This window comes from Hevea brasiliensis, chromosome 5, assembly GCF_030052815.1.
Source record: "Hevea brasiliensis isolate MT/VB/25A 57/8 chromosome 5, ASM3005281v1, whole genome shotgun sequence".
Taxonomy (NCBI): Eukaryota; Viridiplantae; Streptophyta; class Magnoliopsida; order Malpighiales; family Euphorbiaceae; genus Hevea; species Hevea brasiliensis.
Genome location: NC_079497.1, coordinates 16,012,199 through 16,156,377, shown reverse-complemented (window position 1 = coordinate 16,156,377; position 144,179 = coordinate 16,012,199). Strand labels below are relative to the sequence as shown.

Here is a 144,179-nt window from a genome sequence, read left to right as displayed (position 1 = left end):
CACTAACCTAAAAGGTGTAGTGCTTATCCGAGTCTTGTAAGAGGTTCTATATGCCCATAGAGTATCATCTAATTTGTTAAACCAATCTTTCCTAGAATTGTTTACTGTTTTATCTAAGATGTGCTTGAGCTCCCTACTAGAAAACTTAACTTGCCTAGAAGTTTGGGGATGATATGGAGTAGCTACCTTGTGTACTACACCATACTTTCTCATCAAGGTCTCAAATTGCCTATTTCAAAAATGAGAACCCCCAACTTATAACAACCCTTGGAGCTCTAAATCTGCAGAAAATAATTTTTCTCAAAAATTTCTTTGTAACCTTAGCATCATTAGTAAGAGTGGCAATAGCATCTACCTATTTTGACACATAGTCAACTCCCACTAAAATATATCTATTACCATATCAAGGTGGAAATGGGCCCATAAAATCTATTCCACATACATCAAATAACTCCACCTTAAGAATACCATTTTGGGGCATTTCATCTCTCTTTAACAGATTTCCACTTTTTTGGCATTTATCACACCTCAACACAAATGTTCTCACATCCTTGAATAAATTTGGCCAAAAGAAATCAGCTTGTAAAATTTTACTAGCAGTTTTAGAAATTTCAAATTGTCCTCCATAATCAGATGCATGGTAATGGTGCATGACACTCTCAATCTCCTCATCAGGAATACATCTTTTTATCAATCCATCACTACATCTTCTAAATAGTAAAGGCTCATCCCATGTATAAAATTACCTCATGTAAGAACCTTTTCTTTTGCTGCCATTTCATTCTTGGAGGCAGTACTCCACAAGATAGATAATTCACCAAGTCAACATACCATGGCAATTAGTAATAAGAGAGAAAAGTTATTCATCTAAGAAAAACTCATAAATAGGGACTGCATCTAGCTCCTCATTATCCACTCTTAACCCACTTAGGTTATCCGCAACCACATTCTCAGCTCCTTTCTTATCTTTAATTTCTAAATCAAACTCTTGCAGCAGTAGAATCCACCTAATTAGCATAGGTTTAGCCTCCTTTCTATGGAGCAAATACCTAATTGCTGCATAATCTGAAAATACAACCACTTTTGAATTTATGATGTATGGTCTGAACTTTTCCAATGTAAAAATAACTGCTAGGAATTCCTTTTTAGTAGTTGCATAATTAATTTAAGCCTCATCCAATGTTCTACTAGCATAATAAATAGCATAAGCCTTTTTGTCTTTCCTTTGACCAAGAACTGCTCTAATTGCGTAATCACTTGCATCACATATAATTTCAAAAGGAAGATTCCAATCAGGTGATTGCATGATTGGTATAGTAGTTAGAGCTTCCTTCAATCTGTAGAAGGCATCAAGACACTCTTTGTAACACTCATCACCCGTCTACAGTGTAACCGAGCGAGGTGTGCTACATTCGGTGCTGGAGCACCCTATCTTATCTTACTTTATTATTTTAGTAATTTTGAATTCGTTTAATTTAATATCAATTATTTTTCTATGAAGAAACCAGCGGAGTTTCCCCTATTTTATTAAATATTGACGTGATTCACTATTCACCTGTTTGAAAATTCAACAATAATTTCACAATAAAAATATCATTCATGTTATCATATTCATCTCACATTCAATTCTTGTAATTCACATACTCATTTGTATATCTCAATTTCATATTCATTTCCATGCATTTCCATTCATGCACAATTTATATATATAAATTCTCAAGTTTCATTAATTTACATGATTTATAGACTGATTACATAAATTCATAATTTACATGATCTACAAATTAATTACAGTTCCATAATCTATATTTTGACATACAATTCATAGTTTACATTACAGATAATAACTAATTATAATGTAAAAAATACATAATATAATCTATATGGGCCCTATCTACATGCATTGCTGACGAGGTGACAACCTTTGACACTCTATAGATCCGGACTCCAAAATTTCTGTTTAGTATTCGCTAGGCTTTAACTTCAGTACCTGCGCGAGGAAACAAATCCATCGCGCTAAGCATTACTGCTTAGTGGTGCAATAATATAGCAAGAAAATAATATACAAATAAAGGTAGAAATAAACCATAGTTCGAAAAATTTAGATTTATAATTATTTTAGTTTCTAATATTAACTGTCATCTATCCAGCCATGTTCTTCTTTGGAGGTGCTCAGTTCAGAAGTTTGCATTAATAATGTACCAAATACGAATAATCTAAAATTTAAACTTATGTTTATATTCTTATATAAGTCACCTTTGTAATGTTATTTAAGTTATAATTCTTCTACTAGTCTTTTTTATCACTTCCTTGATACTTCTAAATTGTTACAATCATTCCGAAATATTTAAAATTGTTAGAACTAATTTAATTTACTTCAGACCCTTCTAAGAAATAAATTTTTGGAGCTAATCTAATTTATTTCAGAACTTCTTACTCATTTATTTGCTTTCTAGCATTTTTAATTGCTAATATTCGTAACTTATTTTAATAAATTAGACTGCCCAAGTAACCTACGACAGGCTGACTAAACTGGATAACGGGTCGTTGGCACTGGACACTGCAGTGCCTCGGGCCGTCATACCATGGGATATGGAACGTCAACCACATATGCAGTCAGTATGGCTAAAAAGCTATGATAACACATAATCGGGCATAAAAGCCATGAGTACGGGCATAAAGCCATGAATGCGGGCATAAAGCTATGAATACAGGCATAAAGCCTTTCGTAGTACTGCTAAAACAATACCCTATTGGCATGCCAAACTATCCAATCTGACACACGTCTAGGCAATACAAGGGCACATAATATCATTAAATATTAATATATTATGTTTTATGACTTTATTATTTCATGATAAATTTCAATTATAATTTATACATTCATTTAATCATTTATATTATCACAATTTACATCAATTATCCTTTTATACCATTGTACTCAAAGTACTTTTCCTTTCTACAATAATGAGAACTAATGTCTCATTCATACATTAATATGGTTCATTTATTCATTCATTATGTTATTCATATTTATCACAATTCAAAACAATGGTTCACATGTAACATTGTATTTCAAAACATTTTTCCTTTCTCATTTATACATTTTATGAATTCTATTTGTGATGGGCTTATAAGCCCTAACTATCTATTCACATCAATTAGGTGACTTGTTTTTCATGTTTCAAGTAATCCATGAACATTTCATGGATTTCAAATTTATGGCCTTAATTTCCCTTTAACAATTTTAACTAGAATGCATAGTCCACATTTCTCATACAATTCTAAGCATTTAAGCTTAGAATTGGTTCTAGGTCTTCATCTTAGTTTGCAAATCATTTTGATTGCTATTCACCTTACTAGTCAACCAAAATGTTAACTTTTTCATACTTAATGGATATGTTAATTCTAATTACACCAAGATCCCACATTTTGAGTTTTACATTTGCTAGTATTAATTGCCAATTGCAATTTAAAGTCCCCTAGATGCATTTCTAAATTTTCAGTTTTGATTACCTAAGTTTACTGTTCCATTGGACAATTTTACAGTGGAAACTGGGCTAACTTTTCTTCATCAAAGTTGTTCCTTATTGTGTCTTCTTTAATTCCCTTTTTGAATCACTCCATTTGGAGTTTTGTAGCTCAAGTTATGGTCATTTTACCATAACTGGCCGGAGTGACCTGTACCCAGAATTTCTGGGCAATTTGGTTCTGCCAGATTTGGTGTCCTAAATTGGACTAGCAATTTGAATTGGTTAAGTCCAGAATTTGAGTTTGAGTTCTTCATGAAAGTTGTAGGTCTATGTCTCAACTTTCTACTGGTGAAATTCCAGATCAATTAAACTTTTCTACACTGAGTTATGACCACTTGAACAAACACTGTTCATTTAGTCATTTTCCAGGGACAGCATGTTGGCCACCCATATTAGGATAATTTTTAGGTCAACTTGGTTTGGTTTTCTGGGTAGGATTTCTTCACCAAAGTTGTGCCATTATGTGTCTAGTTTCATGTCCAATTGGCCTTGCACCAATTGAACCTACACAACTCAAGTTACAGCTACCCAAACATGCTGGACTCACATCCTAACCTGCAGTGCATGCTGGATAGCATACATAACCTCAATTCCAAAGCCATAATTCACTTCATTTCCTCATCATACATAGCCAAATGGTCACTAATTGACCATTAGAACTTCCATTCACCAACACATAAGCAAACCCTAGGTTTGCTCTAAACCCTAACTCCAAAATTCCAATTTACTAAAAAATCATGCTATCAAATGTTCTAATCATCAATTTCATGTTCAATTGCATCAATTCACAACTATAATTCAGTTGAATCATTGAAACTCTAAAGTACCCTAGGCTGCCAAAATTGAAGGTTTTTCATGCTTACATAATTTATTTTCTTTCTTCCAAAACTAACACTCAATTCATAATATACACAAGGTAAACTCATGGATTTATGGAAGAAGTAGCACTAACCTTGACTTAGCCAATTCCCAAGGCTTGAAAACTCCAATTTTTCTCTTCCTTTTTGCTGTCCAAGTCTTGCTCTAGGTGTGAGGAGAAGTTTTTGTGAAGGGAAGCTAGGATTTTGAGGTGATTTTGGGGGTAGAACACAAGCTTGAAGTGTGCTCCAATAGAGGTTTCTCTCTTCTCTCTTTCTCTTTTTTCTTTGGCGCAGGAATAAGAAGAAGAAGGCTGCTATAATTGTTTCATTTTTATCTCATTTTTATATCATTTTTATCCCTTTTAATTTGCTTGTCAAATAGTGATTGGGTGGAGAGTGTTTAATGACATCATATGATGTCATAATTCTTAATTTCTTTCATTTTCTTTTCTTTTTTTTTTCTACTCATTTTCAATTCAATTTTTAGCAATATTTATTCATATTTTAGATCATAATAATTATTTACTTAACTGGACAAGTCGGCCAAAAATCATCTCTGAAGACGAAATGACCAAAATGCCCTCCGTTTGGCTTAATAGACTAAAATTGTCTGTACCGATTGAAAAATTTTTCTAAACCTTTTCTTGGCATTCTAATGCCATAGAACCCTCAATGACTCTTCTCTAGAGTCTCAAAAATTATTTTATGAATTTTCTCCCGGGTTTAGGGCCTTTAGCTGCGAAGACCGCAACTTCCCACTGGGTTACCCATCGCTAGAGTACCGGCTCATTTAACTCGACTCTGTTTTATTTCTAAATTTTTTTCTAAATTTTTTTTATTAATATTTGAGTTTATTATAGTTCCTCACTTTAGTTTAAATATTTTTCCAAACGTTTTAGCTGTCCGGACCGACACCGGTCACCGAAACAATAGAATGTATGGAGTTGCTATAGTGAGGGTGTTACACTCTTGGTCAAATATAAATGGCACATCACGACTTAATAAATTAAACAAAGGTTTAGCTATTTTACAAAAATCCTTAATGAAATGCCTGTAGAACCTAGCATATCCCAAAAAATGCGAACTCCTTTAACATTGGTGGGAGGGGAAATTTTTTCTATCACCTCAACCTTGGCTTTATCAAACTCTATTCCTCTATTAGACACCAAATGTTCAAGCACTATCTCTTCCTGAACCATGAAATTACACTTTTCCTGGTTTAAAACCAAGTCAGTGTCTGCACAACGCTATAAAACTTTAGAAAGATTAGCTAAGCAAATGTCAAATCAAGATCCATAAATAGAAAAGTCATTCATAAAAACCTCTATTATATCTTCAATAAAATCTGAGAATATTGCCATCATGTACCTTTGAAAAGTGGTTGGTGCATTGCATAAACTAAATGGCATTCTTCTATGAGCAAAGGTTCCATATGGGCAAGTAAAAGTGATTTTCTCTTGATCATTTGGATGGACAGGGATTTGGAAAACCCTGAATATCTGTCCAAATATCAAAAATGCAAATGCCTAACAAGTCTTTTTAACATTTGATCAATGAAAGGAAGTGGAAAAAAATCTTTTCTAATGGCATTATTCAATTTTCTATAATCTATGCACATTCGCTAACTAGATACTATTCTAGTGGGAATTAATTCATTATTTTCATTTTTGACCATTATTATTCCACACTTTTTAGGGACCGCATGCACTGGACTAACCCATGTACTTTCTGAGATGGGATATATAATACCCACATTAAGCAAATTTAAAAATCTCTTTTTTAACCACTTCTTTCATATTTGGGTTCAAGCTCCTCTAATATTCAATAGATGGTTTACAATTTTCCTCTAAAATGATTCTATGCATGCAAAAGTTTGGGCTTATTCCCTTATTGTCATCTATTGTGTATCCTAAAACCTTCCTAAATTGCTTTAAAACTCTCAATAACTTATCAACCTCTAAAGTACTCAAATTTGCATTGACAATCACTGGATAAGTTTCAATGGGGCTAAGAAATGCATACCTTAGCTAAGAAGGAAGTTGTTTGAGTTTTACCTTGGGTGCATCTTCTTCCTTAAATGATGGTTGCTTAATCTCACCTCTTTTCACTTGTGTAAGTTGTAAAATTGATGCTGAGATAAATGGTGGACTACTCTTCATGTGTTGAGCAAATGCAGCCACATGAGGGTTGTCATTGTCTATGCTGCCTCCATGAACCAAGCAATTTTCAAGTGGATCTTTAAGATATCTCTTCCTAAAATGCTCCTCTACAAGCTCATCAATAATATCAGTTCTCAAACAAGAATCAGCTTCATAATGATGTTTCTTCATGGCATTGTCAATGTTGAAAACTAACTGATCTTCTCAAACTCTAAGAGTTAACTTTTCACCCTTAACATCAATTAATGTTAGAATCCTCCTCCATGTCCAAAATGACAAATTCAACCGATATGTAAAACTTTCCAACCTTCAAAGGCACATTCTCTAAAATCCCTTTTGGATATTTAATTGATCTATCTGCTAGCTGAAGAAAAATATGGGTTGGTTTAAGGTCTCCTATGTTGAGCTTTTCATATATGGAGAGGGGCATAAGGCTAACACTATCCCCTAAATCACATAATGCTTTTATAGAATATGATTTCCCAATATGACATGGAATTAAAAAACTTCTCAGATCTTTGAGCTTAGGAGGAAGCTTCTTTTGGAGTATGGCACTACACTCTTCTGTCAAAGCTACAGTCTCATGATCTTCAAGTCTCCTTTTATTTAAGAGAATTTCTTTCAAAAATTTTGCATAAGAGGGCATTTGTGAAAGGGCATCAATAAAAGGTACATTGATGTAAAGCTTCTTCAAAACTTCTAGGAACTTCCCAAATTACTTATCAAATTTGGCCTTTTAAAACCTTTATGGAAAAGGAAGTTGAGGTTTGTCCTCAACTTCTAGGAACTTCCCAAATTACTTATTAAGTTTGGCCTTTTGAAACCTTTGTAGAAAAGGAAGTTGAGGCTTGTAAGGCTCTAGAGGTATATACTTCTCTTCTTTCTCTTCAACCTCTTCTTTACTTTTTCTTGTATTCTCTTCTTTTTTCACTCTCTTATTTTTCATCTCCCTCAATAAATTCCTCATTTTTTCTTTTCTCAACTTTTCCACTCTTCTCATTATTTACTACCTTCCCACTCCTTAATGTGATAGCTTGACAGTGTTCCCTTGGATTTTCCAGTTGACTTGGAAGCTTTCCCATAGACTTTATACCTGAAGAACTTACTTGATGTGCAATCTAGTTTTCTACCATTCTATTTTGTGCTTACATATGTTCTAGCCTTGCTTTCACCTCTCTCATTTCTTTATCATACTTAGTTTGGTTAGCAAGAATTTGTCGTAACAAAGCTTCAGTTGTATAACCTTATTCTTATTATTTAGGCGGAGGTGCAAGATTTACATTCCTTTATTGAAAATTAGGCAATGGTTGCCTATTCTACTGATACGGATTCCCTTACTATTGTGGTTGAAAATTTTGAGTTGGAACTTGGTTTTGCTAACTGTCATATGAAAAATTCCGATGATACCTCCAAGCTAGATTATATGTCTGAAAGTGAGGATTGCCCATTTACTTATTTCCATAATTTCCTACATAAGCAGCCTGCTCACCATAATCTGCTCCACAGTTAGTAGTTCCTTCTACATAAGCAATCTATTAAGGGTTTCTAGAGGATGATGAAGTGACCAACATACTTAGATCTTCCATCATCTTTGCTAAGACATTTGTAAGTGCATCGAATTTGGCATTGATCATATTGAATGGATCAAGATCATACATTCTAGCAGCTTGTTTCTTTTGAGTTAGAGCTGGCTCTCTTGGACTACTCCAAAGATGAGTATTCTTTGCAATTTTCTCTAAAAGCTCATAAGCTTCATCCTCATGCTTAATAATGAATTCATCTCCAGTTTGAGCATTAATGATCCCTCTAATTGTAGGAGTAATATTTGTATAAAAATTCTAGTTAATCATCCATTTAGGAATGGTATGATGTGGACATTGTCTCTCTAACTCCTTCCATCTCATCCATGACTTATAAAGAGTCTCATCTTTTCTAGGCCTAAAAGCAGTCATTTGATTCCTCAATTCTTAAGTTTTTCTAGGTGGGAAATATTGTGCAAGAAATGCATCAGTGAGCTACTCCCAATTTGTAATTAAGTTATAAGGTAGAGAATCAAGCCAATCCAATGCTTTATCCTTCAAAGAGAATGGAAACAATTTCAGCCTTGCTGCATCATCAAATACTCCAGGTTGCTTTTATATATCATAGATCATAGCAAATTTCTTAAGATGGGTGCGAGGATTTTCTAAAGGATGACCCCTAAATTTAGAATTCTGAATCATCTGAAGTACCCCAAAATCTATCTTATAGCTATTTGCATCAAATCTTGGTCTTGCTGTACTCTCTCTCAAATCGTCAAAATGAGGGAATGCATGATCCATCATACTTCCCCTAGGCACATTAGTATTGACAACTTCTTCTGCACAAGCTTCATTCTCATTGTTTTGATTATTTACACCATTACCGCCACCACCAATTTTAACTCTTTCCTCAGCCATTTCTATTTCAGCTTCAGCTGCTCTCAAAGCTTCTTTTCTTCTTCTGGTTTCTTTCTTATTGGCTCTATAAAACTTTTCAATTTTTGAATTATATAAAAGAGATGTGTCACTTGTGTTCTTGGTTCTTCTTATAAAAGATTAAAATTACCTAAAAAGCATAATCAAATGCAAGTGAAAAATAATATAAAAATAAAATCTATAAACAACTAAAATAAACAAGAATTCAATTTTAAACAAACAACTCCCTAGCAATGGCACCAAAAACTTGATGTGGCCCAACCGCAAGTGCACGGGTCACTCAAGTAGTATAGATAAAGATATCGTTCTCTCGAGGAATTGAATTAATAATTGAAATTTTTTTATATAAAAAAAATACTAATCTAAACTAAATTTAGACTAACAAGTATTTAAATGAAGAGATTGGGAATTGAAGGACATATTTGTAAATTTAATAAAGAAAATGCTTTAATAGAAAATTTCACTAGAATTATGAGAAATAAATTGAGCTAAATACAATATGGCAAGAATTAAAGTAACAAGCAATCAAAATAAATTGACAATTAATAATAATAAAAAAAGGTGATTTCGGAGTTTAGGAGTTCATATTTAAGCTATTTTGGGATTTAAAATTAGTTATCCAAACATATAGAAATTATGAGTTTCAAGGAGATTAATTCTCAGATCCTTTGAAAACTCTTTTAAGTAAGACAAAAAGTGTCTTTCTTAACTTAATCCTACTTTTATGGAGTTAAAATTAACTAAGACATATTAGGTTCTTTAATCAATCTATTAATTCTCTTAATCCTTAGTCTATTTCTAAATCTAAGTTAATTAAGTTCAATTCTTGATTATCTATCACTGAGTTTTCCCCTTTTGGTGCTTCAACCAAGGATTATGAACAATACTTAATGGAATCCTACACTAAGCATGTCATTAGGCTCACAAGAAATGGATAAAACCTCTTAATAACCATGAAATCTGGATTAACTAGCTCAAATCCATAAAATATCTTAAATATTACATACCCAACTCTAGAATCTTAGAAGAACTACTCACTACTCATGTTTTATACAAATATTCTAGCAAAAGAAGAAATAAAAGATAAAAAGAAAATTAAAATTGAAGAAACCTGATGAAAGAAGAGTAGAAAATTGCGAAGATGAAGAAGAATTGAAGCTTCAGATAGAAATAACGAGATTAGCGGCTCCTTTTTTCTTCTCCCTTGTAAATCTTTTCTTCTTTTAGCAAAAATGAGGTAATAATGCTTTTATATCCTCTAACATAAACCCTAAAAAAGACTAAAAATGGTGTGTGGTTGTCACACCCTACTCCTTAGTAAGATGTAACATGATCCCGTAGTACATCTAATGAATTATCGTACTTCGCCTACCATTAACCCATTAAATATACTACAAGGGATTTTAAAACACTTTTCTTACTTTTTGAAAGTGGTGAGCTTTTATAGCAGGTATTAAAAACATTTTATTGAAGTTTAAAAACTAGTTAAAATTTTTGTCTATTTTTATTTTTACGCAAATTTTGGAAAATTTTCTGCAGAGTGTCATTTATATTTGGGAAAAACAGTTTTTCAAACACATAAAAAAAACACTTTCAATATTTTCAAAACAACCATAACTCCAATACACTTATTTTCATATCCTCATTCATCATAATCAATTCAATTCACTTATCAAGCCAAACTCATCATAAAAGAAACTGTCCATAATTTTCAATTTCCAGAAGAAAGTAAATAATACATTCCTTAAGGTACTAAAATTATTATTACAATTAAATTTGCATTTCCATTACACACCCAAAATAACATTTCAAAAGTTTTATACATCTGCTCAAATAATTTACACACATATATTTATATGCATATTTAAAATCTAATATACAAGGGTATACCTATAATATACCCGAGCCTAGTCACAAGCAGTCTTCAAGGTGCAGCTGCAGGAATCTCACTCAACTACTCTATCTTTACTCTCACCTGCAACAACATACAAAGCTATCGCTGAGTGGTGAACTCAATGGTGCACAACTATAATTTAAAATGTAATACAATATACATTGACATAATTATACCAAAATTTTGAAATTTCGAAATTTAACCAACTTCCAAATGTCAAAATTTTCATTGCCAATAATAATAATCACTTGTTAAAATAACCTTAATCAAAATTTCAATTTGTCAAATCACAACTCAACAATAAAAAATAATTCCTGCAATTATGGAAATAATCAAATTATTTTAACAAAATTATTTGTGCACAATCTCATTTAAAATCACAATTTCTTATCTATCAAAACCCATTCTTTATCTCACTAACTATGCAAGACTAATTCGAAAGGGCCATTTTCGGGGTGATTCTAACTCCCTATGGTCGGGGAGGTCGAATCTGGATTCTAACTCCCTATGGTTGGAGAGGTCAAATCATCGTGGATAGTACACAACACAATAATGAAAATTCTGATGGGTCCATAATAATTACTTAGATCTAACCTCTAATAAGAGGAGAATCTAAGCTTGTGCACATATCATGGTATTCTAAACAAAACAAAGCTAACTCCATTGTCTCCTCAACAAATGAAAGAGACGGGTAATAACCTAGTCAAGCATCTATAGTGAGATATAAAACAATATCATGCATTTATTTGTCTTTTTTGTGAGCATAAATCACAACACAATGTTAATTCAAAATCAATTCCAATATTCCATAACTTCTTATGCTCATCGCAATCCAAAATAGAATTTTGTATTTTTATTCATACAAACTGCCTATCACAATTCAAAACATAATTTATCCAGTCTAAAATAATATTCAATAATTATTGAAATAATATTTCACAAAATTAAACTCATGCTTGCTATACCAATTTCAATAATCATTGAAATAAATCCCATAATTGATAAACATAGTGCATAAGGAAGAATAAAATCATTTAATTACGTAAAATATTCAAAACAAATTCAATCCAAAACTAGTTGTGCACAAATCTCTTTTGTCAACTCAATTTACTCAAACTTTCGTTTCTCCTTCAAAGATCCCTTTCCAACTGAAACACATAAATTTAAAGTGCTTTAGTATCTATTTCTAATACTTAAATTCCAATAATTAATTCATATATACTTAATTCTAGCCCGAATATACTTAAACTAACGTTTTTAGATATTTTCATTTCGGGATTACTATTCACGATACTATTCAAGTCAATTTGTAGACTTTCTTATGCTTAATAGGTTTATTAGTTCTAAATGCACCCATATACCACATTTTGGGTATCAATTTTGTTGACATTGATTGCCAATTCAATTTCTAAGTCTCCTAAGAGAAATTACAATTTTTCAGCTTTAGTCCCCTGTTTTCTACTGTTCCATTGGTCAAGTTACTGTGGTAATTTGGCTAAGTTTTCTTCATAGAAGTTGTTCCTTATTGTCTTAACTTTATTTCCCTTTTTGAATCACTCCATTTGGAGTTTTGTAGCCCAAGTTATGCCTATTTTTTTAAGGCTGGCCGGATTTGGTCCAAACCCAGAATTCTGGGCATTTTCTGGATATTGGCAGTTTTTGTATACTGACTTCAGGTGAGTTTTTGGATAGGTTATAGTCAAAATTTGGGTTTATTTTCTTCATGAAAGTTGTAGGGCTATGTCTCAGATTTCCATCGGTATAAAATTCAGGTCATTTGGACCTTCCTAGACCAAGTTATGATCATTTACGTAACTACTGTTCATTTGGTCATTTTTATACAGGTCAGTGTGCCCTAATCCGGAGTTGGCCTAATTGTTCACTAAGTTATGGTCACTTTCTAGGCATGATTCCTAAATGAAAAATGTGCCATTTTGTGTCTAGTTTCATTCCCAATTGGCCTCACACCAATTGGGTTGGTAAATTTTCAATTTTCATCCCTGAAAGGGACCTAGGTTAAGCTGCCTGTAGAATGATCCTAACCAATCTGAATTGAAACTTGGTTCCAACAATTCATACACACCACAAATGGTCACAATTGACCATTTCTCAACTCAAGTAAGGTCAACTACATCCATTGACCATTTTCTATAATTTTTTCTCCCAAACCCTAAGTCAAGAACCCTAATTTTCTAAATTCCTCAATTCATGCAATTTAAACATACAAATCACCTATACAACATTAATTCACCAAGCTAAACACCATCAAAACCCTAGGGTACCATGGCTGCTGAAGTTTCTTTATTCCCATACAAGCATGAATTCTTCACTTTTCTAAGTAATTTTCACTTGTTCAATGTTAATTCTATAAGCATAAATCAATTTAAGTTAGGAGAGAGATTTACCTCATATGGAGCTTTTCAATTCTCTAATTTTTCTCTTCCTTCTTGCTCCCAAAGAGTTTATCTAGCTCTAAGGGTAAGGTTTAGTGTTGGGATTTGGGGGATTTATGGAAGGGAACTAAAGAAATTCAAGCTTTTTATTCTTCAACAATGGTGGAAGATGAAGGAAGAGAGAAAGAAGAGCCCCTCAGGTAAAATAAGAACAGCCCCCACATTCAAAGCCCCCTTTTTACCATTAGCAAGAACTTGTTTCAGTTGCATATTATAAGGAATTCGAACAACTGCTTCAAATCTGATTCTGGAAGTACCTTGTGGAACCTCAATATCCACGGGTTTATTAGCTAAATGACAATTGGCACATACAATACGACGGTTGCTTCCGTGGATTTTCATAACCTCTTTGTGCAAAAATGGGATATGCATTTGAAATGGATGCCCAAGTTATTATATATATCATGAGCGATACGGAAATGGAACGAGTAATCTCTTCCTTTATCCAAGAAAAGGTCTTTCTGGTTTGCATGGTCCAATCATTGATCCTGAAAATTTCTACAATAAAATTAGGTAGGTCGCTAGTATAGTTCCCTATCCACGATACTGCTATTTACTGAAATATTTTTACTAAAATAGAAAATATAGGAAGAGAATCCCTTGGATGTATAGAAAAAAGAAATATGTATATATAAAGAAAGATTTTGAATGTTTTACTTATGTACAAAATAACAAAGATTCTAATTGGATTCATGGATCATTTTTCAGTCATTCATTGAATGATAAACCACTACAAGTGACGGAGATACACGATTTAAATAACGGAAAATCCAATATTTAAAAATGGTATCGAGAATGACTGGAAAAGTGGAAACAAGGCCAGATATAATTTGATCGTTATGAGCAAATCCAAAATCTTTGTAGACGGATTCACGGCAACAATGAAGAAGAGAAGACCAATTTTCATTTCTTTATAATTTTTTTATTTTTACCTCTTATTTGACTTGGTCAAATTAAGTAATGAAATTAAAATTAAATATGAAGTCATGCTTATGTCACTTGATGATGTCATTAATTTATTTTCTTTTCTTTTTCTTCTCTTATTTTTCCCATACTTCTTTAATTTAATTCTATATTCTGAAATTTTCATTTCTCATATTTTATTGAACAGTTAGATCAGGAGTCAGCTCTAGGGGTGAATTGACCAAATCGCCCCTCGCCGGTTCAATCCGGTTTGCAAGTTATTCGCTATTTCTTTCAGATCTTTGACCTAATTATTTGACCTACTTAAAAATTCTTTTTCGTGATTTTCTCTTTTCCACTGTGTTTGTAATAGTCCTTAGGACCGTGGCGTCACATTTTCTGATTCGAAATTTGAGTTTAGATTGACCTCGCAGTCATTTCCCGAGAAGGTCACCCATCGCTGTGACTCCCGGCTCATTTAACTTTTTATGCTTTGTTTTTCTTCTTTATACTTAACTATTTGGCAATTACTAATTATTTGCGTTCAAGGCTTATCTAGGTATCTTAGACGTGGTTCTAATCCCTTTAATTGTCCGGACCGATAACGGTCACTGAAACAATAAAATATACCATGCTATGCAAATAGGGGTGTTACAGTGGTGAGGTCATACACGTGTGACAAAATCTTGCATCTTCAGCCAATTAATGAGGAATTGCATAGCCAGAGTTGTGCCCATGTAGCATCTTATGCAGAGTCGGAACTGGAAAGAATGAGTGAAGAGAAGTTTGCATAGCCATGCAAGTCCCTATGCATGTTTTAGTGAGCTTCAAAGAGTTTACATGAAAGTGCATAGGCTACGCTGAAGGTTATGCACATTTCAGCAAGCTTGAGAGATTTTTCGGTTAATTGCATAAGCTATTACATAACCTATGCATGAGGCTATGCAGGTTTTGGCAAGGTTGAGTTCATCCTCCGTGAAGGTGCATAAGCTATGTAGGAAGCTATGCACATTTCGGCAGACTTGCAATACTTCTCCAGTCTCTTGCATAAGATAGTGCATAGCCTATGTACTAGGCTATGCAACTTTTGGCAACTTAAGAATTTCTTTGATTTTCTAGGCACAAGCTGTATAGGCTATGCAACTCCTTATGTAACTTTGCGCGGCCATAAAAAAAATCTTCAATTTTAGGCTTCATTTTTACACTTTTAGACCTAGAATTCACTTCTCACTTGCACAATTACCTTTTAGTCCCTCAAAATACCATTTTATCTACAAAACAAAAGCATAATTATGAATTAATCCAAATTTTAATAATTATGAAAAATTAATTAAATAACTAATAAAATTAACCAAAAATGCCTAACAAATGGATAAAATAACTATGAAACTTAACCTAAATGACTATATAAAATGCATATATCAATTAAAAGTGAAAATTTAATTGGCAATTATATAAACTTTAGAATTTAATTAAAAAAATTACTAAACTTTAAACTTTTTTTAACAATTAACTCAATTCTTAATTTAAACAAGCCCTTATGCACACATAATGTGCTTGTTTGCTCGTAAATTTGATTGAAATATTGAACTTTTTAATGGAAATGACGAATTTTGATTTCTAACGTTTAAAAGAAAAAAAATTCAGTCAAGCACGTACGCATATAGAGAATTAATTAGCTAAAAAAAAGAAATGTTAATGTAAGGAAAAAAAAAAAACATGTTGGATCCAACAAGCGGTGGAGAAAAATGGCAATCATCAGTGTTTCACATTAATGCTTTGAGATATGAAGCGATAAAAAATCCAAATTGGGGACCAGTGCCAGCCTAACCTTATCACAGCATCTCAAAGGACCTCACAAGTTGATGCTATTTGAAATGTCGGACATCGACAATGAAACTATAGGGGCAAAGTTTTACACCATTTTCCAAGTCGATTTTAATTTATTTGATTCAAAATAATTTATAATTATTTTAATTTATATAAAAATACAAAATTATTATTCAAATTTAAACAACTCAAAATTTACAAATTAACGATTAATTTGATAATTTGTGTGAACCGATTTGAAATTTATTTGTTTAAATTAATTTAATTAATTCACATTTTGATAAAAAATTAAATTAATAAAAATTAATTTATCTAAATCAATTAACATTTTGGTTCAAAATTACCTATAATATTCAAATTGATTCGAGTATGATTTAAATTTTTTTTTTTTATAATGATTCGATTAGTAATCCAAATTAAACCATAACACGAAATAACTGACATGAAAGTTAATTTTATATTAGTTAATTTTATCATATTTTAACATTACCTTATGGCTTCAATTTATCACAAGGCAAAAAATTACTAAATTTCAATTTCTATTCATTGATATTGGCAAATTTCAAAAGGCAATTAGTCTAATAAAATAAAATAAAATAAAATCACTATATAAATTTGATATAGTGATTCATAGAAATATAAATTAAATTCGAATTATTTTATTTTTCAAAATGAAATTAAATAAATGCATTGAATATGGCTACATTTTAAACACCATATGATCATAAGTAAAATTAAGCCTCATAAATCAGTGATGAATATTAAAGGTGGAAATTTTCCAGCACTCAACTTCATTCGAAGCAACCATTGAGCGTGATTACCTAATGGTTAACTTAGTGAGTTGATTTTATCCCACCCTGATTTGACTCCCCGCACAAGCATGATGAATAAATATTGCCTCTGTTTAGGAGTGCAATAGGAGGAGGTTACGGGTTGTCCAATGGTTCGTCACATTGAGTGCTCTTTCGGGTTCAGTGGTATATCCCTTCTAATGTTATTGGGTTAAATCAAAGATATTAACTGGTAACCCCCGACTAGGGCCTAAGGGACCTACAACTGTCATACTCGGAGAGTACTATTTTTTTTAGATAAAAGAAGAAGAAAATTCGTTCGAAACCATTCATAATGCATTTAAATTCCCCTTAAAGTTAAAATTGTCTATATTTAAATAATTCATAAAATTAATGATCCACTAAATAACTCAAGTCGTAACTAATTTATTTAAACTTAATCCAATTATTTTAAATTTAATTTAAATAATTTAATTTTTAAATTAATTTTTCTTAAGAAACCAATATTTTGATTAAAAAATCAATAATTTATAGAATGACCCAAGCCCTTTTTTCCTTGCATAGCAGTCTAATTGATAACTTAAATCAATTTATAACCCAAAATATTTCAATAATCCTAATCCTAAATAATATAAATTCAAATTATCCAAAACTTGTGGGACTTTACTCGCTGCGTCATTGATGAACTTTGTTTCCTATTCTTAAAAATGATGAAGCCTAACTCGCCCCAAAAAAATTAGATTAAAGGAGAAGTGCTCAAGATTTTATAAGAAGTACATTACCTATGTTCAAAAGCTAGCTAAAAGGAAAGAGTGTCCAAAGTTTATAAGGGGCACATTACTTGTATAACAAACTAATGTGGGATATTAATACATACCTCTTGTGCTTATGATCGAAGACCTAGAGTGTGAAATATTTATAGAAGGCCTAATATTGATTAGAAAAATTTTGATGCCATCTTAAAAAAATGGATCAGGCCTAACTTTCCTTAAAAAGTTTACTCAAGAGGGAGAGTGCACGAGACTTTATAAAAGGCATATTATGCTTATCCCACACCGATGTGAGATATTGACACCTGTTGTTTTTACGTGGATGCAAAATTTACTCTCTATGAATCCAGTTCAAATGTAGTTAATTTTCCAGGATGATGATATTCACAAATGGCAAGTGAAAGAAGGTCCCATTAAAGTCATGAATAATTGAAGGGCCAATTACTTTAAATTGAACGCAAATAATGGCAAAAAGAATCGACACGACAATGGATTGTCAAATGAACACTATCGTTTAAAATGGTACTTTTCGACATTATTGCTTTCAATTTAAGTTGTTCATTGGACACCTCTAAAATTGAGAGGATATTATTGCATTTAAGAAGGTATTTGACGTCAAATTTGTTAGATGCGGTTACCTTCCAATTTTTGGTAATGGATAGCTTTTGTCATTGTCTTTGTCATTTTCATTTTGATGATTACCTTAATGAACCGGAAGTTTTTGGGCAAAAGTCTTATTTTGTTAAATACTTAAAATATCATTGACTATTTCATTTGTGGTTTTTATTGAATCCCAAATTGCATAGGCTTCATTTTCGTACGTGTTTATTGTTTGGTAAATGTCCTTATCTTTTGAATTTGGTGATAGTTTTTGTGAGAACATAATTGGCTCATATTTACAGCTTGATAGTTGCAGCGAGAAAATTATTAGCATGCAAATTGCCCTTGGTTTAATAATTCTTAGTCGAATAATTTTTTTTAAAACAAATAATTAGGATTTAATTGATTAAATTCAAAACAATATAAATAACAAAAGGAGCATGAGACCTCTTGATATAACACAAACTGTCACAACCAACAAAGTATAATATAATTTTAAAGTGGTAGAGCTCTTTGAATTTTTCAGTCTAGCCTAATTATCCAAGAACGTGTTGTATATGATGAACACCAAAAAATTGAACCACTAATTTTACTAAAGGAATAGGTCACACTATCATACCCCAATAGAAGAGATCAATATCTACCAAATAATTATACACCTATCTAAAAATAAAAACAAAATAAAACAAGCACTCCATATAAGATGGAGACAAACATTAACCTTAACAAATAATAAAATGTCTCTCAACCAAGGATCATTGGCTCGTTTGATTAACTTCAAAGCATATATTCAGTCTCCTAAAATTAGATCATTGCAGATGCAGATATAGAACAGATATTCATAGAATACATGAAAAAGATAAAAGTGAAGCAAAGAATACGGAGTTTCTCCAGCCATGAAGTCAGCTACTCCCCTATGAAGCCAAATCTGAGTATAATATTTTTGCAGTGTTGGGATAGAAAAATCGATTACCTGTACCAGACGGTACTATTGTTGATAAATTTTAATCAGAATAATTTTAAAAAATAAAAATAAAAGTAATCCCAATTGTCAATAAAGTTAAAATTGTTCTATTTATCATTAGATAATAACAAACTATTATAAATAGCTTATATGTTAGATAGTATAGAGAGAAAGAATTCCTATATTGTTAAAATATAAGAAAGTGAAGGAATGACAAGACTGAAATGTATATAGAATTATATATATAAATAAATATATATTATATTATTATGGCACTTGGCACATATATGTGTAAAATAAAATAATTATTTTATTTTAATTTTCATAAATAAATTACGAACATATGTGTTTATTAACAAGTAGATATGTTTATTAATAAATATACATGTCAATTCTATACAAACAGTCACAAATGTTTATATAGGTGTCTGTTAATAAACAGACATGTCTATTGTATACAAATAGTCACAACTTTTGTATAGGTGTCTGTAAAAAAACAGAAATGTCTTTTACACAAACAGTTGTATCTATTGAAAATAGATAAATGTGTCTATCTAGAAAATATGCTATAACTTTTCCATTCTCTATAAATATGAATGAGTTTTTTAATCCAGATATATACTACTTCTACTTTTTCTTCTTTTCTTCTAGTCTCTCTAAATTCAGTTCGTATAAAAAGTTCTTAAGGAAAATCTTCAAAAGTTATTGTCTGCAGATTTCAAGCTTTATTGTATCCTGAGGGTATATTACTATAATCTTGCAGCAATCTAGTAGGGGCAATTAATACCTTAAAGATAGTGATTCACCACGCCTCAAAGCCTATTCTACATCCACTGTCTTAATAATTTTAAGGTATTAATCGCAATGGAGTCTAAGGCTATTTCCGTGATGAATCAAGAGTTCATGAAACTTGATCGTTTTAAAGAACAAATTATGTTCACTGAGAAGGTGAAAGGAGATCCAAAAAAGAAGATGAATTGCCATGCAAAGGTGATATTCTCAACAACTCATCAGATAGGCTATAAGATTTGTTTACCTCTGTTAAATCTCCAAAGGAAATATGGAATTCATTAGAATTTGAATACAATAAAGAAAAAGTATAGATAAATTTCTCATTATGAAATATTTTGAATTCTAAGTACTTGATAATATGCCTATTATGCATAAGTCCATTAGTTGCATATCTTTGTTTGAAAGTTTAAGGATTTGAAAGTGGTAGTTCCTAAATCACAATAATTAGGAGGAATAATAGCACATCATATTTCTAGTTTGAATGATTATAGGAAGAAATTACTGTATGCCACATATGACTTTTCTCTTAAACAGATTCAGAAATACTTACACATTAAAAGTTTTTTATGTGATAATTTATCTTTATGTTAATGGCATGCTTATAATTAGAAGAAATATAAGGTTATATTATAATGCTAAAGCTCATGGTAAATGTGTTAAAGAAGGTAATAAGATTTATATGCATAAGTCGAAAACACTTTTTATATGCATAAATCATAATTCATATTGATTGTGTTTATCACTAACTAGGTGGGGATATTGTTAAAAATATTAGTGATAGGAAAATTTGTCTCATTTTGAAAGAGTTATGTCTGTTCATTAAAAGGCATCAAAATGAACTATTTATTACTGATAGTTATATCTGTTTTAAAAAGTGTAAATGAATAAATATAATTATTGTAAGAGATATAAAGTGAATAGTTGTATCTATTCTAAAAGGTATAAGTAAACAAATATAATTATTCTAATAAATATAAAGTGAACTGTTGTATATATTTTAAGAGACGTAAATGCTTTATAAATAGCAGTTTGGAACGAAAAAAAATTCTATTAACTTTTCTCTTTTGTCTCTTCTCTTCATTTCTACCTACAATCAACATTATTATTCTTTAATTTATTCTTGGGAGAATTTTAAAATTACTGTCTAGAATTATATTTTAGTTATTATCCTGAAGGGATCTGCTTAAACTACCCAGTTATAACATAGTGGGGGTTTTGCTCTTTGCTAATCTCATTATATTGAGAAAATATTAAATAAATTTAATTATTTAAAAGTCAAAGAAGCAAAAAATTTCATATGATGTTTCTTCCAAATTAACTGAAAAATTCTGGTAGGGCAATTGCTTAAATTGAGTATACTAATATATTGATAGCTTAATGTATGTTATGTATTGCACTAGACTTGATATTGATTTTGCAGTATGTAAATTATCAAGTTATACTAGTAATATTAGTATGAAATATTGGTCAGAAATTTTAAGGGCTTTTGGATATTTAAAAGAAATTATAAACTATGGATTGTTCTGTGATAAATTTTCAATTTTGTTAAAACCATATAAAGAGTTGTATCCATGCAAAGAGTTGTGTCCCTTAGTCAAAAGATGTAACTAAATGAAAAGATGATATTCTTCTTAATAGTTACATGCATGAAGAGATGAATTTATTGGCCAAAAGGTTAGTACATTTTGAGTAGTAAATATAAGAGCCTTACAAGTCATTTGTAAGAAGTGATAAAAGGACAAATGAGTATGCATTTGTGTGTGTGTGCAAGTTTAGTTTGGTTCTTTATTTTTGAATGCTCTCATTTTAAACAAGTTATGGAGCAATTTATTTCTGCAAATAAGGTACATATCTAGACTGTGAATTATTTGTGTAATTCATGTTATAAACATGTGATTGCATGGTAGACTAGTGAAACAATTATAATGGAGATACTATAGTTATACAAATGTCAATTAGATAACTAGTGCTAGGAATAATAAGTCAACTTTTGGTTGAGTTTCCACTTTAGGTGGAGATGCTGTTTCTTTGGCATCAAAGAAATAAACTTGTATAACTCATTCTATGGTGGAATCCAAATTTATAACTTTGGCAAATATTGGTAAAGAAGCAGAATGGCTGAAAAACTTGTTACCAAATATTAAGTTGTGGCCACAACTTGTGCCATCTATTTCTTTATATTGTGATAGTCAAATCATGATGGCTAAAGCTTATAGTAAAATATACAATTAAAAGTATATACATATAAGCTTAAGACATAAAAATATAAGACAATTAGTTTCCAATGGTGTTATTACCATGTTTATATTAAATCCTATAATAATCTAGCAAATCCTTTAATAAAAGGGCTCTCGATAATTATGATCATAAGTACATGTGCTAATTAGGATTTAGAATATTTCATTAAATTTACTACTGATGAGAACCATACTTTATAGTATTATTACTAAATAAAGTTTAAAGGGTAACAACAAGTCATTAGTAAATGTTGTAATTAAGTATTTAGTGTACTAAGTTAATGAAATGAGGATGAGTATTTATACTTTTAATGAAGTTTAATATTATTATAAAAGAAACTTCACCTATATGAACATAGGAAGTGGTGCCGCTTCAACAAAAGTGAGAATAACTTTTGTAAATGTTCATGAAAACAGGAGGTAGCACAAGGCCATATTCGTGCTAAAATTTTAGTAAACTTTTTAAGTCGAACTAATTGATTCGTGTGTGTAGTATTTCCGGTTCTATTTAATACGAATCTAGGTTTAAGCTAAGGCCACCATAATTTCTTTAGAACTTTGAAATACTTACACTAAAGAAAAGTTTAAATCGAAAGATACTTTTCATTATGCATGAAACAATGGGATCTAACAGTACAAGCTAAGTGGGGGATTATTATAAATAGCTTGTATGTTAGATAGTATAGAGAGAAAGAATTCCCATATTGTTAAAATATAAGTGAATGAATGACAAGAGTGAAATGTGTATAGAATTATATATAAAAGTAAATATATATGTAACGCTCTCACTTTAGGTAGTCCATACATTCTACTGTTCTAGAAACTAACGTCTTTCTAGAGAGTTAGAATGTCTGGAACTATATTTAAACTAGAGTGAGGAGTCATAAATAACCCAAAATAATAACAAGAAAAATTAAGAAAAATTTTAAGAAATGAAATGCAAGAAGGTTAAACAAGCCGAAGTTACAGCGATGGGTAACCTTAACGGGAAGCGACTGTGAAGACAGTTAGCAACTCTAGACCCGTAGAAAACCCTGTGAAATAATTATTAGGACTTAAGTGAAGGATTTATAAGGTTTAGACGACAATAGAATGCCAACAAAATATTAAAAAAAATATATTAATTACGTAAATCTGTACAGACAATTTTAGTTCATTAAACAAAACAAAGGGCATTTTGGTCATTTCACCTTCAAAGATGATTTTTGACCAACTTCTCCATTTAAGTAAGTGAGGTATATGACATAAAATATGAATAAATATTGATATAAATTTAAATAAAAATAAAATTAACAAAAGAAAGAAAAAAAATAAAAATTAAATTTATAACCTAAGCATGATGCAATTAAAAATTTTCCACCATTCAAAATTAGACAAGCACTTATAAGAAAGAATAAAAGAGAAAATCAAACAAAATTTAACTCATCTTCCTCAGCTTCACAAGCTAGCCGAACCAACTCTTCTTCTTCTCCTCCATTTTCTCTATTCTTCGAGCTTGAATCCCCTTGTTCTTCACCCAAAAACTCAAAGCCCCAACACTAAAAGCAATCCTTGGATCCTCCTAGAGTGTTTGGCTGTTAAGAAAGGGAAAGAAAATTGAAGTTTAGCAAGGAGAAAATTCTGTCTAGTGTGGTAAGTGCATTTCAAGTTTCAAATTCTTTGAAATTCCTTGAATTAACTCTAATTGTGATTGAATGGAAGAAGAATTGATGAAATGGATGCATGGGTGAACAACTTAGATTTTGGCCAGCCTTAGGATCACTAGGATTTTGATTAAATTGATTTGATTAAACTTGTTCACAAGTGATAGGTAATAGGTATATGCATATATATATGATTGGTTATTGGTTATGATTTGTGTTGCTTGAATATGGAAATGTGGAAATTAGGGTTTAAGCTAAAATTAGGGTTTTGTCAAATTGTTGTTGAATTGATATTCTTAAGGTCAATTAGTGACCATTTGACATGGTTTGACCTTAAAATGGAAGTGATTGTGGCATTGAATCATGAATGGGAGGTGCTGCCTTTTTGCTAGAAATTCTGGACTTTGAGTCCAGTGAGTTTGGGTAGCCATAAGTTAAATTGTGTAGCTTCAATTAGTATAAAGCCAATTGGAGGTGAAAATAGGGACATAATGCCACATTTCTCATGAAGAGACTCTGCCCATAAAACCAACACAAAGTAACCTAGAAATTACTTGAATCCGAGTAACCAAAATCTGGACCAGGAAAAATGATTATATGAACAGTATTTGTTCAAATGGCCATAACTTTGTGTATAGAGGTACAAATGACCTGATTCTTGAACCCATGGAAAGCTTAGACATATTTGAACAACTTTCATGAAGAACAAAAATCAAAATTCTGACAATAACCTAATCAAATTGCTAACCAAAGTCAGCACACCAAAACTACTAAAACCAAAATTTGCCCAGAAATTATGGACATGGATCAATCCGGCCAATTATGGTAAAAATGCCATAACTTGAGCTACAAAAACTCCAAATGGAGTGATTCAAAAATGGAATTAAAGTAGAGACACTAAGAAACAACTTTGATAAAGAAAGTTTAGCCAAATTCCTACTATATATTAGTCCAATGGAATAGTAAACATAAATGACAAAATCTGAAATTTTGAAATTACTTCTATAAAGCTTTGAATTTCAATTAGCAATTAATGCCAACAAGTTTATAACCCAAAATGTGGTACTATTATGAAATTATAATTTGTATACCTATTATTTATGAAAAAGTAAAATATTTACATGAATAGTAAAATGAATAGTAACTACAATAACATCAAATGCAAGGAATCAAAACCTAACTTTGCTAATATGCCCTAGTATGCCTAGTATGATTGGTTTGGATAGGTTGTCATGCTAATAGGATTCTGATTGTAGTACTGTTATGGGTTCGTGCCATTTCGTGATTTATGGCTCTTATTGCCATTTTGTGATATTATGGCCTTTGGCCATTTTGCTATTCTTTGACATACACGGCTCTATACCCGATTGTTATTATGGCTTGTTAGCCATTCTGTTGTACACCTGGCAGATACTATGTAACTGATGGTGTGATGACCTAAGGTACTTGGATACCCAGTGCCAGTTTACCCATTTATCCAATCCAGTCGACTTGTATAGGTTACTTGGGCATGAGAGTAAATCCTAATAACTTATAAACAAATAATGAATATAAAAACCATTAAATTAAGTATATTATAAATAATTATCAAAAACACAGTTTGTGTAGAAAAATAGTAAAATTTTCTTATTTTAATTATTCTGTTTATTGTTATCTTATATTGGCACCACTAAGCTTTATGTTTAACACGTCGCTTTTTGCCATGCGTAGGTACTGGAGATCAAAACAAAGAGCCTAGTAGACCTTAGACTGGGAGATTGAGATTTTGATCTGCATTGGGTCCACAGTGTCACCTCATCTAGTAGTGCGTATTTTAGTAGACCCCACTAGTTTTGTATTTTATTTTCTTGGACTTTGTAATTAGATTATGGACATGTAATGTAAATTATATATTTGCACATTATGTAAATTAATAATATTTGAAAATTTTCTTTTTGAATTATTCATGAATGAATGTGATTAGATGATAATATGTGTTCGGAATGAGAATAGAGATGAAATAATTGATTGAAAATTTTAAGATGATGTTGAATTTGTGAAAAATCTATATGTTTGAAATTATGAAGAATTTATATACTTGAAAATATTGTTAAGATTTTAAACAGGTGAAAATTGTCAAAATTGTGAATAATTTGAGGGAAACTCCATCAGTTTCTCTTATTGATAAATTAAATCTTAGAAAATAAAATTAAATGTGAATATTAGGAAAGGTAATAAGATAAGTTAAGGCGCTCCAGCACCGAGTGTGACATATCTTGCTTGGCTACACTGTAGACGGGTAAGGGATGTCACATTTATTGGTATCAGAGTACGATTTAGGCGTTTTTGGATTTAGATAGAGTACATACCATGCATTACATTTGTAAGAGTTGAGGTGACACTAATGTAGATCTATTTATTTTTTATTATTTTGGTTAGGATATGGATCCGACCTCACAGAGAGCAGTAAAAGAAGAGGTAGAGAGTCATGCTCCACTAATGGCTAAAGCTGGAGGCAGAGGAGAACCTGCTCCATCAATGCAAGAGGTACCTACTCAGCTTCAGCAGGCTTTGTTTTAGCAAATGACATAATTTTTCAAGCAGATGACTGAGGCCATTCCTCAACCTCAGCAACTACCACGAAAGTCCCATTTGGAGAAGTTAAGAAAGTACGGGGCTGTGGACTTTCTAGGAAAGAAAGAAGATGATCCGGCAACAGCTGAAAATTGGTTAGAAAGGATAGAAAGAGTCCTTAGGTAGCTCCACTGCACCCCAGAGCAGAACTTAGAGGGTGTTATGTCCCTACTTCAGGATGATGCCTATCAGTGGTGAGACATAGTATCCAGGGAGGTGAAACTAGACCAGATAAAAGGGGAATTTTTCCTCACGGAGTTTAGAAAGAAATACATTAGTAATGTGCATCTGGAAGAGAGGGGAAGGAAATTTATTAGTTTAAGGCAGAGGCAGCTGTCAGTGGTAGAGTATGAAAGAGAATTTATCAGATTGAGCAAATATAAAAGAGAAATAGTTCCCACAGAGGCTGAGAGGTATGGAAAATTTGAAGAAGGGTTAATGATAATATCAAATTGCTTATTACTGCATTGAGGATCACGGACTTTGGTCAGTTGGTTGAAGCTGCACTGAAAGTTGAAAGGGTCAGAATAAATGAACAGAGCCAAAGGGATAGACAGCAGAAGAGAGGTCCGGGTCAGACCAGTTCTTTCTCTACACCTAGTAAGAAGTTCAGAGGTCCTCAATCTCAGGGCCAAAGTCAGACACAAGGTCAAGGCTAGTTCCAGAGGACCGGATCTCAATTCACACTTAGGAGAGGCCAATCCACACCATCAATGGGCAGCTCTCTAGGGACGGTGTATAGGGGACCAGTCCCAGCAGTCTCTTCAGCATGTCCACACTGCCATAAGTGTAACACCCTCACTTTAGCTAGTCCGTGCATTCAACTGTGCCGGTGACCAATGTCTATCCGGACAGTTAGAATGATTGGAATTATACGTAAACTAGAGTGAGGAGTAATAAATAGTCAAATAAGTATAAGAAAAATTAAAGAAAAATTTTAGAAATAAAATACAATGAAGTTAAATGAGCCGATGCCCTAGCAATGGGTGACCTAACGGGAAGTAGCGGTGAAGACAGCTAGTAACCCTAAACCCGAGGAAAATTCCATGAAATAATTTTTGGGATTCCAGAGAAGAGTCATTGAGGTTTCAACGGCATTAGAATGCCAAGAAAATGCTTAAAAAATTTTTTAAATTGGTACAGATAATTTTAGTTTGTTAAGCTAAACGGAGGGCATTTTGGTCATTTCACCTTCAGAAACGATTTTTAACCAATTTGTCTAATTAAGTAAATAAATTATATGACATAAAATGTGAATAAATATTACTAAAAATTAAATTAAAAGTGAGTAGAAAAGAAAAGAAAATAAAATGAATTAAATGGGACTTATGACATCACCATGATGTCATTAAAATGCCCTCCACCAATCACAACTCAACAAGCCATTATAAATCAAATAAAAAGGGATAAATTGAGACAAAAATAAAAACACAAATCTACCTTCTTCATCTTCAACCAGCCGACACACCTCTCTCAACCTTCATGAGTGTTGTTTCATCTCTCTCTTCCATATCCCATGAATTCTCACTACTAAACCCTAGACATCTTTCATTAAAACTTGTCTATACCTCTTGGGAAAGTGTTTGATAGCCTAGAAAAAGAAAGAAAGTGAAGTTTAAGCTTGAAAAAATTTTGCTTAAAAAGGTTAGTGCTATGTAATTCTTTCTTTCTTCTTAAACTATGTTAAGCATGCATAAGGAAGTAAAAATTGAAAGAAATTAAAAAGGATTGTTGAGAAATTTTGAGTTAGGATTTGAATTAATTTTGTTACCTTGGTGTTATGGCTTGAGATTGATCTTGTTGAGACTATTTGGTGATCATTTGAAGTGTTATAAATGATAAATTGTAGTTGGGAGTAAGGAAGATGGAATATTGGGAGTGCTTCTCTTATGCAGGAAATTAGGACCTATGAGTCCAGTGTGTTGCTTGAGTTATAACTGAAGTTGTGTGACTCCAATTGGTGTGAGACCAATTGGAGGTGAAACTATACTCAAAATACCCCATTTTTCATGAAGAAACCCTGCCCAAATTCTATCAAAATCTTCGTCAAATTACTGTCCCAATCCGGATATCCAAACACTAAACCTAGAAAAATGACTAAATGAACAGTGATCATAACTCCCTCTAGACAGGTCCAAATGACCTAAATTTTATACCATTGGAAAGATTTGACATAGGACTACAACTTTCATTGAGGACACCAAGCCCAGAATGCCTCTAACCAAATAAAATTGTTGACTAAATTTAGGATACCAAACTGACCTGCACCATTCTGCCCAGAATTTACTGGACTAAAGCTCACCCGGCCAGTTTGGCAAGATGGCCATAACTTGGTCTACAAAAACCCAAATTCAATGAAATCAGTGGAAAAATTTCTATAAGACATAGATTTACAAAATTGGTCTTTTGACCAAAATCCAGACACTAAGGGAACTGGGTCAATTTATTAGGTTAAGTTAGTACATGAATTCTGGAAATTACCTAAGTGATCACTTGACCCTAGAACACTTATTTAGCCATATCTCCCACGAGGAAGCTCTAATTAGGATAAGCCATACTGATCTAGAACCCTAAGGAATAGGGCTCCAACTTTGTTTTAGACTCGGTCCTCAAATTATGAACATAAGAACTCTAAAATGGGAGTCAAAGTTTCTGACCTGAACATGAATCCTGGTAGAACAGGGTACATGAGTCCAGGCCAGTGACTTGGCCATAATTAATTATAAAAGCCTTGAAAAATTGTAATTAAAATTTTTGAGTGACTATAAGACATAGGGTAACAACTTCTATGAGGAACTTTAAGCCCAAAAATGATTGTAACAGGTCCAATTAAATAGACCAAGGCAGACTCCAGAATCTGCCTAATTCTGGACCCAGAAAGTGTAACATCCTTATTTTAGCTAGTCCATATAGTCTACTGTTCCGGTGACCAGTGTCAGTCCGGACAGCTAGAACGTTCGAAAAAATATTTAAACTAAAGTAAGGAACCAAAAATTAACTCAAATATTAATAAGAAAAAAAAATTTAGGAAAAATTATAAAATAATTTTTGGGACTCCATTGAGGTTCTTATGACATTAGAATGCCAAGAAAATACTTAGAAAATTTTTCAATCGGTACAGATAATTTTGGCCCGTTAAGCCAAACGGAGGGCATTTTGGTCATTTCGTCTTCAGAGATGATTTTTGGGCCAACTTGTTCAGTTAAATAAATAATTTATATAACATAAAATATAAATAAATATTTTCAAAAATTTAATTGCAATTAAATAGACAAGAAATGAAGAGAATAATGATAGAAATGGATTTATGACATCACCATGATATCATTTAAAATTCTCCCAACCAACCCAATATTGACACATGGCATAAACATATATAAAAGAGACTAAATGGGGCTGGAAAATGAAACAAGAATCAAACCTCCTCTCTCTTCTTCTCCTTGACGTAAAACACTCCCACCATGGCCACCATGAACAAGCTTTCAAAGCTTGATTTTCCCCCACTTTTACCCAACTAAACCCTAACCTAGCAACACAAAAACTTGCTCTTACGCCTTGGTAATTCCTTTGGGAGAAAAAAGAAGAGGAAAACAAGAGTTTTAGCAAGTGGGAAAATCTCACTCCTTTGAGGTTAGTGACCCAACCACGAATTTTTCTTTAAATTCATGTTAAGAACTTTGAATATGTGTAAATTGCAAAGAAAAATTGTTGAATACCATTTGGATGGAAACCCTAGATTTTTGGCAGCCATGGTTAGGGTTTGTTTGTGGTGAGTTTAATGAAGTTAAAAGACCATCATGGCAGCCCACAATATGTACCCACTAAGTGGATTGATGAAATGCAAGTTAAATGCATGATTTGAGATGTTAGGGTTAGGGTTTGGGTATAAAATGGAGACTTTAATCATGTAATGATGCAAGTGAGTTTTAATGGTCAATTAGTGACCATTTGGTTATGTGTAAACAAGAAATGAGGTGGTTTGATTAGTGGGAATTGCAGTTGGTGTGGCTGCCCATGGTGACCTGCAGAATTGGACATGAGTCCAGCAGGTTTGGGTAGCCATAACTTGAATTGTAGAGGTTCAATTGGTGCAAGGCCAATTGTACATGAAACTAGATACATAATGGCACAACTTTTGTAAAGAAACCATGCCCATAAAACCAAACCAAGTGGACCAAAAGCTTGCCTTAATCCGGGTGACCTGCAGTCTGTTTCTACAGAATGACTAAATGAACAGTGATTGTTCATTTGGCCATAACTCAATGTAGAAAGGTCCAATTGACCTAAAATTTTACCAGCAACAAGCTGAGATATAAACCAAAAACTTTCATGAAGAAACCTAACCCAAATTATGACCAGAACCTATCCAAAAAGTGAGTTGCAATCACTATTTACTGCACCGTAGATATGGTCAGTTCAGAAAAATTTCAATCCGGCCAGTTGTGGTTTTTGGACTATAACTTGAGCTACAAAACTCCAAATGGAGTGATTCAAAAAAGGAAATTCAACTAGACAAAATAAGGAACAACTTACATGTTGATTATTTTTCCAAATTCCCACTACAAAAATGACAAATGGAATAGTAAAAATGAAGTATGAAAACTGAAAATTCTGCTTAATTAACATTAAGCTTAGAAATGGTATGGGCAACCAATACCAACAAATTTTGAATGCAAAATTTGGTATGTTGGGAGTATTAAAACCAATATACCTATTGTCTATGCAAAAGTTAACATTTTGGTTGACTAATGAAGTGAATAGTAACATTCAAACTTGAAATTTAAAAATTGTGAAATTTAAAAGTGTAATATGCCCTAGTATACCTAACAAGATTAGTTTGGATAGCTTGGCATGCCAATAGGGTTCTGTTAGAAGTACTACATATGGCTTCATGCCATTCTGTGTTTTATGGCTCCCATGCCATTCTGTGACATAATAGCATTTGGCTATGTTATTTGAGTTGATATACTTGGGTTTTAACCCTGATAATTGTTCTGACTTATTATTAGTCGCTCTGCACAAGGAGACACAATGTGACCGATGGTGTGATGGTCCGAGGTACTTAGTACCCAATGCCAGTTTACCCGTTTATCCAGTCCAGTCAACTAGTATGGGTTACTCGGGCAATAATAATAAACCTTACCAAATTTTAAGTGAATAATACAGCAAATAATACCAGAAATCAAGTCTACCCAAAAATGAAATCATACATTCTGCATAATTATTTTATTCTATTCTATTTTATTTTATATTGTCACCACTAAGCAGAATTGCTTAGCTCGTCGCTTTTGCCACACGCAGGTACTGGAGACCTAGCTGGGGAGCCCAGCAGATATCAGACGGGGTGAGCCTTCAGAGCTGCATCCAGGGTCCAGAGTCACCTCACATCTACACTGCATATGGTAGGACATTAGGACTATAGGTGGCCCTTTTATATTTTTGCATTTTGTATTAGTTTGGATTGTAACTATAAACTCCTGTAATTATGTATTAATGTAAATATATGAAATTTCATATTATTGAGATTTTCTGCATAATGTATATTGATAAATGAAATGTTGAGAATTATTTATGAATATGCTTCAAGTGACGAAGTGAACATAAAGGTTTTGAAAATAGTATTGTGATTTGAGATTGAGATTTTTGAGATTGACTTGAATGTGTAGAATGGAGTTTGGATTTGGAAATTATTTTGGAAGTGTTTTTAAACAGGTTCAGCAGAACTATTTTTCCAATTTACAGCCGGCACTCTGCCGAATTTTCTATAAAATTTGCAGATAAATTCAGATTTATCAAAATTAAAAATAAATAAATTAGAAAGGGATAAATTGTAATAGAAAAATAGATTGGTGCTCCGGCACACTGAGTGGCATAACTTGCTCGGCTACACTGTAGACGGGTAAGGGGTGTCACAGAAAGAGACAGTGAACTAGTTATGGTTATTTTGCCATAACTTGAGTTCTAAAGCTCCAATTAATATGATTTAAAAAGGAAAACAAATACAAGACATAGAGGAACAAATTCTATGAAGGGAGTGTGGCCAAACAGTGGCCACATCCTGGTCAATTTGCCATATAAAAACAGTGCACCAAATCTGGACCTAAAGAAAAGTCCATACAATAACTAGGCATATGAGATGAAATGAATTAGAATAAATTGTTAAGCATAAAAATAACATGAATTAATGAAATTATAAATACTTAATAATACTATTCTGCCCAAAGTATGCCTAGACTCATTTATATAGCATGGATCGATTGGTATACCATTTAGGGACTACATATTACAGTACTGCCCACAGAGATAATCATTGACAGACAACATATGTCTAAGATGATTGTTCTACTGGTTTTATGCCTGCCCGATGGCCATAGTACCAATTTTCGTTATTACTAGCTTATGTCTGCCCGCTAGCCTTGTGCTTGATATGACCGTTGTATACTGGGTAGACATACGGATGTCTGACTAGTATATTCCCGTGTATCCAGTCTTTATAGTCTGTCATAGGTTACTTGGGCACAGTTATGAGAAATAAAAGTTTAAATTCAAACAAGTACATGAGAGAACTATTAATATAAAATATATAACACTGAATATGAATTACATGAATAAAAAGATCTCGATTAATTTAATTGCTTCCAAAGTTTGATAAACATGAAAAAGGACTATAAATTCATATGAATTTTATAAGACTGAATATAAGATATATGCACAGAAAAGATCTCTATTAGCTTATTTACTTCCAAAGTTCTAGAAAACATGTAAAAGATTTTAAATACATGAAAATTGATATTTATTTATAAGGCTATAGGTGAAATAATTATTTTAAAATGTTTAGTTATTTTTCCTTATTTATGCACCACTAAGCGTTACACTTAGCGCGTTGGTTCTTACCATGCGTAGGTACTGGAGAGCAGCAGCAGCAGTAGGGCCTAGATCGGACTTGGACCAGATCTGCTACAGTGTGAGTTGTCACCTCATCAGTTGTTTTGGTAGGGCTCATGTACATATTAGATTTTGCATTTTAGTATTGTATATAATTAAATAATGTAAATAATTTTGGATTGTATATAAATTGTAAATTATTGTATATGCAAACTTTATATGAATGAAATGTGATTTATTTTCTTAAAATTGATATGAGCATGAGAAATGATATGATGAATGAATAGATAAAATGGATATGAATTGTTTTAATAGGTAACATGAAACCCACTATGCACTAATAGAACAGAGAGGACTCTATCTGGGTCTTCATAAGAATACAATGGGATAAAAAAAAATTTCTATAAGTGAGATAATAAAATTAAATGGACATTAAATTAATATTGTAAACGATAAGATATGATAGGGTGCTCCAACACCGAATGTAGCATAGGATAGGATGCTCCGATACCGAATGTAGCACGCCTTACTCGACTATACTATAGATGGGAGAGGGGTGTTACAATAAATGGCATAGAGGTAAACGTTGGCGAGTGATTGGGGGATGTTTCTAGTGTGGGTCTACTGAGCATCAGATAAGAAATTGCCCAAGAAGAACTGTTATAGCTGCTCCAGCACCAGCAGATAGGCCTGCCCCTACAGCTCAAAGGAGTAGAAGGCTAGGTAAATCTGAGACAGCTGGCACTTCACAGAGGCCTGCATTAGAGTCAGTTGAGAGCCCAAAGGCAAGAGCACCATCCAGGGCATATGCTATAAGGGCACAAGAGGAGTATGATGCTTTAGATGTGATCAAGGGTACGTTTCTCCTCTATGATATGTCTGTACATGTATTGGTGGATCCAGGATTCACTCACTCTTACAATTGCATTAAGTTACTCGTAGAAAGGGATTTAAGTAGAGGAAAGTGACCAAGATATTCTAGTCACTAATCCTTTAGGCCACAGTGTGGTGGTAAATAGAGTGTGCAAAGGTTGTCCATTAAGGATTCAAAGGTATGAGTTCTCGACAGACCTAATTGAATTGCCTTTCCACGAGTTTGATGTCATCCGTAGAATGGATTGGCTATCACATCATCAAGCAATAATTGATTGTAAATTAAAGAGGATTACTCTGAAAACTCCTGAGAATGATGAGATAACAGTTATGAGGGAAATGACAGATTTTCTATCTAATGTCATTTCAGCTACTGCTACAAGGAAATTGATGAGAAAAGGCTGCGAAGCCTATTTGGCACACGTGGTTGATATTAGGCAGGCTAAGCTTGACTTGTGTGACATAACTACTGTAAGTGATTTCCCTGATGTCTTCCCTGAGGAATTGCCTAGTTTTCCACCAGAAAGGGAAGTAGAATTTGCCATTGAAGTAATGCCGGGAACAACACCAATCTCAATTGCTCCTTATAGGATGGCACCCACTGAATTGAAGGAATCAAAAATCCAGTTGTAGGAGTTACTGGATAAGGGGTTCATACACCCTAGTATGTCACCATGGGGAGCTCCAGTGCTATTTGTGAAAAAGAAGGATGGGACCTTGAGGTTATGCATTAATTACCAGCAGTTAAATAAAGTAACAGTGAAGAATAAGTATCCATTGCCAAGAATTGATGATCTATTTAATCAATTGAAAGGAGTAGGTGTATTTTCTAAGATTAATCTCAGATTAAGGTATCATCAGCTAAGGGTAAAGGATACAGATGTACCTAAGACTGCATTCAGGAGCCAGTATGGGCACTATGAATTTCTAGTGATGCCATTTAGATTGATAAATGCACCAGCAACTTTCATAAACCTTATGAACCATATCTTTCATCCATATTTAGATCGATTTGTAGTGGTCTTTATTGATAACATTCTGGTGTATTCTAAGAACAGAGAAGAATATGATGAGCATTTGAGAATTATTCTTCAAACCCTGAGAGAAAAGAAGTTGTATGCTAAGCTATCCAAGTATGACTTTTGGTTGAATGAGATTGCTTTCCTTGGACATATAGTATCAGCCGATGGGATTAGAGTGGATCCTAAGAAGATTAAAGCTGTAATGGAATGGAAGCCTCCCAAGAATGCAACTGAAGTCAGAAGTTTCTTGGGGCTAGCTGGGTATTACAGAAGGTTTATGAAGGGATTTTCTCTGATAGCTGCTCCACTGACCAAGTTACTGCATAAGAATGCAAAATTTGATTGGAATGACAAGTGTTAAGCCAGTTTTGAGAGGTTGAAGGGTATGTTGATAAAAGCACCAGTGTTGACACAGCCAGTATCAAGAAAAGACTTTGTGGTCTACGGTGATACTTCTCATAATGGGTTAGGGTGCATTTTGATGCAAGAGAAGAAAGTGGTAGCCTATGCTTCTAGACAGCTAATGCCACCTGAAAAGAACTACTCCACCCATGATCTGGAGTTAGTAGCAATTATCTTTGCATTGAAGATATGGAGGCACTATCTGTATGGTGAAAAGTGTTATATATACACAGACTACAAAAGTTTGAAATACTTGCCAACCTATAAGGAGCTCAACTTTAGACAGAGACGATGGATTGAGTTCCTAAAGGATTATGACTGTGTAATTGATTTCGATCTTGGGAAGGAAAATGTAGTTGCTGATGCTTTGAGTAGAAAGTCTATTACAGCATTAAGATCTTTGAATGCCCGTTTATCTTTCGCTCATGATGGAGCTATTTTAGCTAAGTTGCAAGTGAAGCCAAACTTGCTATAGCAGATACAAGATGGTTAGAAAATAGATGAGAAGCTAATGGCTATTATAGGCAGAATCACAGAAGGGAATGAGACAGAATATAAGGTAAAAGCATATGGGTGTTTATACTATAAGGGAAGAGTATGTGTACCAGATGATGGGGAATTGAAGACAACATTCTAGAAGAGGCACACCACATTGTTTATGCTATGCATCCCAGAAGTACTAAAATGTACCATAATCTGAAGCTTCATTACTGATGGCTTGGTATGAAGAAGGATATAGCTGATTATGTGACTACATGCTTGACATGTCAGCAGGTCAAGGTAGAGCATCAAGTTCCATCAGGTTTGTTACAACCTATAAGCATACCTGAATGGAAATGGGATCGGGTCACCATGGAATTTGTTAGTGGTCTACCTCTCACATAGAAGAAAACATGATACAGTATGGGTGATAGTAGACAAATTAACCAAGTCTACTCATTTTCTGCCAGTCAGGACTGACTATTCACTGGAAAAGCTAGCAGAATTGTATATTAGTGAGATAGTTAGACTCAATGGAATCCCAATTTCCATTATATCTGATAGAGACCCGAGGTTCACATCTAGATTTTGGAAGAAGTTACAAGAAGCCTTGGGCACACAACTCTATTTTAGCATGGCTTTTCATCCTCAAACGGATGGACAGTCGGAATAGGTGATTCAGGTAAATCTTAAAACTTATTGAATTAGTATAAATATTAAATTGAAATGATAGTAATAACATGAAGTATGTGATAGGTGCTTGAGAACATGCTAAGGAGTTGTGTCATTGAGTTTGAGAGAAGTTGGGACAGATACCTCCCACTGGCAGAATTTGCTTACAACAATAGCTACTAGAGTAGCATTTAGATGGCTCCTTATGAGGCATTGTATGGGAGGAAGTGCAGAATACCGCTGTGTTGGATAGAACTTTGTGAGGATGAACTTATGGGACTAGACTTGGTGAAACAAACTAAAGAAAAGGCGAAGTTGATAAAAGCCAATTTGAAGGCTGCCTCAGACAGACAGAAGTCTTATGCTGACTTGAAGAGAAAAGACATAGAATATGAAGTTAGCGATAAGGAATTTCTCAAAGTATCACCATGGAAGAAGGTATTGAAGTTTGGGAGAAAAGGTAAGTTAAGCCCTAGGTTCACTGGCCCAGATGAAATTATTGAGCGTGTGGGTCTAGTAGGCTATAGGCTAGCTTTACTGTCAAAGCTGGACAAGATCCATAATGTGTTTCACATATCCATATTAAGAAGATACCGATCAGACCCTTCACATGTCATATCAATGGAAGAGATTAAAATACAACTAGATTTGACATATGAAGAGGAACCAATAAGAATTCTGACTCGGGAAGTTAAAGAATTGAGAAATAAGCAAATTTCACTGGTGAAAGTGCTTTGGAGACACCCTAATACCGAAGAGGCAACCTGGGAAAGTGAAGAGACGATGAGGCAACAGTTCCCTCAACTATTTGCATCAGGTAAATTTCAAGGACGAAATTTTTATTAGAGGGGAAGAGCTGTAACGCCCTCACTTTAGGTAGTCTGTACATTCTACTGTTTCGGTGACTAACGTCTGTCTAGACAGCCAGAATGTCTGGAACTATATTTAAACTAGAGTGAGGAGTCATAAATAACCCAAAATAATGACAAGAAAAATTAAGAAAAAATTTAAGAAATGAAATGCAAGAAGGTCAAATGAGCCGAAGCTACGGCGATGGGTAACCCTAACGGGAAGCGACTGTAAAGAAAGTTAGCAACCCTAAACCATGGGGAACCTTATGAAATAATTATTAGGACTTAAGTGAAGGATTTCTAAGGTTTAGACGACAATAGAATGCCAAGAAAATATAAGAAAAAAAAAATTAATTATATAAATCGATACAGGCAATTTTAGTTTATTAAATAAAATGAAGAGTATTTTGGTCATTTCACCTTCAGAGATGATTTTTGGCCAACTTGTCCATTTAAGTAAGTTAGGTATATGACATAAAATGTGAATAAATATCGATATAAATTTAAATGGAAATAGAAATAAGAAAAGAAAAAAAAATAAAAATCAAATTTATGACCAAAGCATGATGCAGTTAAAAATTTTCCATCAATCAAATTAGACAAGCACTTATAAGAAAGAATAAAAGAGAAAAAATCAAAAAAAATTTAACTCATCTTCCTCACCTTCACAAGCTGGCTGAACCAACTCTTCTTCTTCTCCTCCATTTTCTCTTTTCTTCAAGCATGAATCCCCTTGTTCCTCACCCAAAAACTCAAAGCCCTAACATTAAAAATAATCCTTGGATCCTCTTAGAGTGTTTGGCTATTAAGAAAGGGAAAGAAAATTGAAGTTTAACAAGGGGAAAATTCTGTCTAGTGTGGTAAGTGCATTTCTAGTTTCAAATTCTTTGAAATTCCTTGAATTAACTCTAATTGTGAGTGAATGGAAGAAGAATTGATGAAATGGATGCATGGGTGAACAACATAGATTTCGGCCAGCCTTAGGATCACTAGGATTTTGATTAAATTGATTTGATTAAACTTGTTCACTAGTGATTGGTAATAAGTATATGTGTATATATATATATATATATATGATTGGTTATTGGTTATGATTTGTGTTGCTTGAATATGGAAGTGTGGAAATTAGGGTTTGAGCTAAAATTAGGGTTTTATCAAATTGTTGTTGAATTGGTATTCTTAAGGTCAATTAGTGTCCATTTGACATGGTTTGACCTTAAAATAGAAGTGATTGTGGCATTGAATCATGAATGGGAGGTGCTGCCCTTTTGTTGGAAATTCTGGACTTTGAGTCCAATGAGTTTGGATAGCCATAAGTTAAATTGTGTAGCTTCAATTGGTATAAGGCCAATTAAAGGTGAAACTAGGGACATAATGTCACATTTCTCATGAAGAGACCCTGCTCAGAAAACCAGCACAAAGTGACTAAAAATTGCTTGAATCCAGATAACCAAAATCCTGACTTGAAAAAATGATCATATGAACAGTGTTATTCAAATGGCCATAACTTTGTGTATAGAGGTCCAAATGACGTGATTCTTGAACTCATGGAAAGCTTAGACATATTAGAATAACTTTCATGAAGAATAGAAATCCAAATTCTGACCATAACCTAATCGAATTGCTAACCAAATTTAGCTCACCAAAACTACTAGAACCAAAATTTGCCCTGAAATTCTGGACATGGACCAATTCGGCCAATTATGGTAAAAATGTCATAACTTAAGCTACAAAACTCCAAATAGAGTGATTCAAAAAGGAAATTAAGTAGATACATTAAGGAACAACTTTGATGAAGAAAATTTAGAAAAATTCCCACTGTAGATTGATCCAATAGAATAGTAAACATAGATGACAAAATCTGAAATTTTGAAATTGCTTCTATAAAGCTTTGAATTTCAATTGGCAATTAATGCCAATAAGTTTATAACCCAAAATGTGGTACTATTATGAAATTAGAATTTGTATACCTATTATTTATGAAAAAGTAAAAAATTTACATGAATAGTAAAGTGAATAGTAACTACAATAATATCAAATACAAAGAATCAAAACCTAATTTTGCTAATATGCCCTAGTATGCCTAGTATGATTGGTTTGGATAGGTTGGCATGCCAATAGGGTTTTGATTGCAGTACTGCTTATGGCTTCGTGCCATTTCGTGATTTATGGCTCTTATTGCCATTTCGTGATATTATGGCCTTTGGCCATTTTGCTATTCTTTGACATACACAGCTTTATGCCCGATTGTTATTATGGCTTGTTAGCCATTCTGTTGTACACCTAGCAAATACTATGTGATCGATGGTGTGACGGCCCGAGGTACTTGGGTATCCAATGCCAGTTTACCCATTTATCCAGTCCAGTCGACTTGTATAGGTTACTTGGGCATGAGAGTAAATCCTAATAACTTATAAATAAATAATGAATATTAAAACCATTAAATTAAGTATATTATAAATAATTATCAAAAATACAGTCTGTGTAGAAAAATAGTAAAATTTTCATATTTTAATTATTCTATTTATTGTTATATTATATTGACACCACTAAGCTTTATGCTTAGCGCGTTGCTTTTTGCCATGCGTAGGTACCGAAGATCAGGACAGAGAGCCTAGTAGACCTTAGACTAGGAGATTGAGATTTTGATCTGCATTGGGTCCAGAGTGTCACCTCATCCAGCAGTGCATATTTTGGTAAACTCCACTAGTCTTGTATTTTATTTTCTTGGACTTTGTAATTAGATTATGGGCATTTAATGTAAATTATATATTTGTATATTAATTTGTACATGATGTAAATTAATAATATTTGAAATTTTTCTTTTTGAATTATTCATGAATGAATGTGATTAGATGATAATATGTGTTCGGAATGAGAATAGAGATGAAATAATTGATTGAAAATTTTGAGATGATGTTGAATTTGTGAAAAATCTATATGTTTGAAATTATGAAGAATTTATATACTTGAAAATATTGTTGAGATTTTAAACAGGTGAAAATTATCAAAATTGTGAATAATTTAGGGGAAACTTTGTCAGTTTCTTCGATTGATAAATTGAATCTAAGAAAATAAAATTAAATGTGAATATTAGGAAAGGTAATAAGATAAGTTAAGGTGCTCCGACACCGAGTGTGACATGTCTTGCTCGACTACACTGTAGACGGGTAAGGGGTGCTACAATATATTATTCTATTATGGCACTTAGCACGTATATGTGTGAAATAAAATAATTATCTTATTATAATTTTCGTAAATAAATTGCGAACATATGTATTTATTAATAAGTAGATATGTTTATTAATAAACAGACATGTCTATTTTATACAAAAAGTCATAACTATTTGTATAGATGTCTGTTAATAAATAGACATGTTTATTCTATACAAACAATTATAACTATTTGTATATGTACTTGTTAATAAACAGACACGTCTTTTACACAAACAATTATATCTATTGAAGATAGATAGATGTGTCTATCTAGAAAATGTGCTATAACTTTTCATTCTCTATAAATATGAATAAGTTTTTCAATCTAGATATATACTACTTCCACTTCTTCTTCTTGTCTTCTAATCTCTCTAAATTCGGTTCGTATAAAGAGTTCTTAAGGGAAGTCTTCAGGAGTTGTTGTCTGCATATTTCAAGCTTTGTTGTATCCTGGAGGTATATTGCCATAACCTTGCAACAATCTAGTGAAGGCAATTAATACTTTAAATATCGTGATTCATCATACCTCAAAGTCTATTCTACACCCACTGCCTCAACACAAACATCACAAGGATAAGAAGGAGCAATAAATCGTAGAGACTACTGCCGTCAAATGAGACAAGTAAGGTCAATCAATGTTGAAGTCAAATTAAAAAGTTAAAAAAAAAAGGTGTGGTTATGAAAAATTTGAATTATAAATTTAATAATTATTAAATTAAATACTTCCATTTGAATTTATATATTTATTATATATAATTTAATTAATTTTATATAAATTTTAATATAAATATTGAATTTAACAGTTATTAAATTCATTCTCAAATATATTACATACACCCATTAAAAAATTTTTGAAAATGACAGAAGGGGAGGAATAATTATGCAGTACTTAGGATTTCAATTTTTAGAAGAGGTGACCAATATAAAGGTGGCCATGGCTAGAAAAATTATAAAGTGATCTGCTATTCCATATAGCATTTGACATAAAATGATAACCTAATAATTAAGTACCATCTAAACAATTACAGCTATGATTTTTTTAAAAGAAAAACACTTCTAATTAGTTATTAATTTTTAGAACTCACTACTAGGTAATTATTATTTTATAGGCCCACTCATATATATGTGTCAATATTTCTTTGGATTGCCATTTTATATAGTTAACTGCATGGAATTAGCAGAAGCATTCTATAATTATTCCCACGGCTAATGGTAGTTACATGTGGCTATCATTAATGGAGTTGATAGCTAACTAACAGTGCTAATTACATTAATTGCTATCCTAGTTGTTTATATAGTTTGGATTAAGACTTCTATCAATGCTAAACTATGTAAAGTAAGTTAAGCAGCAGCTAAAGCAAAGCTCAATGGATAATTTGGCAGAGATCACTTGAGTTGAAGGAAAAGGCAGAGCAAGTAAAACGGTGCGTTAGGAATAAGTAATACGGTGCGTAGCACGGATTGAATGAGTGAAGGACTGTTCCCTCGTGTTTTTGTTAAGATAACAGAATTAGTTAGTTTCCAGCTGAATCTTGTAGCTTCTTTAGTTTTCTAGAATACTGAAATCTTGTATAAAAACAAGTTCTCCAATTAATAAAATAATTCAGTTCTTTTTCTTTCAATTTGCTTCTCGGTTCATGGTATCAGAGCACGTTCCCTGCGTGTTTTGGTAACCGCTTCTCTAAGAAAACCTTGGTTCTCAGATATGTTTTCTTCCTCAATCTTTATCTGTTTTTCCTTCTTTTATTGTAATTTTTAATTTGTTATTGATTCTTGGATGGCTGAATCAAGTTTACATCTTGATTCTGATCTCAATCATAGAGGAGATCAATAAGTTGCTAGCAAATTTGATGAAAATGCTCTAGTTTTGCTAAACTCAGATCATCCTGGATTGATCTTAGTGACTGTGCCTCTGACTGGAGGTAATTACTTGCCATGGAGTAGATCCTTGATGTTAGCCCTGAGAACAAAAGACAAGCTAGGGTTTATTACTAGAAAATGTGATAAACCAGAAGAAGGATTTGCTGCATATGAGAAGTGGCAAAGAGTTGATTCCATGGTAATCTCGTGGATCTTGAATTCCATGGTTAAAGATTTAGTTAAGGCTTTCCTCTATACAATATCAGCAAAGGAGTTGTGGGAGGAGATTAAGCAAAGATTTAGAGAAAGTAATGGACCAATGTTGTATCAGATTAGAAAGGAGATAAGTTCACTTTCTCAATCAAATCTGAGTCTTATGGCTTACTTTATAAAAATGAAGAAATTGTGGGATGAACTTGCATGTTTAAAGCCTTTGACAACATGCATGTGTGGTGCTACAAAGCAATTAGCTGACATTGAGAATGATGATAGGTTAATTTAGTTCTTAATGGGCCTAAATGATTCATATGACCATGTTAAGAACCAAATATTGTTGATGCAACCATTTCCTAGTGTGAACAAGGCATATTCTATGGTTCTCAGCATAGGGAAACAAAGAGAAGTGAATAATATGACAAATAGTGAATTCAATACTGTAATGAATGTGAAAACACACAAATGCCAGGTTGAAAAGGGAGGCAGTAAGAATCAGTATCCTCAGTCTAAGAAAAAATCAAATAAGAAGGAAGATAGGTTTTGTACCTATTTTAACACAATTGGCCATGTTAAGGAGACTTGTTTTAAGTTGAACGGGTATCCAGAGTGGCTCTCTGAGTATAAACAGAAGAAGGAGAAAGAGAAAATAGGCACTGCTGCACAGGTTTTTGAGACACCTTTGGATTTTGAAGGGGAAGGGTCATTGAAGAATGACAACTTGAATCCAGGATTGTCTAGTTACATACAACAGGAGATCATGAAATTTAGGAAAAATTAGCAAGGATCTTCTCCTAATGAGGCAAGTTGTGTAGAGTTTACTAGCCTTGCAGGTAAAAATTCATGTTATTATCAAACTAGTTCTGCTGATAATAATGGCAGTATGTGGATTGTAGACACAAAAGCTTCAACTCACATGTTTCATGACCTAAACACTTTTACAAAAATAACCAAAATTACTAGCCCTAGCACTATAAACCTACCAGATGGAACCACTAAAAGTGTAACTCACATAGGTACAGTAGAATTACATCTAAACCTTAGATTAGAAAATGTTCTTTATGTTTCCAGTTTCAAATACAACCTATTATCAGTAAGTAGAGTCAACCAAACCTCACCAATTACTGTTTAATTTTCACATGAATGTTGTATTTTGCAGGACCTAGTGATTAAGGCTGTAGTAGCTATTGGAAGAGTGAAAGGAGGATTATACCAGTTAAACAACAAGTCATTCTGTCAAGATAAAGAAGATGCAGCCATAAAGAGTTATGGAGGTGCCTCGCACTTTTTAGCAAATAAATCCTGTCATATATCTCAAAATGTAACTACTACAAGCAATAATATTTGGCATCTCAGAATTGGCCATGTCTCTCCTACTACATTGTCACATATACCTAAAATAAAAAAGAAACATTCTACTCATTATATTTGTGAAGTTTGCCCATTCGCTAAACAACAAAGAATTTCTTTTGGCCAAAGTCATATTACAACTACTGAAATTTTTGCATTAATTCATGTTCATCTTTGGGTTCCTTATAGTGTGCATTCTATTTCACATGCACAATATGTCCTTACTATTGTGGATGACTTTTCTAGGGCCCTGGACATATTTATTACCCAATAAAGCAAATATCTGCACTACATTGAAAGATTTTGTCATCATGATTCACGCACAATTTCACAAAATGATCAAAATTATTAGGACTGACAATGGTACAGAGTTTGTAAACCAATCTTGCATAGAATTTTTTAAATCTAAAGGAATTTTACATCAAAGGTCTTGCCCTTACTCACCACAGCAAAATGGAGTGGAGGAAAGGAGACATAAACATCTTTTACAAATTGCAAGATCTTTAATGTTTCAAGCTCACCTTCAATTCTGGAGTGAGTCCATTTTGACAGCCACCCATCTTTTAAATAGACTGACTTCATAAGTTTTAAATAAAAAATCCCCTTATGAAGTGTTGTATGGTAAGATTCCTTATTATAGTCATTTGAAAGTGTTTAGGTGTCTGTGTTTTACAATAAATACCAGTCCTCACAAAGGAAAATTTGATTACAGAGCTTTTAAGTGTCTTTTGTTAGGATATGCACAAGGCTTTAAAGCTTATCAACTCTATGATTTAGAAAAGAAAACTATTTTTGTCTCTCGAGATGTAGTTTTTCATGAAAGTTGTTTTCCCTATAGTCATAGCACCCTGCACAAATCTAATGACAGTAGTGTTCCTCTTCTAATTCCACTTCCTAATATTTCTTCTTCACAATTTTTTTCATTCTCACTTCATTCTCCATCACTTTCGATTGATTCTGGTCATCCACTCTCACAATCTGCAAGCCCTCTTCCTATCACACATAATTCTTCTCATTCTTCTCTTCCCCAACATGTTTCACCTAATACTAAATCTACAAAACCTATTTCTTCTGTTCTTCCCCATGCAGTGTCCCTTAGGAAAAGTACTAGGAATGTTTCAAAACCAGGGTGGCTCAATGACTTTGTTGTTTCATCAATTACTTCATCTCCCATTAACTCTTCTGAGACTACTGCTAACCTCCTGTCACCATCTTCTGTAGGTATATATTCTTCTCTTTATCTTTCTCTATCTTCCTTTTCTTCTTTATCCCAATTCACTGATGATTACATGAGTTTTCTAGCAAATGTCTATGCAACTATAGAACCTAAAACTTATCAGCAGGCTTGTAAAGATAATAATTGGGTCATTACCATGAAAGCTGAATTGGATGCATTGGAAAACAATAATACATGGATCCTTACTAAGGTAAGAAGGCCATCACGTCCAAATGAGTATTTAGAATCAAGTATAAAACAGACGGTTCTGTTGATAGATTTAAATCTAAGCTAGTAGCAAAGGGCTATAATCAACTACCTAGAGTTAATTATCATGATAGTTTTAGCCTAGTTGCAAAATTGGTTACTGTAAAGGTATTTCTTGCCATAGGTACTGTTTTTAATTGGGTAATTCATCAGCTTGACATCAATAATGCCTATCTTCATGGGCATATTGATGAGGATCTTTCCATGCTTCCTCCAAAAGGTTATATTAAAGCTTAGCCTAGTCAAGTCTGCAAGCTAGTTAAAAGCCCTTATGGATTAAAATAGGCTGGTAGGCAATGGAATATTGAGCTGACACAAAATTTGATTGCCTAAGGTCTTACTCAGCCTAGTTTTTTTTATCATTATCTCTTTACTAAAGGATGTAACAGTCATTTCTTAGCCTTAATTGTGTATGTTGATGATGTTTTAATCACTGGTGCTACTAAGGATGACATTATTCTAGTAAAGAAATTTCTAGATGACAAGTTTACTATTAAGGACCTTGGCTATGTTAAATATTTCTTGGGGCTAGAGGTTGCTAGGTCCTCTGCAGGCATGTTTCTCAACCAGAGAAAGTATGTATTAGATATTCTTATAGATTTTGGTCTTTCAAATGCCAAATCTGCTTCAGTTCCTTTTCCTAAAGGACTAAAATTAGACAATGAAGTGGGAGAAATTCTTAAAGATCCAGATAAGTACAGAAGGTTAGTAGGGAGACTTTTATACCTGAGCTTAACCAGACCTGATATCTCTTATGCCACACAGCAGTTGAGTTAGTTCATGCAACTTCCTAGACAAACTCACTGGGATGCTACTCTCCATTTTCTTAGATACTTGAAGGTTGTCCTGACAAAGGGATTTTCTTTCCTGTTGAGAATGATTTCAAAATCAAAGCCTTCTGTGATGCTGATTGGGCTGCTTGTCCAATATCCAGAAAATCACTGACCGAATTTTGTGTGTTTCTTGGTTCTTTAATATCTTGGAAAGCAAAAAAACAAAATACAGTAAGTCAGTCTTCCCCTGAGGCTGAATATAGGAGTATGGAATCCATGGTTTGTGAATTACAGTGGATTACACATACTTACTCCAAGATTTCCAACCTCAAACTAATTTAACTAATTATGTTGCATTGTGACAACAAAGCTGCTCAACAGGTAGCAGCCTACCCCGTTTTTCATGAGAGAACCAAACACCTAGAAATTGATTATCATATGATTTGCAATGAACTCGAGAAATGGTTCATTTCGATTGTTCATGTAGCTTCTCGGAACCAAACCCTTGGCCTCTTCAGCATTTCACCATTTAATGTCCAAGATGGGACTTCAAAACTTTTCTCCGTCTCCATCTTGAGGGAAGGTTGTAAAGTAAGTTAAGCAGCAGCTAAAGCAAAGCTCAACGGATAATTTAGCAGAGGTCACTCGAGTTGAAGAAGGAAAAGGCAGAGCAAGTAAAACGGTGCGTTGGGAATAAGTAATACGGTGCGCAGCAAGGATTGAATGAGTGAAGGACTGTTCCTGCGTGTTTTTGTTAAGATAACAGAATTAGTTAGTTTTCAACTGTATCTTGTAGCTTCCTTAGTTTTCTAGAATACTGAAATCTTGTATATAAACAAGTTCTCCAATCAATAAAATAATTCAGTTCTTTTTCTCTTATTTTGCTTCTCTGTTCAAACCACAGGAGCCGAAAAGCATTTGAGCTTTTTTTTTTTGTTTTTCAGAATAAACAGATGAAGAAATTCATTAAAATTCATTAAAGAGAAAACAGATTTACATCACCAACAGCTATTGCTGCCAATTTTGGTGGAACATCCTCCAACCAAGCAGATAAATGTTGGTCCACAATACCATCTTTGGCCATGCTGGCGAGATAATGTATTTGCCACTGAATCCCAGCAAGAGCAGTTTGTACTTCAAAGAAAATAGCATGAATTTCCGCAAGGTCAACATCCCAGTTTCCACTGAATCCCTTTGAGGCAGCCAAAATAATTTCTCCTTTTTCATTTCCCTGAGCAACACCGAACCCAACAACACTATTCGAAACCACCGCAGCATCAACGCTCATCTTGAACTGACCCAAAGCATCTGAGCGATGTTGAAATTTTGAAAGTAATGATCGTCCTTAATATAGGTAGGTAGCCCATTCATACAAATATAGGAAGGTAGTCCATTCATACAGGGTGGACACCTTATAATAATTAGAATCTTAGGTAATTAGACAAGATTTGTTGTTACAGTTCCAAGTGGCCATACCCAACCTGCCTTTTTAACATTTTGGACGAACTAAAATAATTTCATTCATTTTAATAATTTAATTAAGTAAATTAAATAGAGCCCGTCAAACCCATCAAAGTCATTTTATGCGTAGGATTGAGCATATTTTGGTCTAAATTGAAAAATCAAATTGAATCGAGTCTATCCAGTTGGATTTTATATTTAAGTGGTTCGATTTAATTTTCAATTATAGATATTTTTATTTTTCATTTCGATTCATTTTTTAGTCAAAAATTGATTTGAACTAAATCAAACCAATTTCCTTAATCTCTTAAATTGTTGTGTTATATATATATATATATATCAAAAGATATGAAAGACCTCCCTCCAAGCCGTAACTTTCATCGAATACGGCTTTTCTCATAATTCTATACATATCTATGAGATAGAGTATGAAATTCTATTTACTCACTTTAAATTGAGTATCCGTTTCCTTCCTTTCTCTGCTAGGATTAGAAATCCTGTATTAAGCCTTGCATGCTTATGCCACATCGAGTACTATAGAAGAAAAAACTACAAAATCTGATTTAATTTATCGTAATCGATTAGTATATATATATATATATAAGCAATTTAGAAATGAAAATTTTCATTTCTAAATTAAAGATTTCCATTCCTAATTTGGCTTAGTAACGAATTAAAACAGAAAAAAAAAATCTATTTCTAATTAGCTTGTTGCTAATAATTAAAAAAAAGTAAATTTCTATTCGTTTCTAAATTAGAAACGGATTAACAATGGAATACTGTTTGTTTCTAATTAAATTAGAAATGAAACAATTTTGTTTCTAAATTTTTCCATTTCCATTTTGCTTGTTGCTAATAATTATAAAAACGTAAATTTCTATTTGTTTCTAAATTAAAAATGGATTGGAAATGGAATAGTGTTCATTTCTCATTAAATTAGAAATGAAAGAATTTTGTTTCTAAATTTTTCCATTTCTAATTTGTTTTTACTTGGAAACGAAATAGAAACAAAATATATTATGTTTCTAATTCAAAAAAAGAGATTAAACCTTTTCAAATTAGAAATTGATTCCTATTCATTTCTAATTCGTTTTTATTTAGAAATGGAATTACATTTCTAATCATAAAAAATTTATTAATAAAATATATTTAGAAACGGATTTTTTTGTCTCTAATTAATAAAAGTGAAAAATAAAAAAAATTATATTATTTATTTTGAAGTCATTTTAAAAGTAAATTTTGAACAAAATGATAAATTACTACTAAAAATACAATATAAATAATATTACTAATATTATAAAAAATAAATATAAAGATATTAAATACAAAATTACTAATAAAAAAATGCAAATGAAAAATTATCGTTAATATGTATAATAAAAATATTAAAAAACAAATTACTAAAATTTATTAATAAAAATACATTAATACTAAAGACAATATAAAACATTATTAAAAACTACAAATAAAAATAAATTAATCATAAAACTACCATAATTGTATTATAATAAAAATTACTAACAAAAATTAAAATGGGAGAAAGAGTTAGGAATAAAAAATAAAAAAGACAAAGATAAGAGAAAATTTGAAATAAAAGAAAATGAAAAAAAATAGAAAAATTAGAAGAAAAAAGAGAAAAATGAAATAAAAAAGTATTGATTAAAAATAATAAAAAATGAAATGAAAGATAAAAGGAAGAAAATGAGAACGAAAATGAAATAAAATGGAAGAAAGAATGAAATAAAAGAAAATGAAAAAAAAAAGTATTAATGAAAAAGGAAAAAAAAAAGAGAAAAATGATATTAAAGATAAAATGAAGAGAATGAGGAAGAAAAGAAAAGAAATGAAAGAAAGAGAAGAAATTAAAGGAAATGTAAGAAGTAGTAAAATGAGAGAGAAGAAAATGAAAGAATAAATGAAATGAGAAAAGAGTAATGTTTCTATATGCGATTTAGAAATAGAATACAAAATTTGTTTGTAATTGAAAAAATGGTGGGATTTTTTCCTACACAAATTTGCAATAGATTTTTGAATTTATTTTTAAATTTGAAATAGAATAAAAATAGAAAATTCATTTCTAAATTCTAAAAATAAAAGGTGAGACATTTCTCGCCCTAAATTTTAGGTTCGCAATAAAATCTGTTTGTAAATTTAAAAATAGACTGGGCATTCCATTTATATATTTTGAAAAAAAAAAGGGTCCATTTCCCCCCATAATTTTTAAGCTCTATAATTTAGAAAAGAAATTGAATTCGTTTCTAATTTACAAACAAAATTTGGATTCCATTTCTAAGGTTTTAAGTTTTCTTTTTTACTTCTACAATTTAGAAATGGAATGGAATCCGTTTCTAATTTTGAAATGGAATTTGAATTTCATTTCTAAATTTTTAAGCATTCTTTACTACTTCTACTTATTAGAAATGGATGAGAAATAAAATTGAATCCATTTCTAATTTGGAAATAGAATGTGGATTCCATTTCTAAAATTTTAGACTTTCTTTTCATTCTTTACAATTTAGAAACGGATTAAAAAGGGAATTGAATTTGTTTCAAATTTAGAAATGGATTAGAAACGAATTTTGGTCTGTTTCTAATCCATATTTATTCCATTTTAAATTTGTTTCTAAATTTGAAGGCAAAGCTTTTTGTGCTAAAAATAGCAACGGATCATTTTTCGTTTCTAAATTCCATTTTTATTGTGTTTCAATTTGTTGCAATATTTAATAAACAAATTTAGTTTTTATTCTATTGTAAGTCCATTGTCTAATTTCCATTGCTATTCCAGTAATATCTTGTAGTGTGTGTGTATTCTACTTTCCAATTCCCAACCACCCCACCCCCAACCCTTTCCTGTCTTAATCATGCCTCTCCTTCTCCTTCTTCTTCTTCTTGACTTCTTCTTATTCTTCTATTGTGAAATTAAGAACAATATTCACCATCATCTTCACACATTAAACCTCAAAATAGTAGCAGTGCATCACCATTAGAAAGCTATCTTCATTCTTCATGAATCACATGCCTTGTCTTCATCCTTAAATCCTAGAAAGGCAAAGTAAAGTTGTCCTTTGGATTTGATGTTCTAGGTTTCATTACCCAGAAACTCTTCAAAAGACATTCTTATTTTTTTTCTTTTTGGGCTTTGAACATTAAATGAGTAATGGGTAGGAGATCAATAGATAGTTACATGCAATGAATTTGTTATTGGCCTGTTGCGATGAATTTGTGTCTGTAATTATTTTTTGTGTGATTTACTTAATGATTTGTGTAAATTGATTTTTGTAATGTGTATTTTGTTGTGTCTATTTGTTATTAATTGTGTAATTCTATTGTGTAACACCCCTATTTGCATAGCCTGGTATATTTTACTATTCCGATGAACGGTGTCGGTCCGGATAATTAAGAGAAGTAGAATCACGTTTAAGACAACTAGATAAGCCATGAACACAAATAATTAGTAATTGTCAATTAGTTAAGTATAAATAAGAAAAACAGAACATAAGAGGTTAAATGAGCCGAGAGTCACAGCGATGGGTGACCTTCTCGGGAACGACTGCGAGGTCAATCTAAACTCAAATTTTGAACTGTAAAATGTGACGCTGCGGTCCTTAGGACCATTGTGAACATAGTTCCAAAAAAGGAAATCACAAAAAAAATTGTTAAGCAGGTCAAATAATTAGGTCAGGGATTCGAAAGAAATGTCAAATAACTAGCAAACCGGATTGAACTGGCGAGGGGCGATTTGGTCAATTTACCCCTAGAGCTGACTCCTGACCTAAATGTTCAATAAAATCAGAGAAAAGAAAATTTTGAAATATAGAATTAAATTAAAGAAGTGAGGAAAAAGAAAGGAAAAAGAAAATAAGATTAATGACATCAACCCATGACATGAGCATGACCTCATAAATAAATTACCATTTATTTTATTTATTTGACTAAGTCCAACAAAGAATAAAAACAAAATTTAAAAGTTATCTTCTCCATTGTTCCCGTCACTTTCCTCTCTCCCTTTTTTTTTTTTTTTGTATTCTTTCCACCATTGATGAACCTAAAAGCTCTTACAAACCTTAAATTCTCACCCTAAAATTCATAACTCTCTCAACAAAACTTTGATAATTAAGCTTGGACAAGAGATTGGGCACAAGAAAGAGAAGAAAATTTGAAGAATTAAAAGGTTAGAAAAGCTTCACACAATGTTAGAGATCTAAACTTGAAAATTTGTAGTTAGATGATTATGTTTTAGTTTAATTAACTTAGAAAGTAACTTAAAATCATAACAAAACAATTATTGAGAGACCAAATAGAAATTCGTCCAACTAGGGGTTTAGGTTTGAGGATGGAAGATTTTGATGCAAATTATGAATTAGTTAAGTGTGAATGAGCGTATAAATATCAAATGTGCATTTAGAATTCAACAAATAAATTAAACATGGAAGTTAGGGTTTTAGACCTAGGGTTTTGGGAGGAAAAATGTGAGAATTTGTTAAATGATGTGTTTGACCTTGTTGGAGTTGGGAAATGGTCATTTTTGACTAGTTGAGGTATGTTGGAATTGTTAGAATTAAGTTTAAATTCGGAGTGATTAGGGTTATGCTGCAGGCAGTAGGACCAAGGTCCTTTTTAGGGACAAAAACTGAAAATTTATAAGCCCAATTGGTGTAAGGCCAATTGGGAATGAAACTAGACACAAAATGACACATTTTTCATTCAGGAATCATACCCAAAAAGTGACCATAGCATAGTGAACAAATTGGCCAAATCCGGATGTGAGTGTTCTGCCTTGTACAAAAATGACCAAATAAACAGTGTTTGTTCATTTGGCCATAACTTAGACTAGGCAGGTCTAAATAACCTGAAATTTTACCAGTGGAAAGCTGAGATATAGACCTAAAACTTTCATGAGGAACACAAACTCAAATTATGCCCTTAACCAAGTCATTTAGCCACCCAAAGTTGGTGACTTCAAACTTCCAAAACCAGAATTTGCCTAAAAAATCTGGGTTAAGTCCAATCCTACAACTGTGATTCAAATGGCTATAACTTGAGCTACAAAACTCCAATTAGAGTGATTCAAAAAGGAGAATAAAGTTAAGACAATAAGGAATAATTTCTATGAAGAAAACTTAGCCAAATTCTAACAGTAAAATGACCAATGGAACAGTGCAACATATGATACCAAAATTGAAAATTTAAAAATTTGCCTAAAAGACTTAAGTTTTGAGAAAACAACCAAAACCAACAAAATTGGTGACCAAAATGTGGTATGTGAGTATAGTTGGAATTCCCATACCTATTAAGCCTTAGAAAGTCAACAAATTGACTTAAATAGTATAGTGAATAGTAATCCCAAAATATAAATTTTAAAGAACGTCAATTTTAGTATATTAAAGCTAGGTAAAAGTAAATTTGAATTTATTTTTGGATTTATGATGAGTTATGATACTGAAATACTGTGAAACTGTATGTTCCAGTGAAAAAGAATACCGGAAAAGAACCCGAGGAATCGAGTCAAGGCCAAGAAGCGACTCGTATAAGGTTTGTGCACAACATCAATATGCTTTAAAATTCATTTACAAAGTGCATGAAATGTGTATTATGCTTTTGGAATTGTTGAAAGTTTATTGGAGTTTGTTTGAAATGGCAATAAATGTTTAGTAAATTGTTAAGATAAGTTTTGAAACCACAGTGTCATAACCATATATTTGAACACCTCACTAGCATGACTAGTGGGAGAAACCAGTTTCGAATTTTGATTCCTTCTCTGGCTGAAGTGTTGAGGTGTGTGCCAGTAGAAGAAGAAAAAGAATGGGTTCTCATATATTTGAGCTAGCTAGCCTTGTGATGTGACTTCTTCTTAGTCTCTGGCTATTGAGATTATATTTGTTTCAAATGGCATGATATAACTGTGTGTTTTTATGAAATTTATTTTGAGACTTTTGCAATGAAATTGTTTGGATTAAAATCTTATAAATCATGTTTTGAATTTATATTTCATGTTCAGTTTAATTTTTGAATAAATTTGATTTAAATTCCGCATAAAGATTATTTTAGTATGTTGTGCACCACTGAGTCCTAGTACTCAGTGATAGCTGTTATTGCTGTCGCAGATATAGAGACTAGAGGAGCAACAGAGTGAGCTGTTGAGGATTGTGGAGTGACCTACCCTGAAGTTCTATCGGGTATATTTTATACTCTAATTGTAAAAGCTATTTTGATGTATGTAAATGTATGTAACTGTATGGACATGTAAAATTGGTTATGAGCAGTTGTATAAAGCTTGTAATAAATTTTGGTTTGGATTTTTCTTAATGTAAATTTTTGTAATGATGTATATAAATTATTTTATCTTTAATGAAATATGAATAGAAGTATTTTGTTTTAATTTGAATGAAATTGATTAATAGTATTTTAATGATTGTTGAATTTTGGAAATTGAGAAATAATATTGAATTTGGTTGGGATGGTTGTGGAAATTGATGAAGTTGTTGAGATAAAGTATTGAAAGTGCTTTTTACAGGTATTTGAAGAACTGTTTTCTCAAAATACAAACGGCACTCTGTCGAAATTTTTATAAAATTTGCGAAAAAATAAAATGGGACAAAAATTTTAACTAGTTTACAAAATCTAAATAAATGTTTTAATACCTATTAGAAAATACTCATCACTTATAAAAGTAAGAAAATTATTTTAAAATCCCTTGTAGGGTACTTAATGAGTTATCGATAGATAAAGTTCGGTAGTTCATTAGGTATTCTACGGGATCATGTTATGTCTTACAGAGGGGTAAGGTGTGATATATTGGTTATGATTTACTTGATCTATAATTGATTAGCGTAATGTGTTGATCATATTAGTTAACAAAATGGGGATTTGCAATTTGGAGAAGAATTGGGTGAGGAACTTGTGAGAGAAGAAAATAGAGAATGAATCTCATGTATTGTTATTGCTCCACAAAAGTTTATATACAGCTTTGTTACATCACATGCCTTCTGTAACTAACTTGCCACATCAACTATTTAGCTTTAACAAATCTTATAAACTCTAACATAATTCTTGCTACTACATTTTGGATAAATTACATTCCTTCATCCCTCTCTAAATATGGAGAGGGGTTGAGACTAACCAATCCTATCTTGGTAGCAAAATAGTTAAAATATGAGAAGTTAATAGCTTTGTGAAAAGATTAGCCACCCATACTTGGAAGGAAGATGAGTGGTGGTAATAAAGCCATTAAGAACCTGTTGGTGAACAATATGACAATCGATATCTAAATGCTTAGTACACTTGTGAAATACTAGATTTTCATATATGTGAACTGTAACCTTATTCACACAATGCAATAGGATGGGCAAAGGCAAATTCGCCCAAAAACCTTTTAGCATATAGTATAATGATAATAACTCATAGACAGTAGAAGCCATACTATGGTATTTTGCTTTGGCAAAGGATTGATGAATGATCTTTTGCTTCTTTGACTTCCATGAGACAATGAGCCACCCAAAAATATACAATAACCAATAAGCGGTTTCCAGGTCATGTAACAAGTGGCCCAGTTAGCATATGAGAATGTTATTAAATGAAGACTACCATTCCCAGGAAAGAAAAGGCCTTTTGTTAGAGAACCTTTCAAATAATGAAGGAGATGAAGTACAGTGTCCCAATGAAGCTAGCAAGGGACCTGAAGAAACTGGCTGAGATGTTGAACTGCGTACGTTATATTTGGGTGTGTAAGGTTAAGATAAAGAAGGCGACCAACCAAACGCCTATATCTCTCAGGTTCAGAAAGTGGATGGCTAGTTTCATTGTCAAACTTCAAACCTTTGGACATTAGATGGTTAGCTAGTTTGGCAGAAATAAGGCTAAGCATCTTTAATTATATCCAAAGTATACTTTCATTGATTTAGAAATAGCCTAGAAGAAGATCTTGCAAGCTTCATACCTAAGAAGTCACTGCCTCTCCTACTATCATACCATCAACTCATGTCACACCATCACTTAAAATACCATCCCAACCCATTGCACTACCTACTATTCTTATTTTACATCAAACATCACAACCAGCCATAAGGAAAAGTACTAGTCAAATGTCCAAACCTTCTTGGATGAGAGATTTTATTGCGTTAGTACAACCTATTGATAGCCTTGCATCTGCTGATTCAACTAAAATTAAAGTTGACAAGGTTCTCATAAATGACAAAGGTGTCATCTCTTTACCATATTTTTTTCATTCATCCATATATATTTTTTTCATTCACCCATATTTGCTTTTGATTTTCTTCAATTTACTGCTAACATGTCTCATGTTCCTAAGCCATCTTTTTATTTCCAAGCTAAGAAAGACACAAAATAGGTTACTACCATGAATAAGGAGCTTGAAGCTCTTGAAGCTAATAAGACCTGGGTTCTCATTAACCTACCTGCACACAAGAAAGCCATAGAATTCTAATGGTTTTTTCAAGTCAAATATAATCTGAATGCGACCATTGACCATTACAAGGCTAGGCTTGTGGCCAAAGGATGTAATCATTTACCACGCATTGATTAAATGGCTTCTTTCTCCCTAGTGGCCCAGATGGTAATAGTCTACGTGTTCCTTGTTATTACAGTAGCTCGAAGTTTGGCAATTCATCAGTGAAATATTAATAAGGCATACCTTCACGGGTATATTGATGAAAAGCTTTATATGAAACCGCTAAAGGGATACAATGCTGCTAAGCTTGGTCAAGTATTTCATTAGGTTAAATCCCTCTATAGGTTAAAGTAAGCGGGTCATCAGTGGAGCAAGGAACTGACAATGAAACTCACTCAGTATGGGTTCATGCAGTCCATAAATGAACATTGTCTCTTCACTAAAGGAACATATGACAATTTCATGGCATTACTTGTTTACATAGATGATGTTTTAATTACTGATGTTGATGAAAATGCCATTGTTAAAGTAAAATAATTCCTTCATCAAGTCTTCACTATTAAAGACTTGGGACATGTTAGATACTTCTTGGGTGTGGAGCTTGCAAGATCTTTTTCTGGTTTAGCCTTGAAACCATTCTAAATAATCGTGCAATTTGAAGCATGTATCCATTACATGGCCTTATTTTTTACAGTAATCACAGTAATAAGTTTCCTTCTTGGTTACATCATCTTTTTCATTCTTTTCCTTAGCATTCCCAGCCTCCTTATTGTTCTTGACTGCCATTATTGCTTGATTATTGATTTCCAAACTAGAGTTATAAACCTGTTATTTCTTTTCCACATGCAAGATCAATGAGTACACCTTGCTTACACTAGGCAAAGGATCAAGCAACAATACTTGGTAGCGCACGTGATTATAATTCTCCCCCAAACCCATCAAACATTGCATAAGTTTTTCATCATTATCTAACTTAACCATTGCTTTTGAAACTCCACAAGTACAATTTCTATAGGTATACACAAGGAATGATTTCAAACACAATCTCATCCCACATTTCTTAAGCTTGGTAAAGTAAAACCATCAATGGCATATTCCCTCGTGTGAAAAAGCTAATTTCTCTTTTTATTTTGCAAAGTAATAATCCATTACTTTCTCCAAATCTTTGCTGCAATTCCTCCCATAACTACTTAGCAAATGTAGCATAGAGGAAAGTTTTTGCTAGATCTTTTGCAATTGCATTAAGGATCCATGAAATTACCATGTAATCAACTCTCTTCCATTTTTTAAAATCTAGTGATGTTATTGCAGGTTTCATAGTCTCTCCATTGATAAATCCAAGCTTGTCCTTGGCTTGCAATGAGATCAACATCAACCAACTGCATGGTAAGTAATTTGTGCCATTAAGTTAAGCACTCACCAGTATTATTCTAGGATTGTTAGAATTTTGGAGAGAAAGAGCTTCATCTCCTTATTGCTGCACCGTAGCTCTAACTTCCCTTACTTCTTCAGCCATGGCGATGATTCAAATGCACAAAAGTAAATTAAGAAATCAGTATATGCTAAATTCTTTGATCTTGAATCTAACAAGAAACTAATTAAAGAATTAAAGAGTCAAAAAGAAATTGCCATATCTATATAGGATTTGCTTCGATACCATGAGAAACTTGTGAGAGAAAAGAAAATAAAGAATGACTCTCGTGTGTTGTTATTGCTCCATAAAAATTTATATACAACTTTGTTGCATTAGTTGCCTTATGTAACTAACTTGCCACATCAAATAGTTAAGTTACAACCCAACTAAGGGCCATTATCGATGCTAAAGAATGGGTCAGCTTAAAGTTGCCAAAACCTATAACAAGCCTAAAACTTGGTAAAAAGATTTATTTAATCCTTATAAACCAAAACCTAAAGCAATTACATTTTATCATTTCCATCATAGCATAGAACATTTCTTTTAAAAAGGTTCAGAATTTTGATCCTTCTCATAAAATTAATAAAATGCTAAAGTGAAATTCATCTATAGATACATAATCAAAAGAGAGTGCTTATGGATTAAGGCAAACATACCTACAATTATTGTTCTTACATATTACATACTGACATCCACTAAAACCAAGCATAGTATCTAATAGTTTATAATTACATGTCCATTACAAAACCTCAAATCGTAAATATAAAATTACTAAACCTCAACTTCTTGCTATCCTTTCTTGTAAATATCTCTAATCTTGCAACACTTCATCTTGGATTAAAAGAAAGGGGTAAGCTTTAGGAAGCTTAATGAGTAAACTAATAGTTATCAATTTTCATTTTATTCAATACATATATATGCAATGCAATCAAATGCATGATTTTTCACAACACAAAAAATTCACATAAGATAGATTTGTCACTAGTGATTTCCCATAACCAACTTGCTTGGCTCATAAAGATGCTCATCAAGACTTCCTCTTAATACATAACATAACTAGTGTGCCCTACTCATAAAGAAACTCCCCGGGTCTTCCTCTATCAAAAATAGTGAGTCGGGGGCTTATTAGGCCTCTCCTGGTCTTATCACATCATATCATGTATGATCATAACATATCTGTATCATATCCATAACATAGGAGAAATCAGTGGGTCATCCAATATCTATCGATCATCAATAATTTGATTATGTAGTAATGCAACATATTTATGTTCTAGATACATACAACCCAATAATGCCATGAAAATGGTGCATGTGAATGATCATGAGTTCAATCGCAATTAATTGAAAAGATTATTATTTATTAGGGTTAGTGTATCTTATAGCCTATCAAACACTAAACACGAACCGTCACTATTCCTTTCAACCTTAGCTTTTCGAGTCTCTTAATTCTAATCCCATAAAAGACGTACCTTAATGAGTTATCTGAATCTTTATAACTCTATACATACATAATACAACTTATTCTAGGTCTATTTGGGGTCTAAAAGCAAATTTTGGAGCCTTAAAATAAAAGGAAAATAAGGCAGGCATCAGCAACTTCAGCTGCTGAAGTCCTAAACCTCAAATGCCCCCAGAAGGCAATAGCTGCTTCAGCCATTGAAGTAGGGAATTTTGGCTACCAAAGTCCTAAACTTCAAATATCTTTGAGAAGCACTAGCTACTCTGGCTGCCAAAACAATAGTTTTTGGTAGTCGAATGTGAGAATTTTAAGAATTCCCAATTTGAAATTTGTAGCAACTTCACATTCCCAAAACACATCAACTCATGTTTAAAGCTCCAAAAACTCAACTCAAACATATATTCATGTAATAAACTCAATAACCAACTATTTTAACCCTAGAAGCGTAACATGCATTAACCCCAAAACATTCCACTAGCAAGAAAACTATCAAACCTCAAAACTAAAGCATCTCATCTTAATGTCTCAAAACCCCAAATGGGTTACATAGGATATGAGTTACTCAATTGGAAAGAACCTATACAAAGCATATGCAAGTAAAAAGGATGTTACCTTTTGAAGAACTCTACACTTAACTAGGATGAACTTTAATCTTATTGGATCCTAACTCCTATTTAACTCTAGTAAGAAAACATTCAATTGATCAAACTTCAAACCAAGAAGACTAATGAATGAGAGAGAATTCAAGATTTAGGGTGTTAAACCTACCTAGTAGAGAAAATTTTAGAACATTACTAAATTTTCGTCTGCCTAGGCCAATTTATACCCATCTTGAAAAAGGGACTTTTAGCTGTCGAAATCCATTTGGCCCAATTTAACGATTTTATTACTTAAACTTTCATCTCTCTCACTCTAAACTCTCCATCACCACATATAACGCTATAAAAATTGTTTTCACACACACCTCTCATCCTTGAAACCCTAGATTCTTATTGACAATGGGAATTTGGTGGGTGTTACAATTTAGCTCTAACAAATCTTCTAGACTCTAATAAAATTCCAGCTATTACATTTTGGATAAATTACATTTCTTCATTGGACGTTTGAGCTTGAGAGCAAACTAATGGTCTTGAACTGAATCTAATCGAAATGATTTGGTTTCATTTGGTTTGGTTCATTTGTGTTTTTTTATTTGAAATTTGGTTTTTGATTTCAGGGGGTGGTTCGATTTTGAATCAAATCAATCGAATGCTCAGCCCTACTTATGTGCATGAATGAGGCAAAATGGATCTATAAGGATTTTCTTGCAACCAAATAAAGGATTCAAGCCTAATAAAGCTCATAATGGAACTTCAAGGCCTCTTGCATGAAGTTAATGGGACTTTGAGCCTTGTAATAATTGTAGGATAAATTTTATGGGTTGTAAAAAGGCTTTTTATTGTTTAATATTTTTTCTCCTCTCCTTTCTTTAGTTTAAGATTTTAGTTGCTCTATTGAAAGTTGTTCTATTATGTCTCAGCTTTCCAACAAGTCAAAATTCATTTCATTTGAAGTTTTCTAGTGCAAGTTATGCTCATTCTAAGTTGTACTGTTCAAATGGTCATTCTCCCAGATTTTAGAATTTCACTTCCAGATTTTGGCCCCAATTCCAACCTCTTCCAGCCAATTCTAGATCAAGTACTCTTAATTAAAATTGTAGTATTATGTCTTAGGTTTATTTTGCAATTGGTTTTACCTTAATTGATTTACCTAGCTCAAGTTATAAGCAAATCAAGCTACTGGACTCAAGCTATCTAGATTCTGCCTTAATACACAACACCACACTCCATCAACTCATTTGGTATCTTCTCAATATATTTCAACAATCATACATCTCAATAGCAATAATATATGCTTAATTGCAATAAATAAGACATAGATAAGAAAATTCCCCAATGTATCATACCCTAACCAAACTTATCAAACTTCAAAATTAAGTTAAGTTCATAGCACTAACCTTTGTGTGCTAGTTTCAATCAACCTTCAAACACCATTTAATTCAATCAAACCTCACTTCCCCTTAGCGTCCAGCTTTTGGCTAGATTTCTTGCTTGAAATATTAGTGTCTTTTCTTCACTTCAAGGATGGATATGGAGGTTTCTCAAGGTTTCCAATAAAATTGATGAAGGGAGGCAAGTGGTTGGAAGCTTGGTGATGATGCTTTAATAGTGGAAGGGAAACAAATGAGAGAAAATGGTGAAGAGGTGGATGGCAGCTTATGGAAAGGAAATGAAGATGATTGACTTTAAATTAAGATAATTAAAATGAGGTGTCCACCATTCATATGTCTTTAGTTTTTAATTAGGTCATGCTTAGGTCATCACGATGTCATAAATTTGGATTTTTTATTTCTCTTCTTTTCTTTACAAATTTTCATTTAAATTTTCATCAAAATTTCTTCATATTTCAATATATAAATTTCACTTAGCTTAATTGATATTTTGATCAAAAATTAACTCTCTAAGTGAAATGACTAAAATGCCCTTTATTGGGTTATGGTTTGTCTTTACCGATTGGCATTGGTTTCCTTGCATTTCCTTGACATTTTCATTTCAGTTAACCCCTTAGTTAAGTCTTAAATAAATGTCTCATTGGGTTCCTCATGAGTTTGGGGTGGCAACTAAATCCACAGTCGCTTCTTAGTAGCTTCTCAGTGAGGTCACTCATCGCTATCAGCTTATACTCATTTAACCCATTTGCATTTTATTTCTTTCATTTTCCTTTAATTTTACTTGATCTTTATTCAACCAATTTATGACTCCTCACTCTAGTTTAAGTGTGGTTCCAGACATTCTGACTGTCCGAACAGACGTTAGTCACCGGAACAGTAGAATGTATGGATCTACCTAAAATGAGGATGTCATAGTTTGTATATATTAAAATAAATAAATTATATTTTTCTTTTAATATATATAACTAAAGCATTTAATCAACATATTGTTATTAATCATTGAGCTAACAAGTGCTGTTTATTTCTTAAGAAAAAAAAACTCAAAAATTTGATAAAAATGCTTTTATCATTCAACTACAAATATTTTGATTATTTGAATTTATTAATTATAAATATATAAAAATATTAATTTTTAATTAAATTTATACTTAAAAATATATAAGTACTATAATAAATATAATAAAATTTGATTATATAATATAATATATTATTAGTTCCTCATTTTAATAAATTATTTATATGATGAACTGAAAATTTAAATTATAAATTATAAATTAAGAAAATAATTTGTAAAAAAAAAAAAGAAAATAATATCTCACATCGTTTTTTCAAGAACTTGAGAGGTGATAATTTTCCCATGAAAGGCAATCCTCATCCCTTGACATTTCAAGTTAAAAAGTGGGTTTAAATATGGGGCTTGCTAATTATATTTTATTTTTTAAAATTATATTTATTTATTTTAAATAATATTTATTATTTGTAGTAATTTAAATAAATTTCATTTAAATTGTAGCAGTAAATAAATATTATATTATTAAAGATAATAAATGCATTTATATTAATAGTTAATGATATGAAGAAATTAATATGAGTTGCAAGATAATTTATTTTTAGAAAATATTATTAAAGAAAAATTTATTTGATTTTAAAAGTAAATTTAGAAATTTTATTATAGATAATTAAGGTCAATTTAATTTGTCATTTAAAATAGATTTAGAGGCAAATAATATAATTTGTTAAAATGAAAAAGGGACTTTTTTTTGTCTCTATAAGTTATTAATATAGACGAATATATTTACCTCTCAAAGTTAAATTAGTGTTAAATATATATTTATTTTCATATTTGTCTCTAATTACATTTAGAGATAGTAGTAAATGGGATAAACAGTTATTTGTCTCTAAAAATATATAAAGACAAATAAATAGCTTTTGAGTAAAAATTTTTAGTAGAGACTATATAATAATTTTAGTGTAATATGTTGATAAATATTGGTTTTAATTATTTTGTTGACTATTTTTTTAAATTATTTTCTTGATTAAATTGATTATTTTAATACGAGAGATTGTGATTTAATTGATAATATTTTTTTAATTATTTTGTTGATTATTTTTAATATTGTTTTGTTGATTAATTTGGATTATCTTGATAATTTTTTTGAGATATTGATTTTGCCAAAAAGTATTTTAATTTTTATTATATTTATTAGAAAAAAAAATGTTGATGGATGTTGAAAGGGTGATTTTAATTAGTTTTTACTATTTTTTAGACAAAAGTAGTTGGTTGATGTTGCAAAAGATTATTTTGATTATTTTAATGCCGTGATTAATATTGTTTTTTATTATTTTGTTGACAAATTTTAATATTGTTTTGCTGATTATTTATGAACTAAAAATTGTTTTTCAGCTATAGGAGAAAAGAAGCGGAACAAGAACAATGAGAGTGCTGGTAACAATAAAGTAAGGATTGTTAATTTAAATTTTTTTTTTAATCTTTTTGATGTTGTGTTTTGTACTATTCACATGTGGGATACAATTTCCTGAGAATTCAGGAAAAGAAGAATTCAATGGGGCTAAGATTTTTTTTTTTTTTAAATAAGTAAACATATTTTATTTGAGAAAAAATTATTATTTAGTTTTTATATTTCAACAAAATTAATTACTTGATTCTTATATTTTAAAAATTATATTATTTAGTTTCTGTAATTTACTTCTATTAAATTATTTAATCTCACTATCAAATTTTTCATTATTCATTCTATTTAAGCTACTGTTTAGTTCATTTATTTTAAAAAAATTTATTAGTTGATCTCTATATTTTAAAAATTACTACTATTTAGTCTCTATATTTTATTGAAATTAATTAGTTAGTATATGTATTTTAAAAATATATTATTAAATAAAAATAAAAATTTTGGTATGTAGAGACTAATTTGAATTTACTTTTTTATTTTTATTTTTAATTCATTTGACATTAAATTTTTTTTCTCTATTAAAAAATGATTTTCTTTGATTTTTTGGAAATCTAAGCAAACTTGTTGTCACGACCCAACCTATGGGCCAGACCGGCACTAAGACCTAGGCTAGCCTAAAGCCCCCGAGGCCCGTAGTAAGCCTAACTATTCCTCAAATCCATAACCATGCCCATAATTTAGGCCCAATATGCATATAAAATAATCTAAATCAAACTGTTATAATTTCACTTTAAGCCGACTTAGCCCAGAAATTTTCAGAAAACTAAAATTAGGGGAGCCCAGCTCAACCCTGTTACCTCATTTACAAACTGTTTAAATACCATACAAATCTTCATTTATTAATCTCAAAATTTTAAATTAACACAATTTCTAACAAGGCCCACACTATTACTAACACATGCGGAGTTCTAGATTTTAAATTTAGAAAAGATAGTAAAATAATTAAATAATCGACGTTAAACCTGCGAGAAAGAAAACAGGTTGCTCTGTAAAACAACTCCTCCTATGGTCTGGAAAAAATATTGAACAGGAGTGAGCGTTCGACTCAGAGAGTAAAATATCAATTTTAACCATAATCTCTATAACTATCTAAAACTAATGCACCCTGTAGAGTGAAATGCAACACCAGCAATAATTTCACATCATAATATCAAAAAGGTAATTTGGAGCACTCACACACCCAATAATAGCAATCATAATATATGGGAGCTGGTCCCCTATACAGCTTTCTTAAATCCAACCTGTGCCAGCGAAGAACTCAGCTCGGACTTCCACTTAATAATCAAATCGGGGTCCCAGCGAAGAACTCAAGCCGTGTCTACCCCCAAGGATCGGGTCCCAGCGAAGATCTCAAGCCGTGTCTACCCGTCCTATCCATAGTCCACACCACATCACACGCACGCCAACACACGCACACTGCTCCAAATTACCACAACAACATCCAAGGCACTTTAACAGTTATGAATGCAACATAAAACGTGCCTAGAGTTTAATTACATAGATACATACATATAAGTGATGCATGGGCATGCTTGAACATATAATAATAGTGAAATTACAATTAAAATTAATATTTTACTCATAGTACACCGATTACTATTGTGGCTGCTGGATGCAGAAAAATAACTGATCTCGATCACCTAATAATTAAATTATAAATTTATTAGTACTAAGTTAGAATAAAACTCTAAAGAGGCAATAGACAGCTTAATTTACGCCGGAAATCCGGTAGAGTTTCCCCTATACCTGGGACCTACCCAACTTGCAAAAAGGCTCAAATAACACTTCTAAATTCAACTCATATCTCATCATCATTATATGGCCCCTTCTAGGCCCTCCAAACCAAGCAATACTCAAAACCTTAAAAATTATGTTTTAGTCCCTATAATTGATATTTTGTAAAAATCCACCCAAACATACTCTAAAAATTCTAAAATTTTGTTCCATGGTCCTTAATAATATTATAAGGCTATTGCAAAATGAATTGTAATTTTCTAATCACCCATGAATATTTTATCCAAGAATTTTACTCGATTCCATAAGTTTCCAACATCTAATATATTCTTAATTCAACCCAATTCAATATTCACATATTTAAACCTCCATCCTCAAGCTTCAACCAATTATATAAAATTTAATTATCTTAATTTCAAATAATCTTATATGCCCATATGCTAAAAATCTAACTAAAATCCATCTATATTTTTCAAAAATATTCTACAATCACTCAAAAATTCAACAAACACCATAGAATATCTCTAAATAATTTTTACTTTTATCATATATTTTTCTTAGAATTTTTCTCCAATTTTTCCTATTTAAGAAACACTGTATTTATGCTCCACAGACAGAGAAATAATAAAAATTATCTTACCCGAAGTTTATCTATGTCTCAAAAATTCCAAAAATTTATGAGGAAGCCTCTGGAAGTTGAATCATCTCCATAGCCCACCGTAGCCACCGCCGGAACCACCGCGCACGGTGACCGGCCCCCGGTCGCCGGCGACATTTGCCAGATCTGATCATACCACCATGTTCCTCTCCTCTTCCTCAGTCCCTAGGTGGTCTCGGATCATCGATTCAACGGTCGGATCGTCCTAGATCTGACGAAAAAGCTTGAAAAACCCAAAACTTCTCTCCTCCATATCTCACTCATTCGACCTCCATTTGCTGCAAAATTGGTATCAAAAGAAAGCTCTCGGAACAAGCTTTCCAACGCCACCTGAATCGCCTCGATCGGACTTCGGATGAAGCCGGAATCGCGTTGGAAAGCCGTTGCCCACTGTGCCCGCGTTTTCTCTCTCTTCTCCCTCTCATGCCGCAGTTTCTGGTGGCTCTTGCCGTCGCCGGAGGTTCGCCGGCCGGGTGGGGAGCCGCTTGGGAGGTCACCGACCGGTCACCGGAGAAAGAAAGAAGAAGAAGAGAGGGGAGGAGAGGAGAGAAGAGAAAATGGAGAGGGGGGGTTCCTCCTCCCGTTTTTGAAATTTTTTTTTTTTTTAAAAGGCTGGCTGTGACAGTGGAAACCCACTGTCACACGCCAAAACCCCATCATTCTTTTTTTTTTTTTTTTCTGAATGTTACAATTGTTAACTTTTTTGTAGAGACAGCTTATACCGTTTTCATTAACAAATAAAAATAAAGAGAAAATAAGGAGGAGAATGACGTAGATATAGAGGAGGAAAAACATGAAGAGAGAGAAATAAGAAAAGATAAAAAATAAATAAAGGGAAAAGAATTAGGATATTTTTTATATAAAAAATAGTATATGACTAAATAGTTAAAAGAGTTAAATTATAAAGATTAACTAATGTATTTTTTCTAAAACATATGGATTAATTAATTAATTTTATTAAAATATAGAAATTAAATAGTAGTTTGATCAGTATTAACTAGCAAAATAATTAATGAAAGAATAAAATAATTTAATAAAAATAAAATATATAAACTAAATAATATATTTTTTAAAATATAAAAATTAAATAATTAAATTTATTAAAATATAAAGACAAACAAATAGTTTACCTTTGTTTAAATAAAAAGAGACGTTCACAACATCTAGACCACAAAAACTAGCAATTGAAGGAGAAGAATAACTCCCCTCAGCCAATAACGGATTTTTTTTTTTATTAAATTCATAATTTTCACGTTAGAATTGAAAGTAATATTTAAATAAAATATTCTTAATAATATGACTTTATAATATAAATTTCTAATTTTATTGATAAAATTCACTTAAATTAATTTAAGAAGAGTAATTTAATATTTAATATTAAGGAATTTTTTACAAAGTCAACCACGACAGAGAATTTCAAACGATGGAGAGATGGTTTAATGGTCATTGTAAGAAGAATTGACAAGTAATATAATCTATATGTCATTACTGTTGACAATTATTTTGTTTAATTGCATTGCTCAATTTCAATATTATTTATTGCCATTTTTTTTTCGGATTTTCAATATTACTTACGGCCAATTTTCATAATTTTAAAAATATGTACTTGAAAATTTTTTAAAAAATAAAATTCAAATATATAGGCAAAAAAATTTTTTGTAAAATTAATTGGCGACAAGAAATTTAAAAACAGAAATATTTTGCTTTTCTATTATTAAATAAAATTAGCAATTAAATTCTTTATTTTAGAAATGAAAACTTCCGTTCCTAAATTATTTTATTTTTTTAGTGATTCCCTTCAAGTGTGGTTAATATTTTAAAGGCCACATTTCATACCAACTTTAGTGCGATTTTAAAAATTATTTTGACATTAAATTTAATATATTTTACTTATAAATACTCTAAAATAATAAAATAATTTTTATAAATTATTTTTTAATAATATTTGAAATCAAGCCTAATTGAAAAAGAAAAAAAAGAAAATTCACATACTTAACAAAGCTTTCTGACTCAGTCATATACACCTTCGTAGCAAGTAGCAAGAATTTTCCAAGAAACAAAATATAAATAGCTAATCCATGACACCATATTACCAATATCTAAAAGTACATTTTCGATAAAACGGTATACTATCTTCAATCAAGGTATCTGTTATTTACTGCGTTAAGGGAAAAGACACGCACACACCCACTCAGAGAACGATCATGGCGGATGTAGTCAATTTTAAGGAAAAGAGATGGTCCCTTAAGGGAATGACAGCTCTGGTTACTGGAGGCTCCAGAGGCATTGGGTGATTTACCCTTTTATTTTTTTTCTTTTCTTTTACTTAAGGTTTCTTCTTTTACTAATAATCAGTGGCTTTATGTGTTTAGGCATGCTATAGTAGAAGAATTAGCAGGATTTGAGGTTGCAGTGCACACATGTTCACGCAACCAAACGGAGCTTGATCAATGTTTGCAAGAATGGAAAAGCAAAGGTTTCAAAGTAACTGGGTCTGTATGCGACGTGTCTCATCGAGACCAAAGGGAGAAACTCATGGAAACTGTCTCCTCCATCTTTCATGGAAAGCTCAACATTCTTGTAAGCTTAAGTAAATCTACCTTTAAATCTTATAGAAATTAAAGAGTCTAGAATTTGTCAATGGAAGAACATAAATTACCAGAAGCTTTTATTTTCATTTTTTTTAAATTGCTTTTGATTCATAAACTTGAGAGAGAGTTTAAAAGCTAGAATTCTGGTTTTATAGGTGAATAACGCTGCAAAAGGGATGCCCAAAGCTGCTGTAGAGTATACTGCTGAAGACATCTCCAGGATAATGAGCACCAATTTTGAGTCAGTTTTTCATTTTTGTCAACTTTCATATCCTCTCTTTAAGGCATCTGGATATGGAAGGATTGTAAATATTTCCTCCAATTCCAGCGTGGTGGCTATCCCTTCTGTCTCTGTCTATGAAGCCTCTAAAGGTTTTTTTTTTAATCTTATTTTATTTTATTTTATTTTCATTGGAGACTAAACTACTGATGAGAATTTACCTAAAGAAGTCAAATAGTTTACTTTGCTTAGGTGCAGTAAATCAAATCACAAAGAACTTGGCATGTGAGTGGGCTAAGGACAACATTCTCGTTAATGCAATTTCTCCAGGTCTAATCAGAACTCCTGTCATTGAAACTGGAAAGCAGGTTTAGAAACTGCACTTTGATTTTAATAATTTCCTTCGCATGTACAATTTCCTATTTCAATTGCTTTTGGTTAAACTATCTTTCTTCTATGCCATATGGAACATGCGATAGAGAAGAATAACAATATCCAGAAAAAATGTCTATTTATTATACTGCAATTCACAAGAAATTTTAGAACACAACTATTGTATGTATAACAGTGGCATTATAAATATTGATTATATGGTGATTTTTATGTGAGTTTTATCATAATCAATTATTAAATCTATTTGATATATATATATATATATATATATATATATATATATATATATATATATATATATATATATAACGATTACATGTAATTATTTCTCTTCAATTCACGCCCTATTAAGTAGCAAAATATCTTACCAAATTGTTTTAATTAATATATTATCATGCTAGGGTGAAAAATGATCTTTCTTCCTTATTCTAACCATTGAATAATTAATAATTAGTATCTAAGCCTAATCATCATCATTATCATGTTATTATTATTGTTAGTGTTATGTAGAGCTCCAACTTAGATCTTGATTCCACTTTTTGCAGGATTATCCTGAAATTGCAAAATTTTTTAATAGATATATAAGTCAAACTCCAATTTCTCGGATTGGAGAGCCCTACGAGATTGCATCAATGGTGGCATTCCTTTGCTTTCCTACTGCTTCATTTATCACCGGTCAGGTCATTGTTGTTGATGGAGGATTCACCATCAATGGTTTCTGCTAGCCAAACAATAACTAAACCTCTATTTTCTATTCAAGATCTAGCTATAAAGATATATAAATAAGGTTTAAGGTCCATGAGAAACCAAGATTATTTACAAATGTCTTCATTTTGCTGTCGCTGTTGTTGATTTCTTTGTTGTAATAAACAAAAGTCCTTGTCGGATGATATGTTTTTTTAACAAAAGGCATTCTAGATTAATGAAATTTTATGTTTAGTATCCTATGTATTGAGTGTAAAATTCAAGATTTGGAAATTAATAACCCAATTTTAATAGAATTAATCTCGCACACTTCATATAAATTTATATATATGTCAAATATTAATTTTTAAATGCATCTCATAAGATTCTCTAAAATTCATAATTTCAACAAATCCATGAATTCTTGCACATAATGCGTTTGTTTGATGGTAAATTTAATTGAGATATTTGAAATTTTTTTATATTCATTTTGATATGTCGGTTTTAGATTTGACACGATATTATTAGATAATTTTATTTTTTATAAAAATATATTATTAATTTATTAAATCACTTTTTATCTCACTTAATTATTTATTATATAAATATTTATTATATTTAATAAAGATAATGGATAAAATTAAAAAAATTAATAATTTTTAATTTTTTAAATATAATATATAATTTTTTTAAAAAAATAATAAAATTAGTTAGCCACAAAAAGAAATGTGAACGTAAGAAGAATTAAAACGTGTAGGACCGACAAGTGGTGGAGATAAGAAGTGATAAGAATCCAAATTGTGTTACGGGCGCCAGCCTAACCTTATCCCCGTAGCTCAAAGGAGAACCTCAAAATTCCATTTCGATTTATTTGATTCAAAATAATTTATAATTATTTTAATTTATACAAAATCAATCAAATTTAAACAATTCGTATATTAATGATTATTTTGACATTGTGTACGAACCGACGTAAATTTAATTTGTTTAAATTAATTTGATTAAATTTATTTGATTCAAGAATATTAAATTAATAAAAATTAATTTATCTAAAACAATTAAAATTTTGATTCAACACTCTAATAGATTCGATTATATTTTAGCATAATCATATAGCTTCAATTTGTCATCCCAAGACAAATTACTGAATTTCAATTTCTATTCATCGATATTGCCTAGCTAATTCATAGACATTTAGCGAGGAATAACAACAAGTCGAATTTTTACAAGAGTTCAAGTTAACCGAATTTTAATAAAATAAATTTAAATAATATACAATCGGATTTAAGTTTAAAAAATAATATTCGTAAAAAAGAATAAATTGATTTCTTCACTTTTTGTCATTCTCATAAAATAAAAGCACCTAAAAAACAAAATAAACAAATTCTCAAAGTAAAATAGAAATTAAAAATAAAAATACCCAAATTAACCAAACAAATAATTATTCGATATCAAACAAAAATCAAATCCCTAGCAATAGCACAAAAAACTTGATGTTTAAGTATCCGTAAGTATATGGGCCATATCAAGTGATAAATTGATAAGTCAAGTATCGTTCCACGAGAATTTGCGTTTGATTACCAAACTATGAATAAAGTAATTATTTGGGCTAATGATAATAGAAATAAAATGTAAATTCAAATAAGTTTAGTAAATTTGGTTAATCTAAATAAAATAAATAAGGAGCAAAGCAATAAATTCCTAATTTAGATGCAATTAAACTAAATTAATAATGAGTAATTAAAATTAAAGGCTAATTAATGGAAAAAATGATTCCAGAGTTGGGGTTTACGTATGAATTAATTGGGTTTTATCTTGGTTCATTCAATTTTAAGAGAAAATAGAATTTGAAGGTAATTGATTCTAAAATCCTTTAATATCGTTTTAAACAAACCAAAGAGTATTTTAAAAAAACCAAATCTACTTTCGTACGATATTTGATTCACTTAAAACCCATCAAGTTTTGTAACCAATCAATGAATCCTCTTAAATCTCTATTTTATTTCTAAATCTAGGTGATTTTAAGTTCTAATCCTTGACTATCTTTCAATGATTTTCAACTTTCGATCCTTTAATCAAATATTAAGATAATACCCAATGGATACTAGCATTAGGCAAGTAAATAGGCACACAAGGAAAAGAATCAAAACTCATATTTATATAAAATCTAAAATAAACCAGTCCAAATCTATAAATTAATCTAAACCATGATTCCTAACTCTGAAATCTAAAGATTCTGCTCACTCATGTTGATATTTACAAGAGTAAATGGTAAAAAAGTATAGAAAAAAATGATAAGGGACTAAAAATAGAAAAACCCAAGTAGAAGAATCCAAAATCTCAAAATTCTAGAGCTTTCAAAAATAGTGGCAGCAGCTCCTCTGTCCAGGATTAATGGCATTTTTCCTCCTTTTTTATATTTGTGATTTTCTTTCCGTCTTACTTCTTAATTGAAAAACTAAAAATGATGCTTTTATATGGTCCCAAAAGTTGTCCTAAAGTAGGTCTAAAAATGGATAAGAGCCGATTAATGAATAGGAGATGAGGTGTAAAAATTTTCAGGTCAGCAAAACTTTTCACGTTCTGAATTGCCTACTGATGATATTGCTTACCTTAAGCAACATTTTCAATAAATTTCGGGTTTTGCATAGCCTGTTTGCATAGGGTAAGCAACATCTTAAGCAAATCTCAGCAGATTTTGTGTAGCAATGAGTTTTTCACTTATGCTTGACTTCTAACTTGATCCGAGCCATGCCTTAAGCACTGCGATATACTCTAAGCGAGATCTCAAGCAGCTTCTCATGCAAATTTCGACAAGTTTGAGGTTAAAAATTCTGAATATGCTGGAATTAAGCTATGCTTGACTTGCGACTTGCTTCAGGTCATAAGCTAAACAGTGTGACATACCATAAGCAACATCTTAAGCAAGATTTCAAGCAAATCTCGACAAATTTAATTTTCTAAAACTTGATTTTTTCAACATTTTTCCGTACTTAAAGACTTCAAATTTCTTCAAATCATCTTCTAATGCATCGTGAACCTTCAATTTACCACAAAACTTATTAAAAATATTTAAATTATAAAAATTAAATATAAAATAACCAAAATTAACAAATAAGCTAAAATAAATTTAAAAATATAAAAAGTACTTAATTATAAGGATAAAATAAATGTAAAACCATCCTAAAATGTCTATATGAAATGAGTGTAACATTAAAATAATCAACTACTTTAATTATATTTTCAATGAATACTACCGTTTAAAAAGGTGCTTTTTGACATTGTTGGTTTCAATTTAAGTTGTTGATTGGACAACTCTTAAATTAAGAGGACATTATTGCATTTAAGAAGTAGTTGAAGTCAAATTTATTGAATGTGGTTGTAAATGGGTAGCTTCTGCCTTTGTCTGTGCAATTGTCAATTTGATTACCTCCATCAACCCGAAGTTTTGGGCAAAAGTCTTATTTTTTAATGAGTTGTAGTTGTCCCCGTTTTCCATTATGTTGTTTTTATTGAATTCCACATTTATAGGCTTTCCGTGCATGTTTATTATTTGGTAAATGTCCTTATCTTTTGAATTTGTTGTTGTCGTGTGAACATAAATTAGGTTTGCCCATTAGCTTGGTAGATGGGACGAAAAAGTAATTACAAATTAGGATGCAAATTGCTCTTGGTTTAATAATTCTGTGATCAAATATTTTTTTAGAGAAATTAATTAATTAAAATTTCATCCATTAAATTCAAATCAATACAAATAGTAAGAGAATATGATCTTTTTCTTAAGACTAAATGTAACATAAATTGTTATAGATAACAAAGCGGAGTTGTTCAATTTTAGATGAAATTCTATCAAAATAAATTAAAAGGTGTATAGTAGAACAACTTTGTGGATCTTTTATACCTGATCTAATTATTCAGAAGCTTGTTGCATATGATGAATATAACAAAATTGAACCATTAATTCCATTGAAAAAACAGGCCATTCAAGATAGAGACAAACATTAACTTCAACAACAATTAACAAAATGTCTCTCAACCAAGAATTATCAGATTGTTTGATAAACTTTAAAGCATAAACTCCAGTATTAAGAATCAGATCATTGAGAAGAGAGAAATGATTATTCATATATATATATATATATATATATATATATATATATATATATATATATATATAACAAAACAAAGAAATAGGGGGTTTTACCAATCATGAGATAAGGATGGCAACAGGTTGGGTTTTTGTGGATACTAGATTCAATCGAACTCTAATAGAATATGTTTTGATAGTATATAATCGAGTTTGTGATGAATTCGGATTTGAAAAATATTACTCGTGATGGGTTCGGATTTTGTATATTGAGTATCCGTTACTCAAACTCATTTATTTTAAATACTTCATTAAATATAAATTATATTTTTTATAATAATATTTATAAATTTATATTTTATTTTAAATAAAATAGAATTAAAATATTTTATGAAATTATTAAATTTTTAAAATATAAATTAGTAATAAAAAAATAATTTTTTATGTAGATTATTAATTAAGATATATAAAATTAAAACAATTCAGGTATTTTTCTGACAATGATAATAAGGTTTAAGACATGTTTGATAGTTGATAATAAATTTTAATCAAATTTAAGAAGACTTGAGTTTTAAAAATATTAATTAAGTTCAAATTCAGATAGAGTGATTTTCATAAGTATTTTATTTGTTATCATCCTTAACCTATCACACAATTAAATTTAAAGGGATTTTTTTTAGGGTTAGATGATAAAATGATTTCGTAGGTACTTTACTTATTATCATCCATGGCTCATAGAGTTTTAAAAACGGTTACGTGTACCTGATGGTTTTATTTTAGTTTCTATGGTCAAATATTTTAGTTAGTTATAATGAAAAAAAAGAAGTATAAAGCAAGTGTTATTTCCTTAAAGAATCTCTATAATTGTTTCAATTTTCTAACACTTCTAGTAATTGCTTTTGAAATTAAGAAAAAGGTATTTATTTTTTAAGAGAAATTAATTACAAATATTTCATTCTTAAGAAGAAAAAAGCAATAATTTAAAAATATTTTTTCTTAGAGTACCGACTCTTGGATTTTAGTAAGGCCGTAACTAGAATTTTAGTTTTTAGGAGAGGTGGCCACAGGCTGACGGTCCACATTAATTTAGTCATGAGAATGGTGTTCATTTAATCTGGTGGGAAATGTATAAAATTGATTTGTTAATACCATTTATCATAATGAAATAATTAATAATTTTTAATTAATTAAAGTTAATTTTGAAGTTGGAGCGTTGAATTTTCAATTAAAGTGTTATTAATAAAAAAATAAAAAAAAAGTCAATCTCTTTTAAATTAATGGCGACAGGCTTACAATATCCACAAGAGTATGCTACTACTTATCCAAACGAAATGGTCACACAACAATTATTAGAGCGATCAGAAATCAAAGTCCACTTTTTCCAGCAGCTTCACTCAAAAGATTTCTTTGATCAGCTAAAATTAAAAAAAAAAAAAAATAGTCCATTATTTTTTTAAAGATTATTCTATTATACTAAAATTATTTTTAAATAAAAGATTTTAATTGTATTTATTTATTTATTTATTTTCTTTGAGAAGATTATGTTGTGCTTATCTTATATATTAAATTTTTTATTCAAAAAAAATTAAGTGATTTTGAAAAACCCATTTTCTTTTCTTTTTTTTTCTTTAAATCTATTTATTTTGATACAAAACTTAATTGGGAGACTTAAATTACATGATTAAGAGTTATATATGTTTTAATAGGTCAATAACGCTGGGATAGCTCTAGCTAAAGAAGCAGTGGAGATAAGTCCTGAAGACATATCCTTCGTAATTGGAATCAATTTTGAGTCTTGTTATCATCTGTGTCAACTTTCACACCCTCTCTTAAAGGCATCAGGAAATGGAAGCATTATCAATATTTCTTCCATTGTAAGCATTGTTGCTACTTCTCAATCAGCTATCTACGCAGCTTCTAAAGGTTTGTTATAATAACTGTATATATATATTCAATTTAACTAATTTTTCATTATTTTATTTGTTTTTTGGAACATTAAGAACTGATATATATATATATATATATTATGAACTGACAGGAGCATTGAATCAAATCACCAAAAACCTGGCATGTGAGTGGGCAAAGGACGTGATTCGCGTTAATGCAATTTCACCAGGGCTAATTAAAACCCCATTCGTGGAAAATCTAACGGTAATTGAACCTGCTCAGTGCTTCGCCTCCTCACCTATATATATATATATATGAACAATTTCTCTGCAAAGCGATGAGAGTACATACATTAGCTATTTCCAAAACCCATAAATATAAGATGTTTTGTGCATTTAATCACTCTTATATCCACACATAATTATATAGATTAGGCATTCTCAGTGCAAAATTTATGACTGAGGGACCATCAAAATTATCTCTAGACGCCTGCTAGGCCTACAAAATTTATGACTTAAAGACACCTTGCACTGAGCCTTCCTAAGGTTTGGCCTTGTCAATCTTCGTTTCTATTGTATGTTTCAACTTTCAAGAATAGATTCATGTACAAAGAGAGAAAGAGGTACACATATTTTATGGTTAATTTTCTCTTTTTTGCAGGAAAGTCCTGAACTGGCTGATTATATATATCGATTACTTTGTAGAATCCCTATGTCTCGGTTTGGAAAGCCTAATGAGATTTCATCAATGGTGGCGTTCCTTTGCTTCCCTACTGCTTCCTATATAACTGGTCAGGTTATTACTGTTGATGGAGGATTTACGGTGAATGGATTTTGCCTTCCAAATAATAAAATTAGATAAATCTTTCTAGTTTGTAAAGAAACCAGATAGTAGACCTAAATAATTAAGGTTTCAGTCTGTAATGAAATCAGATTGTAATTTTTTTGTATTGTATATCATTAATTAATTTAATTATATTGTTGCTTATATTGTTTTAAAATAAGCATGTTGATGCAATATTTTGTTTATTGAGTATCCGTAGTTTATGTTAGCATAGTAAACTATGGATCAAGAGTTCAATTGCATGCAAAAACCGGATTTTGTATCACTAGTATAATTACATAATTACATTCAAAAAATGAATTATCCATCTAATCATAGGCTAAGTGTTGCCTTAATCTTAATGATTATCGAAGAAAATATTTGCAGAAAAAAAAAAAAAGAGAAACTTTCCACTTCAATATTGAGCACCACACCTTGCACAATAAGAGCACCCAATGAAGTACCACCTAGCAACTTTTGAAGCTGCAAAGAATAGAACCAAATATGTAGCTCTTGCTAGACCAGAAACTTTTTGTAGTTAAGGGAAAACCAAAACAAAAACGTCAATTAAAGTTTTTGCCTTGCCTTCAACCTTGCGATTCATGCAAAAACATTGCAAGCCAAATTGCATGCGGTTGATCCACATACCAAAATCCAGCATGCATGAGAGATGATGGGAATAGCTTCCCATGATCTGCCAAAAACCTACAAATTAAGGGAAGTTGTTCTCTTGTGCCAACTGAAAATGGCCTCCTCATAGAAGGCTTGGAGTTCAAGTCACAAGCTTAGGTCTTGGCCCATTATGGGTTGATTCGAGCCCTTATTTTATCATCTCCCATTCACATATGATGGGATTAGCTCTTTTCTCAATTACTGTAATTTTCATACTTAACAAACATATCATATAACTAATGCATATTTTGAGATTTCAATTGTAATATACCTATGAGGATAATATAACTTCTCGATTTATTACTAGGCAACAATTTAATACCTACACCAAAGCGTAGTCAATTTTTAATAGTCGATTTCTTTACAAAGGAATAATGGTCTTTAGTCATACTTAAAAAATCTTTACACACAAATTTTGGAGAAAAAAAAGGGACTAACGAGAAACTACTCATTCTCTCCATCTACATCATCATTTCTTCTCTCTTCCCTTATTTTCTCTCTTTAATTTCCTTTTTGGAGTTCGATCGTGCAATTTCTTTTTTTTTTTTTTTCTGTATTTCTGGAATATGAGTGTGCGACTTGTTATAATTTATCCTATTGATAGTACAGAGAGTTGGTCTGTCATCTTGATAGAGATGATTTTTTACCTCGTCAGGTATTTATTCTAGTATCCTTTATTCTAGTATCTGGAGCACGGAATATATGAAATAGATTACGAAGTATTAGAACTATGATTCATACTTAATATTCAGATCCCGTGACCGGACTCCAAAAAATTTCAAAGAGTTAGAAGGTATAAATTGAAAGATTTTTCTTCTTTTAAACTTTTAATTTATGTTTGATCAAAGGATAAACCTTTCTTTGGATTTTTACTCATTATATTTATATTCATTGAATAAGTGATGATACAACGGTTCTTACTCAAGGAATCTTTAGTTTGAGGGTTTTATTAAATTATCGTGGTTCTAGTATGAATCTGAGGTTTCAATCGATTTATAGGATCTTAACAAGAAAATTCTTAGCAATAAGATTGCGTTACATACAAATAAAAATACTAAATCAAGGAAAAATATGGGTAAATAGAAGATTCAAGAGGCCTGTAACAATCAACACCAAGAGATGAGTGAGCCGACTTGATATTTTGGCGTTATAACCACAAAGAAGAGTTTTCGGGTTTTTCTTTTTTCGTATCGTCATCTTCAGAGAAAACTGTTGAATCATAGGATTAAGAAGTTTATATTACACATATCTGTTTCAACTGGTATTTGGGTGGTTCTGTTTGAGCCGTACGAGATGAAATTCTCATATACGGTTCTCGGAGGGGGAGTCCTTTTGGTTTACCTATCTCAATAAAGTCTATGATTGGTTCGAAGAACGTCTCGAGATTCAGGCAATTGCAGATGATATAACTAGTAAATATGTTCCTCCCCATGTCAACATATTTTATTGTTTAGGAGAAATTACGCTTACTTGTTTTTTAGTACAAGTAGCTACGGGGTTTGCTATGACTTTTTACTACCGTCCGACCGCATCGAGGCTTTTGCTTCGTTTCAATACATAATGACCGAGGCTAACTTTGGTTGGTTAATTCGCCGAGGCATCGATGGTCGGCAAGTATGATGGTTTTAATGATGATCCCGCACGATTTCGTGTATATCTCATCGTGGCTTTAAAAACCTCGTGAATTGACTTGGGTTACGCGTGGTTCTTGTATTGATCGCATCTTTTGGTGTAACTGGTTATTCCTTACCTTGGGACTAAATTGGTTATTGGGCGGTCAAAATTATAACAAAGCGTGTTTAAGCTATTCCTGTAATAGGATCGCCTTTGGTGGAGTTATTACGCGGAAGTGCTAGTGTAGGACAATCCATTTTGACTCGTTTTTATAGTTTATACACTTTTGTATTACCTCTTCTTACTGCCGTATTTATGTTAATGCACTTTTCCATGATACGTAAGCAGGGTATTTCAGGTCCTTTATAGAGAATACAGAATATAATAGAGAATATAAATTCTAGATATTTGTAATCAACCATTGATCGTTTGGGGGAGGAATAATAGTATTTCATTGCTACAAATATGGATTATTGAAAAGAATAAGACATGTATTTGGATATTTCCCTTCAACTCCAAAAAATTGTGTTTTTTATTTGACATGAATAGTTGAAGTGAATTCTCTAAGAGAAAAATGGATTATGGGAATGTGTGACTTGGACTATTGATTTAGCCGTGCGGATGTATGCCTTTATCCGCCACATTGGAATTAATAACCAAATGTGTCTTTGTTCTAACCACTGCGTAAGCCCCATACAAAGGATAGGCTGGTTCACTTGAAGAGAATCTTTTCTATGATCAGATCTAATCATGTTGTGCATGAACAGTTCAGAAACCCAAAGAGAATAAGTGATGTGGTAGAATCTATATTCTATTTTAGCTATTTTACTTATTTATACTTAGTTTTATTTTATTTATTTAACATTTAATTAATTACTATTACTTAATACTTTATAGTATGGAAATGCAGTCATTTTCTTTGCATTGACCCGATTTATGATACTATTGGAGTGAAGTGAAATAAGGGATTTAAAGAATGACTGGGGCTAAACTATATTAGTAACAAGTAAATCCTTTGTATGTAAAAAGTCTCGATATTTTTTTGAGATAAAGGCCAATCGATAGGTCTGAGACGACCCAAAAAGTACTTGATCATGATCACCTTTTAGGCCTACTTGGGTATTGAGCATTTACCTGTAAGAACGAATTCCTTGCAATGGATAATTGCGCCTCGGAAAAAGGAATCCACTAATTTTTATTACATAACATTTTTTATTACATAACATAAAATCATTCATATATGTGTAGACATGGCTAACATATAGATATAGATTTTATAAATATAGATTTTATAACATCTAGACATACAAGATTTTTTTACATGGGTCTCTTTGATTCGTTTGATTCTTGCTCGAGCCGGATGATGAAAAATTATCATGTCCTATTTCTTTCGAGGATGGATCTATAAGAATTCACCTCTCCCAATAACAAAAACTGACTTGAATGATCCTGTATTAAGAGCTAAATTGGCTAAGGGAATGGGTCATAATTATTACGGAGAACCCGCATGGCCCAATGATCTTTTATATATTTTTCCAAAGAGTAATTCTAGGAACTATTGCATGTAATGTAGGATTAGCGTTCTAGAACCATCAATGATTGGTGAACTCATGATCCCTTTGCAACGCCTTTGGAAATATTACGAATGGTATTTCTTTCCGTATTTCAAATACTTCAGATGCACTCCAATAAGTTATTAGGTGTTCTTTTAATGGTTTCAAGACTGCAGGATTATTAATGCACCTTTTTGGAGAATGTTAATAAATTCCAAAATCCATTTAGTCGTCCAGTTGCGACAACCGTCTTTTTGATTGGTAGTGTGGTAGCCCTTTGGTTAGGTATTGGAGCAACATTACCTATTGATAAATCCCTAACTTTAGGTCTTTTTCAAATTGATTCAATTGTAAAATAAAATATCATGACGTGTATATCTAGGGAATAGTCGCTTCAAAGTGAATTCTCCCTAGATAACATCCATTCAATTAAAATTTTGATCTATTTCGCGAATATATGGATTTGTGCTAAAGATTCAAAATTCATTTGCATCTTCTTTAGAAAAAAAAAAGATGAAAATGAATATAAATCCAATGGATTTATATTTTATTCTTTGGTAAATCAATTGCGAAATGTTTTTCTATTTCTAGAATACCCAATATATGTTTTACATCGTCTATGCGAAAATGTTCAATTTTCATAAGATCTTCTTGACTCTTTTTCAAAAGATCCGATAATGTATGTATATTGGACCTTTTGAGGCAATTATAGATCTTAGGAGTCAATTCTGATTGGTCAATAAAAATGTATTTCAATGCTATTTCTTTTTTATTTTTTCTTAATTTAGTCAATCTATCATGAAAAGTAAAAAGGGGTAATGTAACTTTGTGTTGATTTTTTTCTAAATGTAAGTTTTCTTCTTCTGCATGTAGAAAAGAAATAAAAAAATCAATCAAATTCCGGGAGGCTTCGTGAAGTGCTTCTTTAGGAGTTAAACTTCCATTTGTCCATATTTCGAGAAAAAGTATCTCTTGCTTTTCATTCCCATTTCCATAAGAATGAACACTATGATTCGCATTTCAATGTGCATGAATACAGCATCTATAGAATAACTTCCGTCTTGAACTTGAAAGTTATTTGTTGGTTTTATACGATAGCCGCGATTCCTCTCGATTTGTAATCCAATACACAAATCAATTGCTTCCGTTAGGCTAGCGATATGCTGTGTATTATCAAAGATTTCCACAAAAGGCGGTAAGATGATGTCTTGAGCAGTTACATATCCAGGACCCTTGACACAAATAGATGCGTTACAAGTTCCATACAAATTGCTTCTTAATACAATTTCTTTCAAATTCATTAAAATTTCATGTATTGATTCTTGAATACCTGCTATAGTAGAAAATTCTTGTGGTATTTTCTCAGATTTTACACGTGTGATACATGTTCCTTCTATTTCTCCAAGCAAAGCTCTTCGCATCGCAATGCCTATTGTGTCAGCTTGGCCTTTCATAAGAGGAGACAGAATAAAGCGTCCATAATAAAGACGTTTATTATCGGTTCTTGATTCAACACATTTCCACTGTAGTGTCCGAGTGGATATTGTTACTTTCTCTCGAACCATAATAATATTGAAATTGTTGAATTATTTATTTCTCTTGAAATCTCTTCAATATTTTTTTTTACACGCGCCTTTTTTTAGGGGGTCTGCAGCCATTATGTGGCAGAGGGGTTCCCGGACGAAACTTAATAGTATACTACTTCTGCGAATAGCTCTTAATGCCACATCTCGTCCGAGACTAGGACCCTTTATCATGACTTCTGCTCATTGCATACCTTGATCCACTACTGTCCGAATAGCATTTCCTGCTGCGGTTTGAGCAGCAAATGGCGTTCCTCTTCTTGTGCCCCTGAATCCACAAGTGCCAACGGAGGACCAAGAAATCACTAGACCCCGTACATCTGTAACGGTCACAATAGTATTGTTAAAACTTGCTTGAACATGAATAACTCCTTTTGGTATTTTATGTGAATTCTTACGCGAACCAATACGTCTGTTTCTTCGTGAACCAATTTTTGGTAAAGGTTTTGCCATATTTTATCATCTCATAAATATAAGTTAGAGTTTTATGGATATATCCATTTCATGTCAAAATAAATCTTTTTTTTTATTTGTACATCGGATCCTTTAGAGCATTCTGCTTAGAAAGATTATCCTTGTCTTTGTTTATGTCTCGGGTTTAAGCAAATTACTATAATTCGCCCTCGTCTACGTATCAGTCCACATTTTTCACAAAAAAAAAAAGCCATGGCAGAAGCAGAGCTGAATAGCAGAGAAAAGAGATGGTCTCTCAAGGGAATGACTGCTGTTGTCACCGGAGGAACAAGAGGCATAGGGTTGGTAACTCAAATTAATTAACAATTCTTTTCCTTCTTTCAATCTGACTAATAGCTTGCTTTGATTTAAATTAACTGTTTGGAGATACCTACTGCAAGGTTAGGCATGCTATAGTAGAAGAATTAGCAGGATTTGAAGTGGCAGTGCACACGTGTTCACGCAATCAAAAAGAGCTTGATCAATGTTTACAGGAATGGAAAAACAAAGGTTTCAAAGTAACTGGGTCTGTCTGCGACGTATCTCATCGAGACCAAAGGGAGAAACTCATGCAGACTGTCTCCTCCATCTTTACTGGAAAACTCAACATTCTTGTAAGTTTTAATTTTTCATTTTTTAAGCTTTTTATTAATTCAATAGACTCTGTAAAGTAATCTCTTCTTCTAATTATAAAAATAGATAATCCAAGGAATAATAGAGAGACAATGAGATTCTAACACCCTGTTTGGGTGAGGGTGAGGGTGAGGGAAGGATTAATAAGGGTAAGGAGGGGTAAGTAACTATTATAACCATGTTTAGAGAGAGGTAAGTTAGTAAATGGTAAGGATAAGTAGGGGTAAAGTTTACCTTTCCTTATTCCTCAAATCTCAATTTTTCTTATACCCCAAATTGGAGTGTAAGCAGGGGGAGGTGAGAGCTGAAATTTTTTTTTATTTATTTTCCTATTATATCCTTAATTTTTTATTAAAAATTCAATTATACTCATTAAAAATAAACCTAGTGTACCTCTATAAATAAATATATTCTCTTTTAAGTGGCCATATATATTATCTCCACTATCAATCATTTATTTTTTAAATAGTTTGCTGTAATTATTATACTTCAATTATTATTTTCTTTATTTATTCTTTCAATAGTTTGCTCCAATTATTATACTTCAATTATCATTTTTTTTAAATAATCTGTTTTTTATTCAATCTTTGTTAGATTTGTACATTATTATTTTGATTTATTAATTTTGTGATTTATTTATAGTGGACCATTATTATTTGTAAATTTAAGATTTATCATAATGAATTTACCATTTAATAAAATATCTAATAGAAAATGGTATTTTTATACTTTTAATAATTATTTACCATTTTTTCACCTCTTTCTAAACATAAAGAATACACATTACCTCTCATTGCCTTTCCATTAATTCACCTCTTTTCAAACATGAGATTTTTTTTATTATAACCCTCCCCACTCTTTCCTTTTCTTACCCTCCCTTACCGTTCCATTAATTATCCTTCTCTCACCTCATCCAAACAGAACCAAGGAATTTTTTTTATAACAAGTAGCTTCAAAAAATGAAATCCAAAATAAGTTGCCATTTACAACCTTGTGATTCTATGTTCTTTCATCCTTTTTTTTTTTTTAGTCTATTTATTTTGACACAAAACGTAATTGGGAGACTTAAATTGCATGACCAACAGTTATATATGTTTTAACGGTCAATAACGCTGGGATAGCTCTAGCTAAAGACACAGTGGAGATAAGTCCTGAAGACATATCCTTCGTAATGGGAATCAATTTTGAGTCTTGTTATCATCTGTGTCAACTTTCACACCCTCTCTTAAAGGCATCAGGAAATGGAAGCGTTATCAATATTGCTTCCATTGCAAGCATTGTTGCTACTTCTCAATCTGCTATCTATGCAGCTTCTAAAGGTTTGTTATAATAAATGCGTATATTTATTCAATTTAACTACATTTTTCATTATTTTATTTACTTTTTGGAACATTAAAACTGAGAGAAATATATATATATATATATATATATATATATATATATATATATATATATATATATATATATGAACTGACAGGAGCATTGAATCAAATCACCAAAAACCTGGCATGTGAGTGGGCAAAGGACATGATTCGCGTTAATGCAATTTCACCAGGGCTAATTAAAACCCCATTCGTGGAAAATCTAACGGTAATTGAACCTGCTCAGTACTTCACCTCCTCACCTATATATATATATGAACAATTTCTCTGCAAAGCGATGAGAGTGCATACATTAGCTATTTCCAAAACCCATAAACATAAGATGTTTTGTGCATTTAATCACTCTTATATCCACACATAATTATATAGATTAGGCATTCTCAGTACAAAATTTATGACTGAGGGACCATCAAAATTATCTCTAGACGCCTGCTAGGCCAACAAAATTTATGACTTAAGACGCCTTGCACTGAGCCTTCCTAAGGTTTGGCTTTGTCAATCTTCGTTTCTATTGTATGTTTCAACTTTCAAGAATAGATTCATGTACAAAGAGAGAAAGAGATACACATATTTTATGGTTAATTTTCTCTTTTTTGCAGGAAAGTCCTGAACTGGCTGATTATATATATCGATTACTTTGTAGAATCCCTATGTCTCGGTTTGGAAAGCCTAATGAGATTTCATCAATGGTGGCATTCCTTTGCTTCCCTACTGCTTCCTATATAACTGGTCAGGTTATTACTGTTGATGGAGGATTTACTGTGAATGGATTTTGCCTTCCAAATAATAAAATTAGATAAATCTTTCTAATTTGTAAAGAAACCGGATACTTTCTAAATAATTAAGGTTTCAATTTGGAATGCAATCAAATCGTAATTTTTTAATTGTACATCATTAATTAATTTTATTATCTCGTTGCTTATATTTGCTTATATTATTTTAAAGTAAGCATGTTTTTTATAAGTAAGATTTTTTTTATTCATATTTAAAGGTAAAAAAAAAAACTTAGTATCATTCTAAGCCTTGATCAATAGGCCTCTCCAAAAGACTCAATTTAGAGGAAAGCATGCTAAATTAAATAAAACCTGACAGAAGAAAGTCCAAATACGGAGACTAAAGGGAACATCAAACAGAATATTACAAAATTCCCCTGTTCAACCTACCCAAAGGCTCAATCCAAGAGACAAACAACATATTGACATCCAGTGCCCAAAGCAACAAAAACCATAAACTAGCAAAAAAAAAAAAAAAAAAAAAAGAAAAAATTCAACTCTAGCTTTCAAAAAGTGCCTGCAGATCACCAAGCCCAAATCAAAAAATTATGCCTTAGAACCTTATCACAAATTAAATTCCATGTTATATACCGCAGAAGCGTGTAAACTATAAAAAAAAATAAATATGCAAAAAACTAATATTAACGTGGTTCACCCTCTCTATAAAGGGCAATATCTACAGGTATGCTATCATCCACTACAATCAAATAAAAACTAAATCAATCATTTATTATAAGCTCAAAACTATACTATCCATCAACCCAATTACACCCAAGAGAACCCTTACATCAAACTACTCATAGAAAATATATTAGTTAGTTCTCTCAGTCTATTTTAGACATAACCCAACAGATTTACTACTTTAACTACTACATCACAAAAGGTGTTTTCAACTACAATAGGCTATAATCCATTCCTCTTGGATTATACCCTTTCTCTACCTTAGGTCAAAGCCTCTTTCCATTCACAGGATTGCAATGGGCAAGAACTCCTCATCAATAGACAAAGATAAATCCTCAGCAATTGGCGAAGCCAATCACTCCATGGGCTGAAAGCTACTTTATTCAATGGACGAAGACACTCTCCATGGGTAAAGCCAAATAACATTTCTACTATTCTCGTATTTATAGTATTAATTCTTTTAATCCTAATCTGATTAGGAATTCTACTCAATTTAGGAATAACACTAAAATAAGAGTTCTACTTAGGGGTGGCCACGGTTCAGGAATCGCCAGTTACGGTTCCTGAACCGCTGGTTTAGGTTCAATGAAATTATGAACCTGAACCAAACCACCAGGGGACGGTTTGGAAGACAGTTCCTGAACCGTCGGTTCTGGTTTGAGCCACAGTTTAAAACGGTTTGAAGGGCGGTTCGAAAAAGAACGGTTCAAGACAGTTTGGAGGACGGTTTGAAAGCGGTTTAGGGATGGTTTAAGGGTAGCTTAGATAAAAAAAAAATTAGAGAAAAATTTTATTGATTCAAAATTTAAGTTATATTTGTAAAAATATTTTAATTCTTCTTAGAAATCTTTCAATCAAAATAAAATAAGAAAAAAAAAAGAAAATAATTTATCTTTAAGAAAAATTTAATAAATAAAGACTTGAACCTGATTAAAAAACTAGAGATGAAATTAATTTTTTTTAAAGAAATTAGCAAAAAGTGTATGAACTTAATTTTGCCTAAATATCCTTTTAGGATTTAGATGAATAAAAATTTGTAGTTCTATTACTTGCCTTTTCTTAAAAATTATATAATAATTGATAATTAAAAAGTATAAAAGAGAAAAAAAAATTAAAATAGAGGGTATTGAAAATTTTATTGAGAATTTAAAGTAATAACAAAGTAATTGAGATAGTATTAAAAATTTCAGTAAGTATATAAAATAATAAATTAGGAAAATTGAGAGAGTATTGGAAATTAAAATGAGTGTAGAAAATAATTATTTAGAGAATTTGAGAAAAATTGAAAAAATATTAAGAATTGAAGAAAATGCAGAGAATAATTGTGTAGAGAATTAATGATATATATAAATGAATTAGGAGTGAGGTAACATATTTATTGAATTTTTTTATATTTAAATCGCCGGTTTAATCCGGTTCGAAATCGTCAATTCAATCCGGTTCGGAACCGCCGATTCACGGTTCTTAAAAAATATGAACCTGAACCAAACCGCAGAAGGACGGTTTTGGTCCGGTTCGAAGCCGGTTCCGATTTTGATCGGTTTTGATCCAGTTTTGATCGAACCGATTCCGGTTCTATTTCGGTTCAAAACCGGACCATGGCCACCCTTAGTTTTACTCCATATAGGTAATATTTCATCATCCTACTGAGGAATATTTCTTCTGCTCAATTAGGAAAAGGCCTATTCAAATTCTACTAAGATTTTGAATTATAATTCTAACAGTATCCACATTGACACAAAATCCATCGCATACCTTGAATTCTTGGGTGTCATCAAATCATCAATTCTTTATACTTGAGCTTGAGCCCTTCAAATCTTAACTTTTCAATCTTCATCTTGGGTGTAACTTACTTCTTTCTTTAAAAATTCTCACGCCATCAATTTTCTTGATTTTGCATCAAGAGCTCCACATCAAATTCAACTCTCCACCACCTTGAGCTTGCACACTATCGTGCATTTGTGACTTTCTACACATCACAGTAGCTCCATCTTCAACTGAAGTTACCAAGATCATCCCCTACTTTGATACCAATTATTGTGCAATGTGAAAGTGTGTAAACTACAAAAAAATAAAGCAAATGCACAAAACATCAATATTTATAAAATTCACCCTCTCCATATAGGGCTACATCCATGAGCATGCCATCATCCACTATAATCAAATAATAAATAAATCAACCATTATAAGCTCAAAACTATACAATCCATCAACCCAATTACTTTTAAGAGAACCCTTACATCAAACTACTCATAGTAAATATATTCATTAGTCTTCTCAGTCTCTCCTAAATATAACCTAATATATTTATAACTTTAACTAATACACCACAAAGGGTATATTTAACTACAATTGGCTACAATCCCTTTCTCTTAGATTTTGCCTTTCTCCACCTTAGGCCCTCCTCCCCTTCAAAGAACTGTGATAGGCAAAAGCCCTTATCAATAGGCAAAGCCAAATTCTCAGCAATTGGCAAAGTCATTCACTCCATGGGCTAAAAGCTACTATCTTTAATGGGTGAAGAAACTCTCTATAGGCAAAACCAAATAAAATTTTCACTATTCTCTTATTTATAGTGTTAATTCCTTGAATTCTAATCTGATTAAGAGTTCTGCTCAATTTAGAAATAACACTAGAATAAGAGTTTTACTCTATATAGGAAATATTTCATCATCCTATTAAAAAATATTTTTTTCACTGAAATTAGAAAAATGTCTCTTCAAATACCAATAGGATTTTAAGTCATAATCCTAACAATCTCTACCTTAACACAAAATTCATCACATACCTCGAATTCTTGGACATCATCAAATCATCAATTCTTCATACTTAAGCTTGAACCTTTCAAGTCTTAGCTCTTCAATCTTTATCTTGAGTGTAACTTGCTTATTTCTTCAAAAATTCTCGCGCCATCAATTTTCTTGATTTTACATCAAGAGCTCCACCTCAAATTCAACTCTCAACCATCTTGAGCTTACACACCATTGTTGCATGTGTGAATTTTTACATGTCACAGCAGCTCCATCTTCAATTGAACTTACCAAGATCATCCACTGCTTTGATACAAATTGTTGTGTATTGTAGAAGCGTGTAAACTACAAAAGAATAAAGCAAACACATAAAACACTAATATTTACATGGTTCATCTTCTCTATATGGGGCTATATCTATAGGCATGTCATCATCCACTATAATTAAATAATAAATAAATCATCCAGTACAAGCTCAAAACTATACTACCATCAACCTAATTACACCCAAGAGAAACCTTGTATCAAATTACTCATACTAAATATATTAGTTAGTCCTCTCAGTCTCTTTTAGATGTAACCTAATATATTTACTTCTTTAACTACTGCACCATAAAGAGTATCTTCAACTGCAATATACTATAATTCCTTCCTCTTGGATTATACTATTTCTCCACCTTAGGCCAAAGCCTTTTTGCTTTCATAGGACTGCAATAGGCAAGAGCCTCCCATCAATAGGCGAAGCCAAATCCTCAACAATTGGCAAAGCCATTCACTTTATAGGCTAAAAGCCACTCTCTTCAATAGGTAAAGCCACTCTTTATGGACAAAGCCAAATAATCTTTCCACCATTCTCCTATTTATAATGTTAATTTCCTCAATCCTAATCTTATTAGGAGTTCCACTCAATTTAGGAATAATACTAAAATAAGAGTTCTACTCTTCCACACAAATTAGGAAAAGGTCTTTTTAAATTACACTAGGATTTTAAATCATAATTCTAATAATCTCCATCTTGACATAAAATATATCGCATACCTCGAATTCTTGGGTGTCATCAAATCATCAATTCTTCATACTTGAGCTTGAACCCTTCAAATCTTAAGTCCTTAATCTTTACCATGAATGTAACTTACTTCTTTCTTCAAAAATTCTTGTGCCATCAATTTCTTGATTTTGCATCAAAAGCTCCACCTCAAATTCAACTCTCCACCACCTTGAGCTTACACACCATCATTGCTTGTGTGACTTTCTATATGTCACAATAGCTCCATCTTCAACTGAACATACCAAGATCATCTCCTACTTTGAAACCAAGTGTTACACATTGTGGAAGCTTATAAACTACAAAAAAATAAAGCAAACTCACAAAACACTAATATTTACATGGTTCACCCTCTTCATATAGGGCTACATCCATGGAAAACCATCATCTTCTATGCTCAAATAATAAATAAATCATCAGTTACAAACTCAAAGCTATACTACTCATCAATCTAATTACACTCAAGAGAACTATTATATCGAACTACTCATAGTAAATATATTAGTTAGTCCTCTCAGTCTTCTTTAGATATAATCCAATATATTTACTTCTTTAACTACTACATTACAAAAGGTGTAACTACTACATTACAAAAGGTGTCTTCAACTACAATGAGTTATAATCCCTTTCTCTTCGATTATGCCATTTCTCCACCTTAGGATGCCCTAAAAATTGACCAAATCCGGGTAACATTCTGCTTGGCCAAAATGATCAAATGAACAGTGTTCATTCATTTAGTCATAACTCACTGTAGAAATGTCAAATTGACCTAAAATTTATATCAATAGAAAGCTTAGACAATTTAGGACAACTTTTATGAAGGACACAACTCTAAATTTTGATCAGAACTTAATGAAATTACCCACCAAACTCAGGACACTAAAACTGCAAGAATGGATTCTGCCCAGAAATTTTGGGTACTGCCCTATCCGGCCAGTTATGGTATTTAGGCCATAACTTGAGCTACAAAACTCCAATTGGAGTGATTCAAAAAGGGAATTAAAGAAGACACAATAAGGAACAACTTTGATGAAGCAAAGTTAGCCCAGTTTCCATTGTAGAATTGTCTAATAGAACAGTAAACTTAGGTAATCAAAACTGAAAATTTAGAAATGCATCTAGGGGACTTTAAATTGCAATTGGCAATTAATACTAACAAATGTAAAACTCAAAATGTGGGATCTTAGTGTAATTAGAATTAACATATCTATTAAGTATGAAAAAGTCAACATTTTGGTTGACTAGTAAGGTGAATAGTAATCAAAATGATTAGCAAATTAAGATGAAGACCTAGAACTAATCCTAAGCTTAAATGCTTAGAATCGTATGACAAATGTGGACTATGTATCCTAGTCAAAATTGTTAGAGGAAAATTAAGGCCATAAATTTGAAATCCATGAAATGTTCATGGATTGCTTGAAACATGAAAAGTAAGTCACTTAATTGATGCGAATAGGTAGTTAGGGCTTTTATGCCCATCACAAATAGAATTCATAAAATATTAGTAATCCAACTTGAAATATAAAATTTGTAATTACATAAGTAGATTTTCGAATGTATAAATGAGAAAGGAAAAATGTTTTAAATACAATGGTACATGTGAACCATTGTTTTAAATTGTGATCATTATGGATAATATAATGAATATATAAATTACGATGAATGCATAAATTATGTAAATATTAGACTTAGAGATTTATGTTTCTATTATGAAAAAGATTAAAATGCTAGAAATTATAATTAGAACCTATAATGAAATAATGAAACTTATGAACACTTAATGGTACTATGTGTCCATGTATCGCCTAGATAAGTGTGTTAGATTGGATAGATTGGCATGCCAATAGGGTATTGTTTTAGCAGTACTGCGAAAGGTTTTATGCCTGTATTCATGGCTTTATGCCCGCACTCATGGCTTTTATGCTCGATTATATGTTATCATGGCTTTTTAGCCATTCTGACTGCATACATGGTTGACGTTCTGCGTCCCATGGTATGACGGCCCGAGGCACTGCGGTGTCCAGTGCCAACGGCCTGTTATCCAGTTTAGTCAGCCTGTCATAGGTTACCTGGGCAGTGTAAATTATTGAAATTATTTAATAATATTAATAATTAAAAACATTAGAAAGTGTTGAATGAAATGAGAAAAAAAAAAGAGAGAGAGAGATTGGCAATAGAAACATTACTGAATCAAGTATAAAGTTAAGGATAATATTCTTAGAATTTATGGGAATTGTATATTATTACTGTGAATTTAGAAATTAAGTGCTTCTGAAGAGGAATAAATTAGAACAAAAGATAGTTGGTACTAGAAGTATTATATTAAACTAGATTAAATTCTAGAGTATTCAAATTATGATCCATTTCTTTCTTTATTTGTAGATATTATTTTCTTATTATATTATTGCACCACTAAGCAGCAATGCTTAGCGTGATGAATTTGTTTCCTCACACAGTTACTGAAGGTAAAGCCCAACAAATATTAAACAGAGATTTTAGAGTTCTGATCTGCAGAAGTGTCTGAAGTATTCAAGGTTGTCACCTCCTCAGCAATGCATGTAGATAGAGCTCACATTAGTTTAGCTATTTCATATGTAATCAATTTATACATCATGTAAATTATGAGATTATATAATTATTTTGTAAATTATGTAAATTAATGGAAATATGAGAATTTTGATATGTGAATGGAGCATGAATGATAATGTATGAAAATGAATATGAAATTGAATTGTATAGAGAATATTTGAACTAATCAGATTATTATGATTAGTATGGATGAGATTTTTATTTTAAAATATTATTGAAATTTTCAAATAGGTGAATAGTAAAATACGTCAAACAATAATAAAATAGGAGAAACTCCGTTAGTTTCTCCGTCGAAAAATAATTGATATTAAATATAACGAGAATAAAATTTTTAAAGAAATAAAGTAAGATAAATTAGGGTGCTCCGGCACTGAATGTAGCACTCCTTGCTCGGCTACATTGTAGTCGGGTGAGAGGTGTCACAGAATCACACCATTTTTGGAGGAAGAACACTTGCAGAGTGACGTTTTCCAGGTTCCATTTTCAGAGATCTGAATTTTCTTCTTCTAAGTTCTTTTATTTTTAGTTTTCTTATCATGTTTTCTTGCTTTATTTCATATTTTCTACTTGTAAATACAAGCATGAGTGAGTAGATACTTAAGATTTTAGAGTTAAGTATAATGATTTAAGTTTTATTTGTGGATTTGGACTGGTTTTAGCCAGATTTTAGTATATATAAGTTTTGATTCTTATCTTGTGTGCTTATTTACATACCCACTGTTGGTACCCTTTGGATTTTATTCTTAATCTTAGATTGAAGGACCGAGAGGTGAAAACTTATGATAGATAATCAAGATAATGAACTTAATCACCTAGTGTTAGAAATAAACTAGTGGGTTAAGAGGAATTTCAAGTTGATTAAAGTGCTTAAAGGGTTTTGGGTAATTAAACATCGCATGAGAATAAGGTTTAGTTTCCTTTAAAATACTCTTTAGTTTGCTTGAAAGAGAAATTAAAGGAAATCAGAATCAACTTCCTTCAAACTTGTATTTTCCTTAATCTTGGTTTTGCCTATCCAAATCCCAATGAAATTTACTTCATAAACCTCAACTCTGGAATCAATTTTTACCATTAATTAATTAAATCTTCAATTACTTGCTGAAATTTTAGTAAATTAGTATAGTGCTTAGAATTTTAATTGCTTAATTCATTATAATTTCCTTACTTTCCCAATTTATTTTGCTGCATCTCTTACTTTACTTTTGAAATACACTATCGATAGCCCAAATAATCGTGACTTTTATAGTTTGGTACTCAAACAATAAATCTTTGTGGGACGATATCTTTTTTTTACTACTTAAAGGACCCGTATACTTGCGGAGTACGCAAACAATAAGACATAGATAAGAAAATTCCTAAATGTATCAAACCCTAACCAAACTTATCAAACTTCAAAATTAAGTTCAGTTCATAGCACTAACCTTTGTGTGCTACCTTCAATCAACCTTCAAACACCCTTTAATTCAATCAAACCTCACTTCCCCTTAGTGTCCAACTTCTGGCCAGATTTCTTGCTTGAAATATTAGTGTCTTTTCTTCACTTCAAGGATAGATATGGAGGTTTCTCAAGGTTTCCAATAAAATTGATGAAGGGAGGCAAGTGGTTGGAAGCTTGGTGATGATGCTTTAATAGTGGAAGGAAGGGAAACAAATAAGAGAAAATGGTGAAGAGGTGGATGGCAGCTTATGGAAAGGAGATGAAGATAATTGACTTTAAATTAAGATAATTAAAATGAGGTGTCCACCATTCATATGTCTTTAGTTTTTAATTAGGTCATGCTTAGGTCATCACGATGTCATAAATTTGGATTTTTTATTTCTCTTCTTTTCTTTACACATTTTCATTTAAATTTTCATCAAAATTTTTTCATATTTCAATACATAAATTTCACTTAGCTTAATTGACATTTTGATCAAAAATCAACTCTCCAAGTGAAATGACCAAAATGCCCTTTATCAGGTTATGGTTTGTCTTTATCGATTGGCATTGGTTTCCTTGCATTTCCTTGACATTTTCATTTCCATTAATCCCTTATTTAAGTATTAAATAAATGTCTCATTGGGTTCCTCATGAGTTTGGGGTGGCACCTAAATCCACAGTCGCTTCTTAGTAGCTTTCCAGTGAGGTCATTCATCGCTATCGGCTTATACTCATTTAACCAATTTGCATTTTATTTCTTTCATTTTCCTTTAATTTTACTTTATCTTTGTTCAACCAATTTATGACTAATCACTCTAGTTTAAGTGTGGTTCCAGACATTCTGACTGTCCGAACAGACGTTAGTCACCGGAACAGTAGAATGTATGGAACTACCTAAAATGAAGATGTCATAGTTTGTATATATTAAAATAAATAAATTATATTTTTCTTTTAATCTATATTACTAAAGCATTTAATCAACATATTGTTATTAATCATTGAGCTAACAAGTGCTATTTATTTCTTAAGAAAAAAAAACTCAAAAATTTGATAAAAACGCTTTTATTATTAAACTACAAATATTTTGATTATTTGAATTTAATAATTATACATATATTAAAAATATTTATTTTTAATTAAATTTATACTTAAAAATATATAAGTACTATAATAAATATAATAAAATTTGTTTATATAATATAATATATTATTAGTTCTTTATTTTAATAAAGTGTTTATATGATGAACTGAAAATTTAAATTATGAATTATAAATTAAGAAAATAATTTGTAAAAAAAAAAAAAAAAGAAGAAAACAATCTCACATCGTTTTTTCAAGAACTTGAGAGGTGATAATTTTCCTATGAAAGGCAATCCTCATCCCTTGACATTTCAAGTTAAAAAGTGGGTTTAAATATGGGGCTTGCTAATTATATTTTATTTTTTAAAATTATATTTATTTATTTTAAATAATATTTTTTTATTTGTAGTAATTTAAATAAATTTCATTTAAATTGTAGTAGTAAATAAATATTATATTATTAAAGATACTAAATGCATTTATATTAATAGTTAATGATATGAAGAAATTAATATGAGTTGCAAGATAATTTATTTTTAGAAAATATTATTAGAGAAAAATTTATTTGATTTTAAAAGTAAATTTGGAAATTTTAGTATAGTATAGATTATTAAAGTCAATTTAATTTGTCTTTTAAAATAGATTTAGAGACAAATAATATAATTTGCTAAAATGAAAAAGGGACTTTTTTTTTGTCTCTATAAGTTATTAATATAGACAAATATATTTACCTCTCAAAGTTAAATTAGTGTCAAATATATATTTATTTTCATATTTGTCTCTAATTACATTTAGAGATAGCAGTAAATGGGATAAACAAGTTATTTGTCTCTAAAAATATATAGAGACAAATAAATAGCTTTTGAGTGAAAATTTTTAATCTCAATATAATAATTTTAGTGTAATATGTTGATAAATATTGGTTTTAATTATTTTTCTGATTATTTTTTAAAATTGTTTTCTTGATTAAATTGATAATTTAATACGAGAGATTGTGATTTAATTGATAATATTTTTTTAATTATTTGGTTGATTATTTTTAATATTGTTTTGTTGATTAATTTGGATTATCTTTGATAATTTTTTTGAGATATTGATTTTGCCAAAAAGTATTTTAATTTTTGTTATATTTATTAGAAAAAAAAAAATTGTTGATGGATGTTGAAAAAGTGATTTTAATTAGTTTTTACCATTTTTTAGACAAAAGTGGTTGGTTGATGTTGCAAAAGATTATTTTGATTATTTTACTGTCGTGATTAATATTGTTTTTTATTATTTTGTTGACTAATTTTAATATTGTTTTGCTGATTATTTATGAAATAAAAATTGTTTTTCAGCTATAGAAGAAAAGAAGCAGAACAAGAACAATGAGAGTGCTGGTAACAATAAAGTAAGGATTGTTAATTTAAATTTTTTTTAATCTTTTTGATGTTGTGTTATTTACTTTTCACATGTGGGATACAATTTCCTGAGAATTCAGGAAAAGAAGAATTCAATGGAGCTAAGATTTTTTTTTTTTAATAAGTAAACATATTTTACTTGAGAAAAATTATTATTTAATTCTTATATTTCAACGAAATTAATTACTTAGTTCATATATTTTAAAAATTATATTATTTAGTTTCTATAATTTACTTCTATTAAATTATTTAATTTCACTATCAAATTTTTCATTATTCATTCTATTTAAGCTACTGTTTAGTTCATTTATTTTAAAAAAACTTATTAGTTGATCTCTATATTTTAAAAATTATTACTATTTAGTCCCTATATTTTATTGAAACTAATTAGTTAGTATATGTATTTTAAAAATATATTATTGAATAAAAATAAAAATTTTGGTATGTAGAGACTAATTTGAATTTACCTTTTTATTTTTATTTTTAATTCATTTGACATCAATTTTTTTTTCTCTATTAAAAAATGATTTTCTTTGATTTTTTAAAAATCTAAGCAAACTTGTTAACTTTTTTGTGGAGACAGCTTATACCGTTTTCATTAACAAATAAAAATAAAGGGAAAATAAGGAGGAGAATGATGTAAATATAGAGGAGGAAAAACATGAAGAGAGAAAAATAAGAAAAGATAAAAAAATAAATAAAGAGAAAAGAATTAGGATATTTTTTATATAAAAAATAATATATGATTAAATAGTTAAAAGAGTTAAATTATAAAGATTAATTAATATATTTTTTCTAAAACATATGAATTAATTAATTAATTTTATTAAAATAGAGAAATTAAACAGTAGTTTGATCAGTATTAACTAGTAAAATAATTAATAAAAGAATAAAATAATTTAATAAAAATAAAATATATAAACTAAATAATATATTTTTTAAAATATAAAAATTAAATAATTAATTTTTATTAAAATATAAAGACAACCAAATAGTTTACCTTTATTTAAATAAAAAGAGACGTTCACAACATCTAGACCACAAAAACTAGCAATTGAAGGAGAAGAATAACTCCGCTCAGCCAATAACGAATTTTTTTTTTTTTATTAAATTCATAATTTTCACGTTAGAATTGAAAGTAATATTTAAATAAAATATTCTTAATAATATGACTTTATAATATAAATTTCTAATTTTATTGATAAAATTCACTTAAATTAATTTAAGAAGAGTAATTTAATATTTAATATTAAGGAATTTTTTTACAAAGTCAACGACGACAGAGAATTTCAAACGATGGAGAGATGGTTTAATGGTCATTGTAAGAATTGACAAGCAATATAATCTATATGCCATTACTGTTGACAATTATTTTGTTTAATTGCATTGCTCAATTTCAATATTATTTATTGCCATTTTATTTTCGGATTTTCAATATTACTTACGGCCAATTTTCATAATTTTAAAAATATGTACTTGAAAATTTTTTAAAAAATAAAATTCAAATATATAGGCAAAAAATTTTTTTGTAAAATTAATTGGAGACAAGAAATTTAAAAACAGAAATATTTTGCTTTTCTATTATTAAATAAAATTAGCAATTAAATTCTTTATTTTAGAAATGAAAACTTCCGTTCCAAAATTATTTTATTTTTTTAGTGATTCCCTTCAAGTGTGGTTAATATTTTAAAGGCCACATTTCATACCAACTTTAGTGAGATTTTAAAAATTAATTTGACATTAAATTTAATATATTTTACTTATAAATACTCTAAAATAATAAAATAATTTTTATAAATTATTTTTTAATAATATTTGAAATCAAGCCTAATTGAAAAAGAAAAAAAGAAAATTCACATACTTAACAAAGCTTTCTGACTCAGTCATATACACCTTCGTAGCAAGTAGCAAGAATTTTCCAAGAAACAAAATATAAATAGCTAATCCATGACATCTTATTACCAATATCTAAAAGTACATTTTCGATAAAACGGTATACTATCTTCAATCAAGGTATCTGTTATTTACTGCGTTAAGGGAAAAGACACGCACACACCCACTCAGAGAACGATCATGGCGGATGTACTCAATTTTAAGGAAAAGAGATGGTCCCTCAAGGGAATGACAGCTCTGGTTACTGGAGGCTCCAGAGGCATTGGGTGATTTACCCTTTTATTTTTTTTTTTTCTTTTACTTAAGGTTTCTTCTTTTACTAATAATCAGTGGCTTTATGTGTTTAGGCATGCTATAGTAGAAGAATTAGCAGGATTTGAGGTTGCAGTGCACACATGTTCACGCAACCAAACGGAGCTTGATCAATGTTTGCAAGAATGGAAAAGCAAAGGTTTCAAAGTAACTGGGTCTGTATGCGACGTGTCTCATCGAGACCAAAGGGAGAAACTCATGGAAACTGTCTCCTCCATCTTTCATGGAAAGCTCAACATTCTTGTAAGCTTAAGTAAATCTACCTTTAAATCTTATAGAAATTAAAGAGTCTAGAATTTGTCAATGGAAGAACATAAATTACCAGAAGCTTTTATTTTCATTTTTTTTAAATTGCTTTTGATTCATAAACTTGAGAGAGAGTTTAAAAGCTAGAATTCTGGTTTTATAGGTGAATAACGCTGCAAAAGGGATGCCCAAAGCTGCTGTAGAGTATACTGCTGAAGACATCTCCAGGATAATGAGCACCAATTTTGAGTCAGTTTTTCATTTTTGTCAACTTTCATATCCTCTCTTTAAGGCATCTGGATATGGAAGGATTGTAAATATTTCCTCCAATTCCAGCGTGGTGGCTATCCCTTCTGTCTCTGTCTATGAAGCCTCTAAAGGTTTTTTTTTTAATCTTATTTTATTTTATTTTATTTTCATTGGAGACTAAACTACTGATGAGAATTTACCTAAAGAAGTCAAATAATTTACTTTGCTTAGGTGCAGTAAATCAAATCACAAAGAACTTGGCATGTGAGTGGGCTAAGGACAACATTCTCGTTAATGCAATTTCTCCAGGTCTAATCAGAACTCCTGTCATTGAAACTGGAAAGCAGGTTTAGAAACTGCACTTTGATTTTAATAATTTCCTTCGCATGTACAATTTCCTATTTCAATTGCTTTTGGTTAAACTATCTTTCTTCTATGCCATATGGAACATGCGATAGAGAAGAATAACAATACCCAGAAAAAATGTCTATTTATTATACTCCAATTCACAAGAAATTTTAGAACACAACTATTGTATGTATAACAGTGGCATTATAAATATTGATTATATGGTGATTTTTATGTGAGTTTTATCATAATCAATTATTAAATCTATTTGATATATATATATATATATATATATATATATATATATATATATATATAACGATTACATGTAATTATTTCTCTTCAATTCACGCCCTATTAAGTAGCAAAATATCTTACCAAATTGTTTTAATTAATATATTATCATGCTAGGGTGAAAAATGATCTTTCTTCCTTATTCTAACCATTGAATAATTAATAATTAGTATCTAAGCCTAATCATCATCATTATCATGTTATTATTATTGTTAGTGTTATTTAGAGCTCCAACTTAGATCTTGATTCCACTTTTTGCAGGATTATCCTGAAATTGCAAAATTTTTTAATAGATATATAAGTCAAACTCCAATTTCTCGGATTGGAGAGCCCTACGAGATTGCATCAATGGTGGCATTCCTTTGCTTTCCTACTGCTTCATTTATCACCGGTCAGGTCATTGTTGTTGATGGAGGATTCACCATCAATGGTTTCTGCCAGCCAAACAATAACTAAACCTCTATTTTCTATTCAAGATCTAGCTATAAAGATATATAAATAAGGTTTAAGGTCCATGAGAAACCAAGATTATTTACAAATGTCTTCATTTTGCTGTCGCTGCTGTTGATTTCTTTGTTGTAATAAACAAAAGTCCTTGTCGGATGATATGTTTTTTTAACAAAAAGGCATTCTAGATTAATGAAATTTTATGTTTAGTGTCCTATGTATTGAGTGGTAACATTCAAGATTTGGAAATTAATAACCCAATTTTAATAGAATTAATCTCGCACACTTCATATAAATTTATATATATGTCAAATATTAATTTTTAAATGCATCTCATAAGATTCTCTAAAATTCATAATTTCAACAAATCCATGAATTCTTGCACATAATGCGTTTGTTTGATGGTAAATTTAATTGAGATATTTGAAATTTTTTTATATTCATTTTGATATGTCGGTTTTAGATTTGACACGATATTATTAGATAATTTTATTTTTTATAAAAATATATTATTAATTTATTAAATCACTTTTTATCTCACTTAATTATTTATTATATAAATATTTATTATATTTAATAAAGATAATGGAAAAAATTAAAAAAATTAATAATTTTTAATTTTTTAAATATGATATATAATTTTTTTAAATAAATAATAAAATTAGTTAGCCACAAAAAGAATCCAAATTGTGTTACGGGCGCCAGCCTAACCTTATCCCCGTAGCTCAAAGGATAACCTCAAAATTCCATTTTGATTTATTTGATTCAAAATAATTTATAATTATTTTAATTTATACAAAATCAATCAAATTTAAACAATTCGTATATTAATGATTAATTTTGACATTGTGTACGAACCGATGTAAATTTAATTCGTTTAAATTAATTTGATTAATCCAAATTTTGATAAGAAAGTTAAATTAATAAAAATTAATTTATCTAAAACAATTAAAATGTTGATTCAACACTCTAATAGATTCGATTATATTTTAGCACGATCATATAGCTTCAGTTTGTCCTCCCAAGACAAATTACTGAATTTCAATTTCTATTCATCGATATTGCCTAGCTAATTCATAGACATTTAGCGAGGAATAACAACAAGTCGAATTTTTACAAGAGTTCAAGTTAACCGAATTTTAATAAAATAAATTTAAATAATATACAATCGGATTTAAGTTTAAAAAATAATATTCGTAAAAAAGAATAAATTGATTTCTTCACTTTTTGTCATTCTCATAAAATAAAAGCACCTGAAAAACAAAATAAACAAATTCTCAAAGTAAAATAGAAATTAAAAATAAAAATACCCAAATTAACCAAACAAATAATTATTCGATATCAAACAAAAATCAAATCCCTAGCAATAGCACAAAAAACTTGATGTTTAAGTATCCGTAAGTATATGGGCCATATCAAGTGATAAATTGATAAGTCAAGTATCGTTCCACGAGAATTTGCGTTTGATTACCAAACTATGAATAAAGTAATTATTTAGGCTAATGATAATAGAAATAAAATGTAAATGCAAATAAGTTTAGTAAATTTGGTTAATCTAAATAAAATAAATAAGGAGCAAAGCAATAAATTCCTAATTTAGATGCAATTAAACTAAATTAATAATGAGTAATTAAAATTAAAGGCTAATTAATGGAAAAAATGATTCCAGAGTTGGGGTTTACATATAAATTAATTGGGTTTTATCTTGGTTCATTCAATTTTAAGAGAAAATAGAATTTGAAGGTGATTGATTCTAAAATCCTTTAATATCGTTTTAAACAAACCAAAGAGTATTTTAAAAAAACCAAATCTACTTTCATATGATATTTGATTCACTTAAAACCCATTAAGTTTTGTAACCAATCAATGAATCCTCTTAAATCTCTATTTTATTTCTAAATCTAGGTGATTTTAAATTCTAATCCTTGACTATCTTTCAATAATTTTCAACTTTCGATCCTTTAATCAAATATTAAGATAATACCCAATGGATACTAGCATTAGGCAAGTAAATAGGCACACAAGGAAAAGAATCAAAACTCATATTTATATAAAATCTAAAATAAACCAGTCCAAATCTATAAATTAATCTAAACCATGATTCCTAACTCTGAAATCTAAAGATTCTGCTCACTCATGTTGATATTTACAAGAGTAAATGGTAAAAAAGTATAGAAAAAAAATGATAAGGGACTAAAAATAGAAAAACCCAAATAGAAGAATCCAAAATCTCAAAATTCTAGAGCTTTCAAAAATAGTGGCAGCAGCTCCTCTGTCCAGGATTAATGGCATTTTTCCTCCTTTTTTATATTTGTGATTTTCTTTCCTTCTTACTTCTTAATTGAAAAACTAAAAATGATGCTTTTATATGGTCCCAAAAGTTGTCCTAAAGTAGGTCTAAAAATGGATAAGAGCCGATTAATGAATAGGAGATGAGGTGTAAAAATTTTCAGGTCAGCAAAACTTTTCACGTTCTGAATTGCCTGCTGATGATATTGCTTGCCTTAAGCAACATTTTCAATAAATTTCGGGTTTTGCATAGCCTGTTTGCATAGGGTAAGCAACATCTTAAGCAAATCTCAGCAGATTTTGTGTAGCAATGAGTTTTTCACTTATGCTTGACTTCTAACTTGATCCGAGCCATGCCTTAAGCACTGCGATATACTCTAAGCGAGATCTCAAGCAGCTTCTCATGCAAATTTCGACAAGTTTGAGGTTGAAAATTCTGAATATGCTGGAATTAAGCTATGCTTGACTTGCGACTTGCTTCAGGTCATAAGCTAAACAGTGTGACATACCATAAGCAACATCTTAAGCAAGATTTCAAGCAAATCTCGACAAATTTAATTTTCTAAAACTTGATTTTTTCAACATTTTTCCGTACTTAAAGACTTCAAATTTCTTCAAATCATCTTCTAATGCATTGTGAACCTTCAATTTACCACAAAACTTATTAAAAATATTAAAATTATAAAAATTAAATATAAAATAACCAAAATTAACAAATAAGCTAAAATAAATTTAAAAATATAAAAAGTACTTAATTATAAGGATAAAATAAATGTAAAACCATCCTAAAATGTCTATATGAAATGAGTGTGACATTAAAATAATCAACTACTTTAATTATATTTTCAATGAATACTACCGTTTAAAAAGGTGCTTTTTGACATTGTTGGTTTCAATTTAAGTTGTTGATTGGACAACTCTTAAATTAAGAGGACATTATTGCATTTAAGAAGTAGTTGAAGTCAAATTTATTGAATGTGGTTGTAAATGGGTAGCTTCTGCCTTTGTCTGTGCAATTGTCAATTTGATTACCTCCATCAACCCGAAGTTTTGGGCAAAAGTCTTATTTTTTAATGAGTTGTAGTTGTCCCCGTTTTCCATTATGTTGTTTTTATTGAATTCCACATTTATAGGCTTTCCGTGCATGTTTATTATTTGGTAAATGTCCTTATCTTTTGAATTTGTTGTTGTCGTGGGAACATAAATTAGGTTTGCCCATTAGCTTGGTAGATGGGGCGAAAAAGTAATTACAAATTAGGATGCAAATTGCTCTTGGTTTAATAATTCTGTGATCAAATATTTTTTTAGAGAAATTAATTAATTAAAATTTCATCCATTAAATTCAAATCAATACAAATAGTAAGAGAATATGATCTTTTTCTTAAGACTAAATGTAACATAAATTGTTATAGATAACAAAGCGGAGTTTTTCAATTTTAGATGAAATTCTATCAAAATAAATTAAAAGGTGTATAGTAGAACAACTTTGTGGATCTTTTATACCTGATCTAATTATTCAGAAGCTTGTTGCATATGATGAATATAACAAAATTGAACCATTAATTCCATTGAAAAAACAGGCCATTCAAGATAGAGACAAACATTAACTTCAACAACAATTAACAAAATGTCTCTCAACCAAGAATTATCAGATTGTTTGATAAACTTTAAAGCATAAACTCCAGTATTAAGAATCAGATCATTGAGAAGAGAGAAATGATTATTCATATATATATATATATATATATATATATATATATATATATATATATATATATATGAAAAAGATAAAAACAAAACAAAGAAATAGGTGGTTTTACTAATCATGAGATAAGGATGGCAACAGATTGGGTTTTTGTGAATACTAGATTCAATCGAACTCTAATAGGATAGGTTTTGATAGTATATAATCGAGTTTGGGATGAATTCGGATTTGAAAAATATTACTCGTGATGTGTTCGGATTTTGTATATTGAGTATCCGTTACTCAAACTCATTTATTTTAAATACTTCATTAAATATAAATTATATTTTTTATAATAATATTTATAAATTTATATTTTATTTTAAATAAAATAGAATTAAAATATTTAATGAAATTATTAAATTTTTAAAATATAAATTAGTAATAAAAAAATAATTTTTTATGTAGATTATTAATTAAGATATATAAAATTAAAACAATTCAGGTATTTTTCTGACAATGATAATAAGGTTTAAGACATGTTTGATAGTTGATAATAAATTTTAATCAAATTTAAGAAGACTTGAGTTTTAAAAATATTAATTAAGTTTAAATTCAGATAGAGTGATTTTCATAAGTATTTTATTTGTTATCATCCTTAACTTATCACACAATTAAATTTAAAGAGATTTTTTTTAGGGTTAGATGATAAAATGATTTCGTGGGTACTTTACTTGTTATCATCCATGGCTCATAGAGTTTTAAAAACGGTTACGTGTACCTGATGGTTTTATTTTAGTTTCTATGGTCAAATATTTTAGTTAGTTATAATGAAAAAAAGAAAGTATAAAGCAAGTGTTATTTCCTTAAAGAATCTCTATAATTGTTTCAATTTTCTAACACTTCTATTAATTGCTTTTGAAATTAAGAAAAAGGAATTTATTTTTTAAGAGAAATTAATTACAAATATTTCATTCTTAAGAAGAAAAAAGCAATAATTTAAAAATATTTTTTCTTTGAGTACCGACTCTTGGATTTTAGTTAGGCCGTACCTAGAATTTTAGTTTTTAGGAGAGTTGGCCACAGGCTGACGGTCCACATTAATTTAGTCATGAGAATGGTGTTCATTTAATCTGGTGGGAAATGTATAAAATTGATTTGTTAATACCATTTATCATAATGAAATAATTAATAATTTTTAATTAATTAAAGTTAATTTTGAAGTTGGAGCGTTGAATTTTCAATTAAAGTGTAATTAATAAAAAAATAAAAAAAATAAAAAGTCAATCTCTTTTAAATTAATGGCGACAGGCTTACAATATCCACAAGATTATGCTACTACTTATCCAAACGAAATGGTCACACAACAATTATTAGAGCGATCAGAAATCAAAGTCCACTTTTTTCCAGCAGCTTCACTCAAAAGATTTCTTTGATCAGCTAAAATTAAAAAAAAAAAAATTAGTCCATTATTTTTTTAAAGATTATTCTATTCTACTAAAATTATTTTTAAATAAAAGATTTTAATTGTATTTATTTATTTATTTATTTTCTTTGAGAAGATTATGTTGTGCTTATCTTATATATTAAATTTTTTATTCAAAAAAAAATTAAGTGATTTTGAAAAACCCATTTTCTTTTCTTTTTTTTTCTTTAAATCTATTTATTTTGATACAAAACTTAATTGGGAGACTTAAATTACATGATTAAGAGTTATATATGTTTTAATAGGTCAATAACGCTGGGATAGCTCTAGCTAAAGAAGCAGTGGAGATAAGTCCTGAAGACATATCCTTCGTAATTGGAATCAATTTTGAGTCTTGTTATCATCTGTGTCAACTTTCACACCCTCTCTTAAAGGCATCAGGAAATGGAAGCATTATCAATATTTCTTCCATTGTAAGCATTGTTGCTACTTCTCAATCAGCTATCTACGCAGCTTCTAAAGGTTTGTTATAATAACTGTATATATATATTCAATTTAACTAATTTTTCATTATTTTATTTGTTTTTTGGAACATTAAGAACTGATATATATATATATATATATATATTATGAACTGACAGGAGCATTGAATCAAATCACCAAAAACCTGGCATGTGAGTGGGCAAAGGACATGATTCGCGTTAATGCAATTTCACCAGGGCTAATTAAAACCCCATTCGTGGAAAATCTAACGGTAATTGAACCTGCTCAGTGCTTCGCCTCCTCACCTATATATATATATATATGAACAATTTCTCTGCAAAGCGATGAGAGTACATACATTAGCTATTTCCAAAACCCATAAATATAAGATGTTTTGTACATTTAATCACTCTTATATCCACACATAATTATATAGATTAAGCATTCTCAGTGCAAAATTTATGACTGAGGGACCATCAAAATTATCTCTAGACGCCTGCTAGGCCTACAAAATTTATGATTTAAAGACACCTTGCACTGAGCCTTCCTAAGGTTTGGCCTTGTCAATCTTCGTTTCTATTGTATGTTTCAACTTTCAAGAATAGATTCATGTACAAAGAGAGAAAGAGGTACACATATTTTATGGTTAATTTTCTCTTTTTTGCAGGAAAGTCCTGAACTGGCTGATTATATATATCGATTACTTTGTAGAATCCCTATGTCTCGGTTTGGAAAGCCTAATGAGATTTCATCAATGGTGGCATTCCTTTGCTTCCCTACTGCTTCCTATATAACTGGTCAGGTTATTACTGTTGATGGAGGATTTACGGTGAATGGATTTTGCCTTCCAAATAATAAAATTAGATAAATCTTTCTAGTTTGTAAAGAAACCAGATAGTAGACCTAAATAATTAAGGTTTCAGTCTGTAATGAAATCAGATTGTAATTTTTTTGTATTGTATATCATTAATTAATTTTATTATATTGTTGCTTATATTGTTTTAAAATAAGCATGTTGATGCAATATTTTGTTTATTGAGTATCCGTAGTTTATGTTAGCATAGTAAACTATGGATCAAGAGTTCAATTGCATGCAAAAACCGGATTTTGTATCACTAGTATAATTACATAATTACATTCAAAAAATGAATTATCGATCTAATCATAGGCTAAGTGTTGCCTTAATCTTAATGATTATCGAAGAAAATATTTGCAGAAAAAAAAAAAAAAGAGAAACTTTCCACTTCAATATTGAGCACCACACCTTGCACAATAAGAGCACCCAATGAAGTACCACCTAGCAACTTTTGAAGCTGCAAAGAATAGAACCAAATATGTAGCTCTTGCTAGACCAGAAAACTTTTTGTAGTTAAGGGAAAACCAAAACAAAAACGTCAATTAAAGTTTTTGCCTTGCCTTCAACCTTGCGATTCATGCAAAAACATTGCAAGCCAAATTGCATGCGGTTGATCCACATACCAAAATCCAGCATGCATGAGAGATGATGGGAATAGCTTCCCATGATCTGCCAAAAACCTACAAATTAAGGGAAGTTGTTCTCTTGTGCCAACTGAAAATGGCCTCCTCATAGAAGGCTTGGAGTTCAAGTCACAAGCTTAGGTCTTGGCCCATTATGGGTTGATTCGAGCCCTTATTTTATCATCTCCCATTCACATATGATGGGATTAGCTCTTTTCTCAATTACTGTAATTTTCATACTTAACAAACATATCATATAACTAATGCATATTTTGAGATTTCAATTGTAATATACCTATGAGGATAATATAACTTCTCGATTTATTACTAGGCAACAATTTAATACCTACACCAAAGCGTAGTCAATTTTTAATAGTCGATTACTTTACAAAGGAATAATGGTCTTTAGTCATACTTGAAAAATCTTTACACACAAATTTTGGAGAAAAAAAAGAGACTAACGAGAAACTACTCATTCTCTCCATCTACATCATCATTTCTTCTCTCTTCCCTTATTTTCTCTCTTTAATTTCCTTTTTGGAGTTCGATCGTGCAATTTCTTTTTTTTTTTTCTTTATTTCTGGAATATGAGTGTGCGACTTGTTATAATTTATCCTATTGATAGTACAGAGAGTTGGTCTGTCATCTTGATAGAGATGATTTTTTACCTCGTCAGGTATTTATTCTAGTATCCTTTATTCTAGTATCTGGAGCACGGAATATATGAAATAGATTACGAAGTATTAGAACTATGATTCATACTTAATATTCAGATCCCGTGACCGGACTCCAAAAAATTTCAAAGAGTTAGAAGGTATAAATTGAAAGATTTTCCTTCTTTTAAACTTTTAATTTATGTTTGATCAAAGGATAAACCTTTCTTTGGATTTTTACTCATTATATTTATATTCATTGAATAAGTGATGGTACAACGGTTCTTACTCAAGGAATCTTTAGTTTGAGGGTTTTATAAAATCATCGTGGTTCTAGTATGAATCTGAGGTTTCAATCGATTTATAGGATCTTAACAAGAAAATTCCTAGCAATAAGATTGCGTTACATACAAATAAAAATACTAAATCAAGGAAAAATATGGGTAAATAGAAGATTCAAGAGGCCTGTAACAATCAACACCAAGAGATGAGTGAGCCGACTTGATATTTTGGCGTTATAACCACAAAGAAGAGTTTTCGGGTTTTTCTTTTTTCGTATCGTCATCTTCAGAGAAAACTGTTGAATCATAGGATTAAGAAGTTTATATTACACATATCTGTTTCAACTGGTATTTGGGTGGTTCTGTTTGAGCCGTACGAGATGAAATTCTCATATACGGTTCTCGGAGGGGGAGTCCTTTTGGTTTACCCATCTCAATAAAGTCTATGATTGGTTCGAAGAACGTCTCAAGATTCAGGCAATTGCAGATGATATAACTAGTAAATATGTTCCTCCCCATGTCAACATATTTTATTGTTTAGGAGAAATTACGCTTACTTGTTTTTTAGTACAAGTAGCTACGGGGTTTGCTATGACTTTTTACTACCGTCCGACCGTTACTGAGGCTTTTGTACATTCAATACATAATGACCGAGGCTAACTTTGGTTGGTTAATCCGCTCGATGCATCGATGGTCGGCAAGTATGATGGTTTTAATGATGATCCTGCACGTATTTCGTGTATATCTCCTTGGTGGCTTTAAAAACCTCGTGAATTGACTTGGAGTTCTGGCGTGGTTCTTGCTGTATTAGTGCATCTTTTGGTGTAACTGGTTATTCCTTACCTTGGGACCAAATTGGTTATTGGGCGGTCAAAATTATAACAGCGTCTTGGAAGCTATTCCTGTAATAGGATCGCCTTTGGTGGAGTTATTACGCAGAAGTGCTAGTGTAGGACAATCCACTTTGACTCGTTTTTATAGTTTATACACTTTTGTATTACCTCTTCTTACTGCCGTATTTATGTTAATGCACTTTTCAATGATAAATGCGAGGGTATTTCAGGTCCTTTATAGAGAATACAGAATATAATAGAGAATATAAATTCTAGATATTTGTAATCAACCATTGATCGTTTGGGGGAGGAATAATAGTATTTCATTGCTACAAATATGGATTATTGAAAAGAATAAGACATGTATTTGGATATTTCCCTTCAACTCCAAAAAATTGTGTTTTTTATTTGACATGAATAGTTGAAGTGAATTCTCTAAGAGAAAAATGGATTATGGGAATGTGTGACTTGGACTATTGATTTAGCCGTGCGGATGTATGCCTTTATCCGCCACATTGGAATTAATAACCAAATGTGTCTTTGTTCCAACCACTGCGTAAGCCCCATACAAAGGATAGGCTGGTTCACTTGAAGAGAATCTTTTCTATGATCAGATCTAATCATGTTGTGCATGAACAGGCTCCGTAAAACCCAGTAGAATAAGTGATGTGGTAGAATCTATATTCTATTTTAGCTATTTTACTTATTTATACTTAGTTTTATTTTATTTATTTAACATTTAATTAATTACTATTACTTAATACTTTATAGTATGGAAATGCAGTCATTTTCTCTGCATTGACCCGATTTATGATACTATTGGAGTGAAGTGAAATAAGGGATTTAAAGAATGACTGGGGCTAAACTATATTAGTAACAAGTAAATCCTTTGTATGTAAAAAGTCTCGATATTTTTTTGAGATAAAGGCCAATCGAAAGGTCTGAGACGACCCAAAAAGTACTTGATCATGATCACCTTTTAGGCCTACTTGGGTATTGAGCATTTACCTGTAAGAACGAATTCCTTGCAATGGATAATTGCAGTTCTGGAAAAAGGAATCCAGTCAATTTTTTATTACATAACATTTTTTATTACATAACATAAAATCATTCATATATGTGTAGACATGGCTAACATATAGATATAGATTTTATAAATATAGATTTTATAACATCTAGACATACAAGATTTTTTTACATGGGTCTCTTTGATTCGTTTGATTCTTGCTCGAGCCGGATGATGAAAAATTATCATGTCCGGTTCTTTCGGAGGATGGATCTATAAGAATTCACTTATCCCAATAACTAAAAACCTAACTGGAATGATAATGTATAAAGAGCTAAATTGACTGAGGGAATGAGTCATAATTATTACGGAGAACTTGCATAGCCCAATAATCTTTTATATATTTTTCCAGAGTAATTCTAGGAACTATTGCATGTAATGTAGGATTAGCGATTCTAGAACCATCAATGATTGGTGAACTGCGGATCCATTTGCAACGCCTTTGGAAATATTACGAATGGTATTTCTTTCCGTATTTCAAATACTTAAGCATTACCCAATAAGTTATTAGGTGTTCTTTTAATGGTTTGATTACTGCGGGATTATTAAAAGTACATTTTTGGAGAATGTTAATAAATTCCAAAATCCATTTAAATCGTCGATTCGACAACCGTCTTTTTGATTGGTACTGTGGTAGCCCTTTGGTTAGGTATTGGAGCAACATTACCTATTGATAAATCCCTAACTTTAGGTCTTTTTCAAATTGATACAATAGTAAAATAAAATATCATGACGTGTATATCTATTGAATAGTCGCTTCAAAGTGAATTCTCCCTATATAACATCAAATCAATTAAAATTTTGATCTATTAAGCGAAAATATGTATTTGTTCTAAAGAATCAAAATTCATTTGCATCTTCTTTAGAACAAAAAAAAAAAGATGAAAATGAATATAAATCCAATGGATTTATATTTTATTCTTTGGTAAATCAATTGCGAAATGTTTTTCTATTTCTAGAATACCCAATATATGTTTTACATCGTCTATGCGAAAATGTTCAATTTTCATAAGATCTTCTTGACTCTTATTCAAAAGATCCGATAATGTATGTATATTGGACCTTTTGAGGCAATTATAGATCTTAGGAGTCAATTCTGATTGGTCAATAAAAATGTATTTCAATGCTATTTCTTTTTTATTTTTTCTTAATTTAGTCATTCTATCATGAAAAGTAAAAAGGGTAAAGTAACTTTGTGTTGATTTTTTCTAAATGTAAGTTTTCTTCTTACGCATGTAGAAAAGGAATAAAAATCAATCAAATTCGGAGGCTTAGTGAAGTGCTTCTTTAGGAGTTAAACTTCCATTTGTCCATATTTCGAGAAAAAGTATCTCTTGCTTTTCATTCCCATTTCCATAAGAATGAACACTATGATTCGCATTTCGAGCAGGCATGAATATGACATCTATAGAATAACTTTCGTCTTGAACTTGAAAGTTATTTGTTGGTTTTATATCGATAGCGCGATTCCTCTCGATTTGTAATCCAATACACAAATCAATTGCTTAGATTAGGCTAGCGATATCTTGTGTATTATCAATGATTTCCACAAAAAGCGGTAAGATGATGTCTTGAGCGATTTACATATCAGGACCCTTTACACAAATAGATGCGTTACAAGTTCCATACAAATTGCTTCTTAATACAATTTCTTTCAAATTCATTAAAATTTCATGTATTGATTCTTGAATACCTGCTATAGTAGAAAATTCTTGTGGTATTTTCTCAGATTTTACACGTGTGATACATGTTCCTTCTATTTCTCCAAGCAAAGCTCTTCGCATCGCAATGCCTATTGTGTCGGCTTGGCCTTTCATAAGAGGAGACAGAATAAAGCGTCCATAATAAAGACGTTTATTATCGGTTCTTGATTCAACACATTTCCCTTTGTAGTGTCCGAGTGGATATTGTTACTTTCTCTCGAACCATAATAATATTGAAATTGTTGAATTATTTATTTCTCTTGAAATCTCTTCAATATTTTTTTACACGCGCCTTTTTTTAGGGGGTCTGCAGCCATTATGTGGCATAGGGGTTCCCGGACGAAACTTAATAGTATACTACTTCTGCGAATAGCTCTTAATGCCACATCTCATCTGAGACTAGGACCCTTTATCATGACTTCTGCTCATTGCATACCTTGATCCACTACTGTCTGAATAGCATTTCCTGCTGCGGTTTGAGCAGCAAATGGCGTTCCTCTTCTTGTGCCCCTGAATCCACAAGTGCCAGCGGAGGACCAAGAAATCACTCGACCCCGTACATCTGTAACGGTCACAATAGTATTGTTAAAACTTGCTTGAACATGAATAACTCCTTTTGGTATTTTATGTGAATTCTTACGCGAACCAATACGTCCGTTTCTTCGTGAACCAATTTTTGGTAAAGGTTTTGCCATATTTTATCATCTCATAAATATAAGTTAGAGTTTTATGGATATATCCATTTCATGTCAAAATAAATCTTTTTTTTTATTTGTACATCGGATCCTTTAGAGCATTCTGCTTAAAAAGATTATCCTTGTCTTTGTTTATGTATCGGGTTTAAGCAAATTACTATAATTCGCCCTCGTCTACGTATCAGTCGACATTTTTCACAAAAAAAAAGCCATGGCAGAAGCAGAGCTGAATAGCAGAGAAAAGAGATGGTCTCTCAAGGGAATGACTGCTGTTGTCACCGGGGGAACAAGAGGCATAGGGTTGGTAACTCAAATTAATTAACAATTCTTTTCCTTCTTTCAATCTGACTAATAGCTTGCTTTGATTTAAATTAACTGTTTGGAGATACCTACTGCAAGGTTAGGCATGCTATAGTAGAAGAATTAGCAGGATTTGAAGTGGCAGTGCACACGTGTTCACGCAATCAAAAAGAGCTTGATCAATGTTTACAGGAATGGAAAAACAAAGGTTTCAAAGTAACTGGGTCTGTCTGCGACGTATCTCATCGAGACCAAAGGGAGAAACTCATGCAGACTGTCTCCTCCATCTTTACTGGAAAACTCAACATTCTTGTAAGTTTTAATTTTTCATTTTTTAAGCTTTTTATTAATTCAATAGACTCTGTAAAGTAATCTCTTCTTCTAATTATAAAAATAGATAATCCAAGGAATAATAGAGAGACAATGAGATTCTAACACCCTGTTTGGGTGAGGGTGACGGTGAGGGTGAGGGTGAGGGAATGATTAATAAGGGTAAGGAGGGGTAAGTAACTATTATAACCATGTTTAGAGAGAGGTAAGTTAGTAAATGGTAAGGATAAGTAGGGGTAAAGTTTACCTTTCCTTATTCCTCAAATCTCAATTTTTCTTATACCCCAAATTGGAGTGTAAGCAGGGGGAGGTGAGAGCTGAAATTTTTTTTATTTATTTTCCTATTATATCCTTAATTTTTTATTAAAAATTCAATTATACTCATTAAAAATAAACCTAGTGTACCTCTATAAATAAATATATTCTCTTTTAAGTGGCCATATATATTATCTCCACTATCAATCATTTATTTTTTAAATAGTTTGCTGTAATTATTATACTTCAATTATTATTTTTTTTATTTATTCTTTCAATAGTTTGCTCCAATTATTATACTTCAATTATCATTTTTTTTAAATAATCTGTTTTTTATTCAATCTTTGTTAGATTTGTACATTATTATTTTGATTTATTAATTTTGTTATTTATTTATAGTGGACCATTATTATTTGTAAATTTAAGATTTATCATAATGAATTTACCATTTAATAAAATATCTAATAGAAAAGGGTATTTTTATACTTTTAATAATTATTTACCCTTCTTTCACCTCTTTCTAAACATAAAGAATACACATTACCTCTCATTGCCTTTCCATTAATTCACCTCTTTTCAAACATGAGATTTTTTTTATTATAACCCTCCTCACTCTTTCCTTTCCTTACCCTCCCTTACCGTTCCATTAATTATCCTTCTCTCACCTCATCCAAACAGAACCAAGGAATTTTTTTTATAACAAGTAGCTTCAAAAAATGAAATCCAAAATAAGTTGCCATTTACAACCTTGTGATTCTATGTTCTTTCATCCCTTTTTTTTTTTTTTAGTCTATTTATTTTGACACAAAACGTAATTGGGAGACTTAAATTGCATGACCAACAGTTATATATGTTTTAACGGTCAATAACGCTGGGATAGTCTAGCTAAAGACGCAGTGGAGATAAGTCCTGAAGACATATCCTTCGTAATGGGAATCAATTTTGAGTCTTGTTATCATCTGTGTCAACTTTCACACCCTCTCTTAAAGGCATCAGGAAATGGAAGCGTTATCAATATTGCTTCCATTGCAAGCATTGTTGCTACTTCTCAATCTGCTATCTATGCAGCTTCTAAAGGTTTGTTATAATAAATGCGTATATTTATTCAATTTAACTACATTTTTCATTATTTTATTTACTTTTTAGAACATTAAAACTGAGAGAAATATATATATATATATATATATATATATATATATATATATATATATATATATATATATATATATATATATATATATATGAACTGACAGGAGCATTGAATCAAATCACCAAAAACCTGGCATGTGAGTGGGCAAAGGACATGATTCGCGTTAATGCAATTTCACCAGGGCTAATTAAAACCCCATTCGTGGAAAATCTAACGGTAATTGAACCTGCTCAGTACTTCACCTCCTCACCTATATATATATATATATATATATATATATATATATATATATATATGAACAATTTCTCTGCAAAGCGATGAGAGTGCATACATTAGCTATTTCCAAAACCCATAAACATAAGATGTTTTGTGCATTTAATCACTCTTATATCCACACATAATTATATAGATTAGGCATTCTCAGTACAAAATTTATGACTGAGGGACCATCAAAATTATCTCTAGACGCCTGCTAGGCCAACAAAATTTATGACTTAAGACGCCTTGCACTGAGCCTTCCTAAGGTTTGGCTTTGTCAATCTTCGTTTCTATTGTATGTTTCAACTTTCAAGAATAGATTCATGTACAAAGAGAGAAAGAGATACACATATTTTATGGTTAATTTTCTCTTTTTTGCAGGAAAGTCCTGAACTGGCTGATTATATATATCGATTACTTTGTAGAATCCCTATGTCTCGGTTTGGAAAGCCTAATGAGATTTCATCAATGGTGGCATTCCTTTGCTTCCCTACTGCTTCCTATATAACTGGTCAGGTTATTACTGTTGATGGAGGATTTACTGTGAATGGATTTTGCCTTCCAAATAATAAAATTAGATAAATCTTTCTAATTTGTAAAGAAACCGGATACTTTCTAAATAATTAAGGTTTCAATTTGGAATGCAATCAAATCGTAATTTTTTAATTGTACATCATTAATTAATTTTATTATCTCGTTGCTTATATTTGCTTATATTATTTTAAAGTAAGCATGTTTTTTATAAGTAAGATTTTTTTTATTCATATTTAAAGGTAAAAAAAAAAAAACTTAGTATCATTCTAAGCCTTGATCAATAGGCCTCTCCAAAAGACTCAATTTAGAGGAAAGCATGCTAAATTAAATAAAACCTGACAGAAGAAAGTCCAAATACGGAGACTAAAGGGAACATCAAACAGAATATTACAAAATTCCCCTGTTCAACCTACCCAAAGGCTCAATCCAAGAGACAAACAACATATTGACATCCAGTGCCCAAAGCAACAAAAACCATAAACTAGCAAAAAAAAAAAAAAAAGAAAAAATTCAACTCTAGCTTTCAAAAAGTGCCTGCAGATCACCAAGCCCAAATCAAAAAATTATGCCTTAGAACCTTATCACAAATTAAATTCCATGTTATATACCGCAGAAGCGTGTAAACTATAAAAAAAAATAAATATGCAAAAAACTAATATTAACGTGGTTCACCCTCTCTATAAAGGGCAATATCTACAGGTATGCTATCATCCACTACAATCAAATAAAAACTAAATCAATCATTTATTATAAGCTCAAAACTATACTATCCATCAACCCAATTACACCCAAGAGAACCCTTACATCAAACTACTCATAGAAAATATATTAGTTAGTTCTCTCAATCTATTTTAGACATAACCCAACAGATTTACTACTTTAACTACTACATCACAAAAGGTGTTTTCAACTACAATAGGCTATAATCCATTCCTCTTGGATTATGCCCTTTCTCCACCTTAGGTCAAAGCCTCTTTCCATTCACAGGATTGCAATGGGCAAGAGCTCCTCATCAATAGACAAAGATAAATCCTCAGCAATTGGCAAAGCCAATCACTCCATGGGCTGAAAGCTACTTTATTCAATGGACGAAGACACCCTCCATGGGTAAAGCCAAATAATATTTCTACTATTCTCGTATTTATAGTATTAATTCTCTCAATCCTAATCTGATTAGGAATTCTACTCAATTTAGGAATAACACTAAAATAAGAGTTCTACTTAGGGGTGGCTACGGTTCAGGAATCGCGATTCATTGCCTCTGAACTGGTTTAGGTTCAATGAAATTATGAACCTGAACCAAACCACCAGGGGACGGTTTGGAAGACAGTTCCTGAACCGCCGGTTCTGGTTTGAGCCCCGGTTTAAAACGGTTTGAAGGGCGGTTCGAAAAAGAACGGTTCAAGACAGTTTGGAGGACGGTTTGAAAGCGGTTTAGGGATGGTTTAAGGGTAGCTTAGATAAAAAAAAAAATTAGAGAAAAATTTTATTGATTCAAAATTTAAGTTATATTTGTAAAAATATTTTAATTCTTCTTAGAAATCTTTCAATCAAAATAAAATAAGAAAAAAAAAGAAAGAAAATAATTTATCTTTAAGAAAAATTTAATAAATAAAGACTTGAACCTGATTAAAAAACTAGAGATGAAATTAATTTTTTTTAAAGAAATTAGCAAAAAGTGTATGAACTTAATTTTGCCTAAATATGCTTTTAGGATTTAGATGAATAAAAATTTGTAGTTCTATTTCTTGCCTTTTTTTAAAAATTATATAATAATTGATAGTTAAAAAGTATAAAAGAGAAAAAAAAATTAAAATAGAGGGTATTGGAAATTTTATTGAGAATTTAAAGTAATAACAAAGTAATTGAGATAGTATTAAAAATTTCAGTAAGTATATAAAATAATAAATTAGGAAAATTGAGAGAGTATTGGAAATTAAAATGAGTGTAGAAAATAATTATTTAGAGAATTTGAGAAAAATTGAAAAAATATTAAGAATTGAAAAAAAAAAGAGAGAATAATTGTGTATAGAATTAATGATATATATATAAATGAATTAGGAGTGAGGTAACATATTTATTGAATTTTTTTATATTTAAATCGCCGGTTTAATCCGGTTCGAAATCGTCAGTTCAATCCGGTTCGGAACCGCCGATTCACGGTTCTTAAAAAATATGAACCTGAACCAAACCGCAGAAGGACGGTTTTGGTCCGGTTCGAAGCCGGTTCCGATTTTGATCGGTTTTGATCCAGTTTTGATCGAACCGATTTCGGTTCTATTTCGGTTCAAAACCGGACCATGGCCACCCTTAGTTTTACTCCATATAGGTAATATTTCATCATCCTACTGAGGAATATTTCTTCTGCTCAATTAGGAAAAGGCCTATTCAAATTCTACTAAGATTTTGAATTATAATTCTAACAGTATCCACATTGACACAAAATCCATCGCATACCTTGAATTCTTGGGTGTCATCAAATCATCAATTCTTTATACTTGAGCTTGAGCCCTTCAAATCTTAACTTTTCAATCTTCATCTTGGGTGTAACTTACTTCTTTCTTTAAAAATTCTCACGCCATCAATTTTCTTGATCTTGCATCAAGAGCTCCACATCAAATTCAACTCTCCACCACCTTGAGCTTGCACACTATCGTGCATTTGTGACTTTCTACACATCACAGTAGCTCCATCTTCAACTGAAGTTACCAAGATCATCCCCTACTTTGATACCAATTATTGTGCAATGTGAAAGTGTGTAAACTACAAAAAAATAAAGCAAACGCACAAAACATCAATATTTATAAGATTCACCCTCTCCATATAGGGCTACATCCATGAGCATGCCATTATCCACTATAATCAAATAATAAATAAATCAACCATTATAAGCTCAAAACTATACAATCCATCAACTCAATTACTTTTAAGAGAACCCTTACATCAAACTACTCATAGTAAATATATTAGTTAGTCTTCTCAGTCTCTCTTAAATATAACCCAATATATTTATAACTTTAACTAATACACCACAAGGGGTATATTTAACTACAATTGGCTACAATCCCTTTCTCTTAGATTATGCCTTTCTCCACCTTAGGCCCTCCTCCCCTTCAAAGAACTGTGATAGGCAAAAGCCCTTATCAATAGGCAAAGCCAAATTCTCAGCAATTGGCAAAGTCATTCACTCCATGGGCTAAAAGCTACTATCTTTAATGGGTGAAGAAACTCTCTATAGGCAAAACCAAATAAAATTTTCACTATTCTCTTATTTATAGTGTTAATTCCTTGAATTCTAATCTGATTAAGAGTTCTGCTCAATTTAGAAATAACACTAGAATAAGAGTTTTACTCTATATAGGAAATATTTCATCATCCTATTAAAAAATATTTTTTTCACTGAAATTAGAAAAAGGTCTCTTCAAATACCAATAGGATTTTAAGTCAAAATTCTAACAATCTCTACCTTAACACAAAATTCATCACATACCTCGAATTCTTGGACATCATCAAATCATCAATTCTTCATACTTAAGCTTGAACCTTTCAAGTCTTAGCTCTTCAATCTTTATCTTGAGTGTAACTTGCTTATTTCTTCAAAAATTCTCGCGCCATCAATTTTCTTGATTTTACATCAAGAGCTCCACCTCAAATTCAACTCTCAACCATCTTGAGCTTACACACCATTGTTGCATGTGTGAATTTTTACATGTCACAGCAGCTCCATCTTCAATTGAACTTACCAAGATCATCCACTGCTTTGATACAAATTGTTGTGTATTGTAGAAGCGTGTAAACTACAAAAGAATAAAGCAAACACATAAAACACCAATATTTACATAGTTCATCTTCTCTATATGGGGCTATATCTATAGGCATGTCATCATCCACTATAATTAAATAATAAATAAATCATCCAGTACAAGCTCAAAACTATACTACCATCAACCTAATTACACCCAAGAGAAACCTTGTATCAAATTACTCATACTAAATATATTAATTAGTCCTCTCAGTCTCTTTTAGATGTAACCTAATATATTTACTTCTTTAACTACTGCACTATAAAGAGTATCTTCAACTGCAATATACTATAATTCCTTCCTCTTGGATTATACTATTTCTCCACCTTAGGCCAAAGCCTTTTTGCTTTCATAGGACTGCAATAGGCAAGAGCCTCCCATCAATAGGCAAAGCCAAATCCTCAACAATTGGCAAAGCCATTCACTATATAGGCTAAAAGCCACTCTCCTCAATAGGTAAAGCCACTCTTTATGGACAAAGCCAAATAATCTTTCCACCATTCTCCTATTTATAATGTTAATTTCCTCAATCCTAATCTTATTAGGAGTTCCACTCAATTTAGGAATAATACTAAAATAAGAATTCTACTCTTCCACACAAATTAGGAAAAGGTCTTTTTAAATTACACTAGGATTTTAAATCATAATTCTAATAATCTCTATCTTGACATAAAATATATCACATACCTCGAATTCTTGGGTGTCATCAAATCATCAATTCTTCATACTTGAGCTTGAACCCTTCAAATCTTAAGTCCTTAATCTTTACCATGAATGTAACTTACTTCTTTCTTCAAAAATTCTTGTGCCATCAATTTCTTGATTTTGCATCAAAAGCTCCACCTCAAATTCAACTCTCCACCACCTTGAGCTTACACACCATCATTGCTTGTGTGACTTTCTATATGTCACAATAGCTCCATCTTCAACTGAACATACCAAGATCATCTCCTACTTTGAAACCAAGTGTTACACATTGTGGAAGCTTATAAACTACAAAAAAAATAAAGCAAACTCATAAAACACTAATATTTACATGGTTCACCCTCTTCATATAGGGCTACATCCATGGAAAACCATCATCTTCTATGCTCAAATAATAAATAAATCATCAGTTACAAACTCAAAGCTATACTACTCATCAATCTAATTACACTCAAGAGAACTAATATATCGAACTACTCATAGTAAATATATTAGTTAGTCCTCTTAGTCTTCTTTAGATATAATCCAATATATTTACTTCTTTAACTACTACATTACAAAAGGTGTCTTCAACTACAATGAGTTATAATCCCTTTCTCTTCGATTATGCCATTTCTCCACCTTAGGATGCCCTAAAAATTGACCAAATCCGGGTAACATTCTGCTTGGCCAAAATGATCAAATGAACAATGGTCATTCATTTAGTCATAACTCACTATAGAAATGTCAAATTGACCTAAAATTTATATCAATAGAAAGCTTAGACAATTTAGGACAACTTTTATGAAGGACACAACTCTAAATTTTGATCAGAACTTAATGAAATTACCCACCAAACTCAGGACACTAAAACTGCCAGAATGGATTCTGCCCGGAAATTCTGGGTACTGCCTTATCCGGCCAGTTATGGTATTTAGGCCATAACTTGAGCTACAAAACTCCAATTGGAGTGATTCAAAAAGGGAATTAAAGAAGACACAATAAGGAACAACTTTGATGAAGCAAAGTTAGCCCAGTTTCCATTGTAGAATTGTCTAATAGAACAGTAAACTTAGGTAATCAAAACTGAAAATTTAGAAATGCATCTAGGGGACTTTAAATTGCAATTGGCAATTAATACTAATAAATGTAAAACTCAAAATGTGGGATCTTAGTGTAATTAGAATTAACATATCTATTAAGTATGAAAAAGTCAACATTTTGGTTGACTAGTAAGGTGAATAGTAATCAAAATGATTAGCAAATTAAGATGAAGACCTAGAACCAATCTTAAGCTTAAATGCTTAGAATCGTATGACAAATGTGGACTATGCATCCTAGTCAAAATTGTTAGAGGAAAATTAAGGCCATAAATTTGAAATCCATGAAATGTTCATGGATTGCTTGAAACATGAAAAGTAAGTCACTTAATTAATGCGAATAGGTAGTTAGGGCTTATATACCCATCACAAATAGAATTCATAAAATATTAGTAATCCAACTTGAAATATAAAATTTGTAATTACATAAGTAGATTTTCGAATGTATAAATGAGAAAGGAAAAATGTTTTGAATATAATGGTACATGTGAACCATTGTTTTAAATTGTGATCATTATGGATAATATAATGAATATATAAATTACGATGAATGCATAAATTATGTAAATATTAGACTTAGAGATTTATGTTTCTATTATGAAAAAGATTAAAATGCTAGAAATTATAATTATAACCTATAATGAAATAATGAAACTTATGAACACTTAATGGTACTATGTGTCCATGTATCGCCTAGATAAGTGTGTTAGATTAGATAGATTGGCATGCCAATAGGGTATTGTTTTAGCAGTACTGCGAAAGGTTTTATGCCTGTATTCATGGCTTTATGCCCGCACTCATGGCTTTTATGCTCGATTATATGTTATCATAGCTTTTTAGCCATTCTGACTGCATACATGGTTGACGTTCTGCGTCCCATGGTATGATGGCCCGAGGCACTGCGGTGTCCAGTGCCAACGGCCTGTTATCCAGTTTAGTCAGCCTGTCATAGGTTACCTGGGCAGTGTAAATTATTGAAATTATTTAATAATATTAATAATTAAAAACATTAGAAAGTGTTGAATGAAATGAGAAAAAAAAAGAGAGAAAGAGAGAGATTGGCAATAGAAACATTACTGAATCAAGTATAAAGTTAAGGATAATATTCTTAGAATTTATGGGAATTGTATATTATTACTGTGAATTTAGAAATTAAGTGCTTCTGAAGAGGAATAAATTAGAACAAAAGATAGTTGGTACTAGAAGTATTATATTAAACTAGATTAAATTCTAGAGTATTCAAATTATGATCAATTTCTTTCTTTATTTGTAGATATTATTTTCTTATTATATTATTGCACCACTAAGTAGCAATGCTTAGCGTGATGAATTTGTTTCCTCACACAGTTACTGAAGGTAAAGCCCAACAAATATTAAACAGAGATTTTAGAGTTCTGATCTGCAGAAGTGTCTGAAGTATTCAAGGTTGTCACCTCCTCAGCAATGCATGTAGATAGAGCTCACATTAGTTTAGCTATTTCATATGTAATCAATTTATACATCATGTAAATTATGAGATTATGTAATTATTTTGTAAATTATGTAAATTAATGGAAATATGAGAATTTTGATATGTGAATGGAGCATGAATGATAAAGTATGAAAATGAATGTGAAATTGAATTGTATAGAGAATATTTAAACTAATCAGATTATTATGATTAGTATGGATGAGATTTTTATTTTAAAATATTATTGAAATTTTCAAATAGGTGAATAGTAAAACACGTCAAATGATAATAAAATAGGAGAAACTCCGTTAGTTTCTCCGTCGAAAAATAATTGATATTAAATATAACGAGAATAAAATTTTTAAAGAAATAAAGTAAGATAAATTAGGGTGCTCCGGCACTGAATGTAGCACTCCTTGCTCGGCTACATTGTAGTCGGGTGAGAGGTGTCACAGAATCACACCATTTTTGGAGGAAGAACACTTGCAGAGTGAAGTTTTCCAGGTTCCATTTTCAGAGATCTGAATTTTCTTCTTCTGAGTTCTTTTATTTTTAGTTTTCTTATCATGTTTTCTTGCTTTATTTCATATTTTCTACTTGTAAATACAAGCATGAGTGAGTAGATACTTAAGATTTTAGAGTTAAGTATAATGATTTAAGTTTTATTTGTGGATTTGGACTGGTTTTAGCCAGATTTTAGTATATATAAGTTTTGATTCTTATCTTGTGTGCTTATTTACATACCCACTGTTGGTACCCTTTGGATTTTGTTCTTAATCTTAGATTGAAGGACCGAGAAGTGAAAACTTATGATAGATAATCAAGATCACCTAGTGTTAGAAATAAACTAGTGGGTTAAGAGGAATTTCAAGTTGATTAAAGTGCTTAAAGGGTTTTGGGTAATTAAACATCGCATGAGAATAAGGTTTAGTTTCCTTTAAAATACTCTTTAGTTTGCTTGAAAGAGAAATTAAAGGAAATCAGAATCAACTTCCTTCAAACTTGTATTTTCCTTAATCTTGGTTTTGCCTATCCAAATCCCAATGAAATTTACTTCATAAACCTCAACTCTGGAATCAATTTTTACATTAATTAATTAAATCTTCAATTACTTGCTGAAATTTTAGTAAATTAGTATAGTGCTTAGAATTTTAATTGCTTAATTCATTATAATTTCCTTACTTTCCCAATTTATTTTGCTGCATCTCTTACTTTACTTTTGAAATACACTATCGATAGCCCAAATAATCGTGACTTTTATAGTTTGGTACTCAAACAATAAATCTTTGTGGGACGATATCTTTTTTTTACTACTTAAAGGACCCGTATACTTTCGGAGTACGCAAACAATAAGACATAGATAAGAAAATTCCTAAATGTATCAAACCCTAACCAAACTTATCAAACTTCAAAATTAAGTTCAGTTCATAGCACTAACCTTTGTGTGCTACCTTCAATCAACCTTCAAATACCCTTTAATTCAATCAAACCTCACTTCCCCTTAGTGTCCAACTTCTGGCTAGATTTCTTGCTTGAAATATTAGTGTCTTTTCTTCACTTCAAGGATAGATATGGAGGTTTCTCAAGGTTTCCAATAAAATTGATGAAGGGAGGCAAGTGGTTGGAAGCTTGGTGATGATGCTTTAATAGTGGAAGGAAGGGAAACAAATAAGAGAAAATGGTGAAGAGGTGGATGGCAGCTTATGGAAAGGAGATGAAGATAATTGACTTTAAATTAAGATAATTAAAATGAGGTGTCCACCATTCATATGTCTTTAGTTTTTAATTAGGTCATGCTTAGGTCATCACGATGTCATAAATTTGGATTTTTTATTTCTCTTCTTTTCTTTACACATTTTCATTTAAATTTTCATCAAAATTTTTTCATATTTCAATACATAAATTTCACTTAGCTTAATTGACATTTTGATCAAAAATCAACTCTCCAAGTGAAATGACCAAAATGCCCTTTATCAGGTTATGGTTTGTCTTTATCGATTGGCATTGGTTTCCTTGCATTTCCTTGACATTTTCATTTCCATTAATCCCTTATTTAAGTATTAAATAAATGTCTCATTGGGTTCCTCATGAGTTTGGGGTGGCACCTAAATCCACAGTCGCTTCTTAGTAGCTTTCCAGTGAGGTCATTCATCGCTATCGGCTTATACTCATTTAACCAATTTGCATTTTATTTCTTTCATTTTCCTTTAATTTTACTTGATCTTTGTTCAACCAATTTATGACTCCTCACTCTAGTTTAAGTGTGGTTCCAGACATTCTGACTGTCCGAACAGACGTTAGTCACCGGAACAATAGAATGTACGGAACTACCTAAAATGAGGATGTCATAGTTTGTATATATTAAAATAAATAAATTATATTTTTCTTTTAATCTATATTACTAAAGCATTTAATCAACATATTGTTATTAATCATTGAGCTAACAAGTGCTATTTATTTCTTAAGAAAAAGAAACTCAAAAATTTGATAAAAACGCTTTTATTATTAAACTAGAAATATTTTGATTATTTGAATTTATTAATTATACATATATTAAAAATATTTATTTTTAATTAAATTTATACTTAAAAATATATAAGTACTATAATAAATATAATAAAATTTGTTTATATAATATAATATATTATTAGTTCTTTATTTTAATAAAGTGTTTATATGATGAACTGAAAATTTAAATTATGAATTATAAATTAAGAAAATAATTTGCAAAAAAAAAAAAAAAGAAGAAAACAATATCTCACATCGTTTTTTCAAGAACTTGAGAGGTGATAATTTTCTTATGAAAGGCAATCCTCATCCCTTGACATTTCAAGTTAAAAAGTGGGTTTAAATATGGGGCTTGCTAATTATATTTTATTTTTTAAAATTATATTTATTTATTTTAAATAATATTTTTTTATTTGTAGGAATTTAAATAAATTTCATTTAAATTGTAGTAGTAAATAAATATTATATTATTAAAGATACTAAATGCATTTATATTAATAGTTAATGATATGAAGAAATTAATATGAGTTGCAAGATAATTTATTTTTAGAAAATATTATTAGAGAAAAATTTATTTGATTTTAAAAGTAAATTTGGAAATTTTAGTATAGTATAGATTATTAAAGTCAATTTAATTTGTCTTTTAAAATAGATTTAGAGGCAAATAATATAATTTGCTAAAATGAAAAAGGGACTTTTTTTTTTGTCTCTATAAGTTATTAATATAGACAAATACATTTACCTCTCAAAGTTAAATTAGTGTCAAATATATATTTATTTTCATATTTGTCTCTAATTACATTTAGAGATAGCAGTAAATGGGATAAACAGTTATTTGTCTCTAAAAATATATAGAGACAAATAAATAGCTTTTGAGTAAAAATTTTTAATCTCAATATAATAATTTTAGTGTAATATGTTGATAAATATTGGTTTTAATTATTTTGCTGACTATTTTTTAAAATTGTTTTCTTGATTAAATTGATTATTTTAATACGAGAGATTGTGATTTAATTGATAATATTTTTTTAATTATTTGGTTGATTATTTTTAATATTGTTTTGTTGATTAATTTGGATTATCTTTGATAATTTTTTTGAGATATTGATTTTGCCAAAAAGTATTTTAATTTTTGTTATATTTATTAGAAAAAAAAAATTGTTGATGGATGTTGAAAAAGTGATTTTAATTAGTTTTTACCATTTTTTAGACAAAAGTGGTTGGTTGATGTTGCAAAAGATTATTTTGATTATTTTAATGTCGTGATTAATATTGTTTTTTATTATTTTGTTGACTAATTTTAATATTGTTTTGCTGATTATTTATGAAATAAAAATTGTTTTTCAGCTATAGAAGAAAAGAAGCGGAACAAGAACAATGAGAGTGCTGGTAACAATAAAGTAAGGATTGTTAATTTAAATTTTTTTTTAATCTTTTTGATGTTGTGTTATTTACTTTTCACATGTGGGATACAATTTCCTGAGAATTCAGGAAAAGAAGAATTCAATGGAGCTAAGATTTTTTTTTTTAATAAGTAAACATATTTTACTTGAGAAAAATTATTATTTAATTCTTATATTTCAACGAAATTAATTACTCAGTTCATATATTTTAAAAATTATATTATTTAGTTTCTATAATTTACTTCTATTAAATTATTTAATCTCACCATCAAATTTTTCATTATTCATTCTATTTAAGCTACTGTTTAGTTCATTTATTTTAAAAAAACTTATTAGTTGATCTCTATATTTTAAAAATTACTACTATTTAGTCCTTATATTTTATTGAAACTAATTAGTTAGTATATGTATTTTAAAAATATATTATTGAATAAAAATAAAAATTTTGGTATGTAGAGACTAATTTGAATTTACCTTTTTATTTTTATTTTTAATTCATTTGACATCAATTTTTTTTTCTCTATTAAAAAATGATTTTTTTTGATTTTTTAGAAATCTAAGCAAACTTGTTAACTTTTTTGTGGAGACAGCTTATACCGTTTTCATTAACAAATAAAAATAAAGGGAAAATAAGGAGGAGAATTATGTAAATATAGAGGAGGAAAAACATGGAGAGAAATAAGAAAAGATAAAAAAATAAATAAAGAGAAAAGAATTAGGATATTTTTTATATAAAAAATAATATATGATTAAATAGTTAAAAGAGTTAAATTATAAAGATTAATTAATATATTTTTTCTAAAACATATAAATTAATTAATTAATTTTATTAAAATAGAGAAATTAAACAGTAGTTTGATCAGTATTAACTAGTAAAATAATTAATAAAAGAATAAAATAATTTAATAAAAATAAAATATATAAACTAAATAATCTTTTTTTTAAAATATAAAAATTAAATAATTAATTTTATTAAAATATAAAGACAAACAAATAGTTTACCTTTATTTAAATAAAAAGAGACGTTCACAACATCTAGACCACAAAAACTAGCAATTGAAGGAGAAGAATAACTCCCCTCAGCCAATAACGGATTTTTTTTTATTTATTAAATTCATAATTTTCACGTTAGAATTGAAAGTAATATTTAAATAAAATATTCTTAATAATATGATTTTATAATATAAATTTCTAATTTTATTGATAAAATTCACTTAAATTAATTTAAGAAGAGTAATTTAATATTTAATATTAAGGAATTTTTTACAAAGTCAACGACGACAGAGAATTTCAAACGATGGAGAGATGGTTTAATGGTCATTGTAAGAAGAATTGACAAGTAATATAATCTATATGTCATTACTGTTGACAATTATTTTGTTTAATTGCATTGCTCAATTTCAATATTATTTATTGCCATTTTATTTTCGGATTTTCAATATTACTTACGGCCAATTTTCACAATTTTAAAAATATGTACTTGAAAATTTTTAAAAAAATAAAATTCAAATATATAGGCAAAAAATTTTGTTGTAAAATTAATTAGCGACAAGAAATTTAAAAACAGAAATATTTTGCTTTTCTATTATTAAATAAAATTAGCAATAAAATTCTTTATTTTAGAAATGAAAACTTCCGTTCCTAAATTATTTTATTTTTTTAGTGATTCCCTTCAAGTGTGGTTAATATTTTAAAGGCCACATTTCATACCAACTTTAGTGAGATTTTAAAAATTAATTTGACAGTTAAATTTAATATATTTTACTTATAAATACTCTAAAATAATAAAATAATTTTTATAAATTATTTTTTAATAATATTTGAAATCAAGCCTAATTGAAAAAGAAAAAAAGAAAATTCACATACTTAACAAAGCTTTCTGACTCAGTCATATACACCTTCGTAGCAAGTAGCAAGAATTTTCCAAGAAACAAAATATAAATAGCTAATCCATGACACCTTATTACCAATATCTAAAAGTACATTTTCGATAAAACGGTATACTATCTTCAATCAAGGTATCTGTTATTTACTGCGTTAAGGGCAAAGACACGCACACACCCACTCAGAGAACGATCATGGCGGATATACTCAATTTTAAGGAAAAGAGATGGTCCCTCAAGGGAATGACAGCTCTGGTTACTGGAGGCTCCAGAGGCCTTGGGTGATTTACCCTTTTATTTTTTTTCTTTTCTTTTACTTAAGGTTTCTTCTTTTACTAATAATCAGTGGCTTTATGTGTTTAGGCATGCTATAGTAGAAGAATTAGCAGGATTTGAGGTTGCAGTGCACACATGTTCACGCAACCAAACGGAGCTTGATCAGTGTTTGCAAGAATGGAAAAACAAAGGTTTCAAAGTAACTGGGTCTGTATGCGACGTGTCTCATCGAGACCAAAAGGAAAAACTCATGGAAACTGTCTCCTCCATCTTTCATGGAAAGCTCAACATTCTTGTAAGCTTAAGTAAATCTACCTTTAAATCTTATAGAAATTAAAGAGTCTAGAATTTATCAATGGAAGAACATAAATTACCAGAAGCTTTTATTTTCATTTTTTTTAAATTGCTTTTGATTCATAAACTTGAGAGAGAGTTTAAAAGCTAGAATTCTGGTTTTATAGGTGAATAACGCTGCAAAAGGGATGCCCAAAGCTGCTGTAGAGTATACTGCTGAAGACATCTCCAGGATAATGAGCACCAATTTTGAGTCAGTTTTTCATTTTTGTCAACTTTCATATCCTCTCTTTAAGGCATCTGGATATGGAAGGATTGTAAATATTTCCTCCAATTCCAGCGTGGTGGCTATCCCTTCTGTCTCTGCCTATGAAGCCTCTAAAGGTTTTTTTTTTTAAATTTAATTTAATTTTTTTTTTCATTGGAGACTAAACTACTGATGAGAATTTACCTAAAGAAGTCAAATAATTTACTTTACTTAGGTGCAGTAAATCAAATCACAAAGAACTTGGCATGTGAGTGGGCTAAGGACAACATTCTCGTTAATGCAATTTCTCCAGGGCTAATCAGAACTTCTCTCATTGAATCTGGAAAGCAGGTTTAGAAACTGCACTTTGATTTTAATAATTTCCTTCGCATGTACAATTTCCTATTTCAATTGCTTTTGGTTAAACTATCTCATGTACAATTTCCTATTTCAATTGCTTTTGGTTAAACTATCTTTCTTCTATGCCATATGGAACATGCGATAGAGAAGAATAAAAATGCCCAGAAAAAAATGTCTATTTATTATACTCCAATTCACAAGAAATTTTAGAATACAACTATTGTATGTATAACAGTGGCATTATAAATATTGATTATATGGTGATTTTTATGTGAGTTTTATCATAATCAATTATTAAATCTATTTGACATATATATATATATATATATATATATATAACGATTACATGTAATTATTTCACGCCCTATTAAGTAGCAAAATGTCTTACCAAATTGTTTTAATTAATATATTATCATGCTAGGGTGAAAAATGATCTTTCTTCCTTATTCTAACCATTGAATAATTAATAATTAGTATCTAAGCCTAATCATCATCATTATCATGTTATTATTATTGTTAGTGTTATGTAGAGCTCCAACTTAGATCTTGATTCCACTTTTTGCAGGATTATCCTGAAATTGCAAAATTTTTTAATAGATATATAAGTCAAACTCCAATTTCTCGGATTGGAGAGCCCTATGAGATTGCATCAATGGTGGCATTCCTTTGCTTTCCTACTGCTTCATTTATCACTGGTCAGGTCATTGTTGTTGATGGAGGATTCACCATCAATGGTTTCTGCCAGCCAAACAATAACTAAACCTCTATTTTCTATTCAAGATCTACCTATAAAGATATATAAATAAGGTTTAAGGTACATGAGAAACCAAGATTATTTACAAATGTCTTCATTTTGCTGTCGCTGTTGTTGATTTCTTTGTTGTAATAAACAAAAGCCCTTGTCGGATGATATGTTTTTTTAACAAAAGGCATTCTAGATTAATGAAATTTTATGTTTAGTATCCTATGTATTGAGTGTAAAATTCAAGATTTGGAAATTAATAACCCAATTTTAATAGAATTAATCTCAAGCTAGCATAATCTCGCACACTTCATATAAATTTATATATATGTCAAATATTAATTTTTAAATGCATTTCATAAGATTCTCTAAAATTCATAATTTCAACAAATTCATGAATCCTTGCACGTAATGTGTTTGTTTGATGGTAAATTTAATTGAGATATTTGAAATTTTTTATATTCATTTTGATGTCGTTTTAAATTTGACACGATATTATTAGATAATTTTATTTTTATAAAAATATATTAATGATTTATTAAATCACTTTTTATCTCATTTAATTATTTATTATATAAATATTTATTATATTTAGTAAAGATAAAGGGTAAAATAAAAAAATTTAATAATTTTTAATTTTTTAAATATGATATATATATATATATATATATATATATATATATATATATATATATATATATATATATGGCTAACTAATTTCTATATGTAATTTACTTATTATTATTATTATTATTATTTTAAATATATATATATATATATATATTTAAAATAATAATAATAATAATAATAATAATAAGTAAATTACATATAGAAATTAGTTAGCCACAAAAAGAAATGTGAACGTAAGAAGAATTAAAACGTGTAGGACAGGACAAGGGGTGGAGACGGCAATCATCAGTGTTTCACATAAACGCTTTGAGATAAGAAGTGATAAGAATCTAAATTGTGGACGGGCGCCAGCCTAACTTTATCCCTGTAGCTCAAAGGAGAACCGCACAATATTCCATTTCGATTTATTTGATTAAAAAATCATTTATAATTATTTTAATTTATACAAAATCAATCAAATTTAAACAATTCGTATATTAATGATTATTTTGACATTGTGTACGAACCGACGTAAATTTAATTTGTTTAAATTTATTTGATTCAAATTTTGATACGAAGATTAAATTAATAAAAATTAATTTATCTAAAACAATTAAAATTTTGATTCAACACTCTAATAGATTCGATTATATTTTAGCATAATCATATAGCTTCAATTTGTCATCCCAAGACATTTAATTAGGAATGGTAATAGGTCGAGTTTTTATAAATATTTGATTTAATTGAATTTTAATAAAATAAAATTTAAATAAAATATAATTAAGTTTGAGTTTAAAAAATAATATTCGTAAAGGATTTATGTCAGATTTAAATTATATATATTAGATCTCTGTTTCCTAAATTCGTTTATATAAATATTTAATTAAAAATAATATATATATATATTTTTTATAATAATATATATAAATTTTAAATTTTTATTTTAAATAAAATAAAATTTAAATATTTTATTAATTTTAGAAATAAATTATTAATAAAAAATAAATTTAAATATAATTATTTTCCAAATGATGATGTTCGTAAGTGAAAGAAGATTTCATTGAAGTCATGAATAATTGAAGGACCAACTAATTTAAATTGAAAGCAAATACTGACGAAAGTACCACAATGAATTTTTCAAATCAGCACTGCCGTTTAAAATGGTCCATCTTTACGTTGTTGCTTTCAATTTAAGTGGTTGATTGGACACCTCTAAAATTGAGAGGACATTAATTTTTCGGCATCTAAGAGAGTATTTGAGGTCAAATTTGTTGGACTTAATTGTGAATGGGTAACGATTATCTTTATCTTTGTCAGTGTCATTTTGATTACCTCAATAAAAAGGAAGTTTTATTTTGTTAAATACATAAAATATCATTAATAGGGTATATTAGTTTTAATTTTTATAAATTTTAGCATAGGCTGACGGTCCACATTAATTTAGTTACGTGTGGCTACGACATTAATTTATCAATAATGGTGCTAATTACTGACTACAAGTGCTCATTACATGATACATAGTTTGATTAAAAAAAAATTTCTTCATATATTATAATGCAAAATCGTAAAATATTTTTTTTTAACACCACCAAATATATAAGATACCTCTAATACAATTAAATATTCATCATATAATTCTTATTGATACAAATTTTAAAAAAAAAAATTAATATTCATTAGAATTGTGTTCATTTAGGTTGTAAAAATAAATTCAATACGATGTATAAAATTATTTTGCTAATGCCATTTGTCATAATGAAATAATTAAAATTTTAATTAATTAAAATTATTTTTTAAATTATAAAGTTGAATTTTTAATTGAAATCTATCAAATAAAAAGAGAGAGGGAGAGAAAAAAAAAATCCCATTATTTATTTGTTATTTCCAAGCGTCACGGTCGTTGTTGGTCACTCAATCAACCATTAAGATGGTCAGAAATCAAATTCCACTTTTAGGGTGCTCCACCCAAAATGAACGAAATTTAAGGAATGGATTATCCATAGAGAAAATTACAATTTAATTTTTATATTTTTAATGAAATTAATTATTTAAATTTTATATTTTAAAAGATATATTATTTAATTTTTATATTTTATTTTGATTAAATTATTTAATTTTTTTATTAATTTTCTATTAGTTAATATTAATTAAACTATTATTTAGTCTTTTAATTTTAATAAATTTAATTCATTAGTACTTATATTTTGATAAATATATTAATTAGTTTATATAATTTAATTTCTTTTACTAATTTTAAAATTATTTTTAATACTTAAATTATCATAATCTTCTCTCCTTATTTGTGCATTACTCTCCCTTATTTCTCTCTTCCTATATTTTTTCTCCTCTTCATTCACTCTATTCTCCCCCTTTATTGTCTCTGTTTTTCATTATTTGATAAAAAATGATAAAAGTTGTCTACATAAAAAAGGTTCATCAATTCCCATAGATCTCTAAATATTTAAGAAAATTTATTTCTTAGTATCGAAAGCACAAAATGATATCTAAGAAATTAAATAAAATTACTTGAATAATTAAAAAATATATAAATTTAAATTTAGTCTCTGCATAGCAAACTTTTCATTTTTATCTAAAATTATGTTTTTCGAAATATAGTATTTTTTAAGATTAAGAGACCAACTAATTAATTGAAATTAAATAGTAATATTTTTCAAAATACAATAATCAACTAATTCGTTTCATTAAAATAGAATGATTAAATAATAGTATTTTTTAAAATATAAAAATCAACTAATTATTTTCTCAAAAATAGATGAGCTAAATAATAATTTGATTGTATTGATTAACAAAAAAAACTTGACAGATAACTAAATAGTTTAACAAAAATAAAATATAATAATTAAATAATATATTTTTTAAAATACAAAAAATTAAATAATTAATTTTATTAAAATATATATACTAAATGGTAATTTTCCCTCAACTATAACTACACCCCATAGAGAAGCAATATTGAAGTCATTCTAATATTAAAATATTCCATTTTTTTTTATAAAAATAGGTATATTTTATTTTGTCTAAAAAATATTTAATATAGTTAAAATAATAAATTTTTTTTTAATATATTCTCTATTCATATTACTCTTTTAAAAGTTAAATGATATGCATTGCTAAATTATTCTTAAAAGAAATAAATTTAACTCTTTCAATTTATATTAAATAGACATATATTTAAATTAATAAATAAATTATTATTCTAAATAAATAGAGACTTATAATTTGGAATGGATAAGAAAAGAAAATGAACCTATATATAGTGAGATGGATAGAATATTTAAATAAAAATGAAGTCATCTAAGAATAGCATAATTTTAGGTAGCATTCGATTAAATGCTAAAATAATTTTTCTTTTTTTAAAAATAAAAATAAAAATATTTATTATAAATTAAAATTTAACTTTTAGAAGTGAATTGTTTTAAAATAACAAATAGTTTATTACAATATGGAAAACCATAAAATTTTATTTTTTTATATTTTATTTATTTATTTTTAAACAATAAAAAATATAAACAAAAACAAAATTAATACCAAAAACACCTCTGCAAAAGGAAAACCTAAAAGAAAAGGTTGAAAAAATGTTTATCTCATTTCTACTTTTAGACAAACATGGGCTTTTTTTACCAAAAATTGCATTATTTAAGCACACCACAAATTTAAAATAACTAAACTGTAGATTTAATTCTCAAACTTATATTGAAATAATTAAAAATAATAATCAAAATTATTTTCTTCTGAATTTCTCAATCAACAATGCAATCACATTTTTCATTATATATATAAAAAAAAAAAAACTAACCAACTCAGCATAAAAATCAAACAAAAATAACTCAAAACTATACCAAATTACTCAAAAACTAAAAGCAAAACTTATAACCCAAAAATAAATAAATAAAGGCACCCCCAAGCCTAAACATCGCATAGTCCTCAATGTCAACAATTTTTCACATACTTCCATTGAGTGACATGAATCAATTTCTCATTCAATCAAACATATGACTAACAACCTATTTATGCCCTTCGTCTATATAGCAAAATTTTAACGCACACAATCACACCCATGTTACGACACTTTAATTCGACGTTCTAATAATGCATGCATTCAACACGACACATTTTCATTCAATAAAATTCAGCAGTAACAGCTCAAAATCAATCACTACTTCACCATTATCATATCATAATAAAGTTTAAGGCCGCTCCCCTTTTGTAGCTTGTCCTTAATTCAAAGAAATTAACATTTAAACTAAGATTAAAATTAAACTAAAATTAACTTTGATTGAAAAATATAAAACAAACACAAGGAAAATAAATCTAGACCAAATTAAAAATAAATTATAGATTTTGATTTCACTTGACCCGTTATATAACTTTAATCAATTTTGTCATATAATTAATTTAACAATCCTAGCAAGAGTAATGACACAAATGTGTTTAATAATCCTTCCCAGGCATCACAAAACCTTTTAATTAACAAAAATAACCCAAATTTCCCAATAAGAGGAATTTAGTTAACCAAAGCATTAAAAACTCAAGTTATCAAAAATACCTATGGCATTTAGCCTTAGATTCCACTCTTAGCTAAAAATCTATGTTAATGGTTATTCAAACAAGATTCACAACAAACTTTCCGATCAAACCATGAATAAAAGATCATTCAAGCATTCTTTCAAACACGCAAAAGCATTAAAAGCAAAAACAACCATTAATTGCTAAAATAGAGAAAATGTATCAAAATTGATAAATCACTTAGTTCAAGTTACATAAAAATCTCTAATTAAAATATTTAGCCACTCACACTTTTAAAAACAAAACCAAAATCTATAAAGTTAAAACCAAACATCAAATACTAAATGGGTTTCTAACAAAAGTTAAAGAAAAAATAAGAAAAGTAAGGAAGACTCTATTGAAGCTTGATGCAGAAATTTCTCTTCCAAACCTTGATCCCTCCTCCAAAAAATGGTTCTCGAGAGTGTTTGGGAGGTTAGTGATTAAGAATGGGTGAGAATCGAAGCTCTCAAATGCAGGGAAACTGTTCTCGTGCCTCTCCCCCTTTTGGTCCACTTGTCAGGGTCATTTAAGGGAGCAAACTGACTTTAGGAAATCTCACCCAGGCCATGCGCGTAGCTTTTTTTCATGCCCTGGGTTTGAGATTGCATCTGGAGTCTTTCTTCCTTAATTCTTTAATTTTTCTCCAAGACATGCGCAAGTTTCACGCCCTGATGTGAAATTCACTCTTTACGCGCGGCTAGGGCACGAAAGTCTCATCCCAAACACTTCCAAATGACTCAAATTACATTCCTTTTCCTCAATCGAGCAATCTAGGAGAATTCTTTTACCTAAATCAACACAAAACTCTAAAATTAGACTCAAACAACAAAATTAACATAACTACTATCAAAAGATAAAAACTAATCATAAAATATATCGAATGGCTGTAAAACTTACAAAATTAACCAGATTAAAAACTATATTTACACAACATATCATCCAACTGCTTAATTTTTTTTTTTCACTCTCTCACTTGCAATCACGCCCACAGAGTGCAATTATTGTCCAACTAATAATGTGATATAAAAAATATTAATAATTACAGAGGATAAAAAAATTAAAAATACAAATATTATTTATAAGTAAAAGTTTATTAATATTATCATAGAAAATTAAGAAAATTATTATAGTGAATGAATAATATTAAATATTTTATAAAAACCTGAGATTAACTATTATAAACTAATGATGAAAATTTTATATTATAAAATATTGAAACTATATTTGTAACACCTCTAATTTTCAAATAATTATTTTATATGTAAATATAAATATTTTAGTCTAATATCTGGTGTTGTGGGCTTTGCGTAGGTACTTTTGTTTCGTGTCAATTCAATCGTCACCCAGATTTACAATTTCAAGCCGAGAGAAGCTGCTGTAATCACTTCGGAACCGGGTCAAAATTATAGGCAACTCCACCATTTTCAGATGTCCCGGATGCATTCCAAGTGTCAAACTCGAACTTTGAGTTTCTTCAATTTTATAGTACTGAGTTTAGAATAAAACTACATAAAATATTCGTGGGTAGCTAGAAAATCATAATTCCTTTTGCGTTAGCTCTATAATTTTGCTAAGGACCGTATGACAAAATTTTAGAATTTTTAGAGTTAGCTAGAATGACTTTTGCAAAATATCCATTTTAAACTTTATAATTAAATTTTTAGATTATGCAAGATTTGCCTGAGTTGGAGGGCTCAGGAGAGGCCATATGTTATTGATGAGTTGTGATTGTGGGAAATTTAGAAATTAGAAATGTTATTTGAACCTTTTTGCTGGAAGGGTAGGTCCTAGGTATAGGGAAAAATCTGTCGAATTTTTGGCAAAACCTTAGAAATGTCTTTTGATTCTCTGCAGCTTTGTTTCAAGTTGTTTATTAATAAATTTTAATATATTATTTAGGTGAGTCGGGACAGCCTTCTTTCTCCGCCCAACCATCACAATAGCTTGTAAAAGTGTTGTGAGTAGATATTTATTTTACTTATAATTTCAATATTATTATATTTTTGGCATGCTCATGCATCACATATACTTATATTTATGTAGTTAAATATTAGGCACGCCCTGTTTTGCATTTATACTTCATGATATTACTTTGTTGCTGTGTTTTGATAATCTGGAGCTGTGTGTGTGAGTTGGTGTGTATGTGGAGTATATGAATATGGGTAGGACAGGTAGACGCAGCTGGAGCTTGACTCGCTGGGACCCGATCCTTATTATGGATAAGTCGGGGTAGGCACGACTTTGAGTTGATCTCGCTGGCCCCCGCTTATAGATTATTAAGTGAAAGTCCGACTCGAGTTGATCTCGCTAGCAGGCCTTGGATTAAGAGAGCTGGGTAGGGGGATCAGCTTCCCATATATGTATTACTATTATTAGTGATGTATTCATTTGGATCTATCATATACGTATTAACTGGAATTGTAAGCATGATATATGAGTATGCATGGATGATCATTGAGTTGAGTGAGGAAGCTGAGCTCCCATTTGAATTAGTATTGTTATGAGTACGTGGAGGGTGAGCTGAGCTCCCCAAATTATTATATATATTATGCTTACAGGTTGGGTGAGTCAAAAACTCCCCATTGGATGATCCATGTTATGGCGGGACTCTGTCCGATTGATTTCTTTAAATTGGGCTCAATATGAGCCTTAGGATTGGGTTAAGAAATAGTTAGGCTTACTACGAGCCTCGAGGGCTTTAGGCTAGCCCAGGTCCTAATGCTGGTCCGGCCTGTGGGATCAGGTCATGACAATATTTAAAATATTTATTACTTTATTTATTTTAATTATTTAATTCCATATTTATAAGTGTTAATTTAATTTTTATAAATCATTTTTTTTATTTTTATTAAATTATTTCAACAATTAGTTGTTAATATCTTTTTTGCATTCATTTATATTAAATGCAAATCCAAATAACAATTATCATTGTTTAATATTTTACTAAATTAATAAATACTACATAGTAACAATCTTCAATTATTTATAAAATATCTAATATTATTCATTCACTATAATAATTTTATTAATTTGTTATGATGATATTAATAAACTTTTATTTATAAATAATATTTGTTTTTTTAAAATTTTTTATGCTTTGCAATTATTAACATTTTTTAGGGGAAATTACAAAAAAAAGGTATCCTATTGTTTCATCCAATTTTTAATTCAGGGTCAGTTCAATTTGTAACAAAATGGTACCCTAAGATTTCACACCGTTAGCAAATGATGACTTTTAGTCTTCTCCCCGTCAAAAACTATTGATGTGAAATAGAAAGGTGAAGACATGAAAGAGAAATTTGCTGACATGGAATAAAAAAAATGTGGAAATTACAAAAAAGTATATTGTGGTTTTGCTCATTTTCATTTAGGATCTAAGGTTTATTTTGTAATAAAGCGGTACCTTGTGATAACGTTTTATTAGCAAACACAGTATTTTGTTTGACGCTGTCAATTTTCATTGATGTGGCATTAAAATAATATTTTAAATTATTTTTAATAATAAAAAAATAATTCACACACCGCTAAAATATTTCATACAAGAAATAGATTTTATTCACTTTGGGCATAGTAATTTCAAAAGTGAGATATGTTGATGTGGAGCTTTACATAAAGACTCTAACTTTTGAAATCACTATTAATAAATTTCTGAATTTGGAGTTTGCACCTTTACATTTAGAATCACTATCAAGGATTGCTAATATAGTATAAACTTCCAAATAAGTTATTGGATTAGTATTACTGAGAATTTATGTAGGAACAAGAGTTCTATCGTTGGAGCTGCTAGATTGAACCGGTGCTCTTAACTAGTTAGCATCTGTTCCTCTCTTCTATGAGGTAGTCGATACCTTTTTTCACTTTGGGTGCAGCTTCCATCAACACTACCTTGAGAAGTTCATGCATAAAATACTAGACACCATGTCAATTTCTTTTGGCCTAAAGACTTGGCTATCATAAAATTCTAGAACTAGCAAATTGAGCTTTTTCAAAGAGAACATGCATAAACTTTTTCAAGTTATTTTGAAAGTGAAATATATCATATTTCGAATATTTTTGGGAGTTAAATAATTTACTTGGTTTGCTATTGGTACAAAATCCTAGGGTACCACTTTGTCATAAAATGAACTACTAGCCCTGAATTGAAAATGAGCAAAACTATATGGTACTTTTTTATAATTTTTGCTTTTTTTTTTTATTTCATGTTAGCACCTTTCTAATCCATGTCAGCATCTTTTAATGGAGAGAAAACGAAAAGTCATCATTTGCCAGTGGTGAAACACGAGGGTATCATTTTATCACAAAGTAAACCATAAATCTTGAAGTGAAAATGAGATGAACCATAGGTGTTTTTTTATAATTTTTCGTACTTTTATATCACATTATTAGTTGGTCAATAATTATACTGTGTGAGTGTAAGTGCAGGGGGAATTGCAGTGTGATTGTGAGTGTAAGTGTGGGAGTGTGAGTGTAAGTGCAATAGTAAGATTAAAAAAAAAAAAAATTATTAAAGCAACCGGATACCACTTGGAGTAGCGTCCAACTGGACTCTAGTAGCTGGCACTATTCTAAGTAACATCCAACAATTTTTTTTTTTATACATTTAAAAATTCTTTCTTTTAAATTATTTTTACATAATGGAACACTACTTATGCTAGTTTCCTTCTTCCTCTCTCCTTCAACTCAACACATATCACCCCTTTTAATAAAAAAGCTCAAATTATGTTAATTTTTTTGGATGCAACCTTAAAAAAAAAAAAAGAAAAAAAAAAGCCAAACTTTTCTTTCCACGCCAAAGTATTCACCCCCTCCGTTTAGCTGTTGAAGATTTCAAATCAAGTTGCTAAGTTGCAAATACTGATGCATAAATTTTGCATAATCATTTAGGTTTAATTTCATAGCTATTTTATTTGATTATTAGTTACTTTTAGCTAATTTCATTAGTTATTTAGTTAGTTTTTCATAATTGTTCAATTTTGGATTAATTTGTAATTTTTACTTTGTTTTGTAGGAAAAATGGTGTTTTTGAAGGACTAAAAAGAAATTTTGCCATTGAGGAGTGATCTCTGCAGCCAAAGATGTCAAAAAAACAAGTCTCAAAGTTGAAATATGCATTGGCCAAATTGCACATAACTTGCCGCATAAGCTATGCAGATCTGCATAAGGAGAAGAAACACTATTCCAACACCTACCGAATTGTGCATAAGGAGAGTGCATAGCTTATGCAGATTCACACCTCCCTTATGCAATCTCACGGAATTGTGCATAACCTATGCGCCTAGTCATGCAGTTTCGCATAAGTGAACCAGAAACCAGCCGAAAACTACATAAGGGACTGCATGACTTATGCAGTCCACTTATGCAGTCCCACAAAGACTTCATTAATGAGCTGGCAGAAGATTCCCTCAGAAAATCCCTCCTCGAACACACCATTTTAGGGCTCCATGTCAGAAAATGATATAAATAGCCCCATTTCCCATTTTAGAAAAGGAGGAGGAAAGAAAGGAAGAGGAGAAAAAGGAGCAGGAGCAGCTGAAGAGTCACAATCAATTTCCAAACCATTTCCAACCAGATTTGGAGATTTCTTTCTTTTCTTACATTTTTCCTACATTTCTAGTGTTGAGCTTCTTATTTCTTAGCTTAGATTAAAGCTTTATTTCCATATAAACTCAGAATATCTTGTAAACATTATGGATAGTGAGCAGTTTTATTTTGATTCTGGAGTAAGGGATGTAATATTTGAGATATTTTGTGGATTTTGATTGGGTAATCCATATTTTGTGGTCTTAATGAGTTTTATTCATTTCTTGTGTGCTTAATGACATGCTTAGTGTAGGATCCCATTAAGTAATGTTCTTAATCCATGGTTGAGGCACCGAAAGGAGAAGGCCTTGTGATAGATAATCAAGAAATTGGACTTAATTAACTTAGATCTAGAAATAGACTAAGGATTAAGAGGATTCACAAATTAATTAAAAGAACCTAATGGGTCTTAATTAACTCTAACTCCACGAAAGTAGGATTAGATTGATTAAGGCACTTTTTGTCTCACTCGAAAGGGTATTCAAAGGATTTAAGAATTAATCTCCTTAAAACCTGTAAGTTCCACAAGATTGGATAACCAATTTAAAATCCCAAAATAGCTTGAATATGAAATCCCGAACTCCGGAATCGCCTTTTTATCATTGTTAATTTCTAATCAAATTTAATTGCTTGTCATTTTAAATTTTGCCATATTTCAACTTGCTTATTTCAAATTGATGCAATTTTAGTTTAATTAATACATGATTGAATAGATTATTGATTTTGCACATATAAATTTCATACTCCAATACCCATCAATTTATTATTTTAATTTCAAAAATAGTTTAATTTAGTCAACTTTTTATATCAAAAATTCAATCATTAACACAACTCCTCGTGGGAACGATATCTTTTCTATATTACTTGTACGACCCGTGCACTTGCGGTTGGGCCACATTAAGTTTTTGGTGCCGTTGCTGGGGAGTTATTTGTTTAAGATTGAATTCTTGATTATTTTAGTTGTTTATAGTTTTATTTTTGTTATCTTTTCATTTTGTGTTTGTTTGTTCTTTTTCAGGTACTTTTAATCTTTTATGAGAAGAGCTAGAAGCACAAGTGACACATCCTTATTATTTAATCCTGAAATTGAGAAATTTTGTAAAGCCAACAAGAAAGAAACCAGAAGAAGAAAAGAAGCATTGAGAGAAACTGAATTAGAAGCAGACATGGCTGATGAAAGAATTAGAATTGGTGGTAATGCTGGAAATGATCGAAACAATGAAAATGCAGCCCAGGGTGAAGAGGTTGTAAATGCTAATGTACCTAGGGGAAGTATGATGGATCATGCTTTTCCTCGTTTTGATGACTTGAGAGAGAGTATAGCAAGACCAAGAATTGATGCAAATAGTTACAAGATGGATTTTGGAGTTCTTCAAATGATTCAAAATTCTCAATTTGGGGGACATCCTTCTGAAAATCCACACACACATCTAAAGAAGTTTGCTATGATTTGTGATATGCAAAAACAACCTGGAGTGTCTGATGATGCAGCAAGATTGAAGCTATTCCCATTCTCTTTGAAGGATAGAGCATTGGATTGGCTTGATTCTTTACCTCACAACTCCATTACAAATTGGGAGCAACTCACTGATGCATTTCTTGAACAATATTTTCCACCTGGAAAAACTCAAGAATTGAGGAATCAAATGACAGCTTTCAGACCAAGAGAAGATGAAACTCTTTATGAGTCATGGATGAGATGGAAGGAATTAGAGAGACAATGCCCACATCATGCCATTCCAAAATGGATGATAAACCAGAATTTTTACACAAATGTCACTCCTGCAATTAGAGGGATTATTGATGCTCAAACAGGAGGAGAATTTATTATGAAGCATGAAGATGAAGCTTATGAGCTATTGGAGAAAATTGCAAAGAATACTCATCTTTGGAGTAGTCCAAGAGGACCAGCTCCAACTCAAAAGAGGCAAGCTGCTGGAATGTATGATCTTGATCCGTTCAACATGATTAATGCAAAGTTTGATGCACTTACAAATGTCTTGGCTAAGAAGATGGAAGATTTGAGTATGTTGGTTAGTTCATCATCATCATCTGGAAGTTCACAACAAGTGGCTTATGCAGAAGGAACTACCAGCTGTGGAGTAGACTATGGAGAGCAAGCAACATATGTTGGTAATTATGGAAACAAACAAATGGGGAATCCTTACTCTCAAACTTATAATCCAACTTGGAGGAATCATCCCAACTTTTCATGGGGAAATCAGCAAAGTCAAGTTCCAAATCAGAATTTTCAACCACAACAGCAACAAGGAATTCCATATCAGCAAAATAGGCAACCATTGCCTAATTTTCAGCAGAAAACTATGAATCCTCCACCAAAACAGCAAGAACAAAGTTCCACCACTGAAGCTTTATTACAATAGATTCTTGCTAACCAAACTAAGCATGATGAGGAGATGAGAGAGATGAAAGCAAGGCTAGAACAGATGCAAACACATAACAGAATGCTGGAAAATCAGATTACACAACAAGCATCTTCCTCAGGTACCAAGTCTTTTGGAAAGCTTCCAAGTCAACCAGAAAACCCAAGAGATCAGTGTCAAGCTATTACTTTAAGAAGTGGGAAAATTATAAATAATGAGAAGAGTGAAAATAGTGAAAAGAGAGAAGATGAGAAAGAAATTGATGAGAGTGAAAAACAAGAAAGTGAAAAAGAGAGTGCAGAAAAATGTAAAGAGAAGATTGAAGAGAAGGAAGAGAAGTATGTACCTCCAGAGCCCTACAAGCCACAACTCCCCTTTCCACAAAGATTTCAAAAAGCCAAGCTTGATAAGCAATTTGGGAAGTTCTTAGAGGTTTTGAAGAAGCTATACATAAATGTGCCTTTTATTGATGCTCTTTCACAAATGCCCTCTTATGCAAAATTCTTAAAAGAAATTCTCTCAAACAAGAGGAAACTTGAAGACCATGAAACTGTAGCTTTGACAGAAGAATGCAGTGCTATCCTCCAAAGGA

At 30.5% G+C, this 144,179-nt stretch overlaps 7 protein-coding genes, 1 long non-coding RNA gene, 2 other non-coding genes and 1 pseudogene across 17 annotated transcripts; 8 read left to right on the top strand and 3 right to left on the bottom strand.

The window, feature by feature from the left end:
• Positions 1–8,412: 8,412 nt before the first annotated feature.
• LOC131180493 (small nucleolar RNA R71) lies at positions 8,413–8,520 on the top strand. The gene has a single exon (XR_009149260.1). It is a non-coding gene; the product is annotated as a small nucleolar RNA R71 (small nucleolar RNA).
• Positions 8,521–42,252: 33,732 nt separating this feature from the next.
• LOC131179917 (uncharacterized) lies at positions 42,253–44,394 on the top strand. The gene is made up of 2 exons (XR_009148878.1): positions 42,253–43,805; positions 44,132–44,394. It is a non-coding gene; the product is annotated as an uncharacterized LOC131179917 (long non-coding RNA).
• A 23,865-nt stretch (positions 44,395–68,259) lies between these two features.
• LOC110637656 (noroxomaritidine/norcraugsodine reductase) lies at positions 68,260–70,326 on the top strand. 2 transcript variants are annotated; one of them, XM_021787894.2, is made up of 5 exons: positions 68,260–68,465; positions 68,548–68,755; positions 68,922–69,138; positions 69,245–69,354; positions 69,925–70,326. In XM_021787894.2, the coding sequence occupies exons 1-5, from the start codon at positions 68,380–68,382 to the stop codon at positions 70,102–70,104; spliced, it is 801 nt and encodes a 266-aa protein (XP_021643586.2). In that variant the 5' UTR covers positions 68,260–68,379; the 3' UTR covers positions 70,105–70,326. The 2 variants fall into 2 exon arrangements, with proteins under 2 accessions (XP_021643586.2, XP_021643585.2); XM_021787893.2 differs by having other exon boundaries at positions 68,267–68,465; positions 69,239–69,354.
• A 5,101-nt stretch (positions 70,327–75,427) lies between these two features.
• LOC131169071 (tropinone reductase homolog) lies at positions 75,428–77,001 on the top strand. Its single transcript, XM_058147690.1, has 4 exons — positions 75,428–75,484; positions 75,857–76,073; positions 76,189–76,301; positions 76,698–77,001. Exons 1-4 carry the CDS (start codon positions 75,428–75,430, stop codon positions 76,896–76,898), a joined length of 588 nt encoding a protein of 195 aa, XP_058003673.1. The 3' UTR covers positions 76,899–77,001.
• A 4,605-nt stretch (positions 77,002–81,606) lies between these two features.
• Positions 81,607–82,354, bottom strand: LOC131179916 (DNA-directed RNA polymerase subunit alpha-like). The gene has a single exon (XM_058147093.1). It carries the CDS (start codon positions 82,261–82,263, stop codon positions 81,631–81,633), a length of 633 nt encoding a protein of 210 aa, XP_058003076.1. The 5' UTR covers positions 82,264–82,354; the 3' UTR covers positions 81,607–81,630.
• Positions 82,355–82,933: 579 nt separating this feature from the next.
• On the top strand, positions 82,934–107,152 carry LOC110640452 (tropinone reductase homolog). 3 transcript variants are annotated; one of them, XM_058147089.1, is made up of 5 exons: positions 82,934–83,036; positions 83,136–83,348; positions 105,981–106,197; positions 106,317–106,429; positions 106,826–107,152. In XM_058147089.1, exons 1-5 carry the CDS (start codon positions 82,983–82,985, stop codon positions 107,024–107,026), a joined length of 798 nt encoding a protein of 265 aa, XP_058003072.1. In that variant the 5' UTR covers positions 82,934–82,982; the 3' UTR covers positions 107,027–107,152. The 3 variants fall into 3 exon arrangements, with proteins under 3 accessions (XP_058003072.1, XP_058003071.1, XP_058003073.1); XM_058147088.1 differs by having other exon boundaries at positions 82,935–83,036; positions 83,141–83,348; XM_058147090.1 differs by lacking the exon at positions 106,317–106,429 and having other exon boundaries at positions 82,940–83,036; positions 83,141–83,348; positions 106,826–106,976.
• Positions 98,443–100,487, top strand: LOC110668868 (noroxomaritidine/norcraugsodine reductase). Of its 2 annotated transcripts, none has more exons than XM_058147092.1 (5): positions 98,443–98,646; positions 98,728–98,935; positions 99,102–99,318; positions 99,425–99,534; positions 100,091–100,487. In XM_058147092.1, exons 1-5 carry the CDS (start codon positions 98,561–98,563, stop codon positions 100,283–100,285), a joined length of 816 nt encoding a protein of 271 aa, XP_058003075.1. In that variant the 5' UTR covers positions 98,443–98,560; the 3' UTR covers positions 100,286–100,487. The 2 variants fall into 2 exon arrangements, with proteins under 2 accessions (XP_058003075.1, XP_058003074.1); XM_058147091.1 differs by having other exon boundaries at positions 98,445–98,646; positions 99,419–99,534.
• Positions 107,153–111,320: 4,168 nt separating the features above from the next.
• LOC131179915 (DNA-directed RNA polymerase subunit alpha-like) lies at positions 111,321–112,553 on the bottom strand (annotated as a pseudogene).
• A 520-nt stretch (positions 112,554–113,073) lies between these two features.
• On the top strand, positions 113,074–115,865 carry LOC110651942 (tropinone reductase homolog). Its single transcript, XM_058147689.1, has 5 exons — positions 113,074–113,168; positions 113,273–113,536; positions 114,634–114,830; positions 115,007–115,119; positions 115,543–115,865. Exons 1-5 carry the CDS (start codon positions 113,080–113,082, stop codon positions 115,741–115,743), a joined length of 864 nt encoding a protein of 287 aa, XP_058003672.1. The 5' UTR covers positions 113,074–113,079; the 3' UTR covers positions 115,744–115,865.
• A 12,742-nt stretch (positions 115,866–128,607) lies between these two features.
• Positions 128,608–130,619, top strand: LOC131179914 (noroxomaritidine/norcraugsodine reductase-like). Of its 4 annotated transcripts, none has more exons than XM_058147087.1 (6): positions 128,608–128,807; positions 128,890–129,097; positions 129,264–129,349; positions 129,437–129,480; positions 129,585–129,694; positions 130,269–130,619. In XM_058147087.1, exons 1-6 carry the CDS (start codon positions 128,722–128,724, stop codon positions 130,461–130,463), a joined length of 729 nt encoding a protein of 242 aa, XP_058003070.1. In that variant the 5' UTR covers positions 128,608–128,721; the 3' UTR covers positions 130,464–130,619. The 4 variants fall into 4 exon arrangements, with proteins under 4 accessions (XP_058003070.1, XP_058003069.1, XP_058003068.1 ...); XM_058147086.1 differs by having other exon boundaries at positions 128,609–128,807; positions 129,579–129,694; XM_058147085.1 differs by having other exon boundaries at positions 128,610–128,807; positions 129,264–129,480.
• Positions 130,620–142,834: 12,215 nt separating this feature from the next.
• Positions 142,835–142,941, bottom strand: LOC131180350 (small nucleolar RNA R71). The gene has a single exon (XR_009149126.1). It is a non-coding gene; the product is annotated as a small nucleolar RNA R71 (small nucleolar RNA).
• Between the last annotated feature and the right edge of the window lie 1,238 nt (positions 142,942–144,179).

Bases quoted from the DNA above. Each gene is read 5' to 3' on its own strand.
- LOC110668868 (XM_058147091.1), top strand. From the start codon at position 98,561: ATGGCGGATGTACTCAATTTTAAGGAAAAGAGATGGTCCCTCAAGGGA. The intron at 98,647-98,727 runs GTGATTTACCCT...TTATGTGTTTAG, and splicing joins GGAGGCTCCAGAGGCATTGG to GCATGCTATAGTAGAAGAAT. The intron at 99,319-99,418 runs GTTTTTTTTTTA...TACTTTGCTTAG, and splicing joins TGTCTATGAAGCCTCTAAAG to GTGCAGTAAATCAAATCACA.
- LOC110640452 (XM_058147088.1), top strand. From the start codon at position 82,948: ATGGCAGAAGCAGAGCTGAATAGCAGAGAAAAGAGATGGTCTCTCAAG. The intron at 106,198-106,316 runs GTTTGTTATAAT...ATGAACTGACAG, and splicing joins TATCTACGCAGCTTCTAAAG to GAGCATTGAATCAAATCACC. The intron at 106,430-106,825 runs GTAATTGAACCT...TCTTTTTTGCAG, and splicing joins CATTCGTGGAAAATCTAACG to GAAAGTCCTGAACTGGCTGA.
- LOC110637656 (XM_021787893.2), top strand. From the start codon at position 68,380: ATGGCGGATGTAGTCAATTTTAAGGAAAAGAGATGGTCCCTTAAGGGA. The intron at 68,466-68,547 runs GTGATTTACCCT...TTATGTGTTTAG, and splicing joins GGAGGCTCCAGAGGCATTGG to GCATGCTATAGTAGAAGAAT. The intron at 69,355-69,924 runs GTTTAGAAACTG...CACTTTTTGCAG, and splicing joins TCATTGAAACTGGAAAGCAG to GATTATCCTGAAATTGCAAA.
- LOC110651942 (XM_058147689.1), top strand. From the start codon at position 113,080: ATGGCAGAAGCAGAGCTGAATAGCAGAGAAAAGAGATGGTCTCTCAAG. The intron at 113,537-114,633 runs GTAATCTCTTCT...ACGCTGGGATAG, and splicing joins AATTCAATAGACTCTGTAAA to TCTAGCTAAAGACGCAGTGG. The intron at 114,831-115,006 runs GTTTGTTATAAT...ATGAACTGACAG, and splicing joins TATCTATGCAGCTTCTAAAG to GAGCATTGAATCAAATCACC.
- LOC131169071 (XM_058147690.1), top strand. From the start codon at position 75,428: ATGGCGACAGGCTTACAATATCCACAAGAGTATGCTACTACTTATCCA. The intron at 75,485-75,856 runs GTCACACAACAA...ATGTTTTAATAG, and splicing joins CTACTTATCCAAACGAAATG to GTCAATAACGCTGGGATAGC. The intron at 76,302-76,697 runs GTAATTGAACCT...TCTTTTTTGCAG, and splicing joins CATTCGTGGAAAATCTAACG to GAAAGTCCTGAACTGGCTGA.
- LOC131179916 (XM_058147093.1), bottom strand. From the start codon at position 82,263: ATGGTTCGAGAGAAAGTAACAATATCCACTCGGACACTACAGTGGAAA.
- LOC131179914 (XM_058147084.1), top strand. From the start codon at position 128,722: ATGGCGGATATACTCAATTTTAAGGAAAAGAGATGGTCCCTCAAGGGA. The intron at 129,098-129,263 runs GTAAGCTTAAGT...CTGGTTTTATAG, and splicing joins ATGGAAAGCTCAACATTCTT to GTGAATAACGCTGCAAAAGG. The intron at 129,481-129,578 runs GTTTTTTTTTTT...TACTTTACTTAG, and splicing joins TGCCTATGAAGCCTCTAAAG to GTGCAGTAAATCAAATCACA.